The 144,179-nt window shown below is 40.7% G+C and overlaps 3 protein-coding genes across 13 annotated transcripts; 1 reads left to right on the top strand and 2 right to left on the bottom strand.

Moving 5' to 3' along the window:
- The first annotated feature begins 28,878 nt into the window (after window positions 1–28,878).
- On the top strand, window positions 28,879–39,671 carry tbpl1 (TBP-like 1). Of its 2 annotated transcripts, none has more exons than XM_034162490.1 (7): window positions 28,879–29,027; window positions 31,442–31,605; window positions 34,597–34,679; window positions 34,917–34,980; window positions 35,864–35,967; window positions 36,313–36,407; window positions 38,604–39,671. In XM_034162490.1, exons 2-7 carry the CDS (start codon window positions 31,471–31,473, stop codon window positions 38,678–38,680), a joined length of 558 nt encoding a protein of 185 aa, XP_034018381.1. In that variant the 5' UTR covers window positions 28,879–29,027; window positions 31,442–31,470; the 3' UTR covers window positions 38,681–39,671. The 2 variants fall into 2 exon arrangements, with proteins under 2 accessions (XP_034018381.1, XP_034018382.1); XM_034162491.1 differs by having other exon boundaries at window positions 28,912–29,069.
- Window positions 39,672–43,167: 3,496 nt separating this feature from the next.
- On the bottom strand, window positions 43,168–63,632 carry slc2a12 (solute carrier family 2 member 12). 5 transcript variants are annotated; one of them, XM_034162323.1, is made up of 7 exons: window positions 63,517–63,600; window positions 62,697–62,965; window positions 55,747–55,881; window positions 50,569–51,852; window positions 47,593–47,715; window positions 45,811–45,943; window positions 43,168–43,752 (listed from the first exon to the last, which is right to left on the bottom strand). In XM_034162323.1, exons 3-7 carry the CDS (start codon window positions 55,856–55,858, stop codon window positions 43,638–43,640), a joined length of 1,767 nt encoding a protein of 588 aa, XP_034018214.1. In that variant the 5' UTR covers window positions 55,859–55,881; window positions 62,697–62,965; window positions 63,517–63,600; the 3' UTR covers window positions 43,168–43,637. The 5 variants fall into 5 exon arrangements, with proteins under 5 accessions (XP_034018214.1, XP_034018216.1, XP_034018213.1 ...); XM_034162325.1 differs by lacking the exon at window positions 62,697–62,965 and adding an exon at window positions 56,471–56,593 and having other exon boundaries at window positions 63,517–63,583; XM_034162322.1 differs by lacking the exon at window positions 62,697–62,965 and having other exon boundaries at window positions 63,517–63,632.
- An 11,039-nt stretch (window positions 63,633–74,671) lies between these two features.
- sgk1 (serum/glucocorticoid regulated kinase 1) lies at window positions 74,672–131,304 on the bottom strand. Of its 6 annotated transcripts, none has more exons than XM_034161637.1 (14): window positions 131,188–131,304; window positions 130,345–130,552; window positions 121,910–122,149; window positions 99,284–99,493; window positions 94,572–94,635; window positions 80,707–80,782; window positions 80,487–80,562; window positions 78,692–78,880; window positions 78,477–78,608; window positions 77,881–78,117; window positions 77,685–77,780; window positions 77,183–77,338; window positions 76,724–76,813; window positions 74,672–76,623 (listed from the first exon to the last, which is right to left on the bottom strand). In XM_034161637.1, exons 2-14 carry the CDS (start codon window positions 130,462–130,464, stop codon window positions 76,456–76,458), a joined length of 1,854 nt encoding a protein of 617 aa, XP_034017528.1. In that variant the 5' UTR covers window positions 130,465–130,552; window positions 131,188–131,304; the 3' UTR covers window positions 74,672–76,455. The 6 variants fall into 6 exon arrangements, with proteins under 6 accessions (XP_034017528.1, XP_034017527.1, XP_034017526.1 ...); XM_034161636.1 differs by having other exon boundaries at window positions 130,345–130,579; window positions 131,188–131,300; XM_034161635.1 differs by lacking the exon at window positions 131,188–131,304 and having other exon boundaries at window positions 130,345–130,746.
- Between the last annotated feature and the right edge of the window lie 12,875 nt (window positions 131,305–144,179).

Here is a 144,179-nt window from a genome sequence, read left to right as displayed (position 1 = left end):
AACTGTTTGTTGTGATTTGGCGCTATATACATGTGCTCTGATGTCACTGTTATCTCCATAGAAACTACCCAAACAATCTTTCATACAAACTGTTTAAAGGGACATTACAGTGTTGTGGTGGAAATTACGGCAATAGTGTGGGACAACTACATTTTGTTTAAAAAAATCACAACAGTTGTATGACATTGAATCCCCCAATTATGTTTTGATTATTTTACTGATATTTTATTCAGAGATATTTTAAAACATTAGAAAAAACGTTTCTTTACCATTCATTTTTATCATTGAAGATCAAACGTCTGGGTGTGGGACAAGCACAAAACGGTAATATTTGCATATAATGATGCTGAAAAAAGGTGAAAAAGTCATCATAGACTACTAGAACAAATTTCTTAACACACTTTCATTGTAAAGATAAATATAAAAGTGTGAAATGTCCCCTATTTTCTGTTTTTCATACAATATGATCAAAGGACATAATAAGTGCCCGTAGTCTAAGAATCACCCTTAAACACCAATGATTTCTCTCATTATTAAGTCTATTGTTTGTTCCTACCATGTATTTTAATGATAAGGGTCTACTGGCGGCCATTTTGGACACCATTTTGAAACTTAAACCCATGAATGAGTTTAGTTTAGGCACAAATGAGTTTGCTGTGACCTGCAATGGTCTTCCCATTAAATCTCTGTGATATGTAAGTTGTTTATATGTTGTGTAAAGGTGTTTTAGTGGAAAAAAAAAAAATGTATTTTGGCAGCCATCTTGGATAACTGGCTTGAGGCCAGTTTTTATTTTTGGGAACATCCTGATTGTGTTTTGGGGTCATCTAAGGAACCTAAAAGAGTAAAACAATTGGTTTGGTTTAGTCCTAAGGGGGGGGGGGGGGGGTGCAAAGGTAGTGGTCGTAGCTCCCCTAGTAAGAAGTTACCTTCATATGAATGCCAAATTTTGTGCAAATCTGAGTGAAAAACATAAATGTTGCCCTTTGACTCCAGTGTCCTTGACTGCAATCATTGACCTTTAGGAAATTTGATGTTGCTGGGGAAATTCTAGAGCCCATCTTCAGACATCTGCCAAGTTTGGTGGCCTTTGACCCTGATGACCTTGGCATTTGCCAAAACAAACCCTTTAAGGGTAATCCTGGGGTTGACCATTATCTGTATACTAATACGTTTGGTAGAAATTGACCAAAGAACCTGGGAGAAGCTGGAGAGGAAGCAGAAGAACTAATTGACCTTTGTCCCCAATGACCTTGACTTTTGCTGAAAGAAAGCCCCGAAGGGCAATTCTGGTTTCTGAAATTCATATATATATATATATATATATATATATATATATATATATATATATATATATATATTGCAGTCATCAGAACAGTGGTGGATCTTGTAGGAGCTTTGAGAGATGAATTCATTCTCAGGCGTTCTTCAGTCTTCAGATGAAATGATCTCATCCCATCATATCTCCTCTGACTCTGCGGTCCAGTTAGCTAATCATCCACATTCACTGATACGTGCACGTGGTTATCTATAATCCTCTGTGGCATTCAGCGGTGATTACTGTAACTCACGGCGCAGAGACAGAACATTATCAGACGTCAGGAAGGGTGATAGGAGCCAAAGACTCTGCGCTATACGTAGCCGGCTCTGAGCGATGCGGTTTTACATTCACATGTTTCCTCGCGTCTCTGTGGAGGAGGGAGTCAGCCTGCTCTTATCCGCACGAACAAACTCCAGGCTCAAATACGTTACACCCACATAACCTGCCGATATCTCCGGATGAAGCATTCGGAACTGCTGATAGCTGCCGATGTGTTGAGTAGCTGATACCTCGGCCTTCCTGGGTAAGGTCATGAGGCAGATCCCGTCTTGTATTCCAGTCTGCAATCCAGGCTCCACAGGGGCCGTCACTCCCACTGAGGAGAGGACTGAGGCTCCACCTGAAATACTCCCACTGACACTCCCCCGTGGAGAGGACCTGCACAGGGCGGAAACTTGGTATGTCAGGTTTCCAAACCTACCCTTTAAAAGTTCATTTTGGCAAAGATCAAGGCAAAGGACTTTGATTTTCAACCCGATTTGGACCAAATGCGGCACATACAGAATTGGCCTGGCAACATTAGCTAGAGGTCAATCATTTGGGTGAAGGTCAAGATCACAGGGTCAACTATCCAGTTGCCATAACCCTTAAAGTCTTCATGTCCATGGGGAATATTGAGTATAATAAATTTCTGAAGGCTGTTTTAACACAAACATCAGATGCCTTTGATTGAATTTAGAAGCAAAAACATGGATTATAGCAAATACAAACTGCTGGATGTTTAAAGGTGCGTTCACATTTGCATGATCTTTCACTCTGTTTTGCTTCTATTGCTAAACATTATTAGCATTTCCATGTCATCAGCCTAATATAAGCTAAATAGCTCATGGCTAACTCTTACAGTGTTTAGCAGTGGAAGTAAAGCAGAGTGCAAGATCGCGCTAATGTGAACGCACCTTTTAATAGTTTGATATGTCAGTCAGTTTTCTTTGGCTAAAATCCATGTTTTCGCTTCATTTGTTTATTTAACTGATGTTGGCATGCTAAACCTTTTTGAGAACCTCCATGTTTATGCTACGTCATATTAAAATATCAGCTTTCTAGGTCTGTATTTCAGGGTTTTTGAGCTAAAACACTAAGCTAAAGCTATATTCATGCAACAGTTAGAGCACCGCGCTCGTAGAATGCAAACTTCCGCCAACACTACTTTTCAGTTCTGCAAATTTTTACCAAGTCAAAGCCCTGTTAGAAGTGACTTGATATAAGCTAAAATATAATACAAAAATAGATCAAAAGGGCTTTTCAATGTTAAAATCAAATATCTGCTAAATCTGCAATGTACGCAATATCCACAATAGTAAATGCATAGTAATCACATTGGTGCCAAAAGAGCAGGGGTGGTGGCCAAGTGGTTAACGCACTTGGTTTCAGTGCAGAAGGTTCCGGGTTCAAATCCCACCCCTGTCACATTTCTCCATGTAATGTGGAGTTGCGTCAGGAAGGGCATCTGGCGTAAAACCTATGCCAATTCAACATGCAGATCCACCTTGGATTTGCTGTGACGACCCCGAGTGCAAACAAGGGAGCAGCCGAAGAGACTTACTAATCACATTGGTGCCAAAACCTGTAGTTCTGAGTTTGGCCACCAGGTGGCCACCATCGAGTTCTGGAGTTCGGGGAACGTTTTCCACGCGTTACTTCTATAAATATGTAAATTAGGGGTTGGTCCGAAATTGAGGTCCTTTTTGCACTATGATGCACCGTTCTGCCTTTGACCCAAGCCTATCAATAGTAAATATCATTAAAACCACACCTTCAGACTCCGCCACTCTGCATGGTTTCACCAAATTTCAAGTCAAACAGATGAAAATATTCCAAATCTAAAGTTTTTCGAGATTTCAATATTTTTGGCCGCTGTCACATGACCTTGACCTGACCATACCGCGACGTACTTCGACATAAAACATCACCGAATAAAGTGTAGCAGAAATGATTGTTACAGCTATTCCCAGTTTTGTTGAAATGGGCAAACAAACAAACAAATAAACAAACAAATCAACAGACATACCAACAGAGTCTTGTTGAATGACTTTGACAAGACAAACAAACGGGTGAAACCATAACCTAAATGATATAACATAACCTAAATAACCAAAAATGAGTGGTTAGCGGCAGCTTCAGCGGTTTACTGTATCACAGTTAGCAAACGAACAGTTATCAAAGCTACCGTTTAAGTTACCTTTGCCCAACCCTGGTAGAAAGTTAGGAAGCAGTGGAAACTATGTAACTGCGCGCACCTACGTAATCATACCTAGAATTATAACATGTTCTTGTGTGGTTGTTCCCTGAAACACAGATAAGCTACCGGTGGTAAACAGGAGGTGTGATGTGATTTGTGATAAAAGTGCCACTGAAACCAAAAAAATCCCAAGTGCCCACAAACATATCACGAACCTAAAAGCCCAAAGGGGGGAGCAGACGCATCTCTAATTGTGTGTGAGACTTAAACCCTGGTGCATTTAAGCAAGAGTTCCACTTAGCCACAGCAGACAGACACAACATCACCTACACTTAATCACAAACAGATGTCCGCTGACCTCTTCGCCAAATTCTCGCTGTAGCATTTATTTATTGGCTCGTCATCTTATGCGCTGTGTATAAATGGATACACTCTCATATTTCTCTGATGACACCGCTGCAGGCGGTCAAGCGCGAACTCAGCACAAATGCATCCCTGTTGTTGGGCCAAAATGAACAAACTGACATTTAGAACTGGCGATGACCTGCCCTGCCTCAGTGTTTTCAGAGTGCATTATTTTTTTGTTCCTTTCCCAGAGATGAAAGACATCCAGAAATAACTGCATGGATTTCCAGTGTGCTATCATTTTTTGCTACTGTGTTAGATTTTGCTACCAACATCAACTGGCAATGGGTTCCACAATGATTGTTCTATTGGTTTTGCTACCTTATCAGATTTTGCTTCCTTATCAGATTTTGCTACCTTATCAGATTTTGCTGCCTGTACAGATTGTGTTTCCTTCTTCAAGTATGGCTACTTCAACACTAATTATGTTATTTTGTAAAACAGTCAAAAACTTTTCTTTTTTTTTGATGAAACACCATAAAAAGGTATTGTTGGGAAAAATCTAGCTAAGATTTAACAGTAGCACAAAGTGATGATAGAACATATATAGTCAGGCCTAAAGGTATTTTTGTAATGCCTCTCTACACCACCACAATGGAGCTGAAATGAAATCATTGAGATGTGCTGGACTTTTAGTCTTAAATGGTGGGTTTTAGTAAAAAAAAATGTCATTAATTATTTTGGAATTACAACCATTTTTGGACACAATTCCCTCATTTTTAGACTCCAAATGTAAATGTACAAATATATTTTGAGGATTATTTTTAATACAAATCATTACTTTAAAATATAAAATTAAAAATATTAAATTAATTATAAATAGTGAAAAAAAAATACACATGAAAAATAATATTCTGAATCAAATTAATCCATTGCTTGACCTCTTGCTTGAGGTGATGCTTGTGGCCTTCACGCGATGTGTTGATTGCTCACTAGATCAGGGTTTAAGGTCCAACAGGAACAATTGTGATTTAGGATTTACAAGAAAAAATTTGTCCATTAAACAGCATTATTTTTAAGCTAGCTAGCCATTAGTCGAGCAATTAGCATCCAATAAATGTAGCTCCACTATCTAAAGTTAGTTTAGTTAGTGGGTGCAGTTAGCTTGCACTAATTGTAGCTCCAGTAACTAAAGTTAGTTTAGAGGGTGCAATTTGCTTGCACTAAATGTAGCTCCACTAACTAAAGTTAGTTTATTTAGAGGGAACAATTAGCTTCCACTAAATGTAGCTCCACTAACTAAAGTTAGTTTATTGAGAGGGAACAATTAGCTTCCACTAAATGTAGCTCCACTAACTAAAGTTAGTTTATTGAGAGGGAACAATTAGCTTCCACTAAATGTAGCTCCACTAACTAAAGTTAGTTTATTTAGAGGGAACAATTAGCTTCCACTAAATGTAGCTCCACTAACTAAAGTTAGTTTATTGAGAGGGAACAATTAGCTTCCACTAAATGTAGCTCCACTATCTAAAGTTAGTTTAGTTAGTGGGTGCAGTTAGCTTGCACTAATTGTAGCTCCAGTAACTAAAGTTAGTTTAGAGGGTGCAATTTGCTTGCACTAAATGTAGGTCTACTAACTAAAGTTAGTTTATTTAGAGGGAACAATTAGCTTCCACTAAATGTAGCTCCACTAACTAAAGTTAGTTTATTGAGAGGGAACAATTAGCTTCCACTAAATGTAGCTCCACTAACTAAAGTTAGTTTAGTTTGAGGGAACAATTGGCTTGCACTAAATGTAGCTTTGCTAAGTAAAGTTAGTTTAGTTAGTGGACCAATCCGCCAATTAAATTAGTTTAGTTAAACAGACCAATTGGCTTCCACTAAATGTAGCTGCGCAGCTACATTTAGTGGAAGCTAATTGGTCAATTTATAGTTTTCAAGTTGTTTTCCCAGGACATGTCCTGTTTTCACGTCCTGTTCTGTCCTGGCTGTCCTGGGTTTGTTTGTTTGTTTGTTTGTGTTTTTATAAAGTGCTGAAAATGTCCTGATTTTCATTGTTTTTCATCTTTGAGTAAACTTTGAGTATCATTTGAGTATGGGAGTCGATAATCGCGTAACTATAGAATGGACCGGACCAACTGGTAATTTGCGGAATGGATGACAATTGGTGGAATGGGTAGTTTTTGCTTATATTACACCCAAAACAAGCATTGATGAGATGATCAGGTCTCTCCATTAAAATAATCAGGCTATTTAACCACTATATAAAGCTTTAGGTCAGCATTAGAACCCCCAAACTCTTGACAGAACAGCAATGGAATGGCAGAACTGGAGCTTGCGTGGTGCCATCTATTGTTAATGAGGGTAAATTTTCCAATATGACAATCTGCTATTCCGGCGATTTGAAAAGAGATACGTTTGTGCTTTGAACATGACAGGGGGTCTTTCTGCATTGAATGATAACACTTTATTACATTATCTTGAGATTGGTTATCAATATCTTGAGATTGGTTATCAATACACAGAGATTGGGAGGCAGGGGGCATAGTAAGGTGCTGTTACGTCTTACCATATCTCACGGCATGTTGTGATTCAGCATCACAAAATATACATTAATCTATGGTTCATAATTTGTCACAAAAGTGCCACATTTTCATAACAGGAGCACGAATTCATTCGAATACATTCCGTGACGGGAGCACAAACTTAAAAGTGATGCAGGGGGTCTGAGGGGAGTTATGGTTAGGCTTAGGGGGTAGGGTTAGGTTATGGTTATGGTTAGGGGGAGGGGTAGGATTAGTAATAATAAGATTAAAAAAAGTACCCCGCCATGAAAATGTGACTCATTTCATGACGGGGAGCACGAAAAAACTAATGAGACTGGGTTGGTTCTGTCAATCATTCAGTCAGCTGTATTATCATTCCGGTTCTGCCGATTAGTACCCGCTTTAGAGTATCTATTGCCGGGCAGATTGTCCTGGTCTTCGGTGATCAAACTATGGCTACCTTAGGTTAGCTAAAATCTAACCCACTACTCAAAAAGTTCGCTTGAATGAAAAAAAAAATTATCTGTTAGCTGAACTCTGCTGTATGTTCCAAGTGAAATAACGGCAGAACTGTAGATGTCTTCGAGAGTAAGAATGCCTATTTTTCTTACTTTTTAAAAACAATTTTTTGCTGCGCTGAGTCTTCTTGCTCTCTGTTTGGGGGGGAAACAGAGAGCAGATCCATCAACTAAATGGTGGTCCTTATCTATCTTTTCCCCCCTGGATGCTAATTAAAGATAATAAACCTTCGAGTTCATTTCTCTGCTGTGCCAAACTCACAGTCCACCTCTGTTCGTCCTCACGCACCGCGCGCCCTTGCGGCACCTCGTCTTTGACACATGATGCGGCCTTTCCCAAAGGCAACAGGTGTGTGTTTGTCGACTGCAGTCACAGGCACAAGACTGAAACGCGTGTTGAAATAAGTGTTGAGCCTGAAAAATAGCATTGGGCACGAACGCAGACGTGTTCGGTGTAAGTTTAAACCCCTCGTTTATCTTCGCTCCACGCCTTAAACACAGGTGTTTGGAGAGCTTACAGGCGAGAGCGGGGTGCCAAATATCGTCATATCATGCAACTTTGCTTGCTTGTTTCCCACAGAAAAAAATCTCTATTTGTCATAAACACTGATTTTTTTTTATCCCCCTGTTTAAGTCTTCCCACTCGCTGGCTTCGTCAATACGTGGATATTTATTTAGCTTGCGGTCCCATATGTGGATCGGACTGATTTTTATTGAGCAAGAAGATAAAAAGGAAGGCTCTGCTCTGTGTCCATTAGGACTCGAAGAGCGCGTGATAGAGTGGAATAAACTTTTGTGATTATCTTCCCAGGCTGCTGCAGCGGAGGAGAGAAAAGGAGGGAGTTGCATGTGCTCGCAAAAACACAAAGAAGCACGCAGACACAGAATGCTGCGCACAAACGCGTGTACAGATGTACAAGGCTGCACCTCCTCCCTGGTATTGCCCAGGTCTGTATTTATCCCTAACCATAACAGAGGAGGGAGATAATGGCTGATGGGACCGTCGTAAAAATAACCTGGCACAGATCTGTTTGGATTAACCTCCTTCTCAACTCTCTCCTCTGCCCTGCTCCTCCATCGTTCTATCATGTTTTATAGCGCTCCTATTTTACTGTCAATTATATGCTGTCTATCTAGTTAACTATCTAGCTAGCCGTCATCTATCCACCTAGGTAAGGCAGGTCTGGGAGCTTGTGTCGATGTATTTACCACATCACGGAACTGCCCCGGATCCTGAGTGTCAACTGTCATGCAAACAACCAGTCCATCCCTACCTCTCATCTAAGGTGGATCCTAGGCATCTGCTTGGACTTCTATAGCTGTTTGGGGTCCTCAGCGCTGAGGGACATGCGTGCAGGATCATGCCCAGAGAAATGTGCCACATGGCCAAAATATCCAAGTTGACGTTCTCTCATGCAGGTGATACTCCTCAACTTTTGGTTTAACTTGACAAAATGTCAGTTAAGGGATGGCTGTGGATCCTCCAAAGAGGCCCACTAGTACCAAATATATCCAGTCATCACCTTCAGTGATTCAATGGGAAGACCATTGCAGGTCACAGCAAACTCATTTGTGCCTAAACTAAATTCATTCATGAGTTTAACATTCAAAATGGCGTCCAAAATGGCCACCAAGAGACCCTTATCATTGAATCGCTGTGATATTTAAGTTGTTTATATGTTGTTTAAAGGTGTTTTAGTGAAAAACCCTATTTTGGTGGCCATCTTGGACGCCATCTTGGATAACTGGCTTCAGGCCAGTTTTTATTTTTGGGAACATCCTGATTGTGTTTTGGGGTCATCTAAGGAACCTAAAAAAGTTGGTTTGGTTTAGTCGTGGGGGGAGGGGGGTGCAAAGGTAGTGGTGGTAGCTCTCTTAGTATTAGGTCACTGGTTAGCCTTCAAAACTTGCAACTATATAGTAAGACAGAAAGTACAAAGACCTCAACAGCTTGGACTTTTGATCTTCTGCAAAAACAGTGGTATTACCAAACACCTCTGTCCACCAGTCTCTTGACTCTGCCAGCTCTTCGAAAGAATCTCATGACCTTAAAGTATCTATTGATTGCACAAAATCACAGCATCATTCCTGAAGTCAAAGTCAGTGAACCTTTCATTACCAACAAAGGGCTCTAAGTCACTGTTCTCCACAAAACTACCCAACACCCTGTCCATGAAAGCGCTGAATGGAGTAGGAGCCAAAACACATTCTTGAGGAATGCCAGTATTCACTGGGAAGATGTAAGAATCTCTGCCCCTGCAAAGTTTCAAGATGTTCCAGAAAACAGCCTGCTCAAATGAGTCAAACACTTTGCAAAAAAAATCCATGGAGGAGTGTACTGTAGATCCCTAGAGCTTTTCCGCCCACAGCTGTTTGACTCCCTTTGTGACATCACCAAAATTGGTGGTTTGCAGTTGACTACAGAATTATCCACCAAAGCCCTGGTGTTGTAGGTATCTAAAATATTGGAAGAAGGTTCAGAAGGATCATAGATTTCCACTATTCTAACCAGCTATCTAGGTGTTTTCTGTCTAGCTGATTGGCTATCCAGGCTCAGAAATACTTGGGCGTTGACATCATTGTTCATTTAGCTGTTTATAACGGTAATGAATTGAACAGGTAAGCAGGCCTTGCTGCAGTCTCGTTTACCCTCATCTATGGCCATGACCTTTGGGTAGTATCTAAAAGAGTTACATCAACAAAATTAAGCAACTTAAATAAATTTCTCATGCAAGATGGGGGATTCCCCTTTAGCAGTTCTACATTGAAGTCCAAAACACTGTTCTTAAGGTGTTTCTGGGAAATAGTTGGGAGGTTTCTTGGGCGTCAACCCCCTCATCTACACCTGTAAATTTGCCACCAAAACTGGTGGGTTCAGCAACATTAAAAAGTCCGAATAACAAGCGTGGTGAAGGATGATGGGTTCAGAAAACATCTCCACAATAGTTGGCTAGATCAAGAACACCCTCCCGGAGGTAGGCATATCTGGATCAAAGCCTCGATATGTAAAACAAAAAGATTATACTTTAGCAAAAACATCTAAAACAAAGTCTGAACAGTTCTGACTTCATCCAAACATCTGTTCCGAGAATATGTTGAAGGTGCACAAGAAAATCAAGAATTTCTTTTTTCCTTAAGGAAAACAAATTTTAATTACACTTGTACTGTTAATAATAACACACTGTTTTCTTATTTGATTATTCATATGTTTCATATTTGTTTTGGAAGTGCGCGAAGTGCCTTATCAACACTTAAAAAAAGAAAGAAAAAGAAAAAAAGGCTCTTTCTTTTCCCTCTATGCTCGTCTCTGTGTTTGCGTAACATGTAAAATACATGTCCAAATATATTAAAAACTGGGGGAAGCAACAAGACAAACAGAGAACAAAGAAACAATATATATCATTATAAGCACTTCCCGTGTGGGGGATTTGAACTTGTAGAGATGCTCTTGCACTCACACAAACACTGACTATAAAATGTTAACAAGACACTGAATCTGGTATTGGGTAATATTAAACACGAAGGTCTCCAGTGGAGTTCCCTGAAACATGAGTCAAAAGTTTGAAGGAAGGAGGAAAAAAGAAACTCACAAAAATCTACAATAACTGATGATTTTGTGTCCCTGAAGATAATCAAAGTAGCTTAAATCGTGTTGTTTTACAGTAGGGATCTTGTTAAATATAACCCATCTCTCCGCACCTCTAATCCGGCCATTAGAACCGATTTTGGTTTTGTAGGACAACGACAACAAAAACAATCTTTTTTCTTGAGAAATCCCAGATCTGGATCATTACCAAATCAGATATTTCAGCTGATAAAATGAAACGTTAAGATGTAATACCACCGACTTAAGATAAACATTCCCACATTTGGAACCTTTGTGTTACCCAGGATGCCCTTTTTTGCATGTGTCATGTTGAAACTGGAACCAATTATGTTGAAACCCGACAGTGAGACAGCTGATAACTTGAGTAAACTCTCTGAACTCCAAAGGAGGATATTACTTCTCTGTAAAATGCTGATCCCGATGTCTGATGAGAAGGGGAGGCCAATATTTTATATCTCTGCAAACCATGAGGACACAATATATCTGACATGGCTTTATTGGCTTAGTCTTTAATGACTTCCTGCATGGATTCAGGCAGAAGGACATAGAGGGAGTCTAACTTGATGAGAACTGAGATCTTTTCTTCTTTTTTTTTGTCCAATTTGGGTATTTGAACACTTGATGGTTTTTGCCTCAGTTCCTGTAGTGTATTTCCTATTTGCACTTGCTATCGGTTTGGTGTCATCACATGGTGTCAACATCATGACAAAATGTCAAACGCATCACTACCAAAGGTGAACCTTTGGCATCTAGAAGGTGTAAGTCCTATATAGGCTGTGAGGCCCATTATTGCCCATTATTGACATATCCAGTAGCATGAAGTGGATGAAAGTCTACGATGCCCCCAGGATGGGATTCCAGTCCACCCCATGTTACTTCCCCAGTCAAGTCTGGTACCCATTTAGAGCTTATTGGACTGAGAAAATGCAGATGAAGTGTTTTGTGTGACCAAGAATAAACCTAGATCTACAGCTCCTAAGGGCTTATTCACACTATGAGGTGAAGTGGCTGACACTGGGCGATGTAGCAGATGGCGGAGATGGTTCACTCCAAGGACCAAAATTTCCTGTCTGCAACGCAGGTCAACGTAGCTCAGAGGAGCTCAACATTTGGCAACTGTCCACTGGCTTAAAACGTAGTTCAAGTTTTGCTGTAGGAGGGTGGGCGCATTGGTATCGTACTCCGTGGAGCAGTAGCATAGCTGGGCGGAGCTGATCGCTGACTCAACGTTTATGACGACACGACGTAGTTTATAAACTCAACGTAAAGCTGTGATTACGTCACTTGTAATTTGCTGCACTTAAAAAATGGCGGATTGGATGAACTTAATTCAATTATGTGCAGGATTTCCATTTAATAAATATTTGTAGCCCTAACTCAAATAAAAAACATCCATGCACGATAATGTAATTTAATTGAGTTAGGACTACATCTATTTATTAGATGGAATCCAATCCAGTGAGTCTGTTTTTTTTTAGTGTATCGCACAAACAAATGACTCATTGGATGAACTCAGTTCAGTCATGTGTGGGATTTCCATCTAATAAATATATGTAGTCCCAACAAAATTAAATTAAATTATCTTGCATGGATGTGCTTTATTTGAGTTGGGACTACATATATTTATTAGATGGAAATCCAATCCAGTGAGTCTGTTTTTTGAGTGTATCACACAAACAAATGACTCATTGGATGAACTCAGTTCAGTCATGTGTGGGATTTCCATCTAATAAATATATGTAGCCCAAACTCAAATAAAACACATCCAAGATAATTAAATTAAATTTAATTTAATTTAATTAATTTAATTCACATGCAAGATAATTTAATTTAATTTAGTTGGCACTACATAGATTTATTAGATGGAATCCAATCCAATGAGTCTGTTTTTTTGTGTGTATCACACCAACAAATGACTCTTTGGATGAACTCAATTCAATTATGGGCAGGATTTCCATCTAATAAATATATGTAGCCCCAACTAAATTAAATTAAATTATCTTGCATGGATGTGCTTTATTTGAGTTGGGGCTATATATATTTATTAGATGGAAATCCTGCTCATAATTGAATTGAGTTCATCCAATGTATCAGTTTTTTTTTTTTTTTTTTTTTTTTTTTGAGTGACTGGTGCATCAATGAGACAGGTTCTACATATTCCTTCACATTTCTTCATATTTCTACATATTTCTTCATGCTTGTGAGATCCAGAGGAGGTGGTGCATCCAGTCAAGCCTTTAACGTTGGCCACTGGATGCAAACAAAGCAGCTGCGGTATACTAGCAGAGGTGACGTAGTGGTAGCGGAGCTCAACTCTTACCAGTGTTTTAGCGTGACCGTCAAAGATTTTAAGCATGTTGAATATTTTGGAGGACGTTAATTAACTTTTCACGTCGGCAAACGGCGGGCTCACCGCCAGAGTGTGAATGCACCATAATACACTGAGTTTGACCCTCACACCAAAGACTGGTTCGTCATTTATTTCTCACTATCGACTGCTTTTATTTTCAACTGGAGTAACTGTAAAATCTCTTCAGCATGATAATTGTACGACCTTGTCCGTGTATTCCTGCATGTATCTCTCTCTGGATGCTAAAACAGGGTTACTAATCAGCAAATGTTCTGACGATGAAGCCTTTTTTCCAAGAATCTTTTCTCCCAAACGCCCGTGGCCTTTGGATGACTCCCCAAGGAGGCCATTAATTTAGTTGTGTGTATGTGCGTGTGTGCGTGGGCATGTTCTTATGTGTGTTGCTTCCATGTGTGTGTGTATGTGTGTTTATAGGGTGACCCTTTGTGTTGCTTTTCTTTTATCACATGCAGACACAAAGTGTGACCGAAAGCAGATCAGTTACAGTTGAAAATGTCGGACAACAGTGCATGGCGTACAAATAACGCTTCCAAACACTTAACGGCTAAAAAACAACATCCCTTATCACATGTGCCCCCTTCCTATCATCATTCTGCACCTTCAACCCAGTTTGCTCCCCGCAGGCCACCCCAAAACATCCTTCTATGTCAACACCTTCCACCCCCATTCTGTTGCAGATCAGCCCTTACCACCACAAAGGACACACGGAGAGAGAGGAAGGACCACAAGGTCGGCCCCAAGCGCCACAGAGAGGGTGGACCAATGCACCATCCAGGATACGCCCACCCAGGGGTGCTGCTAAGGATTTGGGGCCCCATGAAAAGAAATCTTCCTAGGACACCCCCATATTATTTTGTCAGATAATAATGGTATTAACCCTCTGGGGCTGATGCCGTTGCTAAGACCAAGCTTTACTAAATTATAAATAACTTTTGAAATGATATGAGATAGAAACTTACTCTTTTTTTTGCTGAAAGGTTAACTCTGCAGACGTTCGAGCCAGCCATCGCCCATCGTTGTACTCCTCATATAAACTGTGAGATGACATGCGCAATGTGAGTGTCCAATCGGAATTCGTTCACCGTCACATAGTTTTCCAAAATCCAATCGTAGGGCAGATTTACCTCACGTGAAAAGCCAAAGATCATTTTCAGGAGTGGTGTGTTACTAGTTGGCCCGTTTGAATAGCCCCCTGGGTGCTCCAATGAGTACATACTATTAATACATACTCAGTGCGCCCTGCGCCATTACGCACAGCGATCAGTGAATGCAGGAGCACATGGAGAGCCTCTGATGACAATGTCACGTGCTTAAACAAAGAGTGTGTAACTATCAGGATTGCTCCACTAGTTTGCATGTGAATGTTACTGGATAACTCTGTTGCTTTCTCTGCGTAAAGCACTGTTTACATATCAAAATAACAAAACGCATAGACCATTTTGTATATATTGTTCAAAATGTGCATTTGTGTTTATTGCTTGAACCTTTGTGTTGTACAGTCTTTCACACAAGACCTCAGATTACCTTTCTAAAGTGTCAAAACAGTTGTTTATTACAGTTTGCTGTGTGTTTTTGAATAAATGTGTGGAAAATAATTTTTCGCTTTATTTTTTCCTTGCCTATTTTTGATTGTAAACCTTTATTACACTTATAAAACACAACAAAAACAACAAAAACAAAAACATATATATTCTGAAAGCACAGGTTGTCCTGAAAAAAAAGAGACATAAAACCTGATTGTGGGATGCAGGGAGAGCTGTTAACAGCAATAATAAAACATTTATGCCAGGCGAGTGAACTGTCCAAAAAATGCCCTCGGACCCCAAGGGTTAAGGGCCTCTCTGGGCCCCTGTCAATCATTTTTGGCACCCCTGCGCCCACCACAACAAAAGCAGGTGATTCCCCAGAGCCTCAGCAATGTGCACCCATATACCATCAACACCAGCCATCCAATGTATTTTAATTAATCATAATGTGAACATATCACCAAGTTTTGGTATGTCTCTTTTTTTGCATATAATCTATTTAATTTTATGTTTAGGTGCAAAATCGGGATCAGTTTTGCAGGTTAAATGTATCATAAACACCACCTTGATAAATACAAGTAACTTTGTATTTGTGTTTATTAGTAATCATACATGTCTCTTTAGTCAACATTCTAAATATTCCCCAAAACATAAGCAGAAATTTGACTTTGCCCCATGAACTTCACTTTCAACCATTTTTTCGCAAAATCGAACCACTTTGTCTTTGGCTGGAGCACCATTGTCACCTTCTGCTTCCCGTCATCAGCAACCAGAGGAGCCTGTTCAGCCACAGACTGCTCCTTCCCAAGTGCAGGACCAACAGACTGAGGCCATCAGACTGTACAACTCCTCACTCAGGGGGAGGAGGAGCAACAGGAAGACAGGGGACGGGAATGAGAGGAACAGTAGTAGCCAGTAAGAAAGTAGCAAGCAGTATTTCTGGTATTTATATTTGTGTATTTGTATTTGCTAATTGTTTTTTATTTTCATTTTGATACACTGTGTGCTGCTATACAAAGCTGCTGGAACCTCAGTTTCCCTGAGGGAGACTTCCAAAGTTCTGTCTAATTGAATCAAATCTAATTGTTCCACCAAGTTTGATCAAAAACTGTGAAAATAACACCCCCGCATGCACAACAACAGGTGGGTGCAAAAAACACAAAATTCCATTAGTTTATTAGCAGGACAGCTTACAAACACGTGAACAAATTTCAATGAATAAAAAAGAGCTGATTGCATTTTGAGCCACCTACCTACAATCATTTTTAATTTATGTTCAAAAAAGTCAGTTCTCTTGCAAGTTTTGTAATCTTGCCTACTTAAATCATGCAATTAAGATCAGATCGACACATTCTATCCAAAAGTGCCTCTAAATAAAACATGTCCGGTTGCTGGATGCTGTTCAGCTGGACTCCTCCTCGCTCTTCTAGCAGTTTGTTTTCGGAGTGCTCTGTTTTCTAGTGAGAGAGGAAGAATCCACTCCACGAGACTTACAGCAACTCCTTCTCTATCCAAACACTGGCTCTCGGGTTGTCTGTCGGAGGTGCTGACAAAATAGCCGCTGGGCCCCAGTTCTCCAGGAGAAACGTGCATCAGGTCGGTGCCCGTGCGGAGCCCCAGAAAGAGGCCTTACAGAACGGATTCATTATGTTTTTCTGCAGCCGTTCATGAGATAATCCATATTCTGTGCAGCAAAATGTGCACAGATTTTCTCTGAATGCACATAATGGTTTTTGCTGTTTTGTGTGAAGTGAGCCGAAGGCCTCGTGATTGTTTTTTTTTTTCCTCACCCTAAGAGTGGAACACGATTATCTAATCGCCACCAGCAGGTGCTGCTCTCTGACATAATCCTCGTGGCAGTGTCGTCATTTCTGAAACCAGTCTAAACACGGCTTCGAAGGGAACTCTGTGACAATTCCACAGGTGTGTTACTGTTAGAACACTCAGTCTGACTTGTCAAATGTTGGATCAAATCCATCTGTCTGGACGTGGCCACAATACTGCCTGCTGTGAAAAATTAACTGGCCATGGAAGACTTCAATAGATTTTGGAGGTGATCTGGATCCGGATCCGGATTCTGGATCGAAATTGCACTTTATATAGGCTTTTAAGGATTATGTCAAAACTGCTTCAGGGATTCTCACCAGATTTGCACCAGAGATAGATACTAGGGCATGGAAGACTCCACTGAATTTTGGAGGTGATCTGGATCTGGATCCGGATTCGGATTCTAGATCAAAATTTCCCTTCATATAAGCTTTGAAGGATTACTTCAAAATGACTTTACAGATTCTCACCAAATTTGCACCACAGATAGATATTTGGCCATGGAAGACTTCATAAAATTTTGGAGGTGATCTGGATCCGGATCCGGATTCTGGATCGAAATTTCACTTTATATAGGCTTTGAAAGATTACGTCAAAACTGCTTCAGGGATTCTCACCAAATTTGCACCAGAGATAGATACTAGGGCATGGAAGACTCCACTGAATTTTGGAGGTGATCTGGATCTGGATCCGGATTTGGATTCTAGATCAAAATTTCCCTTCATATAGGCTTTGAAGGATTACTTCAAAACGACTTTACAGATTCTCACCAAATTTGCACCACAGATAGATATTAGGCTATGGAAAACTCTACTGAATTTGGGAGGTGATCTACATCCGGATTCTGGATCAAGATTTCTCTTTATGTTGGCTTTTAAGGATTACTTCAAAACTGCTTCACGGATTCTCAAATTTGCACCACAGACAGATATTAGCACAGGGAAGACTCCATTGAATTTTAGAGGTAATCTGGATTCTGGATCAGGATTTCAATTTGTATGCTTCACTTTGTCAGATTTTGAGGATTACGTCAAAACTACTTAAAGGATTTTCACCAAATTTTCACCAATTATTGGTGTTTGGCCTTGGTGTTTGGCCTTGGCCTCCAAAATTTAGTGGAGTCGAAGACTCCACTAAATTTTGGAGGTGATCTGGATCCGGATCTGGAGTCTGGACCAGGATTGCACTTTTTTTTTAAGGATTACATCAAAACTACTTCATGGATACGACATCATGATGTAAAGCCAAGATCAGGAAGACACTATTTTGTTTCAGCTTGTGAATTAAATATCCGATTGCAACATCTTGATCAGTTGGACCATTCTGGATCAGTGTACAATTATTGCATTGTGTCGTGGAATCCGGATCTGGGTCACAATGTGAATCACCTATCTGTTATTCTGAGTCCTCATCAACCCTTGGCGGACATCAGAAATCTTGAATTGCTCTTGTTTGTTTTGTTTTTGAGGTAAAACCACCAGGTTCCATTTTATTTTACAATCCCTCAAGCTTTGTAATCCTCACCCATGTGGATTGCAGAGCAGATTGTGTTGCTTATGACTATAAATTATAATATTTAACATAATTTATGAAAGATTTTTAAAAGCACTATTAGACTGTTGAGGATGAACATGTTGTCTCTGGCTCTGGGATATTAGGACAGACATTTTTTCTTTTACTGTTATCTGACATTTTATAAACAAAACAATTAATTTCCACAGCAAAGGAGGTTATGTTTTCACCCCTGTCGGTTTGTGGGATTGAAAAAATATAATAAATTTTCATGTAGATCTGTATTGAGGGGATTCATGTTGCTGAAGCAGTTCTATTTTAACTGATGACTTAATATAACATTTCTGGCAGGGATCATCTTTGGATGTGATTTGTCCTAATGAACCCAGTTTGATAGATTCCTGTTTACAGTAACTAAGAGCAAAATAATTTTGATATCTATCTCTGTCATGGACGTTATGTTTTCATTGTTGACTGCGTGTCTGTTAATCAGCAGCCGGATATTTCAAAAATGACATAAACAGATTTCAATGCAATTTGGTGGAGAAGTAGGCCTCGGTTCAAAGAAGAGTGGCTTAAATTTTCAGATCCAGAACAAAAGAGTGGATCTTGCTTTTAATATTTAAGTTCTGATCATGATTCCTTTGATCCTGATCTTCCTATTGATCTTTGGTCCATGGTCCTGATTCCTTTGATCCTGATAAGGGGTTGTTCCTGACTGTTGATCCTGATCACTGAACTAATGAGACAGCAACAAAACATAATCATCTTGGCAAGGATAAAAGATAAGGGATTAGGATCGAAGCTTGCTGATCAGGAGAAAACAAAAACATCAGCAATCAAAGATGAGTGATCACTAATGAAGATCATAATCAAAGATGAGTGATCACTAATGAAGATCATAATCAAAGATGAGTGATCATGACCAATGCTTGCTGGGCAGAATCAAAGATCAGCAATCAACAATGAGTGATTAGGATCAAAACAGGCTGATCAGGATCAGTGATTGCTGATCAGGATAAAACATCAGCAATCAAAGATGATTAGTAATAAATAACACAAAGATGAGTGATGAAAGGATCAAAGCTCACTGATCAGAATCAAAGATCAACAATCAAGGATAAATTATCAGAATCAAAGATGCATCATGAAGATCAAAGCTCTGTTATTAGGATTAAAAGATCAGCAATAATAAATGAGTCATTGGAATAAAAAAAATTATCATCAGGATCACAACTTGCTGATCAGGATAAAACATCAGCAATCAAAGATGAATGATCAGGGTCAAAGCATGTTGTTCTGTCGCAATGACCAGCAATCAAAGATGAAGGATCAGGATGAACAATAACAGTTTTGGATGAAAGATCACTTATCAAATCATGAGTGCTCAAGATCAATGATCGCTGATCAGGATCAAAGATCAAGGTCAAAGATTAGTGATCAGGTTCAAAGTTCAGTGGTAATATGCTCTCTGACCACCAGTCTAATTTATGTATTTTATTTGTGTTGTATAAATAGCTGCCCAGTTCTGCATAATGGTGTCTATACATATGAATAAGTGTGTCTGTGCTCTTCCGGCCACATAGTGTGAACATGCACATGAGCGCCGTGCGCTGGCTGTGCCCCTGATGCCTGGATGACTGGTCCCAGTCAGAATGGAGCTGATATAAACAGGCCTGGTCGTTCCCACGTCTCTGTTTACACTGTGAGACCTCGGAGCAGCACTACCAGAACACTGGATTCCCTCTGCACCGCCAACTCACACACCATCCGTCTCTGTCTCATACACAGACACTCATACATCAGCATCCAGACAGACGTGCAAAATGAGGCACCCCTATATATTAAGTAATGAATTTGCAACAAATCTTGCATATGTTCAAAAACTAAATTGAAATTAACTAATTTAGAATAGTCAGAATATTTAATAAAACATGAATAAATAAATGCTTTGATATAGTGAATTAATAAAATAGAGACAAAAAAGTAAATGTGATTATTGTCATTCTTTGATAAATTTACAGTTAATCATTACTTTGTATGGGCACCTAGCTAATCTAAAAGTTATCTTGGATAACCACTAATCCCTTAACTGAAACGCTAGGTGATCTAAAAGTAGGCTTGGATAACCGCTAATCTGCTATCTGATAAAATAACTGTGATAATTCTAGCTAATCTAAAAGTTATCTTGGATAACCGCTAATTGAAAAGTTAACTGCAATAACGCTAGCTGATCTAAAAGTAAGCTTCCCCTGACTGAAAAATTAACCGTGATAATGCTAGATAATCTAAAAGTAGGCTTGGATACCCGCTAATTCGTTAACTGAAAAATTAACTGTGCTGATGCTAGCTAATCTAAAAGTAGGCTTGGATAACCGCTAGTCCGCTAACTGAAAAGTTAACTGTGGAAACGCTAAGTTGGTTCCACTCCTCCAGCTAATGCAAAGGAGTCAGTATTGGGTTATTTGGTCACGTGACTTTTAGTCAGGATTCTGACATTTTGCTGATTGGCTGAGACATGCCACTCTCTGATTGGCTGCAACCTTTGTTTACAATGTAGCACTGGTACCACAGTCTCTGGAGGAGTGGAACCAACTTACATTTTCGGCAGTTACGCCACAGCCAATCACAGAGTGTGGCGTGATAGCCAATAGCAGCCGACGTATCAGATGGACCGATCACAGCCATGTTTTCAAAAACACGCTACCAGTCTCTTTGTATAAGAGACTGTGGTACCAGTGCTATGGAAACGCTAAAATGATAAGCTGCTAAAACATGTAGCTGACGCTACAGCTAACTGACAACTTTTATGATGTGAATTAGCTTTGGCTTGAGATTTTTTTCCCCCATGAAACAATAAAAACAATCAAAAAAAAAGTTGAAATTCTAATATGTTAAAGAAATATTATAAAATGCTTTTTGCCTTCATGCAATGTGTCAAATTTCACTTACTTGATTCATATTTAAATGCCAATAGAAATAAACTGTGGAGTTTAGGGTTTAGAAACGGACTTTAGTGGAACTAAATTTAGCTCGCAAATGGTTTCCAAAGTTAGCTGAAAAGCAAATTTTCTAAAGTAAATGTTATCTTTGCTCATGCCAATCGCTCAGTGGCGCAGAAGACGGTCTTGGACTGGGTGGACGCGGAGATGACTGAACAGGCCCAGCCCTAACACATGCCACCTCGATCTAGAAACGCCTGTGCATGGGTTTGTTTAAAGAGGCATTGCCGTTGCACCTTTGACAGATCCTTAGCCTGGTCCGATGGCTGGGAAATCCCAGGGTTTGAACCTGCTGCAGCGTTCATCCACCTTCACAGCAGTTAGGTTACAAGCCATCACATCCTCCAAAGGATCCACTGTTGAGGACTTCTTGTGTCACCAGTACTCCGTTAGCCGTTTCGTGTTCATGGTTCCTGTTGGACCTTCATGTGGCCATGGGGCACACAAGGTTCCCACCGTATTTCACCCCAACAGGCGATTCCTTACTTGATCCATTAACCAGGTGTCACAATGAGGATGAGAGGTTTGATTTTGACAACTGCTAGCTTTGCTAATTAGCTGAGTAGCTGCACTCTACCCAGTACTACACATTAGAAGATAAAAACATGGTCCAAAATAGGAGGTTCACTGCTTCTCACATGTAAGTAAGTAAGTAAGTAAACTTTATTTATATAGCGCTTTTCACAGACAGGGGTCACAAAGCGCTTTACAAGGTAAAACAATAAAAATATACAGTAAAACACTCAGTACTAAAAGATTATTGGCCATGAAAAGCCTGTTTAAAAAGTAGAGTCTTTAGTTGCTTTTTGAACATCTCAACAGAGTCCAGGGATCGCAGGGACGGAGGGAGTTCGTTCCAGAGACGAGGCGCTACGGCTTTAAAAGATCGGTCTCCTCGAGTTTTAAAGGAGGTTCGAGGAACCATCAACAGGTTCTGACCTAAAGATCTGAGGCTGCGGGCTGAGGTGTAAGGCTGAATCAAGTCAGCAATGTAATCAGGAGCCTGACCATGTAGTGCTCTGAAAGTCAAAACCAAGATTTTAAAATTAATTCTGGAGGCAACAGGGAGCCAGTGGAGGGATTCCAAGATAGGCGTGATGTGGGCTCTCCTGTTGGTGCGGGTCAGAAGCCTCGCAGCAGAGTTCTGGACATACTGCAACCGATTTATCTCTTTCTTACCCAGGCAAGTGAACAGGCTGTTGCAATAGTCCAACCGCGTGGAGACAAAGGCATGGATGATTTCCTCTAATTCTTTCTGTGACACCAATTGTTTAAGTTTGGCGATATCTCGCAGGTGAAAGAAGCAATTCTTCACAAGCTTGCTTGCGTGCTGAGCAAGAGACATTCCTTCATCAAAAATAACGCCAAGGTTTCTAAGGCTTGTTTATGCCGTTAAGCCCAAGTCACCAAGGAGGCTCCTGATAACAGGAATAGCACTGTCAGGGGCAACAATAAGTGTCTCAGTTTTTTCAGAGTTCAGTTGCAGACAGTTTCCATTAAGCCACTTCTTCACCTGTGACAGGCAGTCAAATAAAGAGTTCAATTTGTGGACTTCTGAAATCTTAAAGGAACAGTACAGTTGTAAGTCGTCCGCAAACAGGTGGTAGGAAATATCCCTGAAGTCCTGAATCAACTGGGGAAGGGAAGGCCGAGGGGAAGGACATACAATTGAAACAGCAGTGGCCCCAAAACAGAACCTTGCGGGACACCATACTGTAAAGCAGCAGTTTTCGATAGTTTATGGCCAGCCAACACACTAAAGGTCCTCTCCTCCAAGTATGAGGCAAACTACTTCAGCACGGACCCCGACAACCCTACCAGATCGCGCAGCCGGTTGACCATAATGCTATGGTCGACGGTGTCAAAGGCTGCGGACAGGTCTAACAGGACTAGGACCGTGCATCTTCCTGCGTCAGCGGCCATCATGATATCACTAGACACTCTCAGTAGTGCGGTCTCGGTGGAGTGGTGTTTCCGAAAGCCTGACTGAAAAGTGTCATAGATGTTGTGCATCTCAAGGAAAGACGTTAGTTGTTTTGCAACCACTTTTTCCAGTATTTTTGCTAGAAAGGGGAGCTTCGATATTAGCCGGAAATTCTTAAGCTCAGACTGGTCCAAGTTAGGCTTTTTGAGTCTTGGTTCCACCAGAGCATGTTTAAATGAGCTCAGAAAGAGACCGGATGACAGTGACATGTTGAACATTTTCATGACCCATGGCCCGATTGAGTCAAAAGTATCTAAAAAAAAGCTTGGAGGAAAGGACATCAAATGGGTATGAGGTCAGGTTCATTTTAGTTGCAACTGCTGCAATGTCTTCTAGTGACACTCGGTTGAAAGACGACCAGACCTGTAGTGGCAGTTCAGGCCGGACTGGGCCAGACCACAAGGGGTCAGTAAAGGCATTTTTTATTTGTCTGACCTTATCAACAAAGAACTCCAAGAGGTCAGTGCCATCTGCTTTACATGTATCTATCAGAACCCAAAATTTTAGAGCTGAGTATGTGATAGATTTTATGGAGTTACATGTGGAAATTTTCCAGATTAATCCTGTGTTTGCCCTGCTCATCAGGGGGAATTTGATCTAAATCTGTCATTTGTTGGCCCTTTACAGTAGATATGTTCTAGTTTTCTCATTTGTATCATTAAACGTATGTAGTCATGCATTTTTATCATTAAATGTAACATCTATAATCATACGTTTTATCTTTTAAAGTACTGTAATCTCTTACTAGCGGCGCAGTTTCTGCACACAGATCCGCCGTTCCCACAAAACCATTAAACCGTCAGTGAGTGCGCTTTAACAACATCGCCGCACACTTTTAAAAGTATTAGAATCGCTCTTTATGTGCTTTTGAAATGACTCTGTGATGTCTGCCCAACATAAACAAAACACTGGGGTCCTGACAAACTTGCCCAGTTTACAGGGAACAGTGAGGTCAACTCACATTTCAGAGCACCTCTGCAGAGATTCATCTGCAGACACGGACGAGTCCAGACTTAAAATAACAATTTCACTGTAAAATTCTGCAGGAATCTGGAAAATCTTTTTATTTATTTTGTAAGAAACTGTCCAGAGTGTCCAGATTTTGTACAAAAAGACTTCTGGAAATGCAAAAATGTGTGACTTCTATTCACACTTTTCATCTTAATAATAATAATTCTCCACCTACAGCCAAATGTCTAGATTGTAGCGTATGTTTGCTTCAAGAGTAACTTGAAATCTGGTGTTAAACTTCCTGGCTTTGCTGATTTATTTATCATAAATGTGCACATCCTCTCCATCATATATCATGTAGACAAACTCTCAAGAATGAGGGCTGGTTTTTAAACTGGGTGGTAGCACTGATTTGTGGTATAAAAACAATTTCTGCAACTTCAAAAGTTTGAATTGATTCAGCTGTTTAGGAATGAACATTTTTGGCCCATTTCAGCTTTGTAAATTGTTTGTAACATCACTTATAATGAATTTGACTCAATTTAAAAATAAAAATGTGAAATTTTCTGTTGAATTAAGGGATTGCTAATGGAGATAAATAAAATATGCTCTGCAGTAGTGTCCATGGGCATAAAGACTATAAGGGCCACAGCAATCTGACATTTGACCCCAAGGACTTTGACCTTTATGCTGATCTTGCAAGTGCAATTCTGCAATCTCCTGAAGTTCAACAAATCTTGTTCAAATCAAGTTGAAAATCAGATTCCATGACCTTTACCTTTACTCTTAAGGGCAATTTTGGGGTAAACCTTCACTGACATACCACTTTTGGTGCAGATCAACAGAAGGACCTGGCAGGAGAAGGCCAAGAAACAGGTCGACATGATCATGACATTCATTCTCATGTGGACAATACCCACTTACATATGTGTGCAGCATTTTGTGGACATCATAACGCAAAAATTTAATTTTAACCTTCAATCCCATTGACCTTGACCTTTTTCTGAATAAACCTTTTAAGGGTAATTCTGGGGTTGACAGTCATGCCCATGTCAAGTTTGGTGGAAATCTGCCAAAGAGCCTGGGAGGAACAGGGGAACAATCAGACAGAAAGGCCAAATTTTTGACGTTTGACCTCAATGACCATGAACTTTACCAAAATAAATCCTTTAATGGCAATTCTGGGGTCACCTTTCTTTCACATACCAAGTTTGGGAGAAGAAGGGGAACAAACACATACATATTTCTCAAATTATTATCAATCCTAATGCAAACATGTAGGGGAGACCAGGCACAACTGCACTACATTTGGCACCACTACTTGAAACACCACAGTTCTGTTTTATGATTTTATTGTGTAGAAAACCATTTAGATAACTATTTAGGAAAAACATTTTACTTCAGCACATACATCAGGTTTCTGCTATACAGCTCTCATATGATATAAACAGCAGTTATTTGTCCTGTATCATAATTTTAATATTTACACAAAACACAACTATGTAGGGGAGACCAGATACAAGTGCAGCATATTTAACTTCAGACCATATCACTCACAATTTTAGATTAAGACCACTCACGTGTTAAGTTATTTTCACACAACAACTCAAATATGTAGGGTAGACTGGAAACAACTGTAACATATTTAGGTTTGGCACATGTAACTCAAACTTTCTGTTTTCAAGCTGTAAATAGTTAAAAACAGCTGTTATTTCATTCAGGATCACAATTTAGTATTGACACAACACAACAGAACAGAACTTGGCCCTTGTAAGAACTCAGCGCTGGTTATGGTTAGGGGTAGGGTTAGGGTTAAGAGTAGAGTTTGTGACCAGCCCAGTTCACACCTGAGGTCAAGTTTGCAATGGTCCAGCGTCACCTGTATCTCACACAACAGCATAAACATGTAGGGGATATTGGGGACAACTGCAATCATAGTTTGTGCTAGTGTTTCATATAGCAGTTATTTAATTCTGTATCATAATTTCACATTTTTAATAAATCAATGTCAAACATGAACTTCATTGATGCAATCTCCACTAATGCTGGGATATGTCTAAAGTAGTTGTTACAACTTTGCCCCAAAACTTAATTGTGTACATCAGTATTATTATTGCTTTAAAAAATAAATTTTTTGGGAAAATCTGTAGCTCCTCAGGCACAACAATGGTCCCTAGGTGGCTCAACAGAACACCCAGTTCTTCCTCTGGAGTTACAACCATCCCCAGTCTCCCCTAATATGATTTTATGTACATACGCATTCTTACAAGTATGGAAAAAAAATATTAACCTCTCACTTTCCATAAGTCAGTCTCTTCAACGTGCACATGGATTGGTTACAGAGATGGAGCGTCTATTTATTCTCAGACATATCTGCAGCAATCCGTCTTTAAGTGCTCGCATCTGAGTGTTTACATACTGCATCTTATGACCTAATGAGAAGAAGAGCATTGTTCCCCTGGGAAGAAGCTGCCCTGGTGATGTGCAGCCCAACAAACTATAAACACACTCCTACACAATGCATCAGCCAACCTACAACGTACAAAAACTGCACGCCATTGACTTTTCCAACCCGCCCTAAATCTAAAACCTTTACCATAACTGTAACTGCAACCGCAACCGCGTCAGAACATCTGATCCCGGCTCTTCTGCAGGGTGAACGTGGATTCCAATCCCTGGAGGACTGAATGAGAGGGAGACACAATTTGGTAACTAGGGAGGAAGAACAATAACAACAAAGCTGAATCATAAAGAAGTTATTTTGCTGTTTTGTTTGGCCGCTGGCCAAACAGCGGTCAGAGCAGAAGTATGGAAACAACAAAAACATGGACGTTGATGTGCACGAATATACACACATGTATACATACGATAATTTGAGAGATGTGTCTCTGTCTACCCTTTGGCCACTTTCCACCAAACTTGGTATGTGGATGATGGCCAACCTAGAAATGACCTTAAAGAGTTTGTTTCAGCCGAGGTTAAGTGCACTGGGGTCAAAGGTCAAAAATTTGATTTACAATCCAGTGGCCAATCATGGCACACATATGAAGATGGATTCTACATTTGCCTAGGTCAAATTTGCCTAAGAGCAATCACTGGGGTCAAGGTCATTGGGATCAATATGTATGTGTGTGTGTGTGTGGGGGGGGGGGTTGTTTCCATGGTTACTGTTGTTAGGCAACAGACCAGTCAAAGGAAGACCTACATACACACCTACATACCCATATACCGCACAGTGCATCCAGAAAGTATTCACAGTGCTTCACTTTTTCCACATGTTGTTATGTTACAGGCTTATTCCAAAAAGGAGTAAGTTAATTTTTTTCCCCTCAAAATTCTCCTCACAACACCCCATAATGACAACATAAAAAAAAGTTTTTTGAAATTTACACAAATTTATTAAAAAAAAAACTCAGAAATCGTGTTTACATAAGTATTCACACCCTTTGCGCAATACTTTGTTGATTCACCTTCGGCAGCAAATTACAGCCTCTACTCTTCTTGAGTATGAAGCCATACGCTTGGCGCACCTGTCTTTGGGCAGTTTGGCCCATTCCGCTTTGCAGCAGCTTTCAGCCTTTGCCCCAGTCTGAGGTCAAAAGTGCACTGGAGCAGGTTTTCATCCAGGATGTCTCTGTACATTGCAGCATTCATCTTTCCCTCAATCCTGACTAGTCTCCCAGTTCCTGCCGCTGAAAAACATCCCCACAGCACGATGCTGCTACCACCATGCTTCACTGTAGGGATGCTGCCTGGTTTCCGCCAAACATGACACCTGGCATTCACTCCAAAGAGTTCAATCTTTGTCTCATCAGATCAGAGCCTTTTGTGTCTCATGATCTGAGAGTCCTTCAGGTGCCTTTTGGCAAACTCCAGGTGGGCTGCCATGTGCCTTTTACTAAGGAGTGACTTCTGTCTGGTCACTCTACCATACAGGCCTGATTGGTGGATTGCTGCAGAGATGATTGTCCTTCTGGAAGGTTCTCCTCTCTCCACAGAGGAATGCTGGAGCTCTGACAGAGTGACCATCAGGTTCTTGCTCACCTCCCTGACTAAGGCACTTCTCATCTGATCGCTCAGTTTTGACGGGCGTCCAGCTCTAAGAAGAGTCTGTGGATCCAAACATCTTCCATTTACAGATGATGGAGGCCACTGTGCTCATTGGGACCTTCAAAGCAGCAGAATTGTTTTTGTACCCTTTTTCAAGTTTGTGCATCGAGACATTGCATATTATCTGGAAATTTGTGTGAATATAATCTAAGTATCCTGTTGGAAGACGTAAATCATTATGAAACAAATGCGTCATTTGAATCATGTGTCAATAAATTATGACTCTTCTGACAGCACTGATAAGTTCAACAATGTGATCATTTTTTATCTGGTGGCGTAATCTCCATGGATAAATCCACTCTCCTCTGGGTGAAATTCCCCAAAATAAAATGATTAAAATATTTATATTTTAGTAAATGTATTAAATTGAATTAATCAAGTATAAAAAAATCTCCTGAATAACAATAGCTAACTACTTAATAGGTTTCAGTAGTCATAGTATTTGTGAAATATGATCTGAAAAATAAAACTAACAAACAAACTAATTAATTAATTAACTAAGATTTGTGCCTGAAAGAATTATGATATAGATTCTGCACTGAATATTTTCTTTCTTTCTTTTTCTTTCTTTCTTTCTTTCTTTCTTTCTATGAAATTTGTAAAAAAAAAAAGGATCTACAAGTTAATTCTAATTTTCTTTAAAATAACATTATTATTATTATTATTGTTGTTGTTATTATTTATTATTTTTATTATTATTATTATTATTGTTGTTGTTGTTGTTTTTGTTTTTAGAGAAACTCGATGTCCCCCGAACTCTCCCCCTTCCCCGCCTTTTTCCTGAGTTGCGTCACCAGTCACGTGATATGTGTCGAGGAACAAACAAACCAAGCTTCGGTTTTAGACGTAGTATCAGAGACTTGTGTTTTTTTAAATTAGATTTTTTTTTCATGTTTATGGATGGATTTTAGGCTTGTTTGGTGGATCCAACACTGAATTGTATCATAAGGTATCTGAGGAAATTAAAGTACTACCTGTGACACGCGCGAACGTAAGCCGGTTGTTAACTCAGGAGTTAACCTTAGGTAGCTAGCCTGCTAAGTTAGCTTAGCCACCAACTTTTCATTCATTGCCGCTGGGGCAGCTTTCTTTGTTAGCGACTAGCTAACAGCGAACGGCACTTTTGTAACTTTGATGAATTCGCAGCTGATATATTTCATTTTTAGGTGACAAAACTAGCATTAGCTTAGCTAGCTTAATTCTCCTCACACATGCTGCAAAATGACATCAGGCTGTAACGCATTTTATCTTTAAATTACATAAATTATAAAATTTTGTTTATAATCTTTTCCCTTGCTTGCAACAAACGTAATATATCACGAGTTTAATTTCTCCATATGCTTGAAAGTGGCCGGAGTTCAAGAATAATTTTTTTTTTTTACTTTCATAATTCGGTAATATCAAACCACCAAAAATCCCTATCACTGTTTCAGACGCCAATGTGATATCTTCAAATGTCTAAAAATCTAAAAAATATTAAATTCTCAATCATGCAACACAGTCAGGTCCTATGGACACTGACACTAATTTTGTAATTTTGTCACTGGGCACCACCAGAATGGAGTTGAAATAAAACCATCAAGACGTGCTTGTAGTGTAGACTTAGTTTTAACGACGACGATGAAAACATTGCATTAGCTATTTAGGAATTAGAATTTTTATACACAGTCCCTTTATTTTAAGAGTCGTTGGACAAACTACATGTTAATCCAAATGATCATCATAACTAGAGTTGCATCTAAAGATGATTGTCGTAGTCGATTAATCGACTGATTAATTTCTTGACTAGTCGATTCGTTGTTGGCCCATAAAATGTGAAAACAATGGTGAAATATGCTGATCATTGTTATCCAGAACCCAAGATGACACCTTCAGATGTTTTGTCTTGTCCACAGCCCAAAGATGTTCACTTTACGGTCAGATAGGAGTAAAGCAACTAGTAAATAAACCAGAAAATATTCACATTTAAGAAGGTGAAATCAAATAATTTCGAACTGATTGGTTACTGATAAATGTAATAGTTGATTAATAATGGGGTTGCAATTATTGTTTGTTTTAATATTTAATTAATCAGTTTATTAGGTCCATAAAATGTTTGTAAAAATGTGGATCAGTGTTATCTAGTGTCCAAGATGATGCTTTCAAATATTATCAGTATAGTTGTTGATTAATCACTGCAGCTCAAATTAATAATCAGTTCTAAAACGGAATGAACGCGCAAGAAGCATACTGGTGAGGGAAGCCACCAAAACACCCATGACAACTCTGAAGGAATTATAGGATTTTGTGACTGATTGGGGAAACTGGTTTGCACAACTTTTCCCTGTTGCAGCACCAATTATACAGCTTCCTGGTGGAGTGGAACCGAGAAAGACTTTTGTGCAAGACAGTCGATCAGATCTATGCTCATGTCTTGTATGTGCCTTCTGGAAAAGCAGCACAAATTTGTCATCTTCTTTTTATGACCTTCCTCTCTGCTACTCCACTATGAAGCTGCAGGTGATGCACCAGACTGCATACTTTCACCAATTACAGCCACAAAATCATAAACCTTCACAGTTGTCACAGGAGTCTTGATGGCTTTCCTCACTTAGCTTCTTGCATGGTCACTCGGTTTTTCTGCCTGGTCTGAAACCAGCACTAAGTGTTTGCAAGCTGGTGATCAGATGGAAGAGTTTTATCAGTCAACTCTTCCCTAACCCAAGGCTCATCTCGCCACATATTCTTCCACCCAGATCCCACCTATGCTTTTGTGACATATGTGCTCATTAAACAGAAAAAAGGCAATGGCATAACTTCTGCCCACGTTTGTTGGTGTGGACAGAACTCCTCCAGAAGCTAGATGCAGAGAGTCTTTTGGTAGTTTTCTTGAGCTTTGGATTCTGAATCTGGGGAAAAGAACCAGGGCTCTTTTTTGTATGTGACCTCAGTCTGATCTGAACTGAGCAGCTATATTAATCTCAAAACTATGAAATAATTATTTAGATTCTTAACATCTAAAATACCGTTGTAGAAACAGACTCATCTTTTTTGGGGAGAATTCTTTCATAACTTATTTAATGGTAGAGCTGTTCTCTTTTGAAACTAGAGGTCAACACAACTGCAATCACACTTGATTTTTATAATGCATCCATTTGTAGCTTCAGGAATTGATGTTGAAGTGTGTAGTTTGTTGGAATCATAGCATGTTTCTCATTGCTATTTTATAGTTGCTTTGTCTTTTATATTGGTAATCACATTCGTGTCTCCGGTCACTTGTTGTAAGAGTCAAATTTAATAGTACTCTGCAGGAGAACATCTGTCAGATGTCTGATTTGACATCAATGTGCATGAATTTTTTCCTTTTTCTTCTTGTTTGTTCAGATTGCATCATCTTCCATGTAGTACTGGGCATGGAGTCCAACAATGACAGTGTGATCGATGTCATTGTCACCAATGTGGTGGCCACGTTCAGGTCCAGATGCCACCTCAACCTGCGGACCATTGCCCTGGAGGGGATCAATGTAGTATACAGGCCAGATGCAGGGGTGAGGAACAAAGGACGTACAAACACTAGTCAATCCGTACCGTGAGTGAACACATTTAACCCCAAAAGTCCAGTTTGTGTAGTGTGTGTCACACAGTGTGGCGGAGCCTGCTTGCAGGTATGGTCTAGAGCAAGGTTTGGTTGGACACAGGGGAAATTATACATGTTGTGTGACTGCGAACTGCACGTACCTCACAAGTCACATCACTGATGCAACTGTTCCTTTTACCAATTACTACTAGTATAATTAAATTACTCCAATCATACAGTCTTCATTCAGTAACATTTGGGTGAAAACAGGTCTGGTTTCTTACCTTACTGAGGAACATGAATCGTTAACAGTGAGCAAAGCTGCAAGATACTTCCTTGTCATCTGCTTTCTCTGTAAAAAAAATCTTGCCGCACGTGCAACATGACTGGTTGGTAAATGCCTTATTGCATAATTCATTCAGGTGGGACAGGCTTTAAATAGGGAGGTGGGTAAAGTAATTATTACCACAGTTCCTCAGTCATTTTTACAAACTGTGTGCACCTGTTTCAGTAAAGATCCCACGACCTTTTACCTTCTTTAAAACAATCCATAGTTATATCAAGTGTGAACACATATCAGTGATATCCTCTTGCAAAGGAGTTTTCTACTCTTTAACTGTAGTTTGGAGGTGCTTAAAGAGGTGTTTGAAAGAAACACACACAGAAAAAAATGAAGCCCACAGATAATTTAAAGTTAGACAATAAAAAGTGACTGTAGAGACAAATTAATCCATTCTGTCACAGAGCCAAGAACATAGAACAAAAAAAAAAAACACACAAAATGATGAGTGTTTTAGTAGCCATTCCCATCTTTGTCATTTTTTAATGAGCTTTCTTATCCTGTCCTATTTGGTCATAATAAATATTAGATTTACTCCACCTCCTCATATAAAATGATTCATATCTGAATAGAGCTAAACTCAGTAATCTTTCAATGATACACACTTTCTCAAAAGAAAAGTCATGTGATGACATAAATGCTCAGGCCCAGAACTTATAGGATGTGGATTTTTGGAAGCTGGTCCCAATATTAGAGACTAAAAAAAAAAAAAAAAAAAATGATGATGATACAGATGTATCTGCTGATATATACAAAAAAAAACCTGGCAGTGATTCCTAACCTTTCATTAACAAACCTTTATGACAAACAAATATAAATAATGCTTAATGTTTTACAGTTTAAACATGAACTTTGTTATAAATAACTATAAATATAACTGACAGCTTCACTCAGATTGGCAGTCGCCGTGTCACATTGCTCAGCATTTCCATAAAATAGGCTCCTCATCTAGGCAACACGGTGGCTTTGTGATTAGCACTGTTGCCTTACAGCAAGAAGGTCATAGGCTCGATTCCCACCCGTGGCCTTTCTGTGTGACGTTTGCATATTGCACCTGTGTATATGTGGTTCCCTCCGGGTGCTCCAGCTTCCTCCCACATCCACAGACATGCAGGTTAGGTGGATTAGAAACTTTAAATTGTCTGTAGGTGTGCGTGCGGGTGTGAATGTGTTCGTTTGTCTATATGTGGCCTTATGACAGACTGCCATCCTGTCCAGGCTGTGCTCCTTCTCACACCCTGTGACTACCGGGATAGGCTCCAGCCTCCCTGGTGACCCTTAATTGGAGTAAGCGGTTGAAGATGAGTGAGACTTCTCATCTATTGTGGCTCCATCTAGGTGGTGGCATAGTGACCACTTGTCTCTTGTTGTTGTAAAACACCCACTCTGATTGAAAATGAATGGCAACCGGTCACTTTGCTTCGGTCTCTGTTAGCTAATGGGACCAAGGGGTGATGGGGTCCCAGCCATGCTTGACAACATTTTAAACAATGCTGTTGGAGCACCTTTTGCTATGACACAATTTCCAACAGCCAGAGTGTTTTTCTGCGTTGTTTGTTTGGTAAAACAAAAGGTTTCATTTCTGCAAAAATAACACCAATATGATATGTTTGTCAACCGCTCATATCAGTGGATATTATAGGCCAGCTGATATATCAGTTGGGCTGTACTGTCTATATTTTTATTTATGCGACTGTGATGCGCCTGAATTTACATGAGTTAAACACTAACATTTATTTAATTTCCCAAAATAAAAATGCATTAAAAAAAAGCACTGTTAATGTGTTTGGCTTCACGATTTTAAATGTTTCACTTATTTGCAATTCAAAATTTTAGTTTGCTTTCAATTTGCTTTCAAGACCAGACTCAAAGTGGTGACCTTCTGCTTGGGTCATGCTACAAACATAAATTACAGAACAATTCACAGAACAACTCACGGACAAATATACAAGAAATGTTGGCGCACAAGACAGGAGGGTCGCCAACACAAATACAACTCCCATCTCTGGATGGAGCTGCACCTTAAACAGAGAGAAAAAACAGCATCAGAAAGACAAAAAATACTGTATAATTTGCCAGCATTAAACAACAAGAAAAACAGAAGAAATACTAAGGTGATCGCCAGCCACTAGCCCTAAACTTCACTAAAAGACCCAGAATTTAAGTAAAGTTGAGGCCGCGGCCCGCTCCAATTACTAATAAAATTAATTAAAAGAGTAAAAAGTGTAAAACAAAACTGTATCAGTATGCTAGCCATATGAAAGGGAAAATAAGTGCGTCTTAAGTCTGGACTTGAAAATCTCCACAGAATCTGACTGTTTTATTGACGCAGGGAGATCATTCCACAGAACAGGGGCACGATAAGAGAAAGCTCTGTGACCCACAGACTTCTTATTCACCTTAGGGACACAAAGTAGTCCTGCACCCTGAGAACGTAAAGCCCGGCCGGTACGTAAGGTTTAATTAGGTCAGCTAGGTAGGGCGGTGCCAGTCCATGAATAATTTTTTAGGTTAGTAGCAGAACCTTAAAATCTAATCTCACTGGGATAGGAAGCCATGCTTTCTGATAAATACGTTTCCTAATTAACCGAGTCGAATGAGAATGTTTTGCTCCGATTTCAGAAAGTCACCATGAAGCTTCGAAAACCCAAGATAACGGCCTCCATCTGGTCCTCCGGGAAGATCACCTGTGTCGGAGCCACAAGGTCCGTATTCCACACAAAACAAAAAGTACACGTCTGTAATCGCATATTTTACTCCATCAAGAATTGGTTGGCATATTTACAGATTTAAGCACCAACATCGCTCGTGCCAATGAGCTACCCAGTTAAGAACAACTTTTGACTTTGTCCATCCTTTTCTTGACGCTATCAGGAATAGAAATGCTTATGTGCTGCTGTGTGGATGTCACTCATTCTCATTCCTGCTGTTCTCTCATTTAGTGAGGAAGAAGCAAAGGTGGGCGCTCGCCGAATAGCGCGCACGCTGCAGAAACTAGGCTTTGAGGTGAGAATAATGACACAGATTTTGATGTATTGTAATGTTGTTCATGCACCGGCCACTTTATTAGGTACACTGTTCAATTGCTTGTTCACAGAAATAGCTAATCAGCTAATCACATGGCAGCAACTCAGTGCATTTAGGCATCTAGAAGTGGTGAAGACGACTTGCTGAAGTTCAAACCGAGTATCAGAATGGGGAAGAAAGGGGGTTTTAAGTGACTTTGCACGTGGCGTGGTTGTTGGTGCCAGACAGGCTGGTCTGAGTATTTCAGAAACTGCTGATCTTCTGGGATTTTCACGCACAACTGACTTTACAGAGAATGGTCAGGAAAAGAGAACATATCCAGTGAGTGGCAGTTGTGTGGACGAAAATGCCTTGTTGATGTCAGAGGAGAATGGGTAGACTGGTTGAATGGGCGATGGTGTGATGCCAGCATGTCAATATGGACCAACATCTCTAAGGAATTTTTCCAACACCTTGTTGAATCTATGCCATTAGAATTAAAGCAGTTCTGAAGGCAAAAGGGATCCAACCTGGTACTAGCAAGGTGTACCTAATAATAATAATGGCAAGTAAGTATATTGACAGTGGAAATGTTCGTTACATACTTAAGTTAAAAACTTCAAAGGAGACAAATTCGGAAATGTAATTTTCAGCAGTCATTATCATTTATTTAATGAATAATCCAACTTTTTTTAAAGTAACAGGTTTGTTGTGTTAATCAAGATAACTGAATTATCTTATTTTTATAAACACGTGTCACAGTAATTACTGTGTCTGTTTTGTCCATTCAATCAGTACTGACATCCTGTGAAATGTGGGTTGTCAAAAATCCTTTTCAAGAAAATGAATTACAACCAAATTATTGACTTCTCTCTCTGTCCAGGTGAGGTTTTCGGCCTTCAAGGTGGTGAACGTGCTAGCGGTGTGCCACATGCCATTTGGAGTGCACCTCAACAAGTTTGCAAATAAGAACCGTCCCATTGTCAGGTAACTCAGCGTCACGTTAAATCTACTGATCATCTTGACATCTTGATCTGCATCAGTTCCCCTGGTTGTTGACTAGGATTCAGGTTCAACCCAGCAACTACATGATGCCAAGTCTGCTTCACATTTCAGAGGTTTTACATGACTTTTACCCAATAATTACACTCTGATGTCGCTCGCCTGTTCAGGCTTTGCAAGGTTAGGGTGACCTCTAGTGGTGTAAGCATCACACGTAGTATCATATTAAGGGAACTGAAGGTGATGTTGTGTCCAAAATGTTTTATTCCACAGATTTCCCTGTTACATACCGTTCCCCCACTAATGAATTCTTCTTTGCTTGCTTGTCAGTTATGAACCAGAGATCCATCCTGCTGCCATGTACAGGATCGCAAACCTCAAAGCAACCATCCAGGTGCACTCTACTGGCTGCCTCACTGTTACAGGTGTGTCTCTCACACACAAACATACACTGATTCTTTATTGTGGGCAACCACAATGTTGGGGCTACAAACCAGTGTGGTGTCAACTGATATTTCATGAAAATATTAACCCCCACATACACATTTGTCGCTGAGACATGATCAGTTTAACCAGAGCACTGAATGAGGTTTTACATTTATTTATTCTAAACGTAGGGATATCGGTGGTCGGTATCTGGTCTGATGAAAGCATATTTGGACTGATCAGGATTGGCTTAATTGAACACGAGTCACCCCCTATCCACCTGCGGCCCATTTCTGAAGTGGCGTGTTGACAGAGCCACTTCCATTTGATGCTCACCAGCAACATGGTGGCAAATTAAAAAAAAACAAAAAAAACAAACACACACACATCAACACTCTGCTTCTCTTCTAAATATGCAAACGGCCTATTTTTGTTGGATGGCTCATCACTCCTTGAAGCTTCCATGCAGATTCTCTGGTAGTCTTCTTCCATATACTGCGAGTGTGTACTACGACCTTCTCATTGTGTCTTATCACACATTTAAAGGAGTATGGTCTTTCAGATGTCACAAAATTATTATTATTATGATGTCGGTTTATTTTTGAAACATGTTGTAAAATTACAGCTCATTTTAATGAAGAAAACATATTTACCTGATTGGGGGGGGATTCCAAAATGAATATTTTCTTTTCTTTTAACTCTGTCTGCAGGAGGAAGTGTGTGTGCACATGCATGAGGTTTTGAAATATTCTGTTATTTCAACATGATCATTGACAGGTCAAATAAAAGGTTGAATATAGGATCATCTGAATATCCACTAATTTTGAGATTTGTTCTTCCAGGAGATGCTGAAAAAGTATCATTAGATAAAAATTTAATTCTGGGGCCCCACAGGGCCCTAGACCCCGGCTCCTGGGGGCTGTACCCCCTGCAAATTTCCTCAGATTTCACAGTTTTTATTTCACAGCCCTGGATATGCGTACGTGGGGCATGCATGCTAACATATATAAGATGCCTTGTAAATCACTTCAGAGGTGTTATCTGGTTATAAATATGGCATTTTTTAGTTTTAGAAGTGTTTATTTCTTGCTAACTTTTAGAAAATATTTGAGAAACATATTTGATTTATACAGAAATAAGCCATTATGGAGCATTTTCCGCCATATTGGATTATTTTGTGAAGCCACTTGATGTCACGCGTCTCTCTCTTCTGACTGGCTATCGCCGTGTGCTTCCCAGCATCCCTCGCACAAGTTGGGGGAAGCCCCCACATGATCTATGATGTCGCTGTCATAGACTATATGGGTCACTACCAGATGTTGTTCAAGGCATCAGAATTTTTTTTTTCCCCTTCAGGGGAACTATTTATATATATATATATTTTTTTTCCAGACAATGGGGATTTTGATCGTATTGGTACTCTGGTATTATGAATCCTGTTTAAAAAGCTGATAAATAAAATTATAGTAGTAACAAAGAAAAATATTTTTGACTTAAATCTGGAAAAAAGCAAAAAACCAAAGAAAAAGCTGCACTTTAACTCACCATTACTGACACCTACTGGCCAGAATTAAAACATCAATCATCACATCCCCCTTTGAAGTGAATATTATTAGACTTTTGCAATAAATTTAAGTGAAATTGTTTGATATTTTGTGGAAGAAGCTTTAAGAATCAGGTTGGATTGCAGGTATTTTTTCTTTCTTTCTTCATGCATTGCAGAGCTGTTCAGTCATCAAACATATTTGTTAGTTTGTGTGCTCTGTGCACGTGTAATAAAAATATCTGTTCGGGCTTCAGTATCAGCAGATACCCGATTGGGATCGTGGTAAAAACAGTGTATCTCTCAACAAGGTTTTTCACACCGACTCATAAAATCATGTTAATAAAAAGTTGCTTGAGCTGTTACTTGATCCTGGACTTGTATTTTGTATTTTTATGTACTGTTAAGTAACTTGTTCTATAATGTTAATATGACAGAAATGTTGCATTTATAGTCTTTTATAGCCACGACACATGTGACTAAAAGAAATCAGGAATGTTTTCATCCTTAGTGAAATAACGTTAGCCTAAATAACGTCTCAATGAGCGGTGTGTGTTTTTGTATTTCTGTGCTTTGTGTTTGTGGTTTTCAAAGTTTTCATATACTGTTCTCACGCTGTCCTTCTCCTCGCTCCCCCGGACGCATGGGTCAGGACCAAATGTGCAGAATGTGGCTACAGCTGTGGAGCAGGTCTACCCACTACTATTGGACTGTCAGAAACCCAAATAGGAATTTAAAAACAAACAAACGACAAATAGTGCTGAGGATGACTGAAGAAATGAGCGAGTCTCGTTCCTTTTTGAGAAGAGAAGAAGCACCTTAACATTGGATTTGTTTGCCACAAACTTGAACTGTATCATGGCTGAGATGCCAACTGGATTAAAAAAAATACACATATATATCACTCTGAAATGAAATGTGGGTTGTGTGGCTGTTGTGTTTTTAACAGCCTACACATAAATGTCTTCCAAATCTCACCTGGCAACAGCAACTCAAGAGCCTTCATTGGTCAACGTTGATGAGCTTTTTTTGCGCATGGACTCAGAAACGCTGACTTTTCAACAGTCTGGCCCCTTTCAAGTGCAAAACCATGGTGGATAATCCCACAAGGCTGTTTGTTGACAATGAAAAGCTACGCCTAATCACTCCTGCCTAACCGTTTCGCTTCCTCGCGTTAACTTGCTTCAGTTGTCGGTTTGTGCTACATAGTTGTGGCGTTTGGCTCAGAAAGATCCCCTACTTATTGTCCTAGTAACAGTTTGTGCACATTTTTTTAAGGTTTAGGAAGTGCATAAAATGTAGATATGGTTCACAATGTTTTGTTTGTCAGGTGGCATCCACACACAGTGGGTGTGGCCAAAACACTTGAGTTCTTAAAGTTCCTACGAGACAAAAACAACACAGAACTGGTTTCAGAAAAATTTTCACCAGGCAAATGACATTTTAAAACAAGAACAGTTAGACGATAAAATCATTTCAAGGTTTTTTTTAGCAACACAAGAACTCTTAAAGTGTTCAAAGATGTTAAACTGTGCTGAATTGTGTGTAGATTTGATGCTCAAAGATGTTCTAAAACCAGTGTTTTTATTCGCACAGTGTTTTTGACATGTTGTCAAGTATGTGTGATGGAGGAATTTCCTGTTTTCCAAGGCTTTTGTGACACTTGTTCATAATTTTTGTATTTTGTTAAAAAAGTTCCTTATTAAAACGGGTCACCACATGACTATCGAATTGTGTTTTTATATCTCACAGAATTAGTTTTGTTTAAAAGAATCAGAGAAGGAGCAGTATAAACAAAAGTAAAATTTTTAAATCACTTTTGAAAGATCTTGCATTATAACACTGTCATCTACACAATGTGTTTTTATATCTTCCAGAATGATTTGTTAAAAGAATCAGAGGTGTAGTATAAACAAAAACAAAATTTTAAAAGTTTAAATCACTTTTTAAAGTGAAGGTGACACCAAAAAATGTGCACAAATAATCACTAAAAATTATATTTAAAAAAATCCTGAACAATAAAAGTCGATAAGTGCGCAGGTGAAGGATAAACAACAGCTGTCTGAAGCCTGTGCTCTATTTCAGCCCTCAGCCACGGCCACATTGTTGCTACAACATTGAGAGAACGGAACCTGCTGATTCAAACCCAAATCAATTGTAAACACTGTTATTTTCTGCCTCTTATTAACTAAAACGGACTACAGAATATATCTTTCTAGCCAAACGGGGCTATAGTTTTATTTAACTCATCACTGGAGCTATAAGACGTGTGACTTCTCTGGCTCAGTCACTAGTGCAACACACAAAACAGTCCGTGTGGACAACAATTCCCATTGATACAAACACAGCGGAAGTCGAGCTGTTTTCATAGTTTTTTTTTTCTAGTGCTGAGCTTTTTTTAAGTCCAGTCTGAAGGTGTTTCTTTAGAAGCTGTGGGGACACAACCTTATAGTTTTGAGCCTAATTTAGATGACAATGAGGGAGACTAAACCTTGAGGGAAAATGCAGGTGATTTCGGCATGCGGGTGGTCATAAACTTTTTTTTTCTTTTTTTTGCCAGCTCTTTTGTCATAATCAACTGATTTAAAAAAGTAGATTGTTTTACTATCTATGACATCAGAAAAACAGTGATGAGGAAGTGTGTATTTTTTATTTCTTTTTTCCCTTTAGAAACAGGTACATACATTTCACATTTGAAAAATGACACGAGCGACTGAAAATATCAGCTATTTTTAAAATAAATATTGTTTCCTTCTTGAATACAGTTAGTGTAGCTACTGTACGTTAGTAGCGTAACACGCTATTATTAAATATTAAAACCACACGACTAAATAATATAGTCTTACCTGTTCATTTCAGTCAAATCATCTTCAGTCTGATGAAAACTTATCCACCTTAAGAAAACGATGTCTGAAAATAATTTAATTCTTATGTCCTGGCTGAAGAAAAGTCCATTTGTCACACGGCAGTTTGGTGCCAGGTTACAGCACTGGCTGTAATTGGTTAACTGCAACTGATGGATCGAGTCTTTGCTGTTAATGGAGCCTCCTCTTCTTCCACCGTGGGCTGCTTTGCGCCACAAGTTGAAAGACTCAGTCCCTCATCTGCTCATAACGTCTCAGTCTGCACACGATGAAATTATCCCATGATCCACAAAACAATAAAATAATGTGAAAATACTCAGTTTTGCCTCCGTGTAAAGTGGAGAAGCCGCAGATACCATGCGTGTGCGCTCGTCAATATAAGTGTTCCACCTGCCATTCAAAAGGATTCTGCTGGCGAGAATTAACCGTTCTGACACCAAAAACACCATGCAGCACTGACCTGACCACTCAGTGGAAACGGGTCTGTCAGTAGCCTGTAAAAATCCATAAATTAATGGGGCTATTAAGATAATGGTTCTGGCACTGATGTCACTTCCTCCTCCAATGTCGGGGTTCCCCCGACGTTCCTTGTTGTTAGTGGCGCGCAGTTCAAAATCTGAATATTTATCTTTTCAGTAACTGTGCACCAGGAAAGTGTAGTACACTATTACAATATTGTAGTAGGAAATTACACTAGTAATTTCCTACTCTTGAATCCTGATAAGACTGAAATGATGGTTCTTGGTCCAGCCAGACATCGGCATCATTTTGACCAGTTGGCGCTTAATTTTGGTTCGTGTGTTGTGCATCATATGGACAAAGTGAGGAATCTTGGAATACTTTTCGATCCTACATTTTCTTTTGGCCCCCACATTAGAGACATTACGAGGACTGCCTTCTTTCATCTGCGAAATGTGGCGAGGATTCGTCCCATCCTGTCTATGGCTGATGCTGAGACTTTGATACATGCGTTTATTTCTTCCAGATTGGATTATTGTAATGTTTTATTTTCTGGCCTGCCGCAGTCTAACATTCGAGGACTTCAGTTGGTACAGAATGCTGCTGCCAGACTTTTGACACGTAGAAGGTTTGACCACATTACTCCCATTCTGGCATCCCTTCATTGGCTACCGGTTTCTGCCAGATCGGATTTTAAAGTTTTGTTGTTGGTTTATAAAATTGTTCATGGACTGGCACCTTCCTACCTGGCGGACTTGGTTAAGCCCTACGTACCTGTGAGGCCCTTGTGTTCGCAGGGCACAGGGCTCCTGTGTGTTCCGAGGATGAACAAGAAGGCTGTGGGGTATACAGCCTTCTCCTACCATGGTCCGACTCTTTGGAATGATTTACCTGCTGTTATTCGGCAGTCTGACACAGTGGAGACTTTTAAATAAAGACTGAAGACCCACTTTTTTAGACTGTCTTATCATTAATTTAATTTGTGTTTGCTTTGTAATTTCCTTTTCTTCTTCTGTGTTTTATCCTTTTATTGTGCTTTTCTTGCTTTTAATTTTGATTTTAGATTAATTTGTGTTGTGAATTGTGTGAAGCGCCTTGGGGCGACTTTGTCGTGAGTTGGCGCTATATAAATTAATAAATTGAAATTGAAAGGATAAATTTCACTGTTGTTAAATTTTAGTCTTAAATACTAAAAAAAAAAAAAAAATGACCTATCGTGTCACCTACACTTTAAAGATCTTTCATTATAACAGTGTTGTCTACACAATGTGTTCTTTTTAAGTCACTGCACAAACCAGTGCTGGTACTATAGATAAGTCAAATTCCTTTTCGTAACTGGTACAGCTGGTTTGTGTTGCAATTACACCAACACTAGCAGACTTTCATATCTGAATTTTGGAAAATCAGTTTGAATCACATTAGTAAAATAAAAAAAAAAGACTGTCACTTGCTAAATACAGAACCTGCTGGGGGTCGTGTTTTACTGATGGGGATAATCCACACTGTCAGGTTAACGGCACATATAGTACAGAGAATACAGTACAGGGTCTTCCCACCCAAACAAAAAACAAAATGTTGACACATTCCATATGCTAATAATGAATGAATGAATGAAAACTGAATGAAAACTGTTTATTTCGAACATTTGATACAACAACAATTACAAGATAGATCAGTAAAGACAACAACAAAAAAAAAGAACTGATAATAGAATAAGAACTGATCATGATATAAAATCCCACATAGCAAGTCATAGTAGTACTGTCAATGTGGTTAACCCCCCCCCCCCCCAAAAAAATCACTTTTATTTGTCTTAAAATACGAAAACTGCAGCAGTTCAATCATAAAGTCCCAAAACGAAATAACTAACAGTTACTAATTTACAGCTTTTTAAATGACAATTATGCCTGTTCTTACTTTAACCATTTTATCATCAGAAGTCTTGTTCCAAATATTTTGCACATACTGGATGTGTTTGGTCCATTTGAATCTCTGATTGACAAACTGCTGTATGAAAAATATTTTTTCATTCATTTTTCCTTGTTTCATGAAGCTTGTATGACAAAGTGCATTGTATTACTACAAAATCTTACATTTGTGTAATAATTCTAAATACCATACTATATTACCCACTGTTATTCTTCACCAGCTTCCACCACCAATTTTTTTTTCTTCTTTTCGGTGTCTCCATCATCCCTGCCGTTTTATTCCTTCATGTTTAGCACAAAGGAAGTCGCGCGAGAGACGTTATTACAGCAGTCTGCTCAAACTGTAGAGGTGCAGGTTGAGAGGTGAGTGGTGCCCCGTGTTCGAAAAACACCTTCCTGATGCTGTTGCATTTGACATGAAGAATTCTTCTCCGCTCAGGGTTTAGTGCAGCGGCCTGTCAGGGTTTTTCTAGCGTTTTCTGTGGGCTCGTGGCTCATCAGGCTCTCCTGAGGTTGAACCCGTTTCCATAACTTCAACTCAAAGTGCTTCCTGGTTAAGGTGTACACAGGGATGAAAAGTACAAAGATGTACACGTGAGATTGGGCTTTACAAGAACCTGAAGCATTGTTTAACTTTTAAAAAGCATTTTCAGTTATTTGAATGCAAATTTTCAAATTTCAGTCCAACTTTTTGTCAAACACGGAATATTCTTCCTTGCCTTAGCCTTTGGGGTTAATGGACGTGGCTGCGAGTCCAAGTCTACGTGTCATCAGATTTGTATTAATAACTCAGTGATGAAATGCTACAGAGACCACTTCTGGAAACTACAATTTTTTAGCTCTTGTTTCCATCTCTCCTCTTGATGATCTTTGACTCACAGCCAATCCTAAAGGCTGGAGAAGACCGTTTTATTTTTAAAAAATATATACATTGTTTTAAAATGTTTTTTATACACTGCACTACTTTTATGACCCAAAGATTCATTTCTATCACCAAACACTTTATCCACATGCATTTTGGTGCATTTTCAATAAAGATTTAAAGACATTTCTATAAACACATTTCATATTTTTAGCTTCAGAACCAAATTATTTCTCCACAGTGGTCTCAACAAATATCTGTCACATATTCAGGAAGCTGAGATTGTTCCCAACATTTTGACATGCAACACATAGGCATTATATGAACAGAAAGTACTTTAAAAGGAGAATTACTGAAAGTAAACTCAAACTGAGAAAACACCCTTGGACCCCTGTGGGTGAAATGGAGGAAGCAAAACTGGGTGAGGTCTATAGATTCACAACTACAATATAACACTGCCATTAATCTTACATATTCCTTGGCTTTGGAAAATCCTTGCCATGTGCCCTGCAAAATAGTGAAAGAGGGAGTCCATCCCTTACATTTTGGTGACATGATAACTCAAAAACGATAAATGCTATCATCTTGTAACTTGTCAAGTTAAAAGGGTATATAATGAGGATAAATCTACTAGTGGTTAACTCTGACACACCAGTGTTGTACTCTGTAAACGTGATTGTCACTGAATTTTTAAAAAGCCTATTGCAAAGCGTTCTTTTTTTATTTTTTAACGACATTGTGCAAGTTTTATAAGTCCGCGAAAACTCATCTCTTTAACCAATACAAAGCTGTGTCCTCGGATCCGAGGAAGTCCGCAGAGAACAATCCCTCTCTCAAAGCGTGGTTGTTGGGACAGTTGTCGTAAAGCGGGACTGGTTAGTTGCTACGGCGATGCTGTGTGGTTGCTCCAAGCCCATACTTTAAGAGCCAACAAGTCTTTAAAAGAGTAATTTTGCGGCATGTCTGTCACAGAGCGACGTCGGAGAGAGGGAAGATGGCGAGAAACACGGTTTTAGAAAGTTAAGAACAAGAATCTGTGGAATTGGCGCTGGGTTGAATTTAAAGTTCGTTGTCATGAACACAGTTAAAAGAAACGGTAAAAGCTCACTGCATCTTGTGCCCTCAAGAAACACGGTAAATGTTTTTTTGATCTCTGGAAAATAAACATTGCACTGTTCAAACAGGATTTCAGACGAGATTAGGTGGTGTTTTATTAATTAATGTAGACTTTCTTTCACTGGAAAAAAGATGTGGGTTTGAATGGATTTACAGGAATTTACGCAAGAATAAGGGGCTTTTTTACTATAAGGTATGTTATTGATATTTTACAATGATTTTAAATATTCTACAAGCTTTAGCTGTGGTTTTTGAAATGCCTTAACAGTCTTTTCAGTCTTCATGAATTTCATGTAGTTTAATTATGAGTTAATGCATAATTTGGTTTACAATTAAAAGGAAAATCATTCCAGGTCCTACGTCCACGTCATATTCTGTAATTTCAAAATTATCATTGACCGTTCAAATGAAAGGGTGAAATATGTTATTTATATTATTTAGTTATAATTATATTTAGTTATAATTATTTATATTATTTAGTTGTAATATATTTAAATATGCACTTTTGAGATTTTTTTCTTCCAGGAGATGATGAAAATGTATCATTAGATACGCAGATGAAAGCTTAAACATAGCCAAGCTGTCTATGAAAGTTAATGCAAAAAGTTGGAAGGAACAATTTTCACTCACTTCTTGGCCAGTTCTTTTGATATCTCCTCCAACGTACATCCTTTGGTCTCAGGAATGCAGAGTATCACAAACACCAACAGAATGAAGCTCATGGCAGCATATAGGAACATCACACTGGGAACACCAATCTTTTCTAGAAAATTAACAATGAAGAAATTCACTATATCGTTTTTTTTCCTGCACATTACGGCAATCCAATTTTTATCTGCTACACCAGCAGCTGTATGGACAGGGACAGAATTTTTGAATGGTGCATCTGCACACTACTATAATGGAGTTGAATTCCCGATGTAACTGAAATATCGACTTTTAATGTTTATCTACACTGGGAATGCCATTAAAAAAATGGGTGAGTGAATGAGTGAGCTGTGTTATAGCATCTGACTCCACTGACTGCCACCTGCCTTGATGTTAGTGTCAAGTAACAAGATAACTTGAAGCAAAACATAGAAAAATATGGGGCAAAATATACAACGGAACAGGAAAGTAAAACCGGAATTTCGGCACCAACTCCTCTAGTTTGCCCCCTCTGGTGTAAAAACATGATAAAATACAAGTGACTGAACATCTCCAATAAGTGCAGGGTCTGTACATGTATTAGCATGTACATTGTTTAGAATTCAAACAGTTTAACAAAAATGTGGCGTTAACCACTTGGGAATTACAGCTATTTTTATTCTTAGTCCCTGAATTTTAAGAGTCCAAAACAAATTGAACAAACTTGCATATTTATACATACAGTTGTGTTCAATTGTGTTTCAACTCCCTTGTGATTTTGTACGGTGGCAAAAAAAACTTTAAAAAAATTGCTTAATTGTTAAAAGGTATATTTACCAGACTGCAGCTTGTGTGTTTTTCTTACTGTGCTTCCCTGTTCCCACAGCTCATATGAGTATATTTGCATAAAGATGACTGAAAGATCCAAATCACTGTTTAGAAATGCAGTCAATTAATGCATTCCTGGACAAGCTCCAACTTCAAAAAAAAAAAAAATGGTGCTAGTGTAGTGTAGTCTTCCTAATCACAGATTGTATTCATTTGGGACAGCACTGCCTGTGTTCTGGCTTTGAAAAGAAGCCACGTTTTTGGGGTTGATTAGCTCAATTTTGCATTTGTGTAACACACACCCCCCACCCCATTGTGTTCTCTCGATAGGTGGCTCAGGCAAATGCACATTCCATTTTGTGACAATCACTGTGTATATCTATGGAGGGGAAAGTGGCGTATCTTCATATTATTAGTAACGCTGGTCTATTTGTATAAGCTTATACCAGCTGATCATCTTATACATCGACCAAACCTCAGATTTTTAGAGTTGGTCACATGGAAACAAAACTATGGCGGTTAAATATTATTGTAAACCTTTTTGGCAGATTTAATTAAATTAATGGCCGAATCAGTGGGTCACCCCTTTGAGTCTGGTCTGCTTGAGGTTTCTTCCTCAATATCATCAGAGGGATGCTCTAGGGGTTGGTAAGTTTAGACTTTACTTGTGTGAAGCACCTTGAGACAGCTTTGTTGTGATTTGGCACGATATAAACTAAATGAATTGAACTTCAATAAATCCTTACAAGCTTTGTGTATACTACATGAAGTGTTTTAAACAATAGCAGCCTTTCTATTCTGATTTAAATTGGACGTTTTCCAAAATTTATTGCAAACTCACGAAAGTGACCAACTAAATTAAACGGCAAACATTAGTTTTGATACAGAAATGCTTTTCTTATTCAAATTTTCCATCCAGCTTCAAACCGATAACGATAACCTTTGACAGGTACACACCTGTAATCGTCAGGAAAGTCACTGAAATAAGCAGATTTGTGGCCCAGTTGACGGCTGACACTACAGAAAACGCCCGGCCTCTGACGCTCATTGGAAAAATCTCACTGAGAACCACGTACATCACTATAAGAGACACAAAACACACAAAAATACAAAAAAAAAGTCATCACTTGACTATTTCTATGACTACAGCTAAAATACGAAGGGTATCACACTGCTTTATCAGAGGCGCTGAAATGTTTTGATCCGTGTGTTACCTAATCCTAGTCTTTATCACATGAACAGTTTTGCACTTTGTACTTCACACTAAAAAGTGTTAGAAACCTCGGCCATCAGATTTGGATAAAATGTGCTTGTCAGGCGATATGGAGTGCAACAGATTTTCTGCACAAACTGCAGCAGAAACTATTTGGTGTTCACGTTGAATGGAAATCCCAACTGCAGACCAACTGGTCTTACAAGTTATATAACGATAGCTGCGTCAAAATGTTTGCATAACTAAATGTGAACATTTAACCCATAGGTTGCCAAACAATTTTGCACAGTACTGTAATCTAATAGAGCACGTAGCTCAGTTCGATAAGGAGCTGGGCTACCGATATGTAGACCTGGGTTTAATTTCCAGTCATGCTACCTGTTTGCATCCTTGGACAAAACGCTTCATGTAGCGTCAGATTAGCTATAAACGAGCGCAACAAATAGTTGCCATTGTTGCCTGATGTCTTGTTCACCTTGTTTACTTAGTTACCGTGTGCAGTGTTTAATAATAAGTTATGAAGGACAGATAAACACAACACCCATTATGAACTCCACGTTTGACTGCTTGACAGATTGTTTTCGTAAAATGTGCGCCACGTTGACACTCCAGTACCGATACGAGTAGTTTGCGAACATCTCGGTACAATGTTTCGAAATCACTTCAGAGTAGTGCTGAAAAGATCGATTCTCCTTTTAATTCCCACAGATCGATTCACACATCCAAAGATCGATTGTTTTAAAAAATACATATCTATGCACTTCTTGCCAGCGCTGGAACAGTGTCTCTGAAGAAATGACGTTGCAGTTGGGCCGTTGCGTTCTTTCTGAGGGTGTGAAAATGATCATTTCTCTACATTGATTGTGGACCGGCTGGTTCTGATTAAGAAGTAACACATCCACAATTTATTCATCAACCGCTGTCAAGTCAATCATGATGACCGGGACTCTTGTCTGCTACAGGCAAGATAAGATAACCATTCGCTGTTTAATTCACACAGTAGTGTTTGTTAGTTTTTTTTTTTTTATTTTGTTCCTCATAATGTGTCTTTTCTGTGAGACCGTGCATGAAGGTTCTCTTGTGTGGACTGACTTTTCAGTCAGTCTTTTCCACCAGCACTCGCTGTGTGGCTGTGGGAAAAGACTGAATGAAAAGTCTGTCTGTGCAGCTGTGGGAGACGTTTTGCTGCAGCGTGGTGCGCTGCAGACATGAGTGTCTGTAGGGGAGACTGGGACCGTTTGCCCACTAAACATTTTTAAATTCATAACTCTCTGAAAAACTATTTCCTGCATTTTGAGGGCCCAATTTTGTGAAGTAACGCCATAGTTTGTTTGTTTGTTCTTTGTTACAGCCTTACTTTAAAGCCAAAAGAAACAAGGCATCAGACCAAAACATGGAAAGGCCTAGAAATGTACCTGTGTCAGGGCCAATGAACCAAGTTTGCCCGCCCTGGATCTGTTCAGCAATTCTACCCTTCAGTATGCTTGTAAAATAAAAATACTACTCTATCATTCTGGGAGGGGAATTGGTCCATTCCATCAGTCTTAGAGCCATCATTAACTGCCAATACTTCATTAATTTGCTATCAAATGTCAATATAATACTAGTATTATGTTGCATAACTAGACAATTAGGTAAAAGCTCAAAAACGGTTTTAATAACACTAACCAAAATCAATATCAGATCAGATCGAATCAAAATTGGACTCACACAGACTCGTGAAATTTCAATCGATACCCAGCTCTACTGCAGAGGTATTACAATACTGGTTTTAAAAAACCAAACGGGGTTTAGATTTAATATTTCTTGCCGGGTTTAACAAAATATAAGAGAAAATGCCAAACATATTAGATTTGTACAGAAATACATCTGTCATCTTGTATTATTTTGTTTCAACAGCCGGCGAACGCACATCACGCCGCCTTCACTCGGATTGGCAGTCGCCATGTCGCAACACTTAGGTGTCTTACTGTGTCCTACAATTAGTAGCCATTAAAACTAGGAAGGCTCATCTGACCAACCTCAAGTCAGTTAAAGCAGTCAACTGTAAATATGGTCCTCTGTAGTTGGTTTGCAATTAGGATTACTAAAAAGAAATTGCTACAAAAATAAATGAATTTAAAGAATGTATGTTGAATATGGTCTGTAGCAGAAACAATAAAAATTTGGGCGCTCTACCCCTTCCTACTCCTTTATTATATAACTTAGTGAGATGTTTGGATGTGACATGGAATAGATGATGAAATGTGAAGGTAGAGCCAGAAATGCATTGTCTCCACTCTGGTTACTGCAATTATATTTTGTGTCAGGAGTTGGACTACCAGTATATAGAGTTTGGGTTTGATTCTAGGTCTGAGTGAGACTACTGATCTGTGTCCTTGGACAAGACACTTAATCTGCATTGTCCCTGTCCACCCAGCTGTTAAGGGGGAATCAACCTTGGCCTGGGGAAGCAACCTGCAATGGACTGGCATCCTATCCAGAGGGAGTCATAAACATGCATCCAATTTGTGCTATGGTATCCAGGGATAGTCACTTGCCTGATGAGCCTTAACACCTGTGTAGGGCTTAGTTTTATATGCTGCGTTGGCATCAGAAGTGTATCTGACTTAATAAAACTTGTACAATTAATTAGAAATTGCATGGCCTGCACATTTGTCACCAGTGTGGGTTATTTTGTGTTTTAAGTGAATGAATGAGCTGATTGAGTGCTTTCTTACTGGGCCCGAGACTAAACGAGAAGGCTAGCACGTACACCAGCAAGCTGATCAATGACGCCCACTTGAGCAAAGAGGCCTCTGTGGCTGTCCTCCCAGTAGCCTCTGTGTCATTATCTTTGGTCACAAGTTGTACATCCTCGCTGGTCCACTTGGTTGGAAACTGAGTTGAGAAAATGTGACTGTTGTTCAATTCTTTCATTGTCCTGTTTGATTCCCAAGCCATGTGGGTATTGTTCAGTCTATACTGGCTCTTACACAGGCTGGTGAGGTGAGTGTGACTTTGCAAAGTCACTGCTCCAAGTGCTGTTAGGGACAGTGCCATTGCGACAGCACCCACGCACAGGAAGGTCTTTGGTCCCACACGGTCGACCAGCAACACAGCCGGGATGGTTCCCACTACCTTGACCACTCCGAACCCTGTGGAGGCCAAGGTTGCTGCTGCATCACTGTTGAGTCCAACACTGCGAAGAAGTGGGGAAGCATAGGATAGGATGTTGGGCTGCCCAGTAGCCTGCACAAGGAAGGCCAAGGCCACGCCTGTTAGCAACCGTTCACTCAGGTTAGCTTTGGTACTAAACAGCTCCCAGAAACTGTGCTCCGATTCCTCTTTAAGTCCTGCCTGAATGTTTTTGAGTTCCACTTCCACGTCTTCTATAATTCCTCCCCTTAGTCTGTCCAGAATTTTCCTGGCCTTCTCCACTTTACCTTGTGCAACCAGGAAGCGTGGACTGGGTGGGAGGAATATGAGTGCACCTATCTGCAACAGTGCAGGAGGAATCACAAGTCCAAATGTGTACACCCAGCCGTGAGGCACAGCGGCAAAGGCGTAACTACAGCTGAACCCCAGCAGGACACCAACAACCACCATGAGTTCGTACAGCGTCACCAGCAAACCCCTCCGCTCCCTCGGTGAGATCTCTGCTATGTACAAGCACGCTCCTGTCCCCGACAGTGCTGTTCCCATGCCAACGATGACACGGCCTATTGCTAGTGCAACAAGTGAGGTGATGGCAGTGAGCACGATAGTCCCCCCGATCACGAGGGCAGCACTCAGGAACAAAGTGCAGCGGCGGCCATAGCGATCCAGAATCGGGCCTCCGGTCAAGCAGATGAAGAGGGCACCGAGCAGCTGTGAGCTGACCAGCAGTTCTTGTTCCCTGCAGGAGAGCGAGAGGAGGCCCCGTAGTTGCAGCAGCACTCCAGAGATCAGGCCCATTTCATAGCCCAACATGAGGCCACTCAGTGACGCCACTATAGCCGCTACAACCACCAGCCAGCTGGAGCCTAGTGAGAGAGAGAAATGGGTGACGTCAAAGTAAATGCCAAGGCAACTGCAGGTCCAGACCAACAGTATATAACAGCCAAGAACAATTACCGTCTCCACTATCGCTGAAAAAGGGGCAAAGATCAGGTGGAAGCAGCAGGATCTCAGTTTTTCCTTGTTCAGAATTCCCTGGTCTATTAGGTCAGCTCAATAGTGCTGACTAAGTCAGACGTTCACAGAAGTGCTGTAGCAAAGCACTCAATGCGTGCATGTGTGTTGGTCAGCTAGATAACCTATCACTGAAACCAGGTAAAAAGGCATGCGCCCGATGAGCTTGGCATGCACAGTCAACAGAATGTAATCACATACATATTACACAAGAGAGACAAAAAAAAAAACTAATCTGTGACAGCAGATTGGACTGCCGCCATGTTCCTGCTGAAGGTGAGTACTTTTTATTGCTGTATGTTATAAGCTAGTAGTTAGCTGTTTGTGGTTGTCATTTAATCAGATCCCATGAACACCAACTACCTGCATGTCCTCCACCACCCCGACCACAAACATCATCCTCTTCAACAACTACAAACGTACAACTATTCGGCCTATTGAGATATCCCATAATCCCTTGTGCTTCAGAGAGTCGCTGCAGTCAAAACAACATAGAGGAACCACAACAACTATTGCAAATGAACACTGTACTACTAAAATGTAATTTTTTATGCCTTTCATAATATTTACAAGAGACTGCATGCGTGAGACCCTGAAAACTTGCTAAAACAAATATTGTGTCTTTCAGACATTTCAGACATCTTTTATATATATATATATATATATATATATATATATATATATAACTCTGGAACAAACAGCAGAAACAGTGTTGTAAAGGACAATAAGCAGGGCGTTAAAGAGAATACTTCACTTTCTCCCAGAAAGACATGAACAGGAAGCGATCGCGGCTCATCTATTACCACTGAAAATAAGAGAAACAACCTGAGCTTCTCGCATGTTTACATAAAACAAACACAATAATGTCTAAAAACCTAGGTTATATATTCACCAGAGTTTTAGGCACAATATAAAAAGAGTTTTACCTTGCGATATTAATGCTGTTGTCCGTGTGCAGCAGTTAAACTGCAGCTTTATCAGAGCATCGCAATGCATTTCTCAACGTTACTGACATCTTGCACACATCTCAATAGGGCAAATACGGGCACAGTAAACGCAACGATGTTTGCTATTTCTGCGCTGAACCACTGGATGACAAGTACAGTAGTGTTCAGAATAGTAATGCTATGTGACTAAAAACAATCCAGGTTTTGAGTATATTTCTTACTGTTACATGGGAAACAAGGTACCAGTAGATTCAGTAGATTCTCACAAATCCAACAAGACCAAGCATTCATGATATGCACACTCTTAAGGCTATGAAATTGGGCTATTAGTAAAAAACAGTAGAAAAGGGGGTGTTCACAATAATAGCATCTGCTGTTGACGCTACAAACTCAAAACTATTATGTTCAAACTGCTTTTTTAGCAATCCTGTGAATCACTAAACTAGTATTTAGTTGTATAACCACAGTTTTTCATGATTTCTTCACATCTGCGAGGCATGGAGTCAACCAACTTTTGGCACCTTTCAGCTGTTATTCCACTCCAAGATTCTTTAACAACATTCCACAATTCTTTCACATTTCTTGGTTTTGCTTCAGAAACAGCTTTTTAGATGTCACCCCACAAATTTTCAATTGGATTTAGGTCTGGGGATTGGGCAGGCCACTCCAAAACATTAATTTTGTTGGTTTGGAACCAAGATTTTGCTTGTTTACTAGTGTGCTTGGGGTCATTGTCTTGTTGAAACACCCATTTCAAGGGCCTGTCCTCTTCAGCATAAGGCAACATGACATCTTCAAGTATTTTGACATATCCAAACTGATCCATGATACCTGGTATGCGATATATAGGCCCAACACCATAGTAGGAGAAACATGCCCATATCATGATGCTTGCACCACCATGCTTCACTGTCTTCACTGTGAATTGTGGCTTGAATTCAGAGTTTGGGGGTCGTCTCACAAACTGTCTGTGGCCCTTGGACCCAAAAAGAACAATTTTACTCTCATCAGTCCACAAAATATTCCTCCATTTCTCTTTAGGCCAGATGATGTGTTCTTTGGCAAATTGTAACCTCCTCTGCACATATCTTTTATTTAACAGAGGGACTTTGTGGGGGATTCTTGGAAATAAATTAGCTTCACACAGGTGTCTTCTAACTGTCACAGCACTTACACCAGACTGTCTTTGATCATCCTGGAGCTGATCAATGGGTGAGCCTTTGCCATTCTGGTTATTCTTCTATCCATTTTGATGGTTGTTTTCCATTTTCTTCCACGCATCTCTGTTTTTTTTTGTCCATTTTAAAGCATTGGAGATCATTGTAGATAAACAGCCTATAATTTTTTGCAGCTGCGTATAAGTTTTCCCCTCTCCAATCAACTTTTTAATCAAACTACGCTCTTCTTCTGAACAATGTCTTGAACGTCCCTCAGGCTTTCAAAGAGAAAAGCATGTTCAACAGGTGCTGGCTTCATCCTTAAATAGGGGACACCTGATTCACACTTGTTTGTTCCACAAAATTGACGAACTCACTGACTGAGAAGGGTTACTCGCCCTTGTGTCCGGATTTTGGGTGGCAAAGGTTTAAACCTTGCTACCGTGCAACGCCCTGGGACTATTTGTATATGGATTTGCTTCTGTATAAATAAACTGAATTGAACTGAACTTTATTCTGGTAATAATGTTAACGCACAAACAGCTGAATTTTACTATTTGAGCTGCTTGTGACATGTTGCCTTACATTAGTCCTGCTGACAATGTTAGTTCCAATATAATGTCATGCCCCTCCCTACCTCAACACAGGAAATTTTTTTTCCAGATAAACCGCCAAAACAAGTCCAGACTTTTATTGAAGTTTTGCTTTTCAAAACAGCACACAAAACCAGAGTTAAACTCAGAGTTGGCGCTGTCTTTAACTCTATTATGCAAGTCCACTGAATATTTTTTTAGCAAGAGGAAAAAAAAGTTGTTCTCAAAATTGTAGAGTAACACATTTGCATGCCTTCATGCAGGAGTGCTTTGGCAACCGTTAAAAAGGTGACATTATTATGAAGTGGTAGTAGTTTGAGTCCAGGCTAACGCTTTCTGTAACAAACCGCAGATAGAAGCTTTGTTTTCAGCAACAACTGCAACTTGGTTGAATCCAGTTGATCCCAGCTGTGAAATTTCTAGTTTTTTTTTTTTATTATATTATTTTCTTTCTTCATGCTCTCTGCTGATCCTCAGGCAGTCCCCCCGATAGGTAATCTAGTTGAGTCCATGTCACCTTTTCGGTGTTACGCCACTGAGGTTAGCAACATAGTAACAACAGGCAAACAACCTCTGGCTTCATCGTGAAATAATTTAACAAACAGCTAATGTTGGACTTGCCCAGCAAAAGCCACTTTAATTGAAGGCAAATTATCGCCTTATTCCTGGAATTAGTTCAACAGGATCCTTTTCCAAAAGTCACGTTTGCGCAAATCTGATTCGCCAAATGTGGAACAAGGTGTTTTCATCAGTTCGTCAACCAAATTTGTGAAAGCATTGGGTTTTACTCTGCAAAGGTACTAGTTCTTGGTGTAGCACACAGATTCCAATTTTCCCAAGTGATTTTACAAATAATATTTTCAATACGACTTGAATCTTGACAGTGGAAGCAGGCGTTATTGTGTAATTGACTTGAGTATTGAACTAAACCCTCCCTGAAGCTCATATGAAATAATACGCAAGCTCAAAACAAAACAGTGACACCTAACACTTGAACCAACATCTTGCATCAGATTATTTTTTCTTTCAATACTGATGGCTGAGCTTACCTGTGCCTTTGGGTGGGACTAGTTTCAGGGAACTATTTGTTGGCGTTTCATTGTGGGAATGGTTGCCTGGGAGGTCAGGGGTCATCCTTTTGGTCTCGTTGTTGGGGTCCATCGTCAACCACAATCAACTGTCAGCTAACACAAATACAGAAAAATAAACCATTGTGTTAAATGCACACCTAGACAACAAAGCCTACCTGTTTTAACAACAAAGACCAAAAAACAATCATAGATCACATATCGATGTCCCAATTCACATTTTAAATCTGTTCAGACTTGCTGATGAGTAATATTGATTTCCTCACCGAACAGTACTGCGTATAAGCATTTACACTGTCCCAAAAGGTCTCGACTGTTAAGTCATTTGAGAAGTTAACTTATGGCGAGCATGTACTGACAGCCAAAACGCAACATACAGTTGCGTTTCTTGCCCTTATGGGGAATTTACTTATGTACTGTATATATCAGCAGATATATTTGGATCATGCATATTTTGCTCGCTAACATCAGTACAGTGGTGGGTACAGTTCTGCTAACAGCTAACTAGCAAAGCTAACTTTTTCATTTGCGGATTAGCTTTTCAAATAACGCTGAAAACCATCAGCGGATCAATTAGCTTCTGCTAAATTTAGTTCCGCTAAATTTCAGGCCGCTAGCATTTTTTTCTGCTGGTAAAGTGAGTAAAGTTTAATGGTCAAAACACGTGTAAATCCTAAAATCATACGTTAGTCCCTGTCTGTTGTGTGTTTGCAACAGTCAGGCCGGTGTTCTGACGAGATGAGTTCCTGTAGCTGCACTGGTAAGAAGACACTGCTGTTGTTGCAACGTAGAGCCGAAAGAAGTTACACTGTGGACAAAAATGGTACGTAAGCAGCTCAAAAGTCAACCTAATAAAAGAGTTTACTGGACTGATTTCCACAGAATTTTTTTTAACCACAATATAAATACTGGACGATAACAGGGGGTTGACCTATTTATTTTTGATGATGTAACCTACTAGTTAAGCATCTTGATGAAAACTGGGGAGCATGTGTTTCCCCAAAACGGATGATCACGAATGCAAATTGGTGAGAATCCAGATAAAGTGTTGTGTGGGCCGCTGAAGAGGAGGTACTGCTGGCCCACCACCACCAGAGGGCACCCTGCCTGGAGTGCGGGCTCCAGGCACCAGAGGGCGCTGCCGCCTCACAGGAGCAGCCGGGGTGACAGCTGACACTCATCACCTGTGACAGCTGTCACCACTCATCTGATCTGCATCGGTATATCAGCAAGACGTCATCTCCACCTCTTTGCCGAGATATCGTTCTACCTGAAAGGTAATATCCTCAGCCTGACTGCTTGATAGAAAGCCCTTTTTTGTGATTTTTGTGAGTGATAACAGACTTTTTCTCCAACGAGAGGTGGAGGTAGCTTCCCTGCCGTGCAGATTGCTGGGTGCAGACGCACCCACGTTTAATTGTGTTTTTGTTCCTCGCCAGCAGTACCAGGTCCGACACGCGGAGGCAGTGGCCACCTGGGAGTTCGGGACTTGGCGGCTCCAGTATTCCCGGGGTCTGGTGGCGGAGGAAATCGTGTGGTTCCGGTTCTGCTTTGGACAGGCGTCTCCTATCTTCGAGCCTGCCCACACGACACCTTGTAATTTGACCTCTGATCTATTGTGTAATCTGTTGTGTTTGTTGTGCACGTTCGCAACAGTAAAGTGTTGTTATTTGACCTATTCCATTGTCCGTTCATTTGCGCCCCCTGTTGTGGGTCCGTGTACTTACACTTTCCCAACAGGATATCTCGGCCAACGTCATGGATCCCGAGGGGCGTCAACCGGCTGTTGAACGGCCAATGGAAGAACAGGGTGCACAGGCGCCCGCAGGAGGAATGATCGGTGAGTTGCAGCGGATCCTCACCGTTTTCACGGCTCGGTTGGATTTAATGACCGAGCAGAACGTCCTCCTTAACCGCAGGGTGGAGGCTCTCGCCGCGCAGGTGGAGGCGCGCCCTCAGGGCGCTGCTGCGGCTCTCCCTCCTGTCGATCCTGTGCGTAACAGTGACGTTCCACTGGTCGTTCAACGACCCCTCCCACCTTCCCCGGAAGCATACATAAGCCCTCCAGAGCCGTACGGAGGCTGTGTGGAGACGTGCGCGGACTTCCTTATGCAGTGTTCGCTCGTCTTCGCACAACGTCCTGTCATGTACGCGACTGATTCTAGCAAGATAGCTTATGTAATTAATCTGCTTCGCGGCAAGGCACGCGCTTGGGCTACAGCGCTTTGGGAGCAAAATTCACGGCTCCTTCTGACATATGATGGGTTTGTGAGGGAGTTCAGAACAGTGTTCGATCACCCAAATAGAGGAGAGACCGCTTCAGCCGTGCTGCTGTCAATGAGACAGGGGCGCCGGAGCGCAGCTGCTTATGCAGTCGACTTCCGCATCGCGGCTGCGAGGTCCGGCTGGAATAACACTGCCCTCCGCGCCGCCTTCGTAAACGGACTGTCGTTGGTCCTAAAGGAGCTCCTGGTGGCTAAGGACGAACCGCGGGATTTAGACGGGCTTATTGATCTCGTTATACGATTAGACAATCGGTTAGAGGAACGCCATCGGGAGCGAGGCGAAGGACGTGACCGGATACGCGCCGCCCCTCTCCCTTCCGGGTTCGAAAAGGGGCCGCCCTCCCCACGCTCCACAGCCGCAGCGCTTTGTGGGGTAACAGCTCCCCCTGTTGACGTTGTTAGGGAGACGCACAGGGCCAAAATGGGAAGGCTGATCCGTGGAGAGTGTTTTCTCTGCAGCTCAACAGAGCACACACAGAGAGACTGCCCCAAACGGCCAAAACGTCAACACTCGCCCTTAGAGACTGGGCTAAGGGGGGGTCAAGACATTCAAGTGAGACACACACAAATTGCCACACGACTCCCAGTCACAATCCTGAGCGGGGATTTAACCCTTCAAGCCCAAGCACTGGTGGACACGGGGTCAGAAGGGAATCTGCTAGACAGCAGATGGGCAAAGGAGGTAGGGCTCCCTCTGGTGGCGCTTCCTACGCCATTGCAGGTGCGGGCACTAGATGGCACCCTCCTCCCTTTACTCACACACAAGACACCACCAGTAACTCTGGTGGTGTCTGGAAACCACCGGGAGGAGATTGAGTTTTTTGTAACTCCTGCCACCTCCCGCGTGATTTTGGGCATCCCATGGATGTTAAAACACAATCCCCGGATCGATTGGCCGTCTGGGGTGGTGGTTCAGTGGAGCGAAACCTGCCATCGGGTGTGTTTAGGATCCTCGGTTCCTCCCGGTTCCCAGGCTAAGGAGGAGGTCAAAGTCCCGCCCAATCTGACGGCAGTGCCAGTTGAGTACCACGATCTTGCTGACGTCTTCAGCAAGGATCTGGCACTCACCCTTCCCCCGCACCGTCCGTACGATTGTGCCATTGATTTGGTTCCAGGCGCTGAGTTCCCGTCCAGCAGGCTGTACAACCTCTCACGACCTGAGCGCGAATCAATGGAGACCTACATCCGGGACTCATTAGCTGCCGGGCTGATCCGGAACTCCACCTCCCCGATGGGGGCAGGTTTCTTTTTTGTGGGCAAGAAAGATGGCGGACTTCGTCCATGTATTGATTACAGGGGGCTGAATGAGATTACGGTTCGCAACCGATACCCGTTGCCATTATTAGATTCCGTGTTCACCCCCCTGCATGGAGCCAAAATCTTTACTAAACTGGATCTTAGAAATGCGTATCACCTGGTTCGGATCCGGAAGGGAGACGAATGGAAGACGGCATTCAACACCCCATTAGGTCACTTTGAGTACCTGGTCATGCCGTTCGGCCTCACAAACGCCCCCGCGACGTTCCAAGCATTAGTTAATGATGTCTTGCGGGATTTCCTGCACCGATTCGTCTTCGTATATCTAGACGATATACTCATCTTTTCTCCGGATCCTGAGACTCATGTCCGGCATGTACGTCAGGTCCTGCAGCGGTTGTTGGAGAACCGGCTGTTTGTGAAGGGCGAGAAGTGTGAGTTCCACCGCACCTCTTTGTCCTTCCTGGGGTTTATCATCTCCCCCAACTCCGTCGCTCCTGATCCGGCCAAGGTTGCGGCGGTGAGAGACTGGCCCCAACCCACTAGCCATAGGAAGCTGCAACAGTTCCTCGGCTTTGCTAATTTCTACAGGAGGTTCATTAAGGGCTACAGTCAGGTAGTTAGCCCCCTGACAGCCCTGACCTCACCAAAAGTTCCCTTCACCTGGTCGGATCATTGCGATGCCGCGTTCAAGGAGTTGAAACGGCGCTTCTCGTCTGCACCCGTTCTGGTGCAGCCCGATCCTAGTCGACAGTTAGTGGTTGAAGTGGACGCCTCGGACTCAGGGATAGGAGCTGTGCTTTCCCAGAGCGGGAAGACCGATAAGGTCCTTCACCCGTGTGCCTATTTTTCCCGCAGGTTGACCCCGGCCGAACGGAACTATGACGTCGGCAATCGAGAGCTCCTTGCGGTGAAAGAGGTTCTTGAAGAGTGGAGACATCTGTTGGAGGGAACGTCCGTGCCATTCACGGTTTTCACTGACCACCGGAACCTGGAGTATATCAGGACCGCCAAGCGGCTGAATCCCAGGCAAGCCCGCTGGTCACTGTTCTTCGGCCGTTTTGACTTCCGGATCACCTACCGTCCCGGGACCAAGAACCAGAGATCGGATGCCTTGTCCCGGGTACATGAACATGAAGTCAAAACGGAGTTGTCGGATCCACCGGAACCCATCATCCCGGAGTCCACTATCGTGGCCACCCTCACCTGGGACGTAGAGAGAACCGTCCGGGAGGCCCTGGCACGAAGCCCGGACCCCGGAACTGGGCCGAAGAACAGACTTTACGTCCCACCAGAAGCTAGGGCTGCAGTCCTGGACTTCTGTCACGGCTCTAAGCTCTCCTGTCATCCAGGGGTGCGAAGAACCGTGGCAGTTGTCCGGCAGCGCTTCTGGTGGGCGTCCCTAGAGGCCGACGTCCGGGATTATATCCAGGCCTGCACCACCTGCGCCAGGGGCAAGGCTGACCATCGTAGGGCTTCGGGTCTGCTCCAGCCGCTGCCCGTGCCCCATCGCCCCTGGTCCCACATCGGCCTGGATTTTGTCACGGGTCTCCCGCCGTCCCAGGGCAACACCACCATCTTCACGATAGTGGACCGATTCTCCAAGGCGGCCCACTTCGTGGCCCTCCCGAAGCTCCCGACGGCCCAGGAGACAGCGGACCTCCTGGTTCACCACGTCGTCCGGCTGCATGGGATCCCAACAGACATTGTTTCAGATCGCGGTCCCCAGTTCTCCTCGCACGTCTGGAGGAGCTTCTGCCGGCAACTGGGGGCCACAGTGAGTCTCTCATCCGGGTACCATCCCCAGACCAACGGGCAAGCAGAACGGGCCAATCAGGAGATGGAGCAGGCCCTGCGTTGCGTGACAGCCGCGCACCCGGCGGCCTGGAGTACCCATCTGGCCTGGATTGAGTATGCCCATAACAGCCAGGTGTCGTCAGCCACCGGCCTCTCCCCTTTCGAGGTATGTCTGGGGTACCAACCGCCTTTGTTTCCAGTGGTTGAGGGAGAGGTCGGTGTGCCCTCGGTCCAGGCCCACCTACGGAAGTGCCGTCGGGTGTGGCGTGCCGCCCGTTCTGCCTTGCTGAGGGCCCGGATGAGGTCAAAGGCCCATGCAGACCGTCGGCGGACCCCGGCCCCTGCGTATCGGCCAGGGCAGGAGGTGTGGTTGTCGACAAAGGACATCCCCCTCAAAGTGGACTCCCCCAAGTTACAGGACCGTTACATCGGTCCCTTCAAAATCCAGAAGGTCATCAGTCCAGCCGCAGTGAGGCTTCAGCTGCCGGCCTCACTGCGGATCCATCCTGTATTTCACGTGTCCCGAATCAAACCACATCACACCTCACCCCTCTGTACTCCGGGTCCGGCACCGCCTCCTGCCCGGATCATCGATGGCGAGCCGGCTTGGACTGTGCGCCGGCTTTTGGATGTCCGTAGGATGGGCTGGGGCTTCCAGTATTTGGTGGACTGGGAGGGGTACGGACCTGAAGAATGCTCCTGGGTGAAGAGGAGCTTCATTCTGGACCCGGCCCTCCTGGCCGATTTCTACCGCCGCCACCCGGACAAGCCTGGTCGGGCGCCAGGAGGCGCCCGTTGAGGGGGGGATCCTGTTGTGTGGGCCGCTGAAGAGGAGGTACTGCTGGCCCACCACCACCAGAGGGCACCCTGCCTGGAGTGCGGGCTCCAGGCACAAGAGGGCGCTGCCGCCTCACAGGAGCAGCCGGGGTGACAGCTGACACTCATCACCTGTGACAGCTGTCACCACTCATCTGATCTGCATCGGTATATCAGCAAGACGTCATCTCCACCTCTTTGCCGAGATATCGTTCTACCTGAAAGGTAATATCCTCAGCCTGACTGCTTGATAGAAAGCCCTTTTTTGTGATTTTTGTGAGTGATAACAGACTTTTTCTCCAACGAGAGGTGGAGGTAGCTTCCCTGCCGTGCAGATTGCTGGGTGCAGACGCACCCACGTTTAATTGTGTTTTTGTTCCTCGCCAGCAGTACCAGGTCCGACACGCGGAGGCAGTGGCCACCTGGGAGTTCGGGACTTGGCGGCTCCAGTATTCCCGGGGTCTGGTGGCGGAGGAAATCGTGTGGTTCCGGTTCTGCTTTGGACAGGCGTCTCCTATCTTCGAGCCTGCCCACACGACACCTTGTAATTTGACCTCTGATCTATTGTGTAATCTGTTGTGTTTGTTGTGCACGTTCGCAACAGTAAAGTGTTGTTATTTGACCTATTCCATTGTCCGTTCATTTGCGCCCCCTGTTGTGGGTCCGTGTACTTACACTTTCCCAACATAAAGAGCCACATCTGGCAAGTTAGTGTTTTGCAGAGATATCAATGCCAAACCTCCCTTAAGGCATCACCGTGGATTAGCACTGTTGTCTCACAGCGAGTAGGTCCTGGGTTTGCTTTTGACTTGGTCCTTTCTGTGTGGAGTTGGCATGTTCTCCCCGGGTTCCATCTGGGTGCTCCAGCTTCCTCCCACGTCCAAAGACATGCAGGTTGGGTACATGTTTGTCTATATGGTGGTCCTGTGACAGACTGGCATCCTGTCCAGGGTGTACCCCGCGCCTCACCCGATGACCACTGGAAAAGGGCTCCAACTCTCCCAGTGACCCTAAATTGGAATAAGCTGGTTCAGAAAATGGATAGATGGTTTAATGTCCAAAGAACATTTAAAAACAATGAAAAGCTAATAAATATTACCTAAAATATCTGGATACTTTTTCCTTTAAGAAACTTCAAGATCAACTCCTGTGGGCTAAAAAAAACAACTACTATTGATTGTAAATGACTAAATAATGTGTCTGAAGATTTCTGCTATTTTTTTTATTTGCATTAAAACAGTTAACAGTGACACATTTATACACATACAATTTTAAATTTGAACTATATCCAATTTATATATATATATATATATATATATATATATATAAACCAAGTTATAATTTATGCATAACAGTGTATAATATTCTTACCCATATAGTCATCTAAAGTTTTCTAAAAAAAAAAGAAGATAATTTTAAAAATCAAGCAATCTGCCAAAAAAAAATCTTTTTTTAAACCGGTAACAACTTTTTCTGCAGTCGCACAGACAGCAGTTTTTTTCCGCCCTTCTTTCAGCTAACAAGTGCAGAATTTGTACACTGAGTTGTGAAATGTCACCTTTGCCACCTTTCCTACCTGAGCTGTCACTCCGTGTCTCTGTTTGGACTTCGTGACTCCATTATACTTTTCTTCTTAACTTCTCTCTCCACTCGTGTCGCCTCTCACGCGGCTTGTTTTGGTAAAGACCCCGCTTTAGCCCCGCCTCCGTCTCCCCAGAACACCAATAGGAAACGCCCTGCACGACCGTCAGCTGTTTGACGTTTAATGCTATTGGTCAGCATGTGTGTGTGTGTGTGTGTGTGTGTGTGTGTGTGTGTGTGTGTGTGTGTGTGTGTGTGTGTGTGTGTGTGTGTGTGTGTGTGTGTGTGTGTGTGTGTGTGTGTGTGTGTGTGTCGAAGAGAACTTGGACAGTGTGGGTTGCATTCGTGTGATTGCAGTTCTGTTCTGTTCCACACAGCTCCTATATTATATTATTAGGTATGGTAATATATTACTGCCAAAATGGCAAAACAATCTCCTTCAGTGAATTATTTAACATGATGGCATAAAGCAATTTTTTTTAATTTTTTTTAATTTTTTATTTTTTATGAGTGATTATCATATCTTTCTGTGGTCATATTTGAGTGTTGCACCTGCAAACTAATCAAAATAATACCAGTAAAAATCAGTAAACCCGTCACTGAAAGGTTGTAAGACTTCATTCCAAACTGCTGACCATAGATTGCAGCCACTGATGGTAACAAGGAAAAACATGTTCATGCTGGCTTGGCTAGCGGGGAATTTCTCTTTGACTAACGTGCTAGAACCTTGGTCTTAAGTACAAGTGATATGGTGTTTAAACCCTACTGTGGCTGTGGCCATAAAGATATGTCATCCAGTCAAATATGTACTGGACAAACCCTCCCTGACATAACCCGTAGATTTTCTTGTAGAGTCGTTTTTGAAGGTCAAAAATTGCTGCTCTGGCTGTCGCCATGTTGGCAATGCGTACTCTGCCAAAATGACGGCTAACTCATATTTTGATAAAGAAATGGAGCATGGGCGAGATCCTGCATTTCCTGTGGGATGAATGAAACCCAGAAACGCACCCATCTTCAAGTCTGAACAAGCTAAGCTAACAGGATAACCTTTATCCAATTGTTTATTAAATCGTATTTTGGGAGACTGGGCAGTGGTTCACATAACAGTTTGATATGGAGTGTAATTCTGTATAACTTTATGACTTGAAATGTCTTGACCTAAGGAGTTAGAACCCCTCCCCACCCTGTACAGTTGTTATGCAGGAGGAAGCTATTGAGACCAAAATATTTTTTTTTTCGTACCAGGCTGTAAACATTTGTTTCTGTTCTAAAGTTGGGCATTTTAATATGGGCTTCTATGGGACTGTGCTAATTTTTGGAGTCAGCCTCAAGTGGCCACTCGAGGAACTCTCTCAACTTTTTCTTCTTCCGGGTGTGGCTTATTTTGGCTGCAGTCGAAGCTTACTGCTTAGCGGCACCTATAGGTGAATTATGAAGAGATAGTGTTTTGTGTGTTTGAGTTATGTTAAACATGTATTATGCATCTATCTCTAAGTCGATCTATTAAAAAAAACTACTGGGACGACAGTTGATCATCTCGGTCTTAGGAAGCTGGTATGGGAGTTATACGTTATGATGACATTTATTGCTGATTCTGCGCAGTACTCCTATGTTTATGAACAAAACAAAACCTAACTACTACTACAGGGTGACACCCCCCCCCCAAAAAAACCCCTGAACCCATAAAAATTGTAATAAATCCTACAAAGGTCCAGCAAATTTCAAGAAATTTGCTGAACTTAAACTTCAGTCTGCGTACAATCATTTCCCAAATTTTCAGTTATCTTGGTCGCTTTGTATAAAAGTCATGTTCTTTCCAAATTATGCGCCAAATGGTATGAATTGTTGGCAAAATAGGCCTCCAGGCAAAATGTGTTTTTCCTTGGTTGACCAAGACATGTTGGAGAAGAAAATAGGAACAATAGTCAGCAAATTTCAAGAACTTTACTGGACCTTTTTAGGATTTATTAAAATTTTTATGGGTTCTGGCGGGGGGTCACCCTGTACTTGTACTTGTACCACTTCTGTTTCCAAGATGTATTCATTCATTGCATTTTATGGCAACAAAACCTGTGAATGTTTGCAAAATGGAAAGCTATTCCAACTTATCTTGTGATATTAAGGTGACCCTAATGGATTGTTCCATCCATAATATTCCATACATTTACAATCGCGACATTTTGTTTGCGGTGTCATGCCGAACTGCAACGTGCAGTTTGTTTATCTGTTCGGCTCTTCTGTTTGGATTATAGGGCTCACGTTTCCCGTTTCTTTAAATATACAACATTTTTTTAACATAGAAAACTGTCGCCTGCATCCACCGCTTACATCACCCCACCTGTATCAATACATTTCCGAGTTTCACTCATGTTCCGTGTGAAAACACACTGGCAGACCACCTGCTGTTTTGCATGGTTCCAAAGTCCTGTTCCTCCAAGCGCCAGCGCCGTCACAGATGACAGAATGTGACCCCCCGCGCTCGTCTTTCACTTGGCCTACTTTTACACTATGTGTTGAGATGGTTGTTGCCAAGAGGGTGAGCTTGACCTGCCTTAGATTAGTGTCACTATGATCACGAGTTCCCTTTACTAAGGGCTGGTGTGTGTTGTGGGTTTTGCATAACCGGGCAGTAAGTAAAATAACAAGCTGGCCACGAGGTTTACTGTGTCAACAAACATTCAGCCCGATAACATTCAGTTCTGAGGCCGCCACATAACTTAAGAGCTGGACTGCTCGCAATTTACTGTGGAACTTCAAACAAAGTCTGTCGGGAATCAAATGATAGTCTCAGAGGTCAGGATTTGCCCAATCTCAGTCCATCCATACAAATCAGTGGAAAGAAAGACTTTGGGACAAGAAGACCAATAAAATCGAGTAAAGTTGTCATGGGTGTCTTGGTGGCTTCCCGCATTTCTTAGTGATTGATATAAATAATAATAATAATAATAATCCTACATGCCTCATATTCACATTTTCCTTGTGTTTATTATTCATTTATATTGATATACAGAGAAAAATAGTTGTGTGTTCCCATTGGTACACTTGCATTGTCTTATGTTTTAAATGGTCAAGGGGCCGGACAAATCATGCAGTTTTTGCCCCTAGATGACTTCTTTTTAGTAATCTATACGTATGCTCATAAATTGCAAGCTTATAACATATAACTTCCTTCTAGTGTATTATTGTGAAGATTTGACTTTGTGTAATAAGAAATGAGTAAATGTAAGCATTCACCCTATTGAGATATCCCATAATCCCTTGCACGCCAGAGTCGCTGCTGTCTAAACAACATAGAGAATCCACATGATGACAATTGCAAATGAATGTTATACTACTAAAATGTAATTTTTTATGCTTAATCACGAGTGTCAAATTAACACTGACAGTGTACATATGGTCCCACTCTGACCACATAGGACTATATGTACACTGGCAGTGTTAATTTGACACTGGTGATTTTACTGTGTAAGAGACTGCATGCATGAGACCCTGAAAACTTGCTAAAACAAAAATTCCAAATATTTCGCGTTTGCTTCGTTTAACCTGTGTGGAATTTAATAAACGCAAACTGAATTTCTTATATTACTCCAGAACAAATGGCACAAACAGTGTTGTAAAGGACAATAAGCAGGACATTAAACAGCAAACTTCACTTTCCCCGAGAACGGCATGAACATGAAGCGATTGCAGCTCACAGCGATTCCCATTGAAAATAACGGAGAAACAACCTGAGCTTCTCACATTTACATAAAACAAACACAATAACAATGTAGAAAAACCCACATAATATTATGTGTCGGACGCAGCTCGGAGAACCGACCAGCGTTTGAAGGACCCAGTATGAAATAAGCAGAGCACGGTACAAAGGCTAACTGAATTTAATACATAACAGTGATACAAAAAATAACAAAAGAAAGTGCGGTCTGGCTTGGTGCGCTCCCAGCAGCGCTAACGGTCCGGAGCCAGAAGCTGTTCGGACCCAAGGACCCCGCCGACACCCCCCAGGTGGCCGCAACAAACCGAGTCTGTGAAAGAAGGAACCTTTATGTGAGTCCACACTCTACACACAGAGAGAACACTTAAAGGTGTACAAACAGCAAACACTTCCTGGCTTGATTACTAATCAGCTTCCCAACCTGCAGGCATGGAACATCCAGTTCACAAAACTCCACTGCAGTGGAAGCCGATACATGACTAACATACAGCTCAATATAAAAAGGTGTGAGGGACACCACATTTACTGACTGTATAAATGTTAGTCACAAAATCTAACGTACCTCAGGAAGTGTGCTGACGAGCGTGAGACCTCACCCCCTCCTCTTTCACAGACCGTGCATCAAACCCTGGACGTTCTCTGCATCCACTGATGATGAGATGGCTCCCGAGACGACAATCTCACCCGTCTGGTCACAAGGTCGAGTCTCTGGCAAATACACACTGTATACTCCAGTCTTAAATGCCACCATGTTCCAATCCATATAGATGCACCTCAGCTGTGAGTCCTGACGAGCCGCAGGTGATCAGGGTGAGGTCCTGATAACCTCAGCAACACAGCCACTCAGTCCCAAATGCAAGCCACCTGGAAGGAAAAACAAAAGACAGAAACAAAAAGGCAGCCAGGCCCCCCAGCCATACAACAGTACCCCACCCTCACGGGAAGCCTCCCGGCGACCACACAAACCTGGCCCAGGAGAAACACCCCCCTCCAGGGACCATGGCTGGAAACCGCATCTGCATTCGTCTTCCAACAGAATGGTTGATGTCCTCTTCTCTGGCTGCATCCTTGCCTTTGTTTCAGTCAGTCACTTAGCACAGGTGTGGCCAGGAGTTCTTAAACCTGTGCAGTCAGCCTTTATCCAACCATGTGCGGTCATTAGTCATAAAACAAAAAAGACAAACACAAACAACCAAACCACCCCCCCCCCCTCCCCAGGGGACCGTCCTATCAAACCCCGGGATGAGGAGAAAAGAAAAACCCCAAACTTAAGCTTACAAATAAAAGCGCTAAACCCCCCCCCCCCCCCCCCCCCCCCCCAAACGACATGTAGGGACCAACACCCCCCAGAGGACTTCCCGCCAGCTCCAGGAGTAATAACCACAGCCGAGGTCCCTCTGGGATCCAACGTCACCCACGGGGACTCCCAGCGCCTCCCAGAGGACCACTCGTCAACCCCAGGAGACGCCTCCCCTCACGACCAACGGACCCAGCCCCGGCCGTCTATGGCTAGATGGACCCACAGCCCTTTCCCCCCCAGAGGACACCACAGTCAAACCCTGAGGGCGGAAACTGGGGGGAAAACACTCCCCCCCCCCCCAGGTGCAGAGGTTACCTGGGAAACGCCCAGCATAACCACACTGCACCACTCCAGCAATGCCGACACTACGGCTCACACGGCTGGAGCCAGAGGAGAAGAGAGGGAACAAAAAGAAAATACCCCAAACCCCCCCCTCACCACTCCCGGGTGCAGAGGTTACCTGGGAAACGCCCAGCACAACCTAACTGCACCACTCCAGCAACGCCGACACTACGGCTCACACGGCTGGAGTCAGAGGAGAAGAGAGGGCATAACAAAAAAAAAGAAAGAAAAAACAACAACCCAAGTACCCCCCCCCCCCATGACCCCCAGGGGACCGTCCCATCAAACCCTGGGAGGTGAAACTGAAAAAAAATATATATATATAAAAAGAAAGACTAACCGACTGACATAAGGTTGCTCGGGTCCTTTTTTTTTTTTTTTTTGGCAGAACTGCAGGGTCACGACCCCAGACACTAAGTGAAAAACAAAAAATAAAATCCCACACAAAAACCAACTCAAAAAACACCCACACAAAATGAACTAACACAAAACAAATCAGTGACGTATACCGTTAAGCTCAAACAAATCGAACACACCTGTTCTAACTTAAGAGCTTAACGGTAATGTGACTAAGTCACCAAAAGAGGGAGCCAAAGTGCTAAAAATGAAAAAAACCTCTTTGGTGACAGAAAACAAACGAGCTGCATCTCCGTGCGCAGCTGTGTGCAACACACAACCAAAATGTGCTCAACTAAATAGCGCCGGAGCTGATACAACAGACGCAGTAGTTATCTTTATCCGGGGAAACGGGGCTACAACTGTAACACAGGAAGCTCAGCGACCCGTGCCGCAGAGCTCCGCCGTGCGCGTGCACCCATTACAGACACACTCTTGCAGCTCCCGTTTAAACCTCTTATCCGGTCGGAGCGTGACGCGAAGCCGTCGCCAGTCACACTCCACCACGACCCACGGATAAGGCACAAACACAGGAACACGGCTGCAAGAGAGCACAAATCAGTATTCAGTAATGGGTCTCAAACACGCACCATCCGGGCGGAGAGCACCCGCAACTGATCCGGATAACTACTGAACGTCTGCTGCCGCCTTCCCGGCGCGTTACCGTCTCTGCTACCGCTGGGTCCGTGATGTTAGGCCAGAGACTACTGTTATGTGTCGGACGCAGCTCGGAGAACCGACCAGCATTTGAAGGACCCAGTATGAAATAAGCAGAGCACGGTACAAAGGCTAACTGAATTTAATACATAACAGTGATACAAAAAATAACAAAAGAAAGTGCGGTCTGGCGTGGTGCGCTCCCAGCAGCGCTAACGGTCCGGAGCCAGAAGCTGTTCGGACCCAAGGACCCCGCCGACACCCCCCAGGTGGCCGCAACAAACCGAGTCTGTGAAAGAAGGAACCTTTATGTGAGTCCACACTCTACACACAGAGAGAACACTTAAAAGGTGTACAAACAGCAAACACTTCCTGGCTTGATTACTAATCAGCTTCCCAACCTGCAGGCATGGAACATCCAGTTCACAAAACTCCACTGCAGTGGAAGCTGATACATGACTAACATACAGCTCAATATAATAAAGGTGTGAGGGACACCACATTTACTGACTGTATAAATGTTAGTCACAAAATCTAACGTACCTCAGGAAGTGTGCTGACGAGCGTGAGACCTCACCCCCTCCTCTTTCACAGACCGTGCATCAAACCCTGGACGTTCTCTGCATCCACTGATGATGAGATGGCTCCCGAGACGACGATCTCACCCGTCTGGTCACAAGGTCGAGTCTCTGGCAAATACACACTGTATACTCCAGTCTTAAATGCCACCATGTTCCAATCCATATAGATGCACCTCAGCTGTGAGTCCTGACGAGCCGCAGGTGATCAGGGTGAGGTCCTGATAACCTCAGCAACACAGCCACTCAGTCCCAAATGCAAGCCACCTGGAAGGAAAAACAAAAGACAGAAACAAAAAGGCAGCCAGGCCCCCCAGCCATACAACATAATATATCCGCAAGAATTTTAGGCACAATATACAAAGAGTTTTATGTTGTTGATGTTAATGCTGTGCAACGGTTAAAGTGCAGCCTGATTAGACCAACGCAATGCATTTCTCAACATTACTGACATCACATTTTGCGAGATTTTGCAGGATTTGAAACCTCAATAGGACATGTTGAAGTCACTCTGCTCCATGTGCTTGATTATGTCCAGAAGGAACATAGTCCACGCTGACTTTACATTAACATTATAATAGTTTGTTGTTTTGTTTTGGTTTTTTTCTTAATTGATCGCATGTGTAAATATAACCTCTTTGTCACATATTATGTAAAAGCTAGTGAGAAATCAACACTTCTAAAACTGAAAATGCTGTTTTTGGAACCTGATAACACCTCTGGTGTCATATACAAGAAATTTCATGGACGTCAGCATGGTCTAGCTAGCTGTAAACTCTGTTTAGTTTGTGTGTAAATATAACCTCTTTGTCACATATTATGTAAAAGCTAGCGAGAAATAAACACTTCTAAATCTGAAAAACTGTTTTTGTAACCCGATAACACCTCTGGTGTCATATACAAGAAATTTCATGGACGTCAGCATGGTCTAGCTAGCTGTAAACTCTGTTTAGTTTGTGTGTAAATATAACCTCTTTGTCACATATTATGTAAAAGCTAGTGAGAAATTAACACTTCTAAAACTGAAAATGCTGTTTTTGGAACCTGATAACAACTCTGAGATGATTTACAAGACATTTCGCGGACTTCAGCATGGTCTAGCTCGCTGCAAACTCTGTTTAGTTGGGTGTAAATATAAATCCTTTGTCATATATTATGTAAAAGCTAGCGAGAAATAAACACTTCTAAATCTGAAAAACTGTTTTTGTAACCCGATAACACCTCTGGTGTCATGTACAAGACATTTCATGCACGGTAACTTCCGCTAACTCAAAGCTAACTTCCGCACTTGTCAAAAGCTCATGCATGCGCACACGCATGCCCTCCTGCAGACGCCGTTAAAATGTAAATATTGTTTATGATCGATTGATTAATTGATTGGTAGAGGGGCTTTATTGAACATGTACAAATTTTATGTAAGACAATAGGATCTTAATAATTTATATATATATATATATACACACACACACACACACACACACACACACACACACTTTGCACTGGGATACCAATTAAACAACTACAAATTATAAAGAAAACAATACTCATATGGCCGAGGGTATTTAGCATTTTAAAATATACTTTATCAGGTGTACTTTGTGTCATTAACACAATCTTATTAAAAATTTTAAGGTGTTTTGTTTTTCCCCCCATTTACTCCTTCACCTGACAGAGGGTGGCAGGATTATATGTAAAATTGGGTCAGATTGCTTCGAAATGCAATCAATTGCTGAATAGAAATTACACTATAATATAATCCGGATACTTTTGAATTCACATTTTCACATCTTTGGGGACTAGGATTCATGCTTGTGATACACAGTCTGTCACAGTATGCTTTAAAAATCCCATTGCAAGGTGTTTGTTAATGAATTGAAGTGATTTAGTTTTGCCTTGACAGATATGGCAGTTAATGGAATATAAAGCAGCACTTTTCTACTTATTTGAACGTAATAAGCGACTTTTGTTTTTTGTTTGCATTTGCATTTTGAGAACTTAACTGCATAAGAAAACAGGCATTTAGTGTTTTTGCCACATACCTTCATAAATACATCATTTATTCTGACAAAAACACCAACAATCTGTTGCCTGAGAGGATGTATTGCCTTCTGTTGGCCACCAGAGGGCAGTGTATGACTACTGTTTATATGTGGAACGTTTGTACTGCAGTTTTCTGCCGAAATGTGTTTTTAGAAATATATTGTGCAGGGAAGCTCTTATGAAATATGTTTCACATCTGATAATGAATAACGCAGATGAGGAAGATGATAAACTTGAGAATTAGTTAATTCAGTGACTGAATGCTAAAGATTATGCAGTGACTCCGCGAACGTTCCCTTACCAAAAATAGTACTTATAAGTATATAAAAAGTAAACTAGAAGTATACTTGAAACATACTTGCATATACTACTTTTTGGTAAGGGTTGGCCCACATTTACTTTAAAGTTGCATTTAAAGCTACAGTGTGTATTGTTTAGGGGGTGTTTATTAGCGTAAAATAAACTATAGCATTCATAACCATCTGTTTATTATAATTATCAGCAATCGGCATGTTATAATTACCAGTAATCGGCATGTTTTCATGGGTGCGGGGCCCCTCGTGGTGGCCACCATTGCACCACCATGTTAATACAGTAGCCCAAAAGGGACATACTTATTCCATCTTTTGCATTTTGAAGCACGGCTGAAAGACAGAAGGAAAAATGGAAGAAATCAGTGGTTGGTCCTCTGTACGCTGTATCCTGGTGCGAGCTAACAAGTTTAAGAACTCTCATTTTTGTAAAATGAGGAATCATCCATATCATTTATCACCAAATCCCTGCTTCCAAAGAAAAGAAACAATTTTCTGGCCAGCAATGACATAATGCAATGTGCAACCTCACCACGAGATGGCAATAAATCCTACACACTGTAGCTTTAATGAGCTGAAACTGGGCACTGTATGCAGAAACTGTTTATGCAAATGTTTGTAACTCCTAGATTGTTAATGTTGTAGTTAAACCTCTTAAATTTAAGCTAAAAGTCTTCACTACAAACATTTAATTGTTTGTCAACTCCATTGTGTTGGTGTACAGAGGCGAAATTAGACCGGGGTCCAAATACTTATGGGCTTGACTGTAAATTTTGCTTGCAAGCTGCTTTGTTTAACTTGTCATTGAAGGTTCTCAGTGACATTTGTTGAACTTAGTTCGATATCACCCTTTAACCGACAGTGACGGGCTTATTGGATCACGCAAGACCGGCCAATAATTTACCCACAATCAGATCCACACACTTGAAAATCACGTGTAATGTTGCTGACGCATGGAGGCAAGCTTAGTGTGTCGTAATGCGTGACATTTGGCAGGAGTCAATGACTCCATTATCTTCCACGCATGAAGAGTGCTGTAATGTTCACCGTTTAACCTCCATTCTTCACTTCTTCATTTCTTTGGTTTAATCTGTAACTGGGAGAAAAAAAAAAAACTTTTGATGGCAGCTGTTTCACACAAATGCTCTAAGTTCAACTCCAGTAAGATTGTGTAAAACTGATGCCTAGGTGAAGGAAAAAAATCAAATTTAGCTGTTACAGCCACATGGTCTTGATTGTAATGTGATGTTGGACGAAATAGAGTATTGCATTAGATCCACCAAGGAGAGTGTTTTTTTTTTTTTAAACCAAACTGAAGTTGATGACTCAATTTGTATTATTTTATTAAAAATTTTAGTTACTGATCATCCTGAAGTATATCTAGTTGTAACCTGCCATCTCCAACTACTTACATGATTGTTCATCCCATTTAGTTTGTCTAAATGCAAGATATCTTTAAATATAATGGACATATTTCAACAAATTTTTGTGAGAGGATGGCTCTCGAGTCAGGAAAGAGTATTTAAAATTTTGGTGGTGCTCTAGATCAGCCTTTAAATGTTTACTTTCATTAGCTTTCTTTCCTTATGACATCATAAAGAGGTAGAAAATCCAAAGTACACTCAATTCTCTCATCTGGCCTTTAATCCCCTATTGCTCCCGGTGTGTAGTGAGCGCCTTGTATGGCAGCACCCTGACATCGGGGTGAATGTGAGGCATAATTGTAAAGCGCTTTGAGCGTCTGATTCAGATGGAAAAGCGCTATGTAAATGCAGTCCAATATCTGGTGCACGAAACGGGAAAATAAATTGTAATAAAGTTAACATTTTATTGTAAACCAAACACGGTCACATAAATCTTAAACAATTTTACAATTTACAGTACATTTAACATGAATCATTACATATACATATTTAAGCATACTTTAGTCATTTTTGTTCAATATATATCCAAACTATTACACGTAAACTCCAAATATACAAACAAACTTAAATACAGTCAAAAATGCATTACAGCAATATTAAAATGGAATGTTGGGTTTCGATGTCAATAGAACAGGGTGGCCGTGAGCCGCTGTTACGCAAACTGTGAGGCTAGTGGAAGACTAGAGGAGGGGAGATGTAGTTAGCAAGCGGAACTACGCAAACAATCCTTTTCCCGCCTGTGTTATAGCAGCCGTGCTATCGCTCCTCAGTATAACATTGTTTCAAGTGCAAATGAAAATACGAACACTGACACACTGTTTGAGTTCTGCTAAAGACAGAACTGATGTTAATTTAGTGCTACATTGTTCCAACAACTCCCGCCTGCAACTCTGAATTAATCATTCACTTTGACAAACCTAAACAGAAATTAAAGTTTAAAGCAATTAACAGATTTCAGAATGCAGAAATACCGATATGTATACAGTACTAAACTCTGACCCCCCATTAGCATATGTGATCACACGTTAGAGGTTAGCACATGCAAACACGCTGATTTCAGTTGACATTAATGTAACATGTTAAAGAAAACACTCGACTATGGTTAGCATTAGCCTTTGCGTTTAGAGCCAACAATAGTTTACACTAAACACAGCTAATGCTAGCTGCTTTCCTAAGGCTTAGTGTCAACCACAGTTGTAGAGAATAAACACATATGCTAATCACATTTAGTGTTTTGTCTAAAATGACACAAAGTCAAACATGCCTTGTCAGTAAAAATGTTGTAACGTTCTGCTCCTTGCTAACCTTGGTTGTTGGCGCTGCTTCCTAAAGGGTTAGCAATAAACTGTGTCGCATGAGCGCATATGCTAATGCTAACAATGGTTAGCACTTTCTCTAATATGGCAAGTCAAACATGCCTCACCAGAAACGTTCCATTCCTGGAAAACTTTAATCTGTGCCAAAAGATGCAACTTTAGACAGAGATAAATAATATTAAAGGCACCTTTTGAGAAAAAAGCATCCCTTTCTTGTAACATTCATCTTAAATAACTCCCTTTTTCAGACGTAAAAAAAATTAAATAACAGAAGAAACTAAAGCACCAAAAAGAATAATCTCCAAGCTACTCATTCAAACTCAACAGGTAGTCCCCCCAAAAGGATAAAAAAGGGGGGTGTGTATATATCAATATAAAGATGAGGGCATAATTTGTTTTATAGACTGGTATCAGCCTGATTTTTACTACTTTGAGAAAATGTGGAAAATGTGTGCTTGTTGGTTTTTGGCATCTGGTTTGCTGGAGCTTTTAAACGGTCTGAACTAGGTGCAAAGGACCCTGGGTAAAACTCAGGAGGTGCTGAAGGGATCTACGTGGATAGTTGAAGAACCTTTGGTGTTCAGGGTAAGATGAAGGATTACAGTTAAACCCAAATGAGTCGGTGTAATAGGAGCAAGTCATCACAAAATTGCAATAGAACGTTGGCGAAATTACAGCAGGGTATAAAAAAGTCTGTTCTTGTAGAGCTGTTGCAGGGGTTGGTTGTGTTGTATCCACCATCCAGTTGGAAAATCTGGAGTAACATCAAGATGCAAGTAAATGGACACTTCACAGTTCATGTCCGATAAGTCTGAAGCGGCAGCCCTCCATATAGAGAGCACCCGTGTTACAATCCTATAGGTAGGAGTCCGTATCCGGAGCATAGGAGAAGCCTAGGAAAGCCTCGGCAGCCTCTTTGCTGCTCGTCGCCGCAAACGCGTTGTCAGGGGAACAGCCGATGGAGCTGGGCACCGGTTCCTCTGTAAACTCTGGATCAAAGTGCCGTAAGTCGTTGGGACCAGTCTGCGGAGAGAGAGGGGGGTAGAAAATTAGTCAAAGTCTAAAGAGCCCAGAGCGGGAAACGAATCACTTTCACACTTAATGGGATGTGGAAGGAACGTACCACGTTGGGGTTGAAGGGAGGGGTAATCTTTTTGGCGTTGAGGTCGTCCCAGTTGATGGGGGAGAAGAACATGTGGTTCTTAATTTCAACCTGACAACAAATGCAAGAGATAACAGTTACACAACGGGCACAAAAAGAACTGTATGCATGTTATAATATTCAGTACCTGACCTATTTGAATTAAAGGGGTCATGCAATTTATTTATACTATTTATACTTTAAAAAAATCTGCATTTTTCAGCACCTTTTGCAGTTAAATATAATGTGAGGGATCCTCAAAGTCCCATTAATCAGTGCTATGAGCACAATTTAAATTTAAGGCATATGGCACGGAACTGCAAATGCTGTAACTTCCCGTGTACTATGACCCCTTGAAACAAATCAGGAGTTATATTTATTTTTTCTCCGATTAAACCACTAATCACTTCAGTGGTAAACAAGCACATCACACAAACTTACAAAGTCGTCGGTGCAGCCGATCCGCTTGGTTCTGTCTTTCTGCAGGAGACCCTCCAGCAGGTGTCTGGCTGAGTTGGAAATGTTTGGTTTGAGCTGCAGCGGCTTGTTCAGGATGTTGTCGTACATCTCTGCGGTGTTACGGCTGTAGAACGGTGGCTGTTGAGGGACAAATAACTGGTTTTTACCATCAGGGCAACAAAGAATCTCTGAGAAAAATCTGTTTTCTGTGAAATGGCTCTGTGTTCTCATCCTGCACAGAGTGTGACGTAGTTCACGTTTGCACCAGTTCATTTTGGATCTTGATTTAGATGCCAATTGGGAGTTGATAATTGTATTTTTTATGTTGCCTTGGCCTAAGCTTTAAAGCTACAGTGTGTAGGAATTAGTGCCATCTAGTAGTGAGATTGTAGATTTCATTATACGGTTGCCGGTCAACGTTCTTCATGAAAAAATTATACCAGTGGACATTTTTTTTTCTTCAAACTGCATGAATGTTACTTACCAGGCCATAGAGCATCTCGTAGAGAACAGCTCCTAAACACCACCAGTCCACCGTTCTGTCATACGGCTGCTTGTGAAGAACCTCAGGTGCTAAATACTGCGGCAGAAACAGACAAAGAGAATCAAGATTACCACACAATTACAAAGTGAGAAAGATGAGGAGCAAAGAACCGGTAGGGGAGGGATGTTGCGTTTACCTCCGGTGTACCGCAAAAGGTGGACGTGGTCTCGTTCTGTTCGATGTTCTCCTTGCACAGGCCGAAATCTGTCAGGATGACGTGGCCCTGAGAGTCCAGAAGAATGTTTTCTGGCTTCAGGTCTCTGTAGACGATGTTGAGGGAGTGGAGGTAACCTAGCGCGCTGGCGATCTCCGCGGCGTAGAACCTCGCCCGGGGCTCCAGGAAGCAACGTTCTCTCTGCAGATGGTAGAACAACTGGAAGGAAATCAAGACAAAGGAGAAGGCTGTTAATACGAAGAGCTATAAGACAGAGAGATGAGAAGAACAGAAGGAAAAGGCCTCAGAGATGAAGTCATGGAATCGAGGGAAGAAGGAGAGGAGACGAGGCCCATATTTAATCGGCAACGTCTCTACTCGTCCAACAATTGCAGGAAATTAGCTCAATTAAAACACAGATTCTGAAATTTAACAGCATTGCTAATTTTGGACCAAGTCCGCCCACTGATTTCCGGAGAGGTGTTTCTGTTTGGGGGGGTAGAGAGAGAACGACAGCCTCTATTCTGCGTCTCATTACAGGATATCCCGTCTGTCTGTCTCATTGTGCGCCGTCTCACCTCGCCACCGTTGATGTAGTCCAAGACAAAGTAGAGCTTGTCTGCCGTTTGGAAAGAGTAGTGCAGCCCCACTAAGAACGGGTGCTTGACATTCTTCAGCAGCACATTCCTCTCTGACATGATGTGTTTCTCCTGAGGGACAGAAAGCTCAGAGGTTAGCAAAGCGGCGTGAGCCCGTGTGTTTACTAGCGCGTGCATATTTTATGCACGCTCACCTCCTTCTTTTTGAGGATGGCCTTTTTCTGCAAGACTTTGACTGCATAGAACTCATCATCTGCGCGATGGCGCGCCAGTAGGACCTTGCCGAAGCTACCTTTACCGATCACCTTGAGGAAATGGAAGTCGCTAGGTTTGGCCGAGGGGTTGGATGACGGGCCGAGGTTGATCTGCTGGGTTGGACTGGGCTGTGATTGGAGGAGAAAGGGAAGGAGGTTAGAATGTTATAATGAGCTACAAAGCGTAGGGTCGGTTAAATCTTTCAAGGCATCAGAATGTGCTAAAAGGTTTTATCCTAAATATAGTTGGGGTATTGTCCAAATGTTCCTCAAAATCCCATAATTCTTTGAGTGGGCATGCAGAAAACCTCAAAAATAACCATAACGTCAGCCAGACATGGATGACTTTAGACTTTATGACCGGGGTGCACATAACTGGCACGCATTGTGCTCGTGTGCGCTAAACATCATTGATGCAAAGCAGAGGGAATCACTTTTCCTACAATCTGTCATTGCTTTCCTCTTGTGAAATGCTTCCCTTGTGTTTTCTGCCGCGCATCATTTATTTTTAGCACGCCAAGCACCATGCGTACCAGTTATGCGCATGTCTGTTTATGACATATGTCCTCGCGGTCTTAAATTCTCTAGTTGATCTGGTCCTATAGTGCCCACAATTTCTAAAAATTGATACTTTTCCTGCAAAATAACTATCTAGGAAGGAGAACCTGGTATTCCTGTCAGAATACCACTTCAAACATGTATGTTTTGCACACGCATGTTTGTGCAAACATTCAAACGTGCAAAAAAGATTACCACTTACATGGTCCAAAATAAGACCTGCACTTGTCCTCACCTGAATCTATCAGAGCCAAATATTTCAGAGCTGAATATGCGGGAGTGACGAAAGTTTTGCAGACTTACTGACATCGTTAATCTCACACTTGCTCTGCTAAATGCAGGGAAGAGTAACTGCAATTTGCAATAACTGCAACTGCAATCCCAGCACACATACGGCAGTCGGATACTGTGGAGACTTTTAAATCAAGTTTAAAGACTCATTTGTTTTCCTTGTTTTATCATTAGTGTTATGGTGTGTTTTAGTCTTGTATGGTTTTGTCTTTTTGTGTTTTTAAATTTGTAATTCGTTTTTTTTTTTCTGTTTTTATTATGTTGCGTGAAGCGCCTTGAGACAATCTCATCGTGAATTGGCGCTATATAAATTGATAAATTTGATTTGATTTTGCAATTTGGCAATTCTGTCAATTGTGTGTTCTATGTGTATCCATTCGGTACTACACTTCAGATATGGAGAGTTGCACACTTGCAACAAATTCTAACCAATCTTCTCCCCAAACCTCAACCCCCCCTAAAAAAAAAAAAAAAAAAAGACCTCCAGAGCCGCCAGTGTCTATGAAATATTTCCAACTACAACGTTCCCTGTATGGATTAAGACATGTAAAAGTAAGTCCCTTCGGCTGCTCCCTTGTTTGCACTCGGGGTCGCCACAGCAAATCCACGGTGGATCTGCATGTTGATTTGGCACAGGTTTTACGCCGGATGCCCTTCCTGACGCAACTCCACATTACATGGAGAAATGTGGCAGGGGTGGGATTTGAACCCAGAACCTTCCGAACTGAAACCAAGCGCATTAACCACTTGGCCACCACCCCTGCTATGGATTAAGACATGACAAACTGGAATATCTCTCTGTCAGTCTCATGTTTAATGAGCTGGAAGCAACAAAGGTTCGGCGTTTTTGCTTAATAAATGACAGAAGGTGTGCAGATGAACTTACCGGAGGAGAAGGGTTCTCGTTCATGAGCTCAGGATCCTGAGGAGGGTTCAAGTTCAGAATGGATTGAACTTCAGGACTGGGGAAAAAAAACCCCCCAAAAAACCAGACATGAATCATTGCAAGTACCCTTTAAAAATGTTTTGCATGTGAACTTTGAAAGCAAAAGGTGGATAAGAGCACACATTGTCATCCAGTGAATAATGAGCCATGTGATACTCACTGTTTGCAGGCGTAGGAGTTTGTGGAAAAGCGCTGAATGATGTCATTCAAGCCCATTTTTCTCTGTTTCATAAAAGCTGCAAAACGACAAGCAGAACGAGAGGGGGAAAAAGTTAATAGAGAAGTTGAAACGGCATCCAGCGTGAGCGTAAAAACATCCAATCCAGAGGCGTACCGGTGACTAACGACACAAGCCCTCTCGACTTGGAATAAGTCATGGCTGGAGATTCCGTGTCTGTTTTGATCGTCATTCTGCGAGAATTTCAAGAAAAGGGACCAAAAAAATAAATAAAAAATAGCCGCTCAGCTCAAAAATGCCCCAAAATGAAAAATGCAACTCTCAGACTGTTCCTGCTATAAAAAGTCTTGCAGGGGGAGGAGCCACTGCGTACACGCCCACCCACTGGGCGTGTTCTTCTGACATTTGTTTTCTCTCTACTTTATAAAAACAGGTTACCAGGTTTTCCACCAATCATTGGAAATTAATCATATTTTCATCATGCCAGCATTTTTTAAGGCTATGAAATGTCAAAAAATATAGTGAAAATAAGCAGATCTAAAAGTTGTCATTTTTTCCCTCCAGATAAATGACTTTAAATTATAGTTGATGGAAATTCTTGCAGGATAATTCCACCCAAGTGTAACTGCTGTCAACAGCCTCTTCCAGGAGAACACATTGTTTTTGGTGCTTTAATCCCACATGAAAAAATGGAACCTGATCGCGCCTTAATCCCCAGACTCCTGCCTCCACTGCGTGTTCCCACAGTCCCGGCGCAAAGGAATTCCAAAGCCTCTTTAAGGAGGGCCTATCACCTTCACAGTTTGGCTGCTTCTCACTGAAAACCTGTGGGGTTGACGCAGGCTCTCCGGGTTTACAAAAAAAAAAACGGGAGGCGATGCCAAGAGTGGAAAAATACAGAAAGTCGTGGATGCGTTCGGCTTCTTCAATCAGATGAAAAAAAGGGAGAGAGAGGGGAGGGGAGCTGCGATCTGGTTTGAAACACTGAAGCATATAAAAGTGTCAGAATGTGGCGACAAAGTAGTAAACATGAGGGTAAAATGACGCTTTTTTGTGCGTAAAAGCGCACAGTGGCACAAGGTGTACGGTTACGCAAGCACCACCTGGGTTTGAAAAAAGTTTGTTTCCTTCCTGACGCGCACTCGCGCGGAAACACGACGATATAAAATGCAGTCAGTCGTAATATAAAGGAAAAACACGCGTAAAAGTGGCGAAAAACGCTCAACACATCTGCGGCGTGCGTAAAATCCTCCATATGTACTCGTACGTAACGTCAGATTTGGAGTTAGTTAAAAAACCAAACAAACAGGGGGAGCTGTTCGGGGTTTCTTTTCACATCTTTTTACAGACGACCTTCTACAGATAAAAGCATCATAAATCCAGGTCAGTGGATTATTACACGGAGACGATCGAGCGCAACCCAAAATAACCCAAAACCCACATCCAACTGCGTTTGTCCCAAACAGCAAAGCGGAGTTTTATCCCGACCGAACCAACATATTAATCACAAGAGACAGAAAGACGACACATAATTATATTTGCTGTGTTTTAAAGTTTGCGTCCAAACAGCCCGCTGATGTTAGAATTTGAAACTGTACTTACACGTCAGTGTTGTTGTTTTTCTTTCATTAAATGCTTTACTTCCTGGAATACAAAAAAAAGGAGAAAAAAATATGTCGGGCTTTAGGCTCCTCGGCCGTTATCGAACTACATTCTTTTCTCGAGGAGTTTCTTCTAGTCCGTGTATTTTTTCTTCTTTCTTTTAGGGAGGAGTCGCTCCGCCTTCAGTTTCCTTCCAGTTTCTAGTTTTGTGTTTCATCCGCTGCTGACGGTGATGCGTTCAAATGCCCACCACAACGTCGGACGTTTGCCATGAATAGTGTCCTTCTTTTTTGTCTGACGAACACAATAGTTAAATCTTTACATTTAGGGGAAACTGGGACTGTCATTTTTGCTTACATTTAGGGGACACTGGGGCACTAGTTTCACTTTATATTTATGGGAGACTGGTGCTATAATTTTACTTTACATTTAGGAGAGACAGGAGCAGTAGTTTGACTTTCATTTATGGTAGACTGGGGCTGTCATTTAACTTTACATTTTCAGGGAGACTGTAGTTTTACTTTCTTTAGGGAGACTGGGACCAGTTTTAATTTACATTTATGGTAGACTGGGGCTGTCATTTAACTTTACATTTTCAGGGAGACTGTAGTTTTACTTTCTTTAGGGAGACTGGGACCAGTTTTAATTTACATTTAGGGGAGACTGGGACTGTCATTTTTCCTTACATTTAGGGGAGACTGGGACTGTCATTTTTCCTTACATGTAGGGGAAACTGGGACACTAGTTTCACTTTATATTTATGGGAGACTGGGACTGCGGTTTTACTTTACATTTAGGGGATACTGGGACACTAGATTCACTCTATATTTATGGGAGACTGGGACTATAATTTTACTTTACATTTAGGGGAGACAGGAGCAGTAGTTTGACTTTCATTTATGGGAGACTGGGGCTGTCATTTAACTTTACATTTCAGGGAGACTGTAGTTTTACTTTCCTTTAGGGAGACTGGGACCAGTTCTAATTTACATTTAGGGGAGACTGGGACTGTCATTTTTCTTTGCATTTAGGGGAGATCAGGACCATAGTTTCACCTTACATTTAAGGGAGACTGTAGTAGTTTGACTTCACATTTAGGGGAGACTGGAACCAGAGTTTTACTTTATATTTAAGGTAGACTGGGACCATCATTTTTCTTTAAATTTAGGGGAGACTAGAACCATAGTTTTACCTTACATTCAGGGGAGACTGGGACAGTAGTTTTACTTTACTTTTAGGAGAGACAGGAGCTTTACTTTACTTTTGGGCTTAATTAGGAAAATAATTATACTTTACTTTTTTGGTGTCCTTTGGCAGTACTTTTACTTTGTATTAGGGGAGAACGGGACAGTAGTTTTACTTACCAGGCAGGAACTTTGCATTCTTTACATGAGACAGGGACAGTACATTTACTTTCTTTATAGTGGATACTTTGACAGTAGTTTTGCTTTCACTTACAAGAGACTGTGACAGTAGGTTTGCTTTGTAATAGGGGAGATTGGGTTAGTAATTTCTTCTGTGCATTGTGGGATACTGTGACAGCACTTAAATTTTTGTATTAGGGGAGACTGGTGGCATCTTCCTTTAAAGGAAAATGTAAACAATTGTACATTTTTCTTTGTGGCAGTAGTCCTGGTAGACTTTGCATTACAGTTTTTGTCACAATATACCCACACACCACACTTTTATTAATTGATTTAGCTACGTTATCCAAGATATTTTGGGATATGGGTAATGTGTACACATTAATGGATAATGGGTATACATGACCCCATTATGGATATGCATTATCCCAATGTGTGACTTTGGGGGGAATTACCTGGGATAGCTTAATTTAAACAGAGCGAGCAGCAATCCATATATGGACTTCCGTGACATATATCGCGGAAGTCTAAAACGAGTCATTTCAGGCTGTTTTATGAAAAGCACAAGCATAGAATGTTTAACATGAACCCCCAGCAATATTTAAATATAAAAGGTAAAATGCACAAAAGTACTATATTAACATTAACGGTCAGTCAAAAAAGTACATGTGGCCACATTTGGTACATTTGTTTTGTACCTCTACATTTTTCTACCACCCCTGCAGAGATGATTAATTATCATAATCAGCCCTATCTAAATGATCCCACTGTGACTTTTAATCTAAATTATGTTTGACTAGTGACTTGACAGAACTATTTCTTAACACACGTAATGCAAGAGGACTTGTGATGCAACCCGTCACTTCACCACCGCTTGCTGACACATTGTTCCCTCTCACCACCTCCTCCGTCATAGCTGTTTAAATTTGCATTTGTCTTTTATTGTGAAATTTTAACCTCATGAGAAACTGTGAAGGACACTCACGTGGCGTAATAAATTACTACCTTGTACAAACTGTGACCTAAACACCTTCCGACCTGCCTGCGCTGAGGACCGTTCCGGGCATGGAATTAAAATGTAACCCGGAGTTCTTCAAAGGCGGAATCTGCCGTGATGTTGCAACCATATTATTAAAACCTTTGATTTCCTTGTGTCCCGTCATTTCACTTTTCATCTGGAAAATAACTGTGACATTATTATCTGTCCAGGATACAGTAGTGTTCAGAATAATAGTAGTGCTATGTGACTAAAAAGATTAATCCAGGTTTTGAGTATATTTCTTATTGTTACATGGGAAACAGGGTACCAGTAGATTCTCACAAATCCAACAAGACCAAGCATTCGTGATATGCACACTCTTAAGGCTATGAAATTGGGCTATTAGTAAAAAAAAAGTAGAAAAGGGGGTGTTCACAATAATAGTAGTGTGGCATTCAGTCAGTGAGTTCATCAGTTTTGTGGAACAAACAGGTGTGAATCAGGTGTCCCCTATTTAAGGATGAAGCCAGCACCTGTTGAACATGCTTTTCTCTTTGAAAGCCTGAGGAAAATGGGACGTTCAAGACATTGTTCAGAAGAACAGCGTAGTTTGATTAAAAAGTTGATTGGAGAGGGGAAAACTTATACGCAGGTGCAAAAAAATTATAGGCTGTTCATCTACAATGATCTCCAATGCTTTAAAATGGACTAAAAAACCAGAGACGCGTGGAAGAAAACGGAAAACAACCATCAAAATGGATAGAAGAATAACCAGAATGGCAAAGGCTCACCCATTGATCAGCTCCAGGATGATCAAAGACAGTCTGGAGTTACCTGTAAGTGCTGTGACAGTTAGAAGACGCCTGTGTGAAGCTAATTTATTTGCAAGAATCCCCCGCAAAGTCCCTCTATTAAATAAAAGACATGTGCAGAAGAGGTTACAATTTGCCAAAGAACACATCAACTGGCCTAAAGAGAAATGGAGGAATATTTTGTGGACTGATGAGAATAAAATTATTCTATTTGGGTCCAAGGGCTGCAGACAGTTTGTGAGACGACCCCCAAACTCTGAATTCAAGCCACAGTTCACAGTGAAGACAGTGAAGCATGGTGGTGCAAGCATCATGATATGGGCATGTTTCTCCTACTATGGTGTTGGGCCTATATATCGCATACCAGGTATCATGGATCAGTTTGGATATGTCAAAATACTTGAAGAGGTCATGTTGCCTTATGCTGAAGAGGACATGCCCTTGAAATGGGTGTTTCAACAAGACAATGACCCCAAGCACACTAGTAAACCAGCAAAATCTTGGTTCCAAACCAACAAAATTAATGCCTCGCAGATGTGAAGAAATAATGAAAAACTGTGGTTATACAACTAAATACTAGTTTAGTGATTCACAGGATTGCTAAAAAAGCAGTTTGAACATAATAGTTTTGAGTTTGTAGCGTCAACAGCAGATGCTACTATTATTGTGAACACCCCCTTTTCTACTTTTTTTAATAATAGCCCAATTTCATAGCCTTAAGAGTGTGCATATCATGAATGCTTGGTCTTGTTGGATTTGTGAGAATCTACTGAATCTACTGGTACCTTGTTTCCCATGTAACAATAAGAAATATACTCAAAACCTGGATTAATCTTTTTAGTCACATAGCACTACTATTATTCTGAACACTACTGTAACTCAAAAAGTTGCAGACAGATTTCCGTGAAATTTTGTGGAGGGATACATTTTGGTCAGAGGAAGAGCTGGTTATGTTATGGGCCTGACCTATGAGGAGGGGACGTGACCCTGCATTTACTAAAATAAGCATTTGCCACAGTGAGGCAGATAAAGGGTTTTTGTTTTTTAATGCTACAAACGCACACTAGTATGTTATGTAACGCACTGGTTGCACTGTCACTAGTGCAGATGCCGTTACTCCATTAAAGGAGAAGACATTTGTGCCGGTTGTTGATGTGGAGAAGAAGATTACAGTCATACGATGCACAGAGCCGCTCACATTCAACTTGTCTGTGGCAGATGACATCCATCTGTTATGTCCGCTGTGTGTTTCATGCTGCCGGTGCTCCACATGCCGGGTTTTTGTGATGAGGGCGGTTGCAGCTCCGGTGTGTCCGAGGTCTGTGGCGGATATGAATGAGCCTCAGTGGTAATGAACCAAATGACACGTTACGTAAAGCTCTCGGCTATTCATCCAGGATGGCTCTGCTTCATGTGCAGGTTTTCAAGTGCTGCCAGCTACGGCAGCAAAAAAGTAGCCTATACCCACAGTGTGCCCTGAGTCTCTTGTCTTATCCACACGTTATGACAAAATTACAAATTGTCCAATCTGCCAGCAGCAAGTAATTAATTTTTCTGTTTTTGAATTTCAAAATTAAAATTTGAATTCAAACTTTAAAATGTTAAAGTAAATTTTGAAGCTGTACTTGTTTTGTTCATTTTGTCCTAATTTTGCTGACACCCAAACTCTGCATCATTTTGGTTTTCTTGTTTAATTCGAGCTGAAAAAAGGGGGAAAAAAACATTTTCTTTTATTATGATTACTGATCTTTGATGTTAATCTTAGATAATAATAATTACTGACTTACTTTGATATGGATCACTGATGTTTGATCCCGAACACAGAACTTAAATCCTGATAACTGACCTTTGATTCTTATCACTGAGGTTTGTTCCTGATTCACAACCTTCAATCCTGATCAGTCATCCTTGATTCTAATCTTTGATCCCGAGCACTGATCCTTGATCTTGGAACTGATACCCTTGGTCCCGATTACTCAACATTGATCCAGATCCCTGAACATTGATCCTAATCACTGATCTTTGAAGCAGAACACAGAACTCTGATAATCAAACTTTGACCCTGATTGGTGACTTTCACTCCTCATCACTCATCCTTGATGCTGATCTTTGATCCTAACCACTGACCTTTAATCCTGATATGAGTTTTCATTCTTATCCTGAAACTTTGGTCCGCATTGGCAATATTTTATCATGATTATTCATCACTGAGGCTGATCTTTGATTCTAATCACTGGCCTTTGATCCTGATATCCGAACCTTTAACTGTTTCACAAAACTTTGATCCTGACTGATGACATTTGATATGATCACTCATCTTTGATCATGCTCTTTGATCCTGCCCTTCCTGATCACTCATCTTGAAACATGATTTTTGATCCTGCTCTTTCTGATCACAAAGCTTTGATTGCTGAGTTCTTTGACTCATTGATGGGGTTTATGTTTTCATTATGCTTATCTGTCTTTGACTTACTGATGGAGTTTATGTTTTCAATATGTTTGTCTATATGACTGTCTTTCCTTTGATGCTGTAATCTGTATCAAAGGTAAAATCCTGACCTTTTATTTTGATTGCTGACATATTCACCGATCTTGATGAAAGGAGCAGAGGAATAATATTTAGAGGTCCAAGATCAACTATCAAAGGCGGAGTCGATATAATGGAAATCAGGAGCAAAGATCAAAAGAACGATCTATCCTTTGGATGTGCATGAGCACCAAAGTGTGATCAGCGCTTTTAAGCCTGAATACAACACCAAATTTCATTGAAGTCCATTCATCTCCTGCTGGCAGTGAAGACAGACAAACAAAAATCTCTTTTGACTAATGTACAACACCATCTGCAGCTTTTTTTATGACCTCCAGTGCGCCTTTTACATTAAAGTCAGAGTAACACTGAGCTAATTGCTAATTCCTGACAGCAGATTGACAGGCTTTACTAACACAGTGCCTGTAAATGTCCGTATGTTTCAAAAACTGCTCATGTGAGTCCTTTGGGTATGATGGACACACACACAGGCTGTGTCTGGATACTGTAGGTGTGTTGTGCTTGGATGTGACGGGCAGGTCGGCACAGGTGAGTGTTGCGTCATAAATGGTGGGCAAAAGGAGTAAACAGTAGTTTCTGACACTTAAATGATGGCGTTCTGTGCGTCATGGGTGAAAAAAGGGAACATCAGATCAGCAAACGCGTGGACGCAAGATTATAATTCACACATTTTGTAAACTTGGCTGCCAAGGAAACAAAACACAACAAATCAGCAATTAAATGGTTGTGAACTGAGAGGCTTGAATGTGGCTTTGAGTAAACAGCCCACTGGTCTTTCTTATTGGTCCGAGACACCAGGTATAACTGCAGAACTGCAGCAGCAGCAGCACACACTGTTTGAAACCCAAAACAGGACAGAATGAGGATAATAACATAGCAACATCTATTTGAAAGCATGACCTGCCAAAGAGGTAACCGAGGCAGCCATTCACAGCGACACTCGGCAGCAAGCAAATTAATTGCTTCAAATAATAAATTACTGAATCCATGAAACAATGGATGGGGTAGGGATTAAATAAGACGTGGTCTTCATCCTACTGTGAATGTATTGTGTCTGTACTGTACATTCTCATGTAAAAGAATAAATAAATAAATTGAAAAAAAAATTGAAATTGAAACAACAAATGAAACAATTGCTTCAGATGATTCACTGTTTTGAAATGCTCGAAACTGTACAAGCAATTGCTTCAGAAAATTATTCACTCTTTCAGAATGCTCAGACCGCCGATTTCATTACTTTAGAAAGTGATTCACTGTTTCATAATGCTTGAAACTCACTCACTCATCTTCAACTGCTTATCCAGAATCGGGTCGCAGGATGCTTGAAATGATACAAAACAATTGCTTCAGAAAATTATTCACTCTTTCAGAATGCTCAGAACGCTGATTTAATTGCTTTAGAAAGTGATTCACTGTTTCAGAATGCTTGAAACTCACTCCTTCATCTTCAACCACTTATCCAGAATTGGGTCACGGGATGCTTGAAACTATACAAACCAATTGCTTCCGACAAGTATTCACTCTTTTGAAATCCATAAAACACTGATTTAATTGCTTTAGAAAATGATTCACTGTTTCAAAATTCTTGAAACTCACTCATCTTCATCCGCTTATCCAGAATTGGGTCACGGGATGCTTGAAACTATACAAACCAATTGCCTCAGACAAGTATTGACTCTTTTGAAATCCATAGAACACTGATTTCATTGCTTTAGAAAATAATTCACTGTTTCAAAATGCTTGAAACGCACTCATCTTCAACCACTAATCCAGAATTGGGTCACGGGATGCTTGAAACTATACAAACCAATTGCTTCAGACAAGTATTGACTCTTTTGAAATCCATAGAACACTGATTTAATTGCTTTAGAAAATGATTCACTGTTTCAAAATGCTTGAAACTCACTCACTCATCGTCATCCGCTTATCCAGAATTGGGTCACGGGATGCTTGAAACTATACAAACCAATTGCTTCAGACAAGTATTGACTCTTTTAAAATCCATAGAACACTGATTTCATTGCTTTAGAAAATGATTCACTGTTTCAAAATGCTTGAAACTATACAAACCAATTGCTTCAGAATTGTTCACTCTTTCAAAATGCTCAGAACACTGGTTTCATTCCTTTAGAAATTTATTCACTGTTTCAAAATGTTTGAAACTATACAAATCAGTTGCATCAGAGAATTATTGACTGTTACAAAATGCTCAAAACACTGAATGAGTCCAGTGTTTCAGAAGATGATTAATTGCTTTGAAATACTTAAAACTATTGGAACAAATTACTTGACAAATTGGTCCACTGTTTGGAGGTGCTTGTAACAGTGAGTTAACCAATTGCCTCACAAAACCATTACTTTTGCAAAATGCTCTAAACTTCTAAGGAAATAGCTGTTTCAAATACTTGGTGCACCATATGAATTTAATTGATCAGAATTTTATTTTTTAAACCTATGGGTCAGTTGCTTCAAAAATGTATTTTGTTTGAAAACACTTAATGTGGACATTGCCAACCCCCACCCCGACCCCACCCTTAAGAAAAAATTCTGGCTACACCCCTGTAACAGCCTAGTTAACCAATATGTCTTGTGACTGTGAAACCCACAACTCTATATCATGCTAAGGCCCTGCAGAAAGGAAAACAGATCAGAATCTTTCCACCTGCAGTCATGATTTAAAAAAAAAAAATTGAAAACACAAACAAAAGTTCTGATGGTAAAATGGAAGATCGGGTGAACGTGTGCTTGCTGTCAGTGAGAATGTGAGATGTTCAGGCAACATGACACACGTTTAGCAAAGTGAAAAAAAGGATTGGATAGATTCTGCACCAGAATTCGACCTCACAGTGCCCTTTGGACTGGAATATGACTTTTGGCACAAATCAGCGGAGTGATGGAAAATGTAAATTGCGGCGCGGTCATACAGTCAAATTGATAAAATGAGTCGTAAACACACGGTGAAAGTTCACTGTCACACGCGTGATCATCAGTACTCTGGACTGCCTGTAAGTACTGTTTTGCTCTCCAAGTTGGTTTCCGCAAATGAAGAAATAGTAATCTTGGTTTTACGAACAACTATTATTGTTCTGAGAGTTTGGCTGGTCAGATTAGAGGGGAGGCCACATGGAGTCATGAGGTGAAGTGATGGTGAATGCATGTGTTCACAGGTTGATTCAAAGACTGTTCTAAATTGTGGGCAAAGTGGTGCCACCTCTGGAAATTGATTGGTCACCCATTGGGTTTTTTTTTTGGCAAATGACTGACTTCAACCTTGCAAAGAAGTGGGCGTGTACACAATATGTTTGGTTTGTTTGTCAGCAAGATACAACAAAAGACTGAGTGGATTTTACTGAAGTTTTATGGGGACATACGCCTCGGGTAACAGAAGAGTTTATTAGATTTTGAGCCAGATTCTTGATCCAGGATCATTTTTACCTCTGCCAAGGAGGTTATGTTTTTGGTTGCGTGCGTTTGTTTGTCTGTCTGTCAGCAGGATAACTCAAAAAGTTTTGAACGTATTTTGATGAAATTGTAGTGGTGATCCGGATCCCGATCCGGATCCGGATCCCGATGCTAACGTGTTAGCATGTCTGTGGCATTTTCAATGTTAAAAGTTAGCATTAAGCAGTTGCAGCTGTCATCACGTTTGGGTGCATTTGTTACCTCCGCCAAGGAGGTTATGTTTTCCGTCGCGTTTGTTTGTTTGTTTGTCTGTCTGTTTGTCAGCAGGATATCTCAAAAAGTTTTTAACGGATTTTGATGAAATTTTGTGGAGTGGTTGGAAATGATGATCCGGATCCTGATGCTAATGCATTAGCATGTCTATGGCATTTTCAGTGTTAAAAGTTAGCATTAAGCAGTTGCAGCTGTCATCACGTTTGGGTGCATTTGTTTTCAAATTGTAATATTTATTACATTTATTTTTGTTTATATATTAATAATCTAATGATTATTATATACAATTTTATAGAAAGAGACAAAAAGAAATAGATCACTGTGCCAAGGAGGGAATCTCTTTAGGGTGACCCTATGGCCTTGTTTAGAGAAGTGTTTCATAAATGTTAAAAAAATTCATATATTTGCAGTTTAGTTGAATAATAAATTGAATTTTGTCTCTTATTTGTTTTTGTCTATAAGCACATGCAATATCAATATCAGTGCTCAGATGACAGTAACGTCTGGGAAAGGTGCAAGTTGCAATAAACTGTGATGCCAAGCGCTAAGGATACATGCTATCCAGTCACAGCAGATGAAACTTTTTTTACTACTGAGCAAACATCATTGTTAGACTTTTTTAGGTTCAATGATTCCACGGCGTGTAGATGTTATGGCGTCAGTGACCCCATGGCCTTGGCGGAGGTTTGCACTCTGAGTGCTTCTAGTTAATTTGTGAATGTATTGATTTTCATGTTACTTGTACTGTGGCAGAACAATGCCTCCACTTACACTTCAGTTCACCAAAGGAAAGATAGAAGATTGTTGGGCCTCTTAGAAGGTTAGCACTATCTCAACGCGCTCTCTAAACTTTAAGTCCTAGATGCACCCTATTATTTGTTTTCTTCACCAAACTACCAAGTATTGGGTACAGGAAAGCAAAAATGGTAGAAGGATAGATTAGGTAGAGGCAGTGGTGACCACAGTTGACCAAAATTTAGCTTCGATAACCATTAATCCAATAACTGAAAAGTTATCTTTTATGATGCTAAACCAATAAACTGATGCGGCCACATCAGATTACATTGTCGGCTTCCATTTCACTTTAAGCGCTCCAGGGGCTGCTGGGTAAATTCAAGGATCACAAAAAGAACACATGAAAAATGAATGAATAAAAAATAAAACTTCAAACACTGTCATCTTTCAGAAGCAGTAAAACACAGTATTAGAAGTCACAGTTTATCTCGGTATTAGATACACCGTCATTTACGAACTAAAAGCTGCTGCTTCTTTCACACGCTTTGAACCCTGCGGCTTAAACAATCGAACTACGTCCATTAATGCATTGATTGGTAGAGTAAAAGACACGTAGTAAATATAAATTCTTACCTGTTAGTTTCACTGGGTTCATTAAATTTTGAAGAAATAATCCACATAAGGCGTCCTGATGATCCAAAACGGTGTCTAAGAAAAGACCCTCTGTACACACAGCTGCGCCATGAGTTCGCCTCTCTCCCACCGAGTCTTGGCAATTAAATTATGCCATCAGCCACAAAGAAATAAAATAAAATAATGTTAAAATTAGTCTGTTTTGTTTCTTCGTCGAGCGGACGGTAATACTCACTGTAACGTCCAAAGTGAACCTGAACTACACTACCCACAATGCTCCCTGTGTCAACCGGCCAATCACGTTTTGCGCTTAATGATGACATCATCAGCAAGCAACAGCCACAAACACACAACAGACGGACAAAAAATGTTTGATTTTAGGGTTTACGTACGTTTTTGACCGTGGACTGAAAGTTATTGGAACTAAATTTATCAGAAGATAATTGGTCCGCTGATGGTTTTAAAAGTTATCTGAAATGGTAATCCGCTAGCAAAAACATTAGCTTTGATAATTATTGGTTAGCGAATTAGGTGAACTGTGACCACCACTGGGTAGAGGGTAGGTATGGTGTACAGGGTAAGAGTGGGTAGCGATGACGAAGGGCAGTAGAATGGGTAGGCTTGGTAGAAGAAGTAAAAGGGCATAGGATAGGGGAAGGAGGATAGAGTGTAGGGTGGAAATGGGAAAAGGTTTGAAGGTAAAATGGGTAGAGGGCAGAGTAAAGGGTAGAATGTAGGGTTGAATGAGTACAAGGTGTTGGGTAGGGCAGAATGGGTAAAGTTAGTATGTAGGGTGGAAGTGGTCAAGTAGACTAGGTAAAGAGTAGAAGGTATGGTAGAGAAAACAGAATATAGAAAGGTAGTGTCAAGGGTAGGGTCAGTCTTTTCATCACAAATAAAAAAAAAAAACACTTTCACGTTCTACGCCTTATCCATTCTTGCCCCAAAATTTGTTGGCGTTTCTTTGAGACAGCTATCAACTTTCAACAAAATATAGCAAAAATAACTTCGCTAGGTTTTCAACAATTCTGACACCAAGCCGTCAAACCACCAGAAGCCATCCTCAACAATATTTTTGCTTTCACACGTACGTACATGTATTCTTGGATTGCTCCATTTCTGCACACTGTTGCCCGATCTTTGTGGCCATTAGGTTAAAACAAAGACACCAAGTAAAAATGCATGAATTCTGATTGCATATCTGAATTTCTGTTTGTTCCTTCATAATATGTGATCAGTTCTTCTTGCTGCTTCCATTATTTTCACCAAATTTTAACATGTGCTGGAGGTTTTATGAAAAACCCCCCAGTGAATGACAGACACTCCTCTTGGATTGATAGTCTGTATGCAGATATTAAAGTGTAACGGCCTGGGACTGACTGAGAGCGAATATGGAGTAAGACGGAGAAAAATAACAGATGGTTTGTGCTCTGAATGTAACACAAGAAGCAAAAAAAAACACACAAGAACGCAAATGGAACGAGTCGGTGGTGACTTACTGCTGCTGGCAGTGCAACAGTAGTTATCTGGCTCTGATTCACTCTGATAATACAGGTCCATTGCCTGGAGGGTAATCACACAGAGAAACACACAGTCAACTTATGCGATATGTAGCCAAATCTAAACCACAGCAGTATTCTTCAGAATGCACACTTCTGCCAAATAGGACAAAATGATCAACCTTTAATTTGCATTTAAAAATCGGCTCTAATCTGCAAGATCAGGACTAAATTCATTTTGATAACCCATTTTGATAGATATGTGGTGCACTTACAGGATTCTTAATATTTGCATAAAAGTGTCTATTTTGTAGTTTTTAATGTGTATTTCTATCAGGTCAACAAATAAACAATTCGATTAGAAGGACACAATGAGAGGACAGAACTTCATCAAGGTCCAACACTCAACACTGAATTGATCATTTTCACTGTGATAGGGTTATTTCTTTGATCACGTTGGTAACATTCTTTGATCCTGATTGTTGACATTTGATCCTATTCATTCACTTTTGTTGCAGATTTATGATGATTGTTCTTGATCTTTGTTCACGATCACTTATCTTTGATTGCTGGTCTTTGATCTGAACATTTAATTGTGATTGCTGACCTTTGATTCTAATCACCAAGCTCTGATCCTGATCTTTCATCTCAGGTTCTTAGTTTACATCCTGATCACTTGCCTTTCTTGCTGTTCTTTGATCCTGGTTTGTGTTCCTGAATATTGGCCTTGGATTTTGGTCAGCCATCTTTGATACAGATGTTAGATCTTGATAGCTGAACTTTAATCCTGATCTTTGATCAAAATGAGCCATCTTTTATTCAGAAATTTCATCCTAATCACTCATCTTTCTTTCTGATCTTTAATTTTACATTGTGATTGTAGACATGTGATCCTGATCAGTAATCTTTGATCCAGAAATTTCATCCTGATCCTTGATCTTCTGTTTTTATTCTGATTGTTGACTTGTGATTCTGATTAGTAATCTTTGATCCAGAAATTTAATCCCAATCACTCATCTTTCATCAAGATGCTAGAGATACAAGATGCTAGAGATGCAAGATGTCATCAGTAAGATCACAAAAGACCCTGCCAAGACTACATCAAAACTCTACTAAGATTACATAAGACCCTGCCAAGACTCCATCAAGACTCCAGTAAGATTACATAAGACCCTGCCAAGACTCCAGTAAGATTACATAAGACTCTGCAAAGACTGCATCAAAACTCTAGTAAGATTACATAAGACCCCAACAAGAGTACATCAAGACTCTAGTAAGATTACATAAGACCCTGCCAAGACTCCATCAAGACACCAATAAGATTACATAAGACCCCGCCAAGACTCCATCAAGACTCCAGTAAAATTACAGACCTCATCAAGACGCTGTCATCACTAACATCACATAAGACCCTGCCAAGACTACATCAAGACTCTAGTAAGATTACATAAGATCCTGCCAAGACTCCATCAAGACTGCAAAAAGATTGCAAAATACCCCATCAAGACTTGATCAACACTCTTGCAAAATTACAGAAGACCACATCAAGACTCTATCCACAGTCTAATACGTTTACATAAGTCCTCACCAAGACTACATCAAGACTCTAATAAGATTATGGAAGACCCCATCAAGACTCCAGCAAGATTGCACAAGACCTCACTATCAGCATTCTTTGGTGTTACATTCCTGTATAGTCATATTGCAGGACTGGGCATGAATATCTAAGAATGCCCAGGATTGCCTTTCAAGATGTCAACAAGGCTGCAGTGCAGTTTTAAACAGCTTAGAACTGTACTGTAACTGCACCATCAGTATTTGCCAAGAGTGTCCAAGACGCACCAAGCCATGGCCAAGACTATCAACGGGACCCAGCACGATTTGCTAGTCATGGTGGGCTTGAGATCAAAATGTGGAAACAGGGCTGAAGTTGTGACAGAAGTCTCAAAGAAGTCATTTGAGGTTAAAATTTTGGTTTTAGCAGGTATGGTTGTGCATACACAGCTGTAAAAATGCTTGGACTTTAAAAATACTTTTCCCCCCCATTATGACCCCTTGTAATACTGGTGGGGGAAGTTCCATTCCATAAAGTAACTGAGATCATAATTAACCTACAGCCTCCAAAAGGTTATAAATCAAACCTAGTTTCAAACCAGTGAGATTATGTAAAAAAAAGTCTATGCAAAGTGTACACCACTGCCCAAATATTTATGGACTTCACTGTATTTAGCAGGCTGAATACCACAGATGCCAACATGCGTCTGATTGGTTCAGGTTTCACAGGCTGTCCCACTTTCCCTGAATGTAACTGGCAGCTGTGATAAGACCGACAGCATTTTGCATTTCAGAACATTCCCCCTGAAACTCCATCATCTTGTCACATATTACATTTTGGTGGAGCTGCTGTCAGTTATCCGAACTGAAAAGTAAGCAAGTACGTTGTAAGTAAAGTTCAAGATAAAATCACAGTGTTTTACAGTAAAAAATAAGATAACACTGGTAAAGTGTGCCAAAATTGAGATCCTGGTCAAATGTAACATCCAGATTTTTGACTGCTGAGTGAACAGAAGGGAACAAACTCCTCAGGGGCACAAACAGGAAGTTCAGTTTTTGCTGTATTAAATGACAGATAGTTAGCAGCCATCCAGTTTTTATGACATTAACACAGTTTTGAAGGACACATACCTTATTAAGATTTTTTGGAGTAAAGAAGATATAAAGCTGTATGTCATCTGCATAACAATGATATGAGACTTCATCAAAAGAACTCAAGATGTGTCCAAGTGGAAGCAAATACAGTGCAAAGAAAATAGGTCCCAGAACAGAACCTTGGGGTACACCACAGGACAGAATGGCAGAAGAGGACACATATTTAGCAGCAGCAACTGAGAAACTCCTATTAGAGAGAGAGAATAAAAACCAATCCAGGGCTGACCCAGAGATGCCCACCCATGTCCTTAGACTGTCAATTAAAACACCATTATCAACTGTGTTAAAAGCTGCAGCCAGATCCAAAAGTACAAGTATTGAATAATCACCTGCATCTCTGCATTTGCATCTCATCAACATTCCTTTTCTCTCAAAAATTCTTGAAAGGGTAGTTGTAAAACAGCTAACTGATCATCTGCAGAGGAATGGTCTATTTGAAGAGTTTCAGTCAGGTTTTAGAATTCATCATAGTACAGAAACAGCATTAGTGAAGGTTACAAATGATCTTCTTATGGCCTCAGACAGTGGACTCATCTCTGTGCTTGTTCTGTTAGACCTCAGTGCTGCTTTTGATACTGTTGACCATAAAATTTTATTACAGAGATTAGAGCATGCCATAGGTATTAAAGGCACTGCGCTGCAGTGGTTTGAATCATATTTATCTAATAGATTACAATTTGTTCATGTAAATGGGGAATCTTCTTCACAGACTAAGGTTAATTATGGAGTTCCACAAGGTTCTGTGCTAGGACCAATTTTATTCACTTTATACATGTTTCCCTTAGGCAGTATTATTAGACGGCATTGCTTAAATTTTCATTGTTATGCAGATGATACCCAGCTAATCAGGTCCCATCTTATCTTAGGGACCTCATAGTACCATATCACCCCAATAGAGCGCTTTGCTCTCAGACTGCAGGCTTACTTGTAGTTCCTAGGGTTTGTAAGAGTAGAATGGGAGGCAGAGCCTTCAGCTTTCAGGCTCCTCTCCTCTGGAACCAGCTCCCAATTCAGATCAGGGAGACAGACACCCTCTCTACTTTTAAGATTAGGCTTAAAACTTTCCTTTTTGCTAAAGCTTATAGTCAGGGCTGGATCAGGTGACCCTGAACCATCCCTTAGTTATGCTGTTATAGACTTAGACTGCTGGGGGGTTCCCATGATGCACTGAGTGTTTCTTTCTCTTTTTGCTCTGTATGCACCACTCTGCATTTAATCATTAGTGATTGATCTCTGCTCCCCTCCACAGCATGTCTTTTTCCTGGTTCTCTCCCTCAGCCCCAACCAGTCCCAGCAGAAGACTGCCCCTCCCTGAGCCTGGTTCTGCTGGAGGTTTCTTCCTGTTAAAAGGGAGTTTTTTCTTCCCACTGTTGCCAAGTGCTTGCTCACAGGGGGTCGTTTTGACCGTTGGGGTTTTTCCGTAATTATTGTATGGCTTTGCCTTACAATATAAAGCGCCTTGGGGCAACTGTTTGTTGTGATTTGGCGCTATATAAATAAAATTGATTTGATTTGATCTCTGTGCATTAAAATATCATTTGAAAAACTAAGAAGAGCTGTTTCAGTAGAGTACAAGTGACGGAACCCAGATTGAAATTTGTCAAGATTATTGTTTTCAGATAAAACCTTGTTATAAGCTGATGGTCGCCACTTTTTCTAAACTTTTGGATATAAAAGGCTGTTGATGATAAAACGCATGGGCCAATGGTTGGATAGACTTTGAATAATGACAATTGAATAAAGACTGGGCTGGAGGATTGCTCATGTTGTGGAATTTGGATAACGCCAAAGTCACAATTTTCACCTCTTCCTCACTCTCTGTCGCTCTCACTAGGTCTGTTGATTGATTCAGTCTCCGCATCTGATGGACTTGTAGTCATAGCGATGCTAAATCTGGGCTTTCTGTTCATTAAAATTTCATGAGCAGTTTGTTTTCTCAAAAGACCGGAGGAAAACCTTGGGTGGTTTGAATGAATTGAATGGGCGGACACGCCGTGTGTTACCTGTGTGCGTTGTCGTGGCTGCCAGGTGTCCTCCAGTGCGTAGCTGATGTAGGGTCCACTACAGATGGAGCATTCCAGCATGACAGGAATGGCCAAAAGGGGCGTGGGATGGACTCCCCAACACTGACAATCCCCCAGCTGGATGTCTGACTCGGCTTCCTTTTGCTTGCCGTCGCCGTGATACCGAGTCAGCATCTTCCACTTCCTGATCTGCCAATGACAAACTCAAGATTAGAGTCCAAATTATGCTGAGTTCTAAACGCTGACCAAATCTTTGATGTAGCATTTGAGTTTAAGACAAACATGTTCAGTAATGCCTTATTTTGCAACAGTAACAGTAAGATTTTGTGGAATAAAGGAGATATACAGCTGTATGTCATCTGCATAACAATATGAGACTTCATCAAAAGAACTCTTACGTAGGGGAATCTGACTGTTTAATTAAAGCAAAGCATCACTGATGGTCACAAGTGATTATTAATATCTTGATGTTCATCTGGGTCAAAAACAAAATATTTTTCCCCTCATAAAATAACTTTTTTTTGTTCTTTTTTAATGGTTTTTTATCTCTTTAAACTAGCATGTTGCCTGTGGGGATCCACGGCCTCTAGATTGGGTAGTGTTTATAAAATAGGTCGCTGATATTTTGGTAGTAAGGGTGGTAATAAATTAAGCAAATCTTGTATAATGAGTTGGAATTACGTGTGAGTCCAGAATGTTTTTAGAACCTTAGACCTCAACAATTTTTAGAAGAAGAACTCAACCCTTTTATTTCCTGTTAATTATGTAATTTTTTATTGTTAATTCTTAATGTATTTATAATTTTTTAGGTTGTTGTTATCATGTACATACTATTATTATTATTATTATTGTTATTATTTCTACTTCTATTTTGTCATTTGATTTTTAAATGGACCACAGTGAAAATAAGTGTTTTCACTCTTGTGCCATCCTTGTATTTTTAAGGCACACTGGCTCACTGTCCTCGTGATAACAACCATCGCAATCAGTTGTCACTTTAAACACATTGACAGGGGAGAGAGGGGGTGTGGGGGAGGACTGTAAGACCCTCTGCACAAAGGGAGCAAAGATTTTCAGCACACTACAAACAAGAAGTGAAGCATTTGGGAATGATTGAACGATTTAATATAACGCAATGCTAAAATACCCTCGGCCGTATGAGCATTGTGTTATTTATAAGTTGCAGTTGTTTAATTATTAAGATCCGATTGTCTTACGTACAGTTTGTACATGTTCAAATCATCATTTGTTCATGTTGTGCAAATCAAGGAAATTTTTTTTAGATCACCCTATATGCATTTGCAGTTATTAATGCGACAAATTTAAGTTAATTTAAGTTAACAAAATTAAGTTAGCTAAAGTTAGAGTGCAAGCTATCTTTCGAAACTGTCTTGTAAATGACTCCAGAGGTGTTATCAGGTTACAAAAACAGCATTTTCAGTTTATTTCTCGTTAACTTTTACATAATATAGCAGAAGCGAACCCATTAGCAAGTAGCTACACCAGGAAGTGAAGTCACTATGCTAACCTGTCTTGTAAAATGGCAAAATGTCTTGTAAATAAGTTCAGAGGTGTTATTAGTTTCTAAAAACAGTGTTTTCAGTTTTAGAATTGTTTATTTCTTGTTAACGTTTACATAATATATGAGAAACATGTATATAAACACAAAAAAGCAGGGGGTTTTTTCGGTGTTGGAAGGATCCTCATGGAAAGCGATGATGGATTAAACAAATGAAGTGAATTATTGATGTATATTTATTGTATCAGTTGTCAGTTTGGTGATATAAATTCAGATTTGTTTGTAGCATGAGCGGACGTTGCCACGGTCTGCTCGCGGTGAATGAGATCATGATGTGTCATGAACAGTAATGGATAATTGTCTTATCAAAGATGCATTATGTAGCGGGTTTTCTCCTCACTATAGCGATTTTGGCTAATGGGAAAAGTGCTAACAATGTTGTTGTGATGGTGCACATTTTTCTCTGGAGAAAATTAACAAATGACGTGAAAGTAAAGGAAATTGGGCATAGGTACTGTTTGTGTAGAACTTGACAAAGCAAAGGTCAAGATACACGCCGCTCTTGATGAAACGAAATTGCATCGTTACGTGTCAGCTTCCTGCAGTTTTGTTACGTCATAAAAATGGTGTTTTGGACAACGAGTGTGGATCAGTTCAGTTGTTTTAAATGAGTCATATTGAGGCCTCTATCAGCTCTCCTCAGCTGTGAGACTGTATAACTTCAGCCACACCTGCTCCTAATATCCATCATGCATGTGATGATAAGATTATTCCCTGCAACAAGCCCAGCCATGTCCAGGTGGCAAACAAATGAATGAGCACAAAATTTAGCTGTTTCTATTGATAAAAAATTTACAATATTTATTAAATTATATAAATATATTATATATGTAATATTTAGATAAATATAAAAATACATATATTATCTAAATTAACCAAAACCATCAGTTTATCCTCTTTGTATGCCTTTTAAATTTGGAGACTTACAGCATGATAGCATTTATTGTGTTTGAACTATGATGATGGTGACCGACAAGTGTTGGACACGTTCATTCACGCACTGCATTTTATACCACATGCCAGGCTTTGGACAAACCCTTGGGATTTCTCTGTCACAATGCTACCACATGGAATATTGGTATTTAGCTGTGATTTATGAATTCTGTTAAGGGTAATTCTTGCACATAAAATAAAGACATTAAATCATTGATTTGTTGCAGAAATATTGTGAAGAGTCATTTAATTTGAACATAAAACCTGCCTTGGGGGTTCGTGAGCCGTGAGTAGTGGGTTATGTTTTTTTGTTTTCGGCTGTTACCATGGTAACACTTAAATGTAAGACAATATGTTCTATACAAATTGTTTCTTATATAATGTGTTGTTTATATATATATAATGATTATATATCCAGTGGTTTCTAAGCTCGAAAGTAGCATATCGTCTACATATGTGCATACCAACAGGTGGTCGACAGCACTGTTCAGTATAGTACACTATGTAAAATTTTAAGTTGTTTCTGTGTGAATTTTGTTTTTTGAGGGGTGGGGGGTGCAAATAAATTGGAGAGAATGGTTGAAGTTTCCAAGTCATCCTGCTCACAGATGAAAATTAAAACAAACAAATGCAGCTGTTCCCAAAACAATGAGAAAACATTTGATGCAAGATTTAAAAAGAAAAAAAAAATTCATCATTATAAATTTTGTTGGTTGAGTTTCACTTTCTGCATCTTGTCTCTTGTATCATTTTATATCACTGATATATTGTATCTATGCACCATTATCATGTACAAGTACTGTGTGTACTATGTTTATCTGTTGCTAAGTGTTAACTGTAAAAAGAATAAAGTCAAACGTTGTTTTTCAAGGGAAGGTTTCTTCCTCAAGGGTTACATATTTATGGCCCATGAACTACACTTTATGAGACTGAACTGCCCATATTTATCACTTTATTATATTGAACTGTGCAACCTCTTTGATGAACCTTGTTCCAAAGAAATCCTTTCGGGAAGTCCATGAAACAAACAAGTTTTAGTTTTACCACTAGCACAAAAACAACACTGACACAAGGTTAACAATATTACAACAATCATTCATTTAAAATAGTATAACAACAGTTAACAGCAATTTTTTCATTTATTTATCCAGGTTAAATTGTAGGATATTTTACAAGTTGCTCAGAGCCATTTAAAACCAGTTTTAAAAAAGTGCTTTAATGGTTTAATTGTAATTTAAATTTATCTGTCATCAGTAGGCCCAGAGGTCACATTAAAAACTTTTGTAGAGAAAGTAATTTTCAAGACTTTCAAGCCAAGACTTTGACTATAGTTAATATGAAAGCCAACTAATTTTAACTGTCAATGTTACATAAAAAGTAATTTTGCCTAATATGATCACTTGAATTTATTCAAAGTAAAATGGAAAATCCGCAAAATTGAGAAGCTACACATTATAATTTTATTGTTTTCTTGATAAATGCCTTAAAAGATAAACTGTCAAACCAGTTGATGGTCTTATTTTTCCGTTGTGAACTAATTACTCAATTTTTTTTTTGTAGTTATTTTGTTTTTCTCCCCTGCTTTACACAGTGTAAACAAAGCTGAAAAAGTGATGAGTGGTAGCCAAAGAGCATCATGGGGGATTCTCAAAGTACAGCGTTATAATGTGGCGCAAGCAAAGATATGCCGAGAAACGATAGAAAGAATGAGCGTGTGAGTGGGTCTTACATAAAGCATCAGAGATAAGATTTACTCATTAACACCGGGGTCACTGTTTTCCACCAAAATGTGTTCACAGATTGCAAAACACCTTGTTCTGAATAAATGAGAGAGAAGGGATAAGTATGTCTCAGACGGCTACAGAGGCAAATGATTCGGGCTTCCAAATGAAATTCAGCTCTATCCCACGAGAGATTAAAGCTCACAGTTACCACTTGGATTCAACCTGTAAAACGAGAAGAAGAATCTGAGAAAGAGACCTGTTATTGTTAAATGGGGACCAGGAGGAAAGTTTTGGGATTTCATGACTCTAAAGCTGCTTCTGGCTATTTTTATCTTCTCCTCATACTCCGACTGTTATCATCTTTAAATCCCGTGGAGGGCTGAGACAAGGTCGCTGAACCCAGTCTTCTTAACAAATCATTAATATTCATGTCGTCCGCTGGGTTCCAGCCCTCCTTCAAGTGTTCTTAGAACTTAGACAGTCCCTCTCTCTGGACTTTCCTCTGCATCTTATCACTTCAGTTTGTTACAGATGGTTTTTTCTTCTCTCTCTTTCTTCATCTCTTTCAGGGATTTCTGAAAGTGGGGAATAACTGTGTGATGCAAAGCCTGTTTACTCACCGACGGGCTGATTAGAAGATTTGGTTCTTTCCCTTTTGTTTTGACATTAAGCCTCGTCTCCTTTCTGACTCAGACATATCAAAACCAAAAGCTCCACGTGGTCTGAGTCGAGTGTGATTTGGCTGAGGTGACAACTTTAGAGGAAAATACTTATCAAGAAAAATATTATTCAGGTATATAGTTCAGATGCAAAACCCAGTATCTCCAAAACCATAAATTTTTAGTTGAGGCCAACATGTACTTGGCTGTCAAGGGGACATCAGTGTGCAAAATATGAAAGAATTTGAACAAACTGTTCATTTTATTGATGAAAGTCTGTGCATTTCCGCATATGGTTTCCTTTAAATCTCCATTTTCAACTGCATTTTTCTCCATTTAAAAAAAAAAAAAAAGTACTTACTGGGTTTTGCATCTGAACTCTTTATATATATATATATATATATATATATATATATATATATATATATATATATATATATATATATATATATATATATATATATACACAGAGCGAGAGGAAACATTATTTATACTCGTATATGTAGATATGTTGATATATCATCTATATATATACACGAGGTCTATTAGAAAAGTATCCGACCTTATTATTTTTTTAAAACCATATGGATTTGAATCACGTGTGATTACATCAGCCAAGCTTGAACCCTCGTGGGCATGCGAGAGTTTTTTCATGCCTGTCAGTAACGTCATTCGCCTGTGAGCATGCCTTGTGGGAGGAGTGGTCCAGCCCCCTCGTCGGAATTCCTTTGTCTGAGAAGTTGCTGAGAGACTGACGCTGTGCTTCATCAAAATTTTTTCCAAAACTGTGAGGCACATCTGAGTGGACACCATTCGACAAATTAAGCTGGTTTTCGGTGAAAATTTTAACGGCTGATGAGAGATTTTGGATTGTTTCTATCGCTGTAAGGACTTCCCACGGAGCGGGATGTTGCGCAGCGCTCCGAGGCGACGTCATCATCCTGTTTCAAGCTGAAAACCTCCAAATTTAAGCCTCTGTTGACCCAGGACGTCGTGAGAGAACAGAGAACCTTCAGAAGAGGTCGGGATCAGCAGTTTATCCGGACATTCCACAGTTAAAGGAGATTTTTTTTAATGAAAGACGTGTGGATGGATTGGCGCGTTGGCTCGCAGGCGGCGCGGCGTGCCCGCCACAGGAAAAACACCTCTGTTGGAAGACTTAAGGAAAAGTTGGAACATGCCCTGCTGTTAAACAATTTCTCAGATACTCACTCAACTGAAAGCCACCAAAAGCCGCCTGGATTTTACAAATGGTTATCAACACAGATGTGTTTTTCCTGTGGCAGGCACGCCGCGCCGGCTGCAAGCTGACGCGCCAATCCGTCCACACGTCTTTCATTAAAAAAATCTCCTTTAACAGTGGAATGTCAGGATAAACTGCTGATTCCGGCCTCTTCTGAAAGTTCTCTGTTCTCTCACGACGTCCTGCGTCAACAGAGGCTTAAATTTGGAGGTTTTCAGCTTGAAACAGGATGACGACGTCGCCTCGGAGCGCTGCGCGACGTCCCGCTCCGTGGGAAGTCCTTACAGTGATAGAAACAATCCAAAATCTCTCATCAGCCGTTAAAATTTCACCGAAAACCAGCTTAATTTCTCGAATGGTGTCCACTCGGATGTGCCTCACAGTTTTCGAAAAAATTTTGATGAAGCACAGCGCCAGTCTCTCAGCAACTTCTCAGACAATGAAAGTCTGACGAGGGGGCTGGACCACTCCTCCCACAAGGTGTGCTCACAGGCGAATGACGTCACCGACAGGCGTGGAAAAACTCACGCATGTGCACGAAGGTTCAAGCTTGGCTGATTTTCTTCCGCTTTATCCAGAGTCGGGTCACGGGGGCAGCAGCTCAAGCAAAGATATATATGTAGATAGATATATCATCTATATATATATATATATATACACACACATAACTCTCTGCTATGCCGGTGTCTTAGATATTAGAAATGGAATGATACATTGTGTAGTGTAATCATCTTATCGTGGAGTCTGTATTGTATAGGGTTGTCGTTGTTTAAACGAGTAAAGTAAACTACGCAACAGAAGAAAGAATGACTTATTGAAAAAACATAAATGATTCATAAAATAGGCAAATAGGAAATGGATATGGATGGCTTAAGCTGCATAGGCTACAGATAGCATCCCACACTTTTAGCACAAACGTGTCATATTGTGTGTCACAATGTTTAGGCAATAGTGTTCAAATTCATATAATTAAGTATTTTACGAACTCATGTTTTTTATTGATTTTTTTTTTTTTTTTTTTTTTTTTTTACTAGTTTACTCCAGTACAACTTAAATACTGCAAAAATCGCACATTCATTATTAATAGTAATAGTTTTAACAACTATTTATCAAAGCACAAAACAAAACAAACTCTAATAATGAAATAATAAATGTTAATAATAAAGAGTACACCACAACAATGCACAAAATTCCAAATTAACGAGCTGATAATACAAAAAAAAGGTGTGACATATACACCAATGTGACTTATACTCTGGAAAATGGAGTAATTTGGAAATCATCTCACAATTTTACATCAACTGGAAGGGCAAAACATTTGCCCTCTTTGTCAAACATGGCCTCTTGTTTGTAAATAACATCACGAGCGGCCATGTTTTATTCCACCACATAATTGTCACAACCTGCTAAGAGTGTATAATAAGTTTGGCTAATCACAATATATGAGTCATTACTGGAGTAATCAATGATACAAATTACATTTTTGGTGAAGTACGTGAATGCATCACATGGAAGGCCATCGCCAACTTTGTGCTTTTCTAATAGGCTGTTTTCAGCCACTGTTTTAGAACAAATACTTCAAGTCCAAACTGGGTCCAAACCAGTTATATCATCTTCTGAATTTACGTAGATTTCTTTTCTAACCATCCATCTGGTCAAAACATTGCATTCCAGTTTAGGCTCTTAATATTTTCTCTGTCTCTGTTCCATCACAGGATTTTGTTTGTTGGTTGCTGGGATTTAGTAGCTCAAAAGCAAAATGTCATTTTTACACTGGCTGGCTCATGCCTTGAGAGCACAAAAACAATGACTTGAATGGCTTGTTGTGCACCGGCCACACAGTGACTCAGCATATTGTTCACATGAAAGCAGGTCAGATTCAAAGCTTAGTTATTGGTTGACGTGTGTCCGCTATGAGCCCAAAGCTTTCTGCACAAAGCAGTGTGAATAGGGAGTTACAGTGTATAGCGCTGAGCCGCATGCCGCAGCAGTTTTTTGGCATTAGCTCTGGAACGTCAAGATTGAAGACGGGATTAGCCGGATTCTCAGGGTAGATTAGAACTGCAATAATCCTCAAATTCCCACACAATGAGATCCGCAGACTTGGAGGGGAGGGTACTCGGGTTTTATTCAGCAGGTCAAGGTCAGCAAAGAGGAACGGAGAAGGGGAGATAAACAGAATAATCAGAATCACCCTCGAAAACAGATGCTTTGAAAACAGATTAGTTGAGGTATTTGGGTAGTCCATTAATATACTATCAGGAGATAAATTATTTCCTTGAGTTATGTTTTATAGGGCAGTATGGTTGCTTAGTGGTTGGCAATGTTGTGTCACAGCAAGAAGGTCATGGGATCGATTCCCACCTGCAGCCTTTCTGTGTAGAGTTTGCATGTTCGCCCCACCAACCCACTATTTCACCATGCCACACAGCACCTCCAAAACTAGCAAAAAACAACAACAAATTGCAAATTCGGAAAATATAGTATGTCCCATTTGGGCTACAGTGTCAACCTGGCGGTGCGACATGGCGGGGACCCCCCTCCCAGGTAGACATAAAAGGCTCATTCTAACCTTATGAAAACACATTAATTTGTAGTTGCAGATAATAATACACTGATGAACAATTGGTTATGAATGCTATATTACATTTTTGCCCCAAATCCTACATATTGGAGATTTAACAACAATTTGAAAATAGTGTTCCTTTTCTTTTCCTCCCCTTTAGCATGTCAAGTCCAGAAAACTGCAGCCAGCTAAAGTATGTAGCACGTTTATTAATATTCTCATGTCTTTCTTGTGCTTTAATGAAGAATGAGCCTCATTGTGCCACACAAAGTGTGGATCTACAGCTAATGTGACAAGACATCATGCAAGAAACGTAATTCCGAGGTTATTACTTCAGCCGCATTCTTTTGCTGACACAACACTCGGCTTTGGAAGAAAAGAATAGCAGGGGATTAGCTAGCGAAATGGCTGCTATGGTGAACAGCACTAGCTTAGTTCCAGACTCGGATTTCATTCATTTCAAACCTGCCTGGTTGGATTTCAGTCACAGGAATGAAAAACATGAGTGGGCCAACAGATAACAGAGAAGCTTTTCATTATCTTACAGTTGTTGGCTTCACTGCAGGGAATTTAAATAAAAGTTTCCGAGGTTTTTAGACGCACAGCCAAACAGCTGACTATGTCAGGTGTTACCAAGAGCGGAAGCAGGAACTGGCCGTCGGCTTGAGACGGCGCTCGGCTGGCGCGTCACCAGTTTCATTACGAATGACAGAATTTTAAAGACTAGGGGGATTCTGACTTTTGGCATTTACACACATCGACTGTTTTTCGAGGTCTTTAACGAGTGGGAAAGCCTTGACTCTACTAGCGGATCTGCTGAAAAGAAAATGCCGACTGACAGACATGATGAGCCAAAAACTTGTCAGACATGGAGCCAAAGGACGGGGAAAAATGTTTTTTTTTTTCTCTCCCAGTTTTTGCAACTACTACAGTATAATTGGAGTTTTTTGGCAGTTTCTTTTTATTCATTTTCATTCCTGATGTGAGCTATTGACTGGAATGCAGTTTATGGCATATTCAGTTTATGGCATATTCATCTGAAGCTGGAGTAAAATACTTTAAGCCATGACCCATCAGGGCAGCCTTACCCTACAATTTTTTAAATAAATATGACAGATATCATTTTGTACATTATTTTTATGAAAGTACAAATTGGAAATGAACAAAAGCACGTGGTAACATTGGGAAGAACAAGATTTAACACAAACGCCGCTAAGTTTGGGCCATAAACTTAACATATTCTAGTTTTTGTATAGTCATCCATCTGCCACCATTAATCCAAAGCTGGGATATAGTAGCCTTCTTCCAGAGATTTATTTATTTTTTACTGATTCCAAAATAAACTGTAATAAAGTAGGAAAACGTTTCTTTAAAAGTTTTGAAAAAAATGTTTCACTTCATTCAGTACTAGGGCAGAATTTGATCAAATATAGATGATTTTTCATATGATAGCAAGACAATAAGCTAGAATGGAGAGCACTGCCACAAATGGGCCATGTTAGTTAGCTAGGACGCTAGCACAAAACATGGCCGCTATCAGTAGTAAATTAACATGTTAAGGAAATGTATTTGTGTAAATCCAGTATGATCTTTTCCTGATCTGTTTTGAAAAAAAATGTTTCACTTCATTCAGTACTAGGGCAGAATTTGATCAAATTAGATTTTTCATATGATAAGTCCATAAGCTAGAATGGAGAGCACTGCCATGAATAGGCCATGCTAGTTTGTTAGCAGGCTAGCATAAAACATAATCGCTAGCAAAAATAAATGAACATTTATGTTAATAGAATGTATTTGTGTGATCCACAGTATAATCATTGACCTGAATGTGTATTATATTTATGTTTTTGAGAAGTAGAGCAAAATATTGCAAAATATAATGGCTACCTAATATGATAACTGCCCACCACCATTTTTGGACATTGTTTTTTTACTTCCACCATCTTTCTATAATGCTTCTGGCTTGTTAACCTTTGGAACCTTTATGACAGGAATGCAACAAGGAATAAAATTCCCCAAAGGGAAGTGAAGTGATAGGGATTTAACGCAGATGTAGATATAGCCATCAATATTATATTACCCCTACGGTTTGCTCCGCCACCGTTCAAGGAATAAATATGAGAAAGCTGCATTTTTTTTTTCTTTTTTTTTCCTATTAGGAAGAAAACGTAATATATGTGCAGCTGCACTCAACTCAAGCTGTTTAAAGTAAAAATTTAAAAAAATCTCTCCGGCTTGTCATCTGATTAAAATCCTGAAATGCACTTGCACTTGTGAGGCTTACAGCCTCACTTGACAGGATCTTAGAATTAAATCTGCCCTCCATCACCGCTACCTCTTGGTCTCCTTCAGCGATTCAGACGATGTGCATTAGCATTCATGGAACACTGCTTATAGCCTGCAGGGCCTTGTCACCGGTGAGGGAGAACAAGGGGTGGATTTTTTTCAGATTGTCTCCATACGCAGACAGAAGCATTAGGGATCTATCCCTGAACACGTCAAGCCATCGTCTGAGCTGTTTTGCTCATGAGGACAAAGGTACCAACAGCGTTAACAATAAACGTTAACGTCACTGGCGGATGAGGTCATCGGCGATGAATGTGCTGTTTTAATCCTGAGATGGTGCAATCAAACGCATGGCTGCAGATAAAAATCACGTCTTGGACATGCTTGATTTCATCCTTTGTCCTTTAATTCCCCTCCTTCCTTCCATCATCTGTCCACTTGTTCTTCTCTTCCTGCATGAATGGGTTTTGGACAGTAAATGCAAATGGGACCAGAGTAGGTCAAGCTTTGTTGATTACAGCTGACGTTTAACCTGTTGCAGTCAAAGAGAATTTTTTTACATTTTGATGTCCCTATTTTGCTTCAGTTTAACCCATTATTTTATTTAAAATTGATACAAATTGTGTTTTTGAGATTTGATTTCACCCTCAGGTTAAATTAAACGACTGAACTAACAGAGGCTCAAGTGAAAATGTCAGTAACCTTTAGCCGTGGTATCAAGCAGATATTTACAGACTGAGTCATGGAAATCTACACCACTGTCATACCAAACGCCCCCCACCCCTCCAAAAAAACACCACATGTCCACTTGTCCATGCATATGTGCTTCTGTGGAAATTATACAATTTCTCAGGAACTGTCTTGATTTGTGCATTAAATAATTTGCAAGATACAAGTTTTAATAGATGCCTTATTATTATTATTATTATTATACCCCCCAAATTTAATTCATTATTATTATTATTATTATTATTATTAATATTGTTATTTTACCCCCAAAATTTAATTCATGTTTATTATTATTATTATTATTATTAATATTGTTATTTTACCCCCAAAATTTAATTCATGTTTATTATTATTATTATTATTATTATTATTTTACCATTGACCCTAATGCATTTTATTAACCAAAACAATTTCCCTTGCAATAGTGTTTGTACAATGACAATAATTTGACATCAAAATCAAGACCTTCCATCCAGTTGAAACACTTGCTTGTGTGGACACATACGATGCAGCAGGTCATGGAATATAAAAAATATTTGTCTTGGGTAAATAAAGCTCTTGTGAATAAAAAAAAAAAATCAGACATTTTAAAATACAAACCAAACTGTTTCCCTAAACTTCAGTTAAACCGTACTGACTATAGTACCATATTGCACATGTGGCAGCAGGATGAAATATATCAATAATCAGTGCAGATATCATCTCTCAGCTCCTGTTAGTAATAATTAGTGTTTTTCACGTAGCTGAACTAAGATCTTTTCTCAGGAAAGTACTGTTATTGTACAGAATGACAAAAAAAAGATAACATGTCAAGGCACACGGCAGTCAGCAAAAGTTCGCATTCTTTTCTTTCTTTTTGTTTTGTGACCTCTCCCTGGCGTCACGGCCGTCTACGTGACAGATTGGAGGAAAAGCTGCGTTTGCGTGCCGCGGTGTGAGCACAGGATGTCCTTAATAGGAGGATTTATATGTTTTTGATTTCTGGTCATGCTCCGGCAGGGGGGCAGATGCCCTGACCTCATCCTCTGTCTCCTCATAAAACTGTCCTCTCAGCTTTTCTCATTCCCGACCCCCCTCTCTCTCACCACCTTTCCTCTACACTCCAGCTCATGTTCGTCCACTTTCAATACCTTTTATTTTTTTCAATTTTCCCTTTTCACACATTCGGTATTCTGTTTACCTTTTTTTTTTTTTTTTTTTTGCCTAATTCTTTCATCTCCTCTTTCCTCTGCATCCATCATCCTGCAGATGAGCAAGTGCAGATGCAGTGACATCATAATATGATGAAATTACCACTATAAATCTTGGACTATATTTATTTATTTTATTATACTGGTTGTAATAACAGCGTAGAAGGCTGCACAGAGCTGTTAATACGTCTTAATCAGAGAGGAACCTGGTGGAGTTTTAAGAAGACACAGTAGAAGGTGACTTTGGACGCTGTTAAAGTATGGCGCAAGGTTACAGAAAGCCGCCATACTCATAATTAGTAAAACTGAAATTGTGCCACGTGTCATTTGCTGGGGTTTCTGCAAAAACCAAGAAGGTGCACTCAGAGTGCAACACCTGTGCCGTCCATTCGGACCCTGAGTGTTACAAATTCTCTATAATTCATGGTTTCATATGGGCTTAACATTTGATCAATTCGTTTCTAAACGGAACCACTTTATCTTTGACTAACACGTTTGATCCACACTGACTAGAGCTCAGGAATGCCAGTAGACCAGGACAGTTACCTGTGTATTTTTTTTAAAAAATGTGTAGTTTCCCTGGTGTAGTTCTAGATCAGGCTTTCACAGCAGCTGGCCAGATCAAGAAAACCCTCCGAGAGGTAGGCATATGTCTGTCAAAGTGAACAATCAAGAGACTTCACCTGATTAAATACAAGGGGGGTTACCACAAGATCTCAAACATTACTATGTCTGAAAAACAGGACATCCAGGTGTCAAATCAAATCAATTTTATTTATATAGCGCCAAATCACAACAAACAGTTGCCCCAAGGCGCTTTATATTGTAAGGCAAAGCCATACAATAATTACAGAAAAACCCCAACGGTCAAAACGACCCCCTGTGAGCAAGCACTTGGCGACAGTGGGAAGGAAAAACTCCCTTTTAACAGGAAGAAACCTCCAGCAGAACCAGGCTCAGGGAGGGGCAGTCTTCTGCTGGGACTGGTTGGGGCTGAGGGAGAGAACCAGGAAAAAGACATGCTGTGGAGGGGAGCAGAGATCAATCACTAATGATTAAATGCAGAGTGGTGCATACAGAGCAAAAAGAGAAGGAAACACTCAGTGCATCATGGGAACTCCCCAGCAGTCTAAGTCTATAGCAGCATAACTAAGGGATGGTTCAGGGTCACCTGATCCAGCCCTAACTACAACCCCTGGCAAAAATTATGGAATCACCGGCCTCGGAGGATGTTCATTCAGTTGTTTAATTTTGTAGAAAAAAAGCAGATCACAGACATGACACAAAACTAAAGTCATTTCAAATGGCAACTTTCTGGCTTTAAGAAACACTATAAGAAATCAAGAAAAAAAAGATTGTGGCAGTCAGTAACGGTTACTTTTTTAGAACAAGCAGAGGAAAAAAATATGGAATCACTCAATTCTGAGGAAAAAATTATGGAATCACCCTGTAAATTTTCATCCCCAAAACTAACACCTGCATCATATCAGATCTGCTCATTAGTCTGCATCTAAAAAGGAGTGAACACACCTTGGAGAGCTGTTGCACCAAGTGGACTGACATGAATCATGGCTCCAACACGAGAGATGTCAATTGAAACAAAGGAGAGGATTATCAAACTCTTAAAAGAGAGTAAATCATCATGCAATGTTGCAAAAGATGTTGGTTGTTCACAGTCAGCTGTGTCTAAACTCTGGACCAAATACAAACAACATGGGAAGGTTGTTAAAGGCAAACATACTGGTAGACCAAGGAAGACATCAAAGCGTCAAGACAGAAAACTTAAAGCAATATGTCTCAAAAATCGAAAAATGTACAACAAAACAAATGAGGAACGAATGGGAGGAAACTGGAGTCAACGTCTGTGACCGAACTGTAAGAAACCGCCTAAAGGAAATGGGATTTACATACAGAAAAGCTAAACGAAAGGCATCATTAACACCTAAACAGAAAAAAACAAGGTTACAATGGGCTAAAGAAAAGCATTTGTGGACTGTGGATGACTGGATGAAAGTCATATTCAGTGATGAATCTCGAATCTGCATTGGGCAAGGTGATGATGCTGGAACTTTTGTTTGGTGCCTTTCCAATGAGATTTATAAAGATGACTGCCTGAAGAGAACATGTAAATTTCCACAGTCATTGATGATATGGGGCTGCATGTCAGGTAAAGGCACTGGGGAGATGGCTGTCATCATCAATAAATGCACAAGTTTATGTTGATATTTTGGACAATTGAAAGGATGTTTGGGGATGATGAAATCATTTTTCAAGATGATAATGCATCTTGCCATAGAGCAAAAACTGTGAAAACATTCCTTGCAAAAAGACACATAGGGTCAATGTCAATGAGCAGATCTGATTTGATGCAGGTGTTAATTTGGGGGATGAAAATTTACAGGGTGATTCCATAATTTTTTCCTCAGAATTGAGTGATTCCATATTTTTTTCCTCTGCTTGGTCTAAAAAAGTAACTGCTACTGACTGCCACAATCTTTTTTTCTTGATTTCTTATAGTGTTTCTTAAAGCCAGAAAGTTGCCATTTGAAATGACTTTAGTTTTGTGTCATGTCTGTGATCTGCTTTTTTTTCTACAAAATTAAACAACTGAATGAACATCCTGCGAGGCCGGTGATTCCATAATTTTTGCCAAGGGTTGTATAAGCTTTAGCAAAAAGGAAAGTTTTAAGCCTAATCTTAAAAGTAGAGAGGGTGTCTGTCTCCCTGATCCGAATTGGGAGCTGGTTCCAGAGGAGAGGAGCCTGAAAGCTCCTTGTCAAAACAACAACAAAAATAGCCTTTGATTCCAGTTATGGGGCTATTCCACAGAGCACTGTTCCTTGCCACTTAATCCCAAATAGCAAATCTGGGCTGTTTTGAAGCATCACAGTACTTTCTTGATCCATCTTTGTCAATGTTGAACAGACTTGGCATACATAGTAGTTACAGCCATCAGCGGCACCAGATTTGAAATTGGGATCCAATTTTCAAACTGTTCAAAAATTTCATCCAGATTCTCGAAATTGCTGATCGTACACGGTAACTTCCTGGTATGCCTAGTCTTAATTTCGTGGTACCTTGTGTATAATGACAATAAAAGCATTCTATTCTATTCTATTAATGGCTTCAATTATGTTCAAACTTCTTTACACGAAGTATTCGTAGTGACTTGACACTTGTCGATTGTGCTCCAAAAGCCGAAGCAGTATTTGTTGCGGTTTTTGATCTGTCTGGTTAAGGGCGTAGCTCCCTTCTTTCGTTTTTGTGCGTGTTGTCACAACTGCACTATATAAGCCAGCCAGTTGCCAGGTCTGCACTTTATTAGCCAAGCTGTTATGCAAAGATGGATTAAGCCGTTTCATCCGGTTTTTGCCCTTTTTTGGATTGTGGGTGATTGTAGTAGAACGGCGCTTTGTGGAATAGCTCTGTTAGATGAACAGTCTCGCCAATATAGCCTAGCTTGCTGTGGGGTTAGCAGTATACTACAACGTAAAATACAGCCAGTATCATCAGACACAGTTACCTCATTACCAACCAGTATTTCATTTGCTTCTAACCAGTTTGGGAATGACAATTTGAAGGTGGAATGCTAAACTGGAAACGTCAAAATACTACACCAATTCTGCTGAGAATGAACGAAATTGAAAAAAAAAGTCCTGCTTCGAACCCATGGTATAATTTATTGACTTTTGCAATGTATAATGTCGGAAAGCTATTGCAAGAAGGAAACTTGCATAAACTATAACATCAAGATACTTCAGGCAAAGTGTTAAAACGTATAATGACATTTCAAGGAGTAGAAGAAAGTAAACCTAGAGTTGACCCGACTATGTCAGACATCCCTGGAGCTCTCGTGTCTGTGTCTGTACGGATAAATAGGAAGCTGACACTGTCTTCTTCAACTCTACGGTCTCTAAACATGACAGTAGTCTCTTGGCGCCGTCACCCCAGTTTTTTAAGTCCGACCCTCAGACACTTGTTAGACACTGTGCCTGATAAGGCTCACTTTGAAGGGCTGACAAATTTCACGGCAGCGTTTTGCATTCGAATCGAGCTGTGGGCGGCCTCCTCGTGATCCGTTGGCAGCTGACGGAGGTGTTTCTGTGACTGTTCAATTTCAGGAGCGAGTGCTTGGAAAGCCAAGATGCTGGGAGGCTGAATAATGAAGAGCTGTATGATTGGACGCAACGTGTCAAGATAATGTATATAAGGAGCCGCACGGAACATTGTGTCCTCCGCAAACTCTTTGGTAATCTCGGGAAATACCAGTAGAGTTGTTCATCATCATCAAGATGTTTATTTAGTATGTAGTCACTGTAACGTTCCAGCTTTGACGTGGTCAATCATTTACAGAACCACGAAGAACTCAACTAGCTTCTTAGTTACCCCGTTTGAGAGGTTAGTGCCACATTAGCTTTACATTGACCGTGCACCCTGTGCTGTTACACTCTGCAGTGAAACTTAGCTGTGACTCACCACAGAACCCTCCCTCGTCTTTAACCTTCCAGCCTTCTCTCGCCTCACTGCAACAACCATTAACTCTTCACACGTACAGACACGCAGGCGGTTATCTCCGCCAAGACGTGTGACAGATCTATTGCCAGTGAGGGCAAGAGGTGGAATTGATGGAGAGATGGGGAGAGGGAAAAATTAAGCCAAACAGGGAATAAAGGGGCCCTACAAGGCTCTGGATATGGGGATGTAGTGCTGGACAACCCAGTGCTGTTTTATATTCTTCTACCTCGCCAAACAGATGAACACACTGAGCACAGTACGGCTTTGTTAGAGACAGTGATGACTCATTCTCGCCCGTCGCCCCTGAGACTGGCAACACAAAGGCATGCAAACAAAAGCGGGGAACCAATTGTTGGGTATGATGATTGACGAGAAGCAGAGCGGCTATTATGACTAGTTACATAACCAAGGACAACCTGGACACCTGCTACAGTGCGAACAGACGTGTATGAACTTCCTTCCGCGAATTGATATTTGCTTTCTAATTATTATTACCACCATCAGCAATGTTTTCAGCTGCGCCTTGCTGTTTGTCGCTCGGTTAGACGCAGGATTGCTTAAAAATGAGTCAACCGATTTCCACACAACAGCCTGAACTGAGAACTGTGGTAGAAGCAGACAAAGGAGTCGTGTTTGAAACTTAAAATGTTTAAAATGTAGCTTTCTTGTTAATTTAAAAAAAAATACTTTTATTTCCTTGGTGATTGGTGTAAAAGGGAGTACCTGCCGATGGCTGGAGGTGATCAAGACCTTTAACATTGCAAGGCAAGTCCTTAAGCAATCTGAAAAATGGAGTCAGAAGTAATTAATTTAAAAATAGGCACTAGCTATAGGTACGCGAGACAGAATACCTCTGATTAGCTGATCATGGTCATGTGACAGCACCCATGCCATCTGATTTATTAACGCTAGCGCTAATGCCCAAACACTATGGGTATTGACATTCTTCCCATCCTGCAAACAAGTGTTTGTTATGTTTGTTGTATAATAAGGGTTAGAATTTGATCTATCACCCCTGGGAATGGATATTCCCAACAACGTATCTTTAATCCCCATTTTTATTCAGTTTTCTCTGTTTTTATTATGCTGTGTGAAGCGCCTTGAGGCGATCGTGAATTGGCGCTATATAAATTAATAAATTTGAAATTTGAATTTGAATTTTATTGATTCTGCTACAAAGAGAAAAGGAATGCCTGTATAAATACTAAGGGGTAATGAGGTGATTACTGCCAGATATGTAGTCAGGTGACAGAATTGCAGGCAAGTCGAGGGACAACGTATAGACCAGAGGGGTCACCTTAAAAAGGGGGGAAGATCAAATAACAATTCAAATGGAAAATTTCCATGAAAATTTAATATTTGCAAAAGCTGCCAAATTATTTAACTTTAGCCCAACTTATAAACAGGCACCAAACACATTTTCACAATAGTAATGTTAAGTAAATTTACTAATGTAGAGTCATCATATAATCAGTTTACCTCCAGGTTACTAAAGGACCTCTTAAGGTAGCTAATTTATAAATAACATTAACTTCAGTGAGTAATCAGTTTCACAGCTAATGTCAGTTTACTGACGTTAGCTAATAGTACAGAGTGTTAGCTTGCATAACTTATCAAATTCACAACTGGTAATTGTTTTACATAACAAAATGCTAGCTTTCATTAACTTGAACATCTAATGAAATTCACAACTAAAGTTAATTCACTAACACGTTACATAAGTGCTAGCTAGCATTAGCTTGAGTGACTAATCAAATCCAAAAGTAATGTTAATTCATGAACATGTACCTCGGTGCTACTTCATGTTAGGTTAAGTGATTAATGAAATTCAGAATTAATTTTAAATTACTAAAATATTAGTAAGTAAAGTTTGGTTATATAGCACCTTTCAAAATAAAATCACAAAGTGCTTTACAAAGGCCTCTACTGGTGGTTGGCTCTCACTGCGGTATTGTATCACTTCCTGTTCCGGAGCACAGCGGTGTTTTGCTGTATCTGTTAGCTGTTTAATCTGCGCAGTTAGATTGATCTAGTTAACTAGATAACGATTTGTTTCACAGTGTAATCTTCACGTGCCTTAACTAAAGCACTCCCTCTGCTGAATCACCTCTAAATTATTTACACATTATTCACTTTGTGTGTTTTTAGGAATCTGCTAGCTTAGCGCAGCTACTAGCTCTTAGCCAATTTAGCATGGTGGCTTCTCCTGTCTCTCCTGCACTTTTCTGCTCTGGGTGTGAAATGTTTAGTTATTCCTCGGCCTCCTTTAGCAGTAATGGTACTTGTAATAAGTGTAGCTTATTCGTAGCTTTGGAGGCCAGGCTGGGCGAATTGGAGACTCGGCTCCGCACCGTGGAAAATTCTACAGCTAGCCAGGCCCCTGTAGTCGGTGCGGACCAAGGTAGCTTAGCCGCCGTTAGTTTCCCTCTGGCAGATCCCGAGCAGCCAGGAAAGCAGGCCGACTGGGTGACTGTGAGGAGGAAGCGTAGCCCTAAACAGAAGCCCTGTGTACACCGCCAACCCGTTCACATTTCTAACCATTTTTCCCCACTCGACAACACACCCGCCGAGGATCAAACTCTGGTTATCGGCGACTCTGTTTTGAGAAATGTGAAGTTAGCGACACCAGCAACCATAGTCAATTGTCTTCCGGGGGCCAGAGCAGGCGACATTGAAGGAAATTTGAAACTGCTGGCTAAGGCTAAGCGTAAATTTGGTAAGATTGTAATTCACGTCGGCAGTAATGACACCCGGTTACGCCAATCGGAGGTCACTAAAATTAACATTGAATCGGTGTGTAACTTTGCAAAAACAATGTCGGACTCTGTAGTTTTCTCTGGGCCCCTCCCCAATCGGACCGGGAGTGACATGTTTAGCTGCATGTTCTCCTTGAATTGCTGGCTGTCTGAGTGGTGTCCAAAAAATGAGGTGGGCTTCATAGATAATTGGCAAAGCTTCTGGGGAAAACCTGGTCTTGTTAGGAGAAACGGCATCCATCCCACTTTGGATGGAGCAACTCTCATTTCTAGAAATCTGGCCAATTTTCTTAAATCCTCCAAACCGTGACTATCCAGGGTTGGGACCAGGAAGCCGAGTTGTAGTCTTACACACCTCTCTGCAGCTTCTCTCCAACTGCCATCCCCTCATTACCCCATCCCCGTAGAGACGGTGCCTGCTCCCAGACCACCAATAACCAGCAAAAATCTATTTCAGCATAAAAATTCAAAAAGAAAAAATAATATAGCACCTTCAACTGCACCACAGACTAAAACAGTTAAATGTGGTCTATTAAACATTAGGTCTCTCTCTTCTAAGTCCCTGTTAGTAAATGATTAAATAATGGATCAACATATTGATTTATTCTGCCTTACAGAAACCTGGTTACAATAGGATGAATATGTTAGTTTAAATGAGTCAGCACCCTCGAGTCACACTAACTGCCAGAACGCTCGTAGCACGGGCCGAGGCGGAGGATTAGCAGCAATCTTCCGTTCCAGCTTATTAATTAATCAAAAACCCAGACAGAGCTTTAATTAATTTGAAAGCTTGACTCTTAGTCTTGTCCATCCAAATTGGAAGTCCCAAAAAGCAGTTTTATTTATTATCTATCGTCCACCTGGTCGTTACTGTGAGTTTCTCTGTGAATTTTCAGACCTTTTGTCTGATTTAGTGCTTAGCTCAGATAAGATAATTATAGTGGGTGATTTTAACATCCACACAGATGCTGAGAATGACAGCCTCAACACTGCATTTAATCTATTATTAGACTCAATTAGCTTTGCTCAAAATGTAAATGAGTCCACCCACCACTTTAATCATATCTTAGATCTTGTTCTGACTTATGGTATGGAAATTGAAGACTTAACAGTATTCCCTGAAAACTCCCTTCTGTCTGATCATTTCTTAATAACATTTACATTTACTCTGATGGACTACCCAGCAGTGGGGAATAAGTTTCATTACACTAGAAGTCTTTCAGAAAGCGCTGTAACTAGGTTTAAGGATATGATTCCTTCTTTATGTTGTCTAATGCCATATACCAACACAGTGCAGAGTAGCTACCTAAACTCTGTAAGTGAGATAGAGTATCTCGTCAGTAGTTTTACATCCTCATTGAAGACAACTTTGGATGCTGTAGCTCCTCTGGAAAAGAGAGCTTTAAATCAGAAGTGCCTGACTCTGTGGTATAACTCACAAACTCGCAGCTTAAAGCAGATAACCCGTAAGTTGGAGAGGAAATGGCGTCTCACTAATTTAGAAGATGTTCACTTAGCCTGGAAAAAGAGTCTGTTGCTCTATAAAAAAGCCCTCCGTAAAGCTAGGATATCTTACTACTCATCACTAATTGAAGAAAATAAGAACAACCCCAGGTTTCTTTTCAGCACTGTAGCCAGGCTGACAAACGGTCAGAGCTTTATTGAGCCGAGTATTCCTTTAACTTTAACTAGTAATGACTTCATGACTTTCTTTGCTAATAAAATTTTAACTATTAGAGGAAAAATTACTCATAACCATCCCAAAGACGTATCGTTATCTTTGGCTGCTTTCAGTGATGCCGGTATTTGGTTAGACTCTTTCTCTCCGATTGTTCTGTCTGAGTTATTTTCATTAGTTACTTCATCCAAACCATCAACATGTCTATTAGACCCCATTCCTACCAGGCTGCTCAAGGAAGCCCTACCATTATTTAATGCTTCGATCTTAAATATGATCAATCTATCTTTATTAGTTGGCTATGTACCACAGGCTTTTAAGGTGGCAGTAATTAAACCATTACTTAAAAAGCCATCACTTGACCCAGCTATCTTAGCTAATTATAGGCCAATCTCCAACCTTCCTTTTCTCTCAAAAATTCTTGAAAGGGTAGTTGATCACTGAAGTCTGGAAATATTCCTCTAAAAATGCTGAGGGTATTGGCAATCCGATTAAATTTAAGTGTCACAAAATATATCACAATGAAAAACTGGCCAAAGTATCCATCAACCTGAGATAAAAGAACAAAACCTTAGATTTGATATCAGTATGTGAACCTAATTTTACATTGTTAATTCATCTCAGTTAAGGGAATTTACTCCTAAATTGTGTTTTTGACATCTCCTTTTCAACATAAAAGCATGGATAAAATATTATTTAATTTGACAGATTGGTTGGCACATATATTTGCACATTTCTCCAGATTACCTTGCAGCCTTTGCCCTTTTCATGGTTGGTGGTTTGTCCGATGGTGGCGCATGGTGATGACGGCTCCTGATGAAAGTAGTGACCTCCCTGTAGTCCCGCATAGTGGCAGCAGCCGTAAGGTGAGGGGAAATGGGTGTACCACAGCTCGTCTGCCAGTGGACACTTTGGACAGGAATAGAGAAGACGTTTTCCTTGGGCCTTCTCCACGCTCACCTTTGGGTTCCGCATCCATCTTCTCACCTAGATGGGAAATAAGTTCCATATTTTTATCACAGGTTGCTTCATTATTTACTTATTAACATGGTCAAGGAGGTTATGTTTTTGTTGCCATATGTCTGTTGGTGTGTTTAAGGCTCAGATGGGGAGTATCATTTGCATGGTGAAGGAACATCATCTATGATATTTGTCATGTGGCACATTTCTCTGGGCATGATCCAGCCTCAGTGACGAAGACCCCAGTAGTTGGGGAAAAGGCCCAGGGGATGCCCATGGATCATAAGGCTCATGAGTTGAGGATGGACCAGTGGTCTGCCTGGGTGATCATCATCCAGGACCCATCTCTGGTGTCTTTTTTTCGGCTTGTTTTTGATTTTGTTTTGTTTTTTGGGGATCTCATGTTGTATTGTCATTTCTGTGTTTTTCTTCCAGATAATTCTCCTCTGTGGTGCTTTTATTGTGATACATGTCCTTGTTTGTTTCCTGGGCTTTACTTCCTAGTAGTGCCTAATTGTTTTGCTTCTATGCCTGCTCTCATGCTTATTTCCTCTTTGATCTTCAGTTGAAGAACCCCACTGCCCGTTTGTGTTTTTCCAAACTTGCCTGCCGTTTATTAGTCTTTTTATGTGGTATGATTGCTTTCTGTGTATTGACCCTCTGTTTGTGTTCTTTATTAACTCATTTGCTCATTTCCTCACTGACACTATTACCTCACGGACTGACTTTCCGATGTGTCCCCTGACCACTTGACTAATTCAGTAGTTAAACCATCTGCTTGTTTTCACACTGAGATATTTGTCAGATGAAGTGCTACATCTCCGTGTGCATAATTCCACGGTTTTATTTGCTGATAATAAAACTACTAAACCTCTACAATCAGAATGTTTGTCTGCTCTGGGGTCATCGATTGTGCTAGGACATTACAAGGTGAAGATCAAATTCCAATAATCCCAATTTAAGCCCAGAGATCACAAGCAAAGCTTAAGATCAAAGTTCAACAATCAAGATCTAAATTTAGAGAACAAGAAAAAACAAAATTGAACAGTTGGGATCAAAGTTCTGATCAGGATAAAAGGTCAGTGTTCCGAAATCCATGATTATCTATTCATAGGTGTACTTTGGTTAAGCTCCCCTTGAATGGGACACCAGGTCAGTACATGATACTCCTCAGCCTGGTACCCATGGATGGACTGGGGTGATATAGAGGTCCATTGACACAGACTGATTGAAGCAGCCACACCTGGAGTCTATAGGTTGGTAATCCAATTTCTATGCCATAGAGCCATCTCTGGGTTTATTAGTGTAATGAGGAGTGGAATTTGCTTCAGAGCTTAACTTAAAGTAAAAACTAATGCAGGGCCTTGTCAGAGGTATTCACTCTCTGTGGACCCTTTTTGTTCCAAATGAAAATATGCTGGATATCAAGAACACCAACCACAGGAGTTAGAAATGCTTTTAATGCATTTTGTCAACTGAATGAGGCTTGTGGAAAACAAAACAGAGGACATTTAAGGGATGGGCCACGCTTCGCACAAACCTGTGTGCAACATATTCCTGCTACCTGAATCAAATATTTAGCAAACGCACACCGTAGGGCAGTAGCCTTGATAGTCAGGTGGCAAGTCCAGACATGCTGGGCCTGAAGGAAAACAAGCTCAGAGAAACACTGTGGTTGGACAAAAAAGCCACAGTAATCCAGCTAGAAGGCTGTTTGCTTCATATAAACAAAGTGTATTCCTAATTAGCATCTTTACAGATGATGTTTTGCTTTGTGTGAAGCTAATATTTTGTCATGTCATCCACAATGGGAGCATTAAGTTTTTCTTTTGACAGTCAGGATTATTTTATCCTTTCCTTGTGTCTGTTTGCTTTCCGTTGAACTCTCCCGATTAACATCCTCTGACTGCGGGGGCCGCCGAGTCTGTAAAATGGAGATATTCATTGAGCTGTTTGACTGTGATCACAATGACTTAAAAAAAAAAGCAGTAAAAAGCATCTTGTCAGACCGTAATGCTAACCAATCAAACTTTGATCAATTCAATTTCCCTGATTGGCCAATTTGGGGTGGGATTGACTGTTTACCGCAAAAGATTTTAGTGCAGCTGCTGGAAAATCTTCAAGTAGCGCAAATGGTCTTTCGCAATTTCGTTGTACGCTGTGTTCAGTGTTTTCGTTCCAGTCATTGTGTCCTCAAACCAAGATATGTCCTCCACTCCAGAATCAAAACCAAAACACACCACACATACGGGCATTGATTTCATATTTCCGACTATCATTTGCCTCAGTCATTACTGTGATGCAGTATTGTGTCTGGACTCATGCTCTGCTCGTTATGTGATTAGGCTCATTTAGACACAGACAGGGAGACAAACAACTCCTGAACAACAGAACACATTCATTCTGATTTGGGGCTGTGTGATGATGCATAACTGGAAGATTTGTATGATTCTTGTCATTATTTGTCTTGCTTTCAGCAAATGACGTTCACACTCAGACTGTTCAGGTGGACGACTTGCACATGGCAGAACATTTCACTTGTTTACCTGGAAAAAATATATATATTAAGATTCTTTATCAGTGTGCTTCTAATCATTGTCCAGCTGCACTTTCTTTGAATTTGAAGAATTTGGTTAAATGTGAGTTGATTATCAGGCCCTCCTCAAGTTGTCATGGATGGATGGACAGGCAGATGGGTAGACAAATGGCTGGATGAATGAATAGATGGGTATATAGATGACTCGGGAAGGATGGATGGCTGAATGGGCAGACAGATGGGTGGATTGCTGGATATATGGTTAAATACATTAATGTATATATGTATGAATGAACACTCATGGAAGGATGGACGGACAGACAGAGGGGTAGATGGGTGGACATAAGGTTGAATAAATCAATGGATGGATGGACATGGATCGATTAGAGTGCCTTAATTGAGAGAGTGGCAACAAGACGAGTCGGAAAAAAATCGGCCACGTGACTCGTGGTGCCATCTTGGGTTCAAAATAGTGTTCGCTGTTACTCTATCTGCATGAAAATCCAGCTATTTTATTTATTTATTAGCTGAAAATGCCGGGTTGTTGTGCATTTGGAGGCACAAATAAATGCAAAGGGCTTCAAGATGTACAGATTCCATTCAGATCTGAACAGAAGAAACATTTGGGAAAATAAAGTCAGCAATGTGGGATGGAAACCGACATCATCGTCAAAGTTCTGAGAGGTCAATTTATTGTTCAGTCCCATGTAGAGTAAAACTCACCTAAACCGTCATCATATAAACCAGATATTCGCAGTAACGAGACAAAAAAGTCCCAATGATTTGTATTGTTTTCCATGTAATAAACACCGTATATAACGGTTTTTATATAACAGATTTTTCACTCACATTCAATAAAATGTTCCATCTGATTGCAATGTATTTCCATTTAAAACCCCTAGCAGTCTGGACATGCAAAGTAACAGAGGTACAAATTAAAGTTCAGTGCTCTGACACTCGTCGATTTGAGGAAAGTGGGACCGGAGTCATTTCTCTGATTAAAAGTTCAACTGGTTATTTTTTTCACACCGAGTTCAGACTCGGACCCTCAGCCTGGCTGTGCACCTGTTAAATCAGACACAAAAGGGTGTGATTTGACACATTTCTGCTTTTACGCCTTCGTCTGCCATCATATTATAATAGTTTTTTTTTCTTTGCAGTGCGCATGCTGATTAAAAATGGATCAGAAAAATCTGCATATTTACAGCACAAAGTCAGTCAAAGAGGAAATTGTACAGCTTACCTTTGAATTGAAGATGATGATTGTAGAAAGAAAAGCTTGAGGGTAAAATTAGTCCAGAATAAAGCATAATCCAGAGATGGAGAACTTTAAAACTGTCATGCACGTCATTGCGGACATGGAGTTACAGCTGTACAGCTGCATAAATCAGGCTTTAAATTAATTAAATGTCATCATAAATTGTAAATTTATGTAAATTTGATAGCTTAACTATTTTTATATTTATTTTGATAGCACCTGTGCCTGCATGTGTTGCTGTATGTGGTTAAATGATTTTAAAAAATGTTGAAAACATAAAAGGTTCATTCAGTAGTTCAGCGCAGTTGGAACCAAAATGGTGCCATGTTCTGAGTTGACGCCACTCTCTCAATTAAGGCACTCTAGGATCGATGGGTGGACAATTGGATCAATAAATGATTTGCTTATGTTTAGATACTATGAATGGATGGTTGACAAACAGGGAAATGGATGGATGGATGAAAAAATGGACATGAATCAATAGGTGTGCAAATAGACGAATGATCAGATTATGTGTAGATACTATGGATAGATAGATGGATGGACATGGATTGATGTGTGGATGAATGAATGAATAAATTATTTTTAGGTACTATAAATGGATAGATGGATGGATGGAGGGAGGGAGGGTCTTGGATAAATGCACAGATTATGTGTATATGGTATAGATGAATGGATAGACAGGTGGATGGGTGAAGTATGAGATGGATAGATGTAGCTAGCTGGATGGACACCACCGATTCATCAATGCTAATCTTAATTATTATTATTGTTGTTATTGTTTTAGCAAGTCTCATGAAAGCCTCAGTGCAGCAGAAGGTGCCTGTGGAGGTGTGCGTGTGGGTGTTAGCACAATACAATCTGTCCATATTCACCATCCGAGTCATCAGTGATCCACACCATACTGTCCTCCATCTGACACCGCCGCTGACAATCGACGTCTACAACAAGCAATAAGACAACGAAACAACCTGCACCAGTTTGTTCATCCTCACGGATCATCCCCACTCCCAAAGGCTGAAAATGTAACCTAAACCTAATACAATATACAATAAAACTATCATTTATGAACACATTTGATTTTATTACACTGCTTTGCTAATGTAGAACACAGTATTCTTGCGCATCGCCTTTATTAAGTGAACGCATCAATCCGGCTAACCTCCACGGGCTGGGTGTAATGTTCCTTCCTGCAGTCATCTGGCATGGCATTGCTTTTTATCTCATGCAAATTACCTGCAAATTATTCACATTTTAGAACGTCGACAGCTCATTAGGCCTGATTTGTTTGGACTCTAATAAGTGCGACGGTGACGCGTTCGGATGAACAAGCTGTTTTCACAGTGCATTGTGAAACTGATGCATCCGTGATCGTGCTGATTTATTCCGCAGTGTTTTGTATTCCGTGTGTAAAGACTTCGACTGTTGTTAGTCACAGTAATATTTTGCTTATGCAGGCGCTACGTCCTTTGTTTTATGCTTTTTTAAACTCTTGTTTTTCCACTTAAGTTAAATTAATGTTTTGCCACATTTTCCTGAAACGCCAGGCAACCTAAGATGGATTCAAAAATGGATTTTATGCCCGTTAGTATGTGTTTTATTTAAAATACTTAATGTATCCCTCAACAACCTGTGGGAATGTCAGGAAGAATTTGTAAAAGGTTTGTAGCCGTTTATTGCGAGCCCATTAAATTGGGAGGAGTATGTTTTCACTTGCGTATGTTTGTTTGTTCCCTTGTGGTGCTGGCTGCAGGATTGCTCAACACCTGATGAACCAGTTTCGACATCAAGAAGCAGGAAGTCTATAATAGGCCCTGAGGCCCGGATCCCGTAGCACAGAAGGAATGAGAGTCTATGACGCCCACTGAACAGAATGCCAACACAGAATATCTCCCCAGTCAAGGTACTGGGACAGTGTAGATGAAGTGACTTGTAAAAGGACAAAACCAGGTAACGCGAATAGGAATCTAACCAAGGCCTACATATTCGTAGCCCAACACCTTGTCCCACTGAGCTACCTGCTCTGTAATTTGAACAAGACTTGGAAAATCTTCTGCCCAGGGGAAATCATGGTTGTTGTAGAAAGAATCAATGGCATTTTCTCCACTTGGATAAGGAGCTTGGAATTTATTGTCATGGTGGTTGGAGTTGCTGTTTTCAATAATGTCTGTTAATAATTCAAAGTGGAGTGAGTATTGACCAGTTTGAATGCTTGTATCCCAGATCTTATCCCTGCTTTCATATCCAAGACTTCAGAAATCAATTTGTAAATTGAAAACAATCACATATATATAATAATACCCACATTACTACTAGCATGACCCTAAACCCAATCAGGCTCACTCTCCATCGCTTGTAAACCATATCCAGGGTTGCTCAAATGCCTTTATTTGGCAGAGCAACTTAACTCAAACAGGGTAATGGTAAACAAATGGTAAATGGACTGCATTTATATAGCACCTTTCTATGTGCGTCAGGCGCTCAAAATGCTTTACAAATAATGCCTCACATTCACCCCGATGTGAGAGTTCTGCCATACAAGGTACTCACTACTGTTAAGATGGTAAGGTAATCTACCATTAATATGGCACGTCAATGGGCCTCGTTCTTGGAGACAGGCTAAACAGCTGCAATATCCAGAAGGAACTTCCAGTATTCCTTCACAAAGAAAGGGACCAGCTAAGGGCGTCTTAAGGACACCTCCTTTTTGAAGCCTTCAAGGTTATTCAATAGGGAAGAGATGCTGATGTATAGTCAGAACATGCTGCAAGATGTCTACTAAAATATTCTTTGGGACCACAAAACCAACCACTGAAATTAACCAATTATTTACAGAACATAAATATATGTTTGTGCGCGACCCAATCCCAGATAAGTGGTTGAAGATGAGTGAGTGAGTGGAAAAATACTTTTGATTTTTTTTTTTTTTTTTTGAAGCAGTTAGCCCAATGCAGTAGAAGTTTGGCTACTGATAAGACGACCTGGGTTGGATTCCCAGTAACGCTACCTGTCTGTGTCTTTGAACAAGAAATTTAATTTCAGTGGTTGAGAAAACAAAATACGATGGACTGGCATTCCATCCAGTGGGAGTTGTAGACTATCATCAACTTCATGCTACTCAATCCAGGGATAAGCACTAGCACCAATGGGTCTTGGGGGTTATATAGGATTTAATTCAGTTGAATTCATTTGTGTAGCACCAAATCACAGCACAGGTCATCTCCAGGCGCTTCACAAGAACAGGGTCCAAAAGAGTGGACCCAACTCAGTTGAGTGACCATCCATTCTGTCAACCACAACAATATAAAAACATCAACACAAAACAAGACAACTTACACGAGATTTGATTACAACTAAGAGCAATAATGTAAAAATGTGATAAACTACAATTCAAACAGTTAAAACAGTGGGTAAAAGGACCAATCAAAACCACTAAATCACTGTCAGTTGTAAGAAACGTAAAGCAAGTAAGTCTTCAATCTAGATTTAAATAAGTCCACAGAATCAGAATTCCCAACTGGTGAACTGTTCTATGAAAAAGGTGCCGATAAGAAACAGCCCTATAGCCAGCTGATTTCTTCTTCATCCTTGGAACACACACACAAAACCTAGATCCCAAGAACGCACAACACTCTTCTTTTGCGTTTGGACCAGTTAATTACATGATCATGAAGACCAAGAATTCCCTTTGATCATCACAATCAATTATTTGTGTGACTACTGGGACCTAAAAATATATATATTTTTCCTCACAACCAGTTATGTGACCAGAAAAACCTTTGATCATTGGGATCACTTCTCTTCAACACCAGCATGGGTACCTGGACCCACTGCAACACTTTGACCAGGACCTGGAAACTCTGGGATCTGTTTACCTGGTCTAATTTGCTTTTCCTCATGCTACTACATCCTGTCACTGGATAAGTAGCAAAACAGCAGATTGTTGAATGGATGATCAGTTGGTTCATTTTGCCTTCCGCGCTCATGTTTTTCACATCTTGCATGCTAACTATTTCAATGTTAAACGCATGCACATGTATTCTGTACTATGCATGCAAGGAAACATTCCATGCAAGTTACTGTCAACGTGTAAGAAACACAGATCCTTGTGGCAGCATTGCAGCAAAATGCAGGATTTGCTGAGCGGATCTTAAACGACAGAATCTCGTTAATTGGGTGATGTCATGTTGTTACGCAACAGACACTTGTGGGATCTGAATGCAACAGCTTTTCCGATGCCGAGAAGCACACCGCGATACGCAGGGAAGCAAATTTTGAAGCTGACTGCCACGACTTTGCTGCCACACTGACATCATCTCTGGACCAAACACAAAAGAGGGGTGGTGGGGGAGAGAGAGAGAGAGAGCCAGGGATCACTCCTCTCCCTGCTGGTGCGCCTCTGGATTCAAGTGCATCATTCAAACTCACCTTCCTCTTGACAAACTGGAAAGCAGAGCACTTCTTGAAGGAAAAGGCAGTCTTCTCCCCTCTGCTGCCACCTCCGCCAACGCCACCTCCTCCTCCTCCTCCCCTGTTCACCATCTTCATGGCCGACACCGGCGTCCCGCTTGCCTCCGTAGATCCCAGGATGACGGACAGGCTGACAGGAGGTGAGAGAGAGGGGGAGCGTTGTGGTCTGCAGGGCATGGAGAGGAGGCTGAAAACTATTGGAGAGAGCGGGACAGGAGATTAGAGGATGCAGGGAGGAGAGAAAGAGAGAGATGGAGGAGGTGGAGGAGGAGACAGATGGACAAAGATGCGAGGAGAGGAAGGGTGTTGCAAAAGGAAGGAGATGACGGAGCAGATAGGTGTCAGGATGGAAGTAAAGTGAGAGGGTGAAGAGATAATAAGATGCACAGAGAAAACTGGAGGAGGAGGAGGGGTGTGCCAGCTCCTGTTGCTGTGTGGTGGAAACAGCTCTGTTTACTGTCACGAGCGGTGTGATGAGCATGTCTATGCGATGGTTGAAGTTCATCCATATGCACCAAAATAATCCTCACCTACTGCGATCATCACTTAATATCATATCAGCAACAAAACACCCAAACTTTGACTGATTCCAGCTCCTCAAATATGAGGATTTGCTGCTTTTCTGCAGTTTTATACCACTGAAAAATTGAAGATATTGTTGATTTTTTTTTTTTTTTTTTTTTGGCCAGAGAAGTAAATTCAACACCTTCTATTTGTTGATAGACGTTCTTTTTCTTTTCATATTTGACATCAACATCATGAATAATCAAGAAATGTGCGCACGCCTGCATCCTTTCTTACCGTTATTGTGCTGTGTTCTGCGGTTCCGCTGATCCAAGTCCCTGTGTCAGCCGGTACTGGCTCAGAACTCCTCTTCAGTTACAGGTGGACAGACCTACACCCACATCATCACCCCCCACCCCTCCCCCAAAACAAAAAAAAAGTGGGAGGAGAGAGTGAGTGTGTGATGGAGCTGTGCGGCCCAATGAGCAGTTTAACATTTGCCGTGCACATTGGGAGAACGCACTGATGATGCTGCGCCGTTAGCTTGTGTACAGACACGCCGGACGTTTGGATGCGCGTGCATGACGAGGTGTGCGATGTGTCCACATGCAGGTCTACTTTATCAATGAAAGCCTCTGCAGTGAGCACATCCTGCCTCCACTCCTGCTCTCTCATTTTTCTGCGGCAGTCAGCTGTGGCTCCTCCCCCTCCGTCCTCCTGTCTCCCTCGCCTCAAACTTCATCCTCTGATGTCTCTATATTTTTCTCCACTCCACTCACCTCCACCCTTTCCATCCTCTGTTTGTCATTGGTTGTCTGGATCAGAAATTCAGTTAAATATATCATATAGCAGATGAACACACTGATATTTCAGAAGTGAAATGAAGTTTCTAGTATTTACAGAAAGTGTGCAATAATTATTTAAACAAAATTAGGCAGGTGCATAAATTTGGGCACCCTTGTCATTTTATTGATTTGAATACATTTTGCACTAATTACTGGAACACAAAATTGGTTTGGTAAGCTCATTGACCCTTGACCTCCTTACATAGGTAAATCCAATCATGAGAAAGCGTATTTAAACAAATGTTTCCCCCTCTTGCACTCTTCTAATGAGTGGCAACATGGGGGCCTCTAAACAACTCTCAAATGACCTGAAAAAGATTGTTCAACATCATGGTTTAGGGGAAGGATACAAAAAGCTATCTCAGAGATTTCAGCTGTCAGTTTCCACTGTGAGGAACATAGTAAGAAAATGGAAGACCACAGGCACAGTATTAGTTAAGGCCTGAAGTGGCAGGCCAGAAAAATCTCAGATAAGCTGAATGTGAAGGATGGTGAGAACAGTCATAGTCAACCCACAGACTTGCTCCAAAGGACCTACGACATGATCTTGCTGTGGATAGTGTCTCTGTGCATCATACAGCGCACTTTGCACAAAGAGATGCTGTATGATGCTGTAATCAGAGGAAGCCTTTTCTGCATACATGCCACAAACAGAGTTGCTTGAGGTATGCTGAAGCACATTTGGACAAGCCAGCTTCATTTTGGAATAAGGTGCTGTGGACTGATGAAACTAAAATTGGAGTTTATTTGACATAACTCAAATTGGCTTTCATGGCATAAAAAGAACACAGCATTCCAAGAAAAACACTTATAAGTCCAAAATGTAAGGTCTCTTTTCCTCTTGTTTATAAACGAATAAAATGTCAGATTACATGGATCTATTTTAGGTGTTATGTAAAACAAATAATGAATGTTTTTTTCATTCATGCAATCGGAAAGAATATATTCATGCAATAAAGATGGAACATTCCATTTTCACCTCATGAAATATTCTTACCATTGCCACTCATAAACATTCAGTAGTTGCTAAAAAAAAGCCAATCAGATACCCAATAGGGGTTTGCTATCATGAGACGTCGTTGCTATCTGTGGTAATACTAGTATTGCAAATCATTGTAACCCATCGTGAAGGTTCTCAAAATGTCCAAAAAAGTTGTGACATTGGGCTCATGATCTGGCAAACAATGAGGCAATCCAACGCATTACACGTCGTATCGTGCAGCTGGAATGTGCACAACAGCATCCTATTGCCGGAGAATCCTGTCAGTTCAAGAACGGAATTATTGCACATCAATTGGCAAGCACAAGAGGCCACAGTCCACCCACATCCAATGCCGCATTGTTTTGACTGCAAGCTGTGGCCAATCATGCCAAATCACCCCCAAGTAGGAACGATCCACAAGATGGGACATCATGCTAAAATGAAGATAACCCAATTCCCAAAGCATTGTTTTACAGGGAACTATTCAGCATACACAGGAGGCTAGTATGCCCTCAAAGCATGCGACATCCCAACCGACACTTGGCAAGGATAGTGTTAATCGTTCCGAGTGTATTCGACTTGTTATTCTGGGGTAACGTCATCAATCAACTCCAAATGTACTAGTCAGCCATCGTGCTCCTGCTTAGATTCCCAACATAGTTGACATTCATGGATCAGCTGAAAACCACCGAAGGAAGTCTTATCAACTCACGCTAATAACAGAGTGGAAGATGAGATAGTAAGTGCCACCTTTAAAGGATTGCACCAAGTCGGGTAAGACTGTTGGAAACTGTATTATTTTATTTTTACAGTTTTGTTCCCTCTAATGTTCACTCTATACTGTATATTCAAGTAGGTTGGGTCAGTTCAACTGTACTCAGCCTATTTGAATTCCATGACCTGGATGACTGAGAATCACCACAGATATATATATATATACACTATATAGTACACTTGCTTTACTTAATTTGGTGGTCATACTCATGCAGGTGACAAACCTTGGATTTGATTTTAATTTGATTTTTTGCATTCCTATGTGCCATAATTAAAAGCTGAAGTTTTCAGACTCGGCTGAAAAGATGAGGAATTCAAACTTGACCTTTGTGTGCTGTAGCAAACAGAATCAAATGGCTTCAGGCAGTTGTAGCACTTAACGTCAAACTGTGATTGAAATACCAATTAGCATGGAAGACAAGGTATTGTTGTGAATTGTTTGAAATCTATGCACACTCTGGGCTCCAGTTGCAATTACATCTTTTTAAATTGCGATTCTGCCAATTCTAGATGACAAACAAAATATTTGTCTTCAGCCCAGATCAAATAAAGAATGACAGTGGAAATTAAAATAAACGTACACTGGGCTGCAATAAAAAAACAAACAAAAAAAAAATCACCAACAACCAATTCCAAAAGAAATTTATTTTAAAATTAGAGATTTCAAAAGGAATCAACAACACCCGCAGACTTTGTGTAATTTAAATTTCTTAATGACATCCTGCTACTTGTGTGGCAGCCAATCAGTGAAAACGAAAACTCTTATTTACACAGCAGAAAGCTGCGTGTTTTGGCCCTCATAGCGAGGAAATGCCGCCTCAGCTTGAAAGGGAAATAATGACTTTGCCGGATTTGCTGTAATTAGGATCAGTCAGAGGCCCAATCAGCAGTGATTCGGCTGAAATAACACAAATGCACCCAGCTGTACAACAACCGAGGGTAGGCTGCAATTCTCCAACAGCTGTAAACAATGCTCTACTGAAAGTCGTTAAATAAGTTTTGGGTTCTACCAACACAGCCTGTAGTCTTCTCAACAGCAGTTGCCTTTATGTAATACGGTAACTGGGGGTACTCGATTTTCAGGTAAGATGGTTTGAGCTCCTGTGCACGACTACCTTGACTGCTTCTACTTCATGAACCCTCAGCGTGGCTTGTTATTTATAGTTATGAATGCGTGTGTAAAGATCCTGAGGGACCATTTATTCAATACCTTGGTTCATCCGTATATAATGCGCATATATGTATTTGGGTGAAACAGTGAAATATTCACTCAAACACATATAACTGAAATACCCTGAAAGGTAAACAGGTGCTGATGCCACTCATCCACCTCGCCATGGAACCACCCCAGGTCCTAGAAGGGAACCACCTAGGCACCCAACCGGTTCATCTCTACTTCTTGAAAGTAGCCATCTGTATTGCCACAGCCAGGTGAAACATAGGTACCTCCTTGGCTTTCTGACTCAGGTCAGGTAGCATCCACCACACAATGAAACTACCTTGGGTCCTGGCTGGCAGCCACCCCAGCAGACAACTGGTCCATCCCCACGTCACAAAAGTAGCAATCTGTCTTCTGCAACCAGGTAAAATATGGGCTACCTCCAGGTGGTCCTCTCCAGGTGCTGGAGTCCTCAACAGTGAGGCACCTGCATGCTGGTTCATGCCCTGAAACACACTAAATGGCTGACATTCCATCACAATACAAATCATGCTCCTCATCTTATTCTCTTCAACATACATTTAACATACATTTTACACTGTCATTAGTTAGTTACCCGACAATCTTCCCAAGACACCAAGTACCAAAGACATAGTCATCGCCTGTTAGCGTCCAAGTCTCACAACAATACAGTAAGACAGGAACCACCAGGAACCTAAAAACTTTGAACGTTGTTCTCCTGCAAACTGCATTGCCAAGAACCTGCCCAGCAACATTATGACTTCTTGAGCTCTTCTCAGACACGTGTCAGTCTGAAAGACCGAGGACCCAGAGACTCACAATGATCTTCAAAATGTGGAGAGGCATGTCAGACAGCATTCTAACATATTTAAATAACTACATACATGAACAAATTTGCATATGTAGACCCGGTCAGACCAGATTTGAGAGCATGTGTTGCTTCTACACATTGCCTAATCCACTATCTGATGGATCAGTTTTGGGTCCCAACTGCTGATAACGTATCCAGGTCTGAGGTCCATCCTTATCTCCCTATCTATCTGTTGTAGCTTGGTTATACATGAGCATGTGCTTGTCCAAGTGCAATTGCTAATCAGAAAATGCACCACATGGCAATTCCAGGAGTCCCAAGGATTTTAACACCAGTTGCCGTGTTATGCCACAACTTAGTATCCGGGTCTCACAGCTATAAAGTAAGACTGAAAGCATGACTTGGATCTTCATCCTCCATCAATCTTGCCACCTTATTACTTCACAAGCTGTTTTCAGATGTGGTTCAACCTCATAGACTGATTCTCCAAGGTTGTGAATGTCTCTGCCAAGGGAAGTACCTTACTCTAAGAGGTTATCAGATACACTGCTGATGGCATAGTCCACAAAGTTGTTGTAAGCTTTGATCTTGGTCTCTCAAGAGCAAATCAGATCTAGGTATTGATATCTGGCAGGGACTCTGCCTAAGTCCCAACCAACACATAAATGGGTGAAGGGGTGGAACAGCAGCAAGGACCGGTGTGACCTTGATGAGACAGCATCTGAACACACCCACCTATCTGTGTAGGGCTCTCAGTTGTCCAGCTGGTTTCCATAGTAAGAAGCTTGAATCTTCGACTGGACTGGGTTGCTTGACGCGAGGGCGTTTCGGTTCAAATTGCAGAAGCTTCCTCAGCTAAAATGCTTGCTCTGGTAGTCTGACTTCTGTCGGACCCTTGTCAAGAGAGGGTCAACAGAAGTCAGACTACCACAGCAAGAATTTTAGCTGAGGAAGCTTCTGCAATTTGAACCGAAACGCCCTCGCGTCAAGCACCCAGTCCAGTCAAAGATTCAAGCTTCTTTACACCCACCTATCTTAAAGTTACCAACATGCTAACGCTAACAGGCTAGGCAACCTTCAGTTCAGGTATCTCATTAATGCATATTTTTTTTAATTTTGCAAAAATGCATATTTTTGCAACAAGTAAAGGAGTTAGCCAGAGTCCAACAAGCTGTTTGAGTTGGACAGAACTGGCTAACTCCTTTAATTGTTGCAAAAATATTTTGCAACAATTAAAGGAGTTAGCCAGAGTCCAAACATCTGTTTGAGTTAGACAGAAACTGGCTAACTCCTTTAATTGTTGCAATCCGAAAAATATGCATTAATGAGATACCCAAACGAAGGTTACCTAGCCTGTTAGCTTTAGCTACAGCGGGTATTTTTTCTCCTTTTACACATTCTTTTGTTGTAAACCTGTTCAGCAAAGTAAAAGATCTCATTTACCAGAATATGTCCACTTAGAGGTTATGGCTCCAGGGTGCTATTAGCAGAAACAGTCTTACATAACTGCAACAATTTTACACACAAATATATTTCTCCCTGGCACTAAATTATTCTGTGATCACTCAAAAAGCCAGAGATTCTCTTCCGTGCTCGTGAATTCAAACGCAGGCCGGGTAAATAATTAATTCATCCATTGCTTAAATGTTCAGGAGAATTGCCTAAAATGATAGTGCGGCACTTAATTATGCCTTTTCCTCACCGGGAGTTAGATGCCTAAAGTATCACTAATAGCTCACACAACCCGAACAAGCGTGGTGTTCCAATGGTGCTTGAGGGAGTTGTTGTTCAGATGCACTTTATGATTGTTGTTTACTCAAATAATCACATGGAGCATTTAAGAGGAATATGTTTAAAGAAATGAAATGGGCTGTTTTTAGCCCCTCATAGCGCGCAGTAATGATACAGAGTCGATTTCAGGCAGCTAACGAGCCCCTCTGGGCATATTTTTGATTGGATACTGAGAAAACCCTAGTTCAAAAAAAAAAAAAATTGTTGGTCTTCATCAGACCCCATAAAAAATTAGTTTATCATCCCTTGACATCAGAAAAAAGTGGTGAGGGGAGGGCGGACTTTATTTTCTACTTTTTTTTCTTCTTATAAACAGGTACATAGAAACTTCATTTCAAACCTGAAAAAACGGCAAATACAGCATCTGCATACTAAGTGAAGAACTGAAATATCAGATGTTTTTTAAATAAATCTGTTTCCATGTTGAATACAGTCAGTGTGCGGCACGCTAGTAGCGTGATAAACTTGCATACTGTGTGTGAGTGAGACGAAGCAACGGACTGCGTGGTTGTCAATACAAGCTGTGTGTTCCAGGACCGGTAAACGTCGGCCGTCTTTGGCCAAAGCATACTCGCCACCTAGCAGATGTGCCGGTTCTTGCATCAGCTGTACCAGCAATCAATGAAAATTGCCAATAAATAAATAGATTCAATGTGAGCCAATTTCAGCATGCGGGCGGGGATGAAAAACTGATTTTTTTTTGTTGTGTTGTTGTTGTTTTTTTTTTATGGCGCCGTATGGACACCCTTCCTTCCTGTTAATTCCCAAATAGCATTCGGACCATGTTTTGAAGCATCGTAATAACTTCTTAATCTATCTTTGTCAACCTTGAACAAACCTTGGTATATGTCGTAGTTACGACTATCATTAGCACAGATTTGAATCGGGAATTTTTTTATTGTTGTTTTCGTTTTTTTTTTTTTATCAATCTGTAAACATATTTATTTCTGCTGTAAAGTCAGAAGATTTTAATTTAATATAAGCGTTCTTGGACATTGACTCATTTTTGGAGGCGACTTCAGTGCCATTCAAGAACTGCAGATTTTGGCACTTCTGTGTTTGTTTTATTTTTCAACACTAGAGATGTAAAATTATGCATAATCAAATATTTTCTGCTCCCACTGAGTTCTCCTCTTGGGTGCTAAGAGAAACCTTAGTGTAAAGGCCAGCAAAAGATCATCAATGAATATCGATCGTGTTTCTGTCTGTTCGAGCTCGACGAGACCTACGTGGTGCAAAGAGGCCCGAGGTCTCCTCCACTGCGTTCACTCCAACAATATCCAAGTGGTCATTGGCAGCAAAAGAACAAATCAGCATTGCAGATGAGACCAGTGATGAAACAATGTTTTTCCCTGGACCTCTCTTTCCGTTTTTTATTATTTTTTTATTTTCATTTTTACCCTTTAACCTGCCTCCATTGCTTTAGTGCACAGTTACGTTTTAGAAAAATGAAGGGTTGTGTGAGCCATAATTACACCCGTGCACAGGAGCGCATGTGAGGGAATGATTGAGGGTCAGCCAAGGTCACCACGATTTGAATTTGAGAAAGATCGGTTAGAAGTTAAGGTCACAAAGGTCAAAAATGCACATTATTAATACATTGTTTTATCACATATATTGTCATTGTCACAAAGATATTTCTCACTCACATGCATATATTGTCACTCTCATGTGTATATATTATTGTAGATAATATTGTACTTTTTTTTTCTTACATATATGTCATTGTCACAAAGATTGTCTCAGTAGTTTTAAATAATCATTTCATGCTCCTATCTCCCTTTGTGAAACACTACAAAATCCAAATTTTAGTTCTCCACTATATGTCCTGTTGATCAACCAATTAATTTCAAGATAGTAACCATATACAAAACTAAGGAAGGCCTTGAAAGATCTAGATCCAAACAAATCATTATGTCTGGACGAATTTGATCCATATTTTCTAAAAAATAGCTGCAGATTTGATAGCCAATCCAGTTACATATTTAATTACTCTTTCTTTAACCACAAATCAAGTACCCAGCTATCTGGAAATCTGCCAATGTTCTCCCCCTTCATAAAGGTGGTGTACCCTGCAAACATATTATAGGCCTATCTCTAAATTGTCAGTATTAGCCAAATTATTGAATCACTTATCAGCATGCAACTAAAAGACTATCTAATTAAAAACAATAATCTGAATGAATTTCAGTCCAATTTCAAGAAGCAAAATTACAATAACAGCTGCTTTCAAAGTTGTCAATGACCTGGTTAAAACCTTGGACATAAGCAGCACTGTGCAGCACTGTTATTGATTTGTCAAAAGCTTTTGACACATGGGACCATAAAAATACTTCTTCAAAGGCTTACCTCCATTGGACTATCAGAACAAGCAGTGGATGGTTCAACAGTTACCTGCAGGGAGAACACAGTGTGTACAGGCAGATGGCCTCACTTCTGCCTCCCTAAATATTTCAAAGGTGTGCCCCAAGGCTCAATCTTTGGGCCTCTTCTTTTTGTCATTTATACAAACCTCTGCATAATATAAAAATACAAATTATCATTACTATGCTGATGACACTGTTCTCTGTTGTTCTGGGTCCACATTGGGTCAGCAATTTCAAATTACAGTCCACGTTAACATTTTGCAACATAATCTGGCTACTTAAAATTGTTTTAACTCTTAAAAAAAAAAAAAAAAACACTCAGCCATGAATCTCACTCTTCTGGAAAATCAACTAAAAACAAGGTCCCACCATTTGTACACTCGCTGGTATTGAAATCGAATAAGTGGCACATTATAAATATTTGACCAATCACTGTCTTTTATATTGCATGTCCAGGATTTGGTTAAAAAATTGAAATTGAAGTTAGGGTTTTTTTTTAAGAACAAAGTCCTGTTTATCTTTTGAGGCAAGGAAAACACTTGTAAATGCAACATTCTATGGTGATATTTTATACATGCATTCAACCTCCAGTGTCTTCCATGACCTTGGACACTGGTTTCTTGGAGCCTTGAGATTTATTACAAACTTAAAGTCTCTCACTCATCACTGTTTGCTGTACTCTCACGTTGGTTTGGTTTCCCTGTCCATTGGCGTTGGATTCACTGGCTCTTTTTATTTATAAGGCAGTACTTGGATTTTTCCTCCTTATCAGAACACTTACATTCTACCAACGCCTGCAGGGACGTATCACCTGCGTTCACAGGATCTGTTTTTATTGACTGTCCCTAAAGTCCGCACTGTCTTTGGCAAAAAGGCTTTTAATTTTGTAGCACCTTCTGCATGGAATCAGCTTCAGAATGAATTACAGTTGAAGGAGTTGGTCTCATTTTATTCTTTTAAAGGTTTTTAAAGGACCTTGCAGAAAGGCAGTCTGTCACTGTTTTTTTATTGATTTAGGACCCAGGTTTTTATGACAACGTTGTTTGACAATAGAGTGAAAGTGTGTCTGTGCATTTATTTGTAAGTGTTTTTGTACGTATTGTATTCACACTCCTCAGCCTCCCTGGTAAGGTCTATTCCGAGTACTGGAGAGGAAATTCGCCCGATGGTCGAACCTCGGATTCAGGAGAGCGTGTGGCTTTTGTCCTGGTCACGGCACACTGGACCAGCTCTACACGCTCCATCAGTGCTCGAGGGTTCATGGGAGTTCACCCAACCAGTCCACATGTGTTTTGTGGATAGGAGAAGTTCAACCGGTCCCTCGGGGCACCCGTGGGGATGCTCCGGGAGTACGGGGTCCGGGTCCTTTGCTAAGGGCTATCCGTCCCTGTACGACCGCAGGAGCTTGGTTCGCATTGCCGTAGTAAGTCAAACCTGTTTCCAGTGCACGTTGCCTCCGCCAGGGCTGCCCTTTGTCACCGGTTATGTTCATTATTTTTATGGACAGAATTTCTAGGCGCAGCCAGGGTGTAGAGGGGGGCTGGTTTGGGAACCCAGAATCTCATCTCTGCTGTTTGCGGACAATGTGGTTCTGTTGGCTTTGTCAAATCGGGACCTTCACATGCACTGGGCGGTTTACAGCCGAGTGTAAACGTCCGGGATGAAAAGCACCTCCAAATCCGAGGCCATGGTTCTCGACCGGAAAAAGGTGCTTTGCCCTCTTCAGGTCGTGGTGTCCTTGCCTCAAGTGGAGGAGTTTAAGTATCTCGGGGTCTTGTTCACGAGTGGGGACGATGGATCGTGAGATCGATAGACGGATCGGTGCAGCATCTGCAGTGATGTGGTCGCTGTATCGACCGTCGTGGTGAAGAGAGAGCTGAGTAGGGGGGCAAAGCTCTCGATTTACTGATCTACGTTCCGATCCTCAACCTATAGTCATGAGATTTGGCTCATGACCGAAAGAACGAGATCGCGAGTACAAGCGGCCGAGATGAGTTTCCTCCGCAGGGTGGGCTGGGCGCTCCCTTAGAGATAGGGTGAGGAGCTCGGTCACTTGGAGGAGCTCGGAGTCGAGCCGCTGCTCCTCCACGTCGAAGGAGTCAGTTGAGGTGGCTCGGGCATCTTTTCTGGATGCCCCCGTGGACGCCTCGCTGGAGAGGTGTTCCGGGCACGTCCCATTGGGAGGAGGCCCCAGGGAAGACCCAGGACACGCTGGAGGGGACTACATCTCTTGGCTGGCTTGGGAACGCCTTGGGGTCCCCCCGGAGGAGCTGGGGGAGGTGTGTGTGGATCGGGAGGTCTGGGGCAGCTTTGCTTGATCTGCTCCGCGACCCGACTCCCAATAAAGCGGAAGAAAATGGGATGGATGGATGGGTTTTTGTATTTACGAGGTCTGTTAGAAAAGTATCCGACCTATTATTTTTTTCAAAAACCATATGGATTTGAATCATGTGTGATTGCATCAGACAACCTTGAACCCTCGTGTGCATGCGTGAGTTTTCCACGCCTGTCGGTTTCGTCATTCGCCTGTGAGCATGCATTGTCGCAATCACACGTGATTCAAATCCATATGGGTTTTGAAAAAAATAATAAGGTCGGATACTTTTCTAATAGACCTTGTATTATAACTGCGTTGCTGCCACTTGGCCAGGACACTCTTGTAAAAGAGATTTTTAATCTCAACAAGTTTTTATCCTGGCTAAATAAAGGTTTGATGATGATAATGATGAAAGATATTTTTCACTCTCACATACATATATTTTCACTCTCATACAGTAGTGTTCAGAATATAGTAGTGCTATGGACTAAAAAGATTAATCCAGGTTTTGAGTATATTCTTATTGTTACATGGGAAACAAGGTACCAGTAGATTCAGTAGATTCTCACAAATCCAACAAGACCAAGCATTCATGATATGCACACTCTTAAGGCTATGAAATTGGGCTATTAGTATTTCTCAGAATAATAGTAGTGCTATGTGACTAAAAAGATTAATCCAGGTTTTGAGTATATTTCTTATTGTTACATGGAAACAAGGTACCAGTAGATTCAGTAGATTCTCACAAATCCAACAAGACCAAGCATTCATGATATGCACACTCTTAAGGCTATGAATTGGGCTATTAGTAAAAAAAAAAAGTAGAAAAGGGGGTGTTCACAATAATAGTAGCATCTGCTGTTGACGCTACAAACTCAAAACTATTATGTTCAAACTGCTTTTTTAGCAATCCTGTGAATCACGAAACTAGTATTTAGTTGTATAACCACAGTTTTTCATGATTTCTTCACATCGCGAGGCAATTAATTTTGTTGGTTTGAACCAGATTTTGCTTGTTTACTAGATGTGCTTGGGGTCATTGTCTTGTTGAAACACCCATTTCAAGGGCCTGACCTCTTCAGCATAAGGCACATGACCTCTCCAAGTATTTGACATATCCAAACTGATCCATGATACCTGGTATGCGATATATAGGCCCAACACCATAGTAGGAGAAACATGCCCATATCATGATGCTTGCACCACCATGCTTCACTTCTTCACTGTAAACTGTGGCTTGAATTCAGAGTTTGTGGGTCGTCTCACAACTGTCTGCGGCCCTGGACCCAAAAAGAACAGTTTTACTCTCATCAGTCCACAAAATATTCCTCCATTTCTCCTTTAAGCCAGTTGATGTGTTCTTTGGGCAAATTGTAACCTCTCTGCACGTCTTTTATTTTAATAGAGGGACTTTGCGGGGGATTCTTGCAAATAAATTAGCTTCACACAGGCGTCTTCTAACGTCACAGCACTTACAGTAACTCCAGAACTGTCTTTGATCATCCTGGAGCTGATCAATGGGTGAGCCTTTGCCATTCTGGTTATTCTTCTATCCTCTTGATGGTTGTTTTCCGTTTTCTTCCACGCGTCTCTGGTTTTTTAGTCCATTTTAAAGCATTGGAGATCATTGTAGATGAACAACCTATAATTTTTTTGCACCTGCGTATAAGTTTTTCCCTCTCCAATCAACTTTTTAATCAAACTACGCTGTTCTTCTGAACAATGTCTTGAACGTCCAATTTTCCTCAGGCTTTCAAAGAGAAAAGCATGTTTCAACAGGTGCTGGCTTCATCCTTAAATAGGGGACACCTGATTCACACCTGTTTGTTCCGCAAAATTGACAAAATCACTGACTGAATGCCACACTACTATTATTGTGAACACCCCCTTTTCTACTTTTTTTTTACTAATAGCCCAATTCATAGCACGTAAGAGTGTGCATATCATGAATGCTTGGTCTTGTTGGATTTGTGAGAATCTACTGAAATCTACTGGTACCTTGTTTCCCATGTAACAATAAGAAATATACTCAAAACCTGGATTAATCTTTTTAGTCACATAGCACTACTATTATTCTGAACACTACTGTATGTGCATTTTTGTAAAAAATAGGTAGTGTGAAAGTGAGAATATATCTGCCTTGTGTGTAATCAAGCACTGAATTGCAGTTGTTTGTCACAGTCCCTCATGTTTCTGTCCTTCTCAAATCTGCTTGTGTGTTCT

Source organism: Thalassophryne amazonica, chromosome 21 (genome assembly GCF_902500255.1).
Source record: "Thalassophryne amazonica chromosome 21, fThaAma1.1, whole genome shotgun sequence".
Lineage (NCBI taxonomy): Eukaryota > Metazoa > Chordata > Actinopteri > Batrachoidiformes > Batrachoididae > Thalassophryne > Thalassophryne amazonica.
This window is presented reverse-complemented; position numbering and strand designations above follow the sequence as displayed.

Bases quoted from the DNA above. Each gene is read 5' to 3' on its own strand.
- tbpl1 (XM_034162490.1), top strand. From the start codon at position 31,471: ATGGAGTCCAACAATGACAGTGTGATCGATGTCATTGTCACCAATGTG. The intron at 34,680-34,916 runs GTCCGTATTCCA...TCTCTCATTTAG, and splicing joins ACCTGTGTCGGAGCCACAAG to TGAGGAAGAAGCAAAGGTGG. The intron at 36,408-38,603 runs GTGTGTCTCTCA...CGCATGGGTCAG, and splicing joins TGGCTGCCTCACTGTTACAG to GACCAAATGTGCAGAATGTG.
- slc2a12 (XM_034162322.1), bottom strand. From the start codon at position 55,858: ATGGACCCCAACAACGAGACCAAAAGGATGACCCCTGACCTCCCAGGC. The intron at 47,716-50,568 runs GTAAGAAAGCAC...TGTCTCTTATAG, and splicing joins CTCGTTTAGTCTCGGGCCCA to TGATGTACGTGGTTCTCAGT. The intron at 45,944-47,592 runs GTGTGTACCTGT...TTAATTTTCTAG, and splicing joins GACTTTCCTGACGATTACAG to AAAAGATTGGTGTTCCCAGT.
- sgk1 (XM_034161636.1), bottom strand. From the start codon at position 130,563: ATGCCCTGCAGACCACAACGCTCCCCCTCTCTCTCACCTCCTGTCAGC. The intron at 78,881-80,486 runs GTAAGTTCATCT...CTCCAATCACAG, and splicing joins ACGAGAACCCTTCTCCTCCG to CCCAGTCCAACCCAGCAGAT. The intron at 78,118-78,476 runs GTGAGACGGCGC...ATTTCCTTCCAG, and splicing joins ACTACATCAACGGTGGCGAG to TTGTTCTACCATCTGCAGAG.